Source organism: Choloepus didactylus, chromosome 13, assembly GCF_015220235.1.
Source record: "Choloepus didactylus isolate mChoDid1 chromosome 13, mChoDid1.pri, whole genome shotgun sequence".
In the NCBI taxonomy this organism is placed as follows: domain Eukaryota; kingdom Metazoa; phylum Chordata; class Mammalia; order Pilosa; family Megalonychidae; genus Choloepus; species Choloepus didactylus.
The window spans coordinates 93,458,820-93,602,998 of NC_051319.1; the positions used below are offsets into that span (position 1 = coordinate 93,458,820).

General features: G+C 43.2%; 1 protein-coding gene across 1 annotated transcript; it reads left to right on the top strand.

Annotated features, from left to right (window-relative positions):
* The first annotated feature begins 40,277 nt into the window (after window positions 1-40,277).
* Window positions 40,278-42,354, top strand: ADRB2 (adrenoceptor beta 2). Its single transcript, XM_037801561.1, has one exon. The coding sequence runs from the start codon at window positions 40,530-40,532 to the stop codon at window positions 41,784-41,786; it is 1,257 nt and encodes a 418-aa protein (XP_037657489.1). The 5' UTR covers window positions 40,278-40,529; the 3' UTR covers window positions 41,787-42,354.
* Window positions 42,355-144,179: the final 101,825 nt, after the last annotated feature.

The window sequence follows — 144,179 nt, forward strand, 5'->3', positions numbered from 1 at the left end:
TGTGTAATAAAATGCTTTTAAAAATAATTAGCTCAAATTCTAAATGGTTAGAAATTGAATCTATTGTATGGAGAGTCTCAGCTTGAACCTAAGCTGTGTTTTCATTAGGATTCAAGGGAGAGGAATTGTGCAGCAGGTCTGCCAAAAGTTCCTTTACATGGAATACTAAAAAGTCTACTGGAAAATAGACTGGGGCCTATGGATGGAAGGAATAATTTGGAATAACAGTGGTAGTAAGAGAAATAATTAGCATTTTAATTGAGATATAATACCGAACTCCTTAAATGAATCATCTCATTTAAACAACTCAATAAAGCAGGTAAAATTATTATCCCTGTGGAAACTGAGGCTCTGAGAGATCAAATGTTTAGCAAGTACAAGACTTGGATTTGATTCTAGGTACTCTTCAAGCAGGCTCCCCGTGAGAAGGGCCCATTATCTGATCAGCGATTCACTTCCCAACCCAGCCTTCTTGGTTGCACAGCTGCCCCCAGCAGGGTCAGCATTAACCAACCAACAACCCAGCAAGAGAATTGGCAAACCCACATGGCCATCTTGAGAGCCAGTCGTTACTTTACCTGTGAGACACCCCTCCCAAATGATCTGGAATTATTTCCACAGAGAAGAAAGAGAGGCAGCACCAGAGAAATATCATCCTGTGGTTGTTATCATGGCCTTATTTTTACTCCCTGTGGCCTGGGAAAGATAGGGCTACATAAGGATGTTTAAAGGAAATGGGAAATACCCAAACAGGGACTCCATTATCCAAGTCATGGGATTAGGGTGCTCTCAATTTCTGCAAAGCCATATTACCTGAGGCTTAACTGTGGAAGAAAACAACCTGGTATTCTGCAGAAGTCTTCAGTCTGTTGAGGTGATGACACCTAGAATCAAAAGCAGTGGCATGGGCTGGGATTAGGAAAGGCTAGCCAACACACTAATGTAATATTTTGCCTCTTTGATGGTGGAGTGGAAAGTTAGCTCCTTGCCTCATGGGGCTTTGCAAACAGTGATGTAAATCACTGCACTTTTGTTCACTTAAGAACCTTAAGTCTGAACCCCATAGGGACTGAATAAACTGAATGTCAAACTGTCCAAACTGGAGCCAGCAAAGAACTCAAAGTTCATCTAGTTCAGTGTTTTTAAAAATATTTTTTGTTTGTTATTTTTATGTGGGAGCTGAATCCTCCCCCTTTTCTTTTTCCGAACGAGATCTCGTGCAGAACTCTAACACGTAAAGTAGATAAAAGTGCAACTGCTCTGGATGAAATGGGGAGTTCCTAAGCAGTGCCGGCTCATGTTCCCTAATCACAACCCCTGTACTCATTCCCTGTGGTGTTTCAAGAGTAGGACAATTTTGAGAGTGAAAGGGGACCCTATTAATAATTATGCTGCAACAACAGGTATAAACAGGGACTGTCCTGGGCAAATCAGGAAGTACGGAGAACCCTGGATGGAATATAGTATGGAAACTTTTGTCCCAGTCTAACTTCTGCATTTTAGAGATGGGGACTCGAGGGGGAAGAACTTGCCCAAAGTCACATGGTTGTTTAATGGCTAAGCAAGGGCCAGAGTTTGGAGTTCTTGAGTTGGAGGGCTGCAGTTCATAACACAGCCCCTTAACCACTGCACAGCTGGCTAACCCCCGTGACTTGTTCCAATAGAGAAAATTATAACCTGATGAGAACCAGGAAACTTCAAGCAGGTGAGCCATCACCTCCGTCTAATCAATTGGATCAGGATTCAGATGTTCCACCCTGGAAATATGCAAACTAGGGCATGACTGCTATTATTCTAAAAACTGAGTTAATGCTAGACATCCCAAACCTCAGTTATTCAAGTACCACCTTCATGCTTTTTGCCATAATAGTGTCCAATCTGTATTATTTTTCACTTCACATTGTCTTTCAAATCAGCACACTTCTTATACTCAGCTATTTCAGACTCCCTCAAAGTAGTAAGATCTGTGAAGTCATGGATTTTATGTGCTAGTCATATTTTTCTTAATACCCATGAAAAGGCACAAATAACTATTAAAATTTTTACAAATGAACCTGTAAAATTATCTCATATTCCACCAATAGCATGCCTACTTTTTTTGGAAAATGCTCATTAATAATAAATAAAACTTTCTGAAATTTAAGAATTAGTTGTGTTACACTGCTGGCAACCACAGTTCTGATCTATACTAGAATCAAGTAGAAGATAGCATCTGATCTAGAACAGCTTGCATGGATTGCTATTTTAAGTTTAATGTAGAAATATACAATCCTGTTCTGTGAAGAGTACTATGATTTCTAGGAACTTCATTGCCTGAACAAGACGGTCACTTTGTTCCATTCGTTTCGGCCTTCCAAATACGTGCCTCTGGTTCAGTTTTCAATGCTGCCTTTTCTCTTATATGTATTTGTTTGTAGATGCATTCATGTACAACCTGGTTGTGAAAGGCATTCCTGCCAGCTATTTTTGAGAAGTCACATTTCATACGCCAGCAGTGAAGTCAGTGGAATTAAATGATCTTACAAATATTTATTGAGCACCTACCATGTCCCGAGTCTTGTCTAAGCTGGGGCAAATGAACAGCCTAGAGCTCCGGCCTCAGGTTGCTTCAGTTTAGTGGGGCAGACAGGCAAGTCAGCACACACTTGCAACACAAGGTGCTACGTGGTAACCCAAGGGAGGATTTGGAAGGCTCTTCCTGTTGATCAGTTCAAGGAAAATGAAGGCCTGTGTTCGGAACAGGTATAAAATTATACTCCACAAATCCAATGGGAAAAATGGATAATTCTTTATTTTTCTAGCAAACCTCAATTTTCATTCTCATTCTCCACACACTTCTAAAAAATAGTAGCACAAATTCAGTTAATTTTGGTTTAAAACTTAGGGCTTTTTTCCACTAAGGTTTAAGCAGAAGCAATGCATAACTCACTCCCTATGAGGACTGTCCTTCCCCATTTAGGAGCCTCCACTCTCTGTCCTGAAATGGTATCACCCAAGGGGAACACAAGCATAGCATCACTGGGTTGGAGAGTGTATGGGCTGAGCTCCAGAACCTTATTGACCTTCCTCGCCGTAGACTTTGGGAACCCTGCACTGGAATTAACTGGATATGACCCCCCACCCTCAGCACCTAGGTTTGAAGACAATGCACTGGCATCCACTACTGATGTCCCCTGACTACACCTCTGACTCCAGTTGAGGTCCTTGCCATCCATAACTTCTCTGATCCAAGCTCAGTCCATCTGGTCTACCAAACTTCTCAACAGTTCTACCATTCCATTTGTGGCCTAGGAGCTCTCACCATGCTGTGATGATGAGGGTTCTATGAGGCTGAAACAGGAACCCCACTGTGATGCTTAGGTACATGTGTCAGTTTGGCCAAGTGATGGTGTCCAGTTGTCTGGTCAAGCAAGCACTGATCCAGTTGCTATTGTGAGGATATTTCGTGGACTTAAATCATTAGTAAGCTTATTACATCTATGGATGATCACATCTACAATCAACTGAGGAGATTGCCTTCAGCAATGAGAGATGTCTCATCCAATCATTGGAAGGCCTTAAAAGAAGGGATGATTTCAGCAGTCAGAGGGGAGAATTTCCATCTTTACTTTAGCCAGCCAGCTTCTCCTGGGGAATTCATCAGAAACCTTCATTGGAGTTCCGAGCTTACGGTCTGCCCTATGGAATTTGGATTTGTGCATCCCCACAGTCACATGAGGCAATTTTTATTAAAATCTCATAATATTTATTGATCTCTCCTGTCAGTTCTGTTTCCCTAGAGAATCCTGACTAATATACCCACCATGCACCCACCCAGGCACTCCCAAGGGCATGGCTCCTCTACGGCTCTCCTGCCAAGGTGGCAGCGACACCAAGCCAAATGTGAAGCTTAACAACCTTCCCAAGCTACATCCTGGACAGCAAGGATCAAACTCTCCCTGCTCTGGGGTAGCTTCCAAACCTTTCAGGATTTGCTACATGTCCTGCCCCCACCCCCAACCCCAGTCTGGCAGGAGCCAACCTTATTTTTATCTTCATCCTTCTTAACCCATGGTCCATACAAAAACTGTGCTGCACTTTTCCTTGCTTGGCTCGTTATATTTAAACAAACAAACAAACAAACAAAAAAACAGATTCAAGAATTTTTTCCCTCTCAATAAGATTGTTTCTTGCAAATCAACAGTGTTTTCTTTCAGGCAATGTATTGTTTAACTCTGAGCCATGAAATTTCTAGGAACCTCAGGGATTACTTGGAATAAATACAATATAAACAACTAACATAATATTTTAAAAAAATGTTATTCCTACGAAACATTCAAATTTATTGAGGTAGTTTTTCTCAGAGATCTGAGTCATTCAAACAATTTTCTAGCTTTTCTAGAATTTAGAAATTAAGGAAAAAGGTAAAAAGGGCAAATTAATATTTATTGAGCTTCAACAACACCTAAGTACAGTGCTAGGTATTTTATATTCTTCACCTTCTTTGATCCTCGTAATTTACCCTTTGTGGGACTCCTTTGATGATCTGCTTTTCAGTACAGTTTCCAGGAGAACATTACGGCAAAAAGGAGAGAAGGAGTCTGAGTCTTAGAAGAGATGATACGACTTTCTCAAGTGATCTGGCCAGAACCGATGAAGCCAAGTTTCACACCTGGATCTACGTGTCCCCCAAGTTTTTTTCCTCCTATTCCACAGGAAGTAAATCGTCAGTGATTGAATGGCAACCTAACAACATAGTTAAATTTCATGTGCTGTATATGCTATTTATAGCATATGATGTCCCTTGCAATAATCAATGGATATGATATATTTATGTCTGTTTTTCTAGTTTTGGGAGTAGCATGATGTACTGAACTTAAATGTTAATGATGGTTGTTGGCTGTACCTTTGGTTTTCAGACTTACTGTTGGTCTTATCCTTGACTGGTTTGATGCTGAATCCTTGGTTAACAACAAAGAATCAATGCTAAAATTATTCCCATGGGAAAATTAAGCCTGCTTTTCGATGACCTGTTTTTCAGTACTGTTTCCAGGACAGCATTACAGCAAAAAAAGGGTACTGCTTGTACATGTGAACATGGATTTCCTGAAAAGCCCCGACTCAAGGGCAGTTGCCAAGTCCCTGGGACAGCAGAGTTCTCTGAGGCACAAGGGAGCCTCTGTGTGGATGCAGCAAAGAGTCGTAACCAACATCCTGGCAACTGGGCCACAAGATTCCCCAGGGGTGAGGGTTGTGCAAGTAAATACAACTTTCTCACTGTGATGACCCTCTCAGGCCCTGCAGAGAAGCTTGTGACACAGATACCACCAACAAAAGTAAGAATATCAGGGAAGCACGTCCTAAAGATTCAGGAGCTGGGGATCCCCAGATCATCGATGGAATGACCAATTGACTGCGAATGATATACAAATCACCTATTTCCATACAGAAGTAGGGTAGCTTATGACAATGTAGATAAAGAGCTGGAACTATATGTGATATGCTCTTCATAATGGGTGCTATCCAAAATTTAAATTGATTCATGTTTCATAAAATTCACTTTTTAATAATTTAAGATGTGATGTGTGTGTGTGTGTACGTGTGTGTTATGGGAGTCAGCATGGTTTAGACCTCTGAACTAGGAATCCTGGCTTTTCTTACTACACACTACATACCATATACCTTCCCAAGGCCCCATTTTCCTCAGCTTTAAAACAAAGATGTTAGCCTTCCTTTAATGTCAGCTGATACATATTAAGTATACAATATGCCACACACTTTTACAGTAAACTACTACATCCAGTTCTCCCAGACTGGAGTAGTTTGGCCTTCTACCTTCTTTCATATCACTTATTGCAGGGGAAATAAAGTAATAATTTTTCTAAGTTCCAGAGGACAGGGACTGTGCCAGTCTTGTTCATCATTGTATCTCTGTACCCGGATCAGCCCTGGCTAATGTTTTTTGAATGAAGAAACAGATAATAAAAGACGACAGCCCTGTGAGGATGGTATTAGTTCTGAGATTCTGCCAGGTGACACTTTAACACATTATCTCTTATTTGCAGTGCTCTTACTGTTCTTAAAAGTCACTTATGACCTCACTTGTCTAATCCAGAAGGCTTCCAAACCCAGATGTCAGTCTTGATCCTTTTGGACCCATCTGCAGTTTCCACTGCTGATCATTCCTCTCTTTGGGGATTTTCTCCTGTTGGCCTCAGTGATAATGTAACTTCACAGTCCTAAAAAAAGCAGTAAAGGGGGAATACCCTAACAGAGATGAAAATTAGCAAATTACAATAATCAAATTAGTCAAGAGCTTCCATGTGAGTAGACAGACCAAAGGAATGGAATAGAAAACCCAGAAATAAATCCAAATATGGGGATTTAGTGTGTGACAATGGTGACATTTAAAATCAAAGAGGGAAAGATGGGTTGTTAAGTCAGTGGTGTTGGGACCTAGACTTCTCAGTTAGTCATCTGAAAATATAAGCTCTGGGATAAATTCCATACGCATAAAAGTATTGCATACTTTTAAATGTAAAAGAAATAGAAAAAACCTCGGCATTCTTCTTTTTAATTATCTTGTGGTGGGGAGGGCCTTTTTACATATGACTTAACATCTGGAAACTACAAAAGTTTGATAAATTTGACTACATAAAAATAAAAAGCATCTGCACAGCAAAATCAACCATGAGCAAAATTAAAATACAAATGACACATTGGGAAAAATACATGCAACTCATATCATGGCCAAATATTGTTTTCCTAAACTATAAGAAGTCCCTGAAAAATGATGAAATAGACCAACACCCATCAGGAAAACGGGCAAAGGATAGGAGAGACAGTCACAAAGAAGGAAATTCAGGTTGCTCTTAATAATGCCAAAAGATGATCAGCATCACTCATAATAAGAGAAATACACATTAAAACTTCACCAAGATGAATAATGTAAATTGGACAATTGCTTTGAAAGGTGATTTGACAGTATCTAACAAAATTACAAGTGTGTGTGTACTCTTGGATGCAGCAAGGCACTTCTGGGAATTTTATTGTACAGATCAATTAAAAGACATGCAAATGACATGAGAACAAGATTAATACTGGCAGCACTGTTTGTGAAAGCAAAATATTTGAATATATCTGAGTGACCATTAATAGTGAACTCTTTAAAAGCACACTGTATTATGCAACCGTTAAAAAATGGAAAAGCTCTTTGCAGAACGATAAGGAGAATGTTCGCCAAAGTATATTGTTAAAATGTATTATATGAAAGAAAAGCAGTGTGCAGAACTCTGTGTATAAGAGAGGAAAATAATATGCATATGCATTTGAACATGCATGCATAATATACTTCTGAAAGGCTGCCCCCAAAACTGTTGATATTCGTTGCAGAGAACAGTTTAGCTAGGGGCCCAGGGTAGAAGAGAGTCTTTTCATTCTAAAACTCTTTATTCTTTTTGAATTTTGAACACTGAGAATATTTGATGTACTCATGATTAATTAATTCATTAATTAATTGCATTCTTTAAAAAGTTGTTAGAGAGTACCAGTTAAGCATGGCAGGTTGTGAATATGGTTTATCCTTATTGCCTCCTAAAACTCACTAAAATAGACAGGAAAGAGTTTTAAAAAAAAAAAAAAAAAAGCTATGTTGACAAGAACAGAAAGACTAGAGAAGAGACAGCATCAGACTTGTGACGCCAGCAAAATCTGGGAAACTAAAAAACAGAAGGACAAAGGTAACTGAGTCAGCAGACCAGAGAGAGCTGACCCTAAGTTGTAAAAGGAGGGGGAGTCACAGAACCACCCACCCAGGTACTGGGGCACCCAGATTTCTGAGAGTCAGATACAGACAAGAGCCAAAACACAGGCAGATGGTCGGAGAGAATTAATGAGAGCATATATGGGAATGTTCAGAATTATTGAAATAAATAGTAGAGGATACAGTGAAACATGAGTTGAAGTGGATGTCTCTAGGGACTGGAGCTACAAAATAGGGAGGAATGAGGCAGAGGACTGCTATTTTTCATTTACACCATAGTTTGAATTGCTCAACTGTGCACATGTATTATTACTTTGAAAAAATGCCTTAAAAGTTACTATTCACAGTGCCATTCTAATATACTCGAACTTTTAGTGACATGGATGGGGCTTTAAGAAAACCAGAAATGACCAAAATTGACACAAAAAGAAGTAGAGATGTAAACCAACTAATAAAAATTGGCAAAAATTTAAAAGAACTACTACTACTACTACTACCACAACGAAGATAATTTTCACCAAAGAAATACTTCTTTTTTAAAAAATATCAAAAAAATTATTATATGCTAAGTAATTCATTTTATTATGGGATTATTTTAAGCAGAATCTAAGTAAATAAAATGAGTTACATGCGAAGAGAATTATTCTCTGTAACTAAATACAGTTTATCCTACTATTGCAAAACAAAAAATATTAACACAGTAAACAAAAGCAAAAGCCATCAAAAAGACTTTTAATAAAATTATCAATTTTTGATAGAAGCCAGACTGGTATTGGGAATCCAAGGAAAAATAAAACGTTTTCTGTCTTCCAAGAATGCATGTGTGATTTTTTTAAACATATTTTTAAAAAGGTAAAGGGATTATACTTTAGCATACAAAGAACACTTGACAAAAACGATGAACATTAAAATCATGCATTGAACAAATCACTTTGGAATGACGTCTATGAGACAGAAACTCTTGGGTGGCGTGTTGAACATAGGTAAGATACCATCACTGAATTCAAGAATAATCATGATCAATGAGCATGTTCATTATCACATTACAACAGCAGATATTTATTTCTTAAGCACCCCTGTGTGATAAAGCTGAACACTTAACATAGTAATAGTAACCAATAGCATCTCAGCTGTAACAGAAAAAGCAGGCTGCTGTTTGATCCAGACTGGCAGGGCGTTGGATCACATGTGAGGGGATTGAGAAAACAGAGAGAAAACTACAGTCAGGGGAAGGAACCTTAGCATTGTGGGTTCTGGAGCTGAGGCAGTTACAGGCACCAGATGGTCCACGGCGATGTAATTCATAATGACAACATGGAAAACCTGCAAATGCCCCAAGTTAGATTAAGATAAAGTCAACCATGGTACACTAGAGAGATGGAATGCCATGTAGCCATAAAATGGATCATTACAAAGGCCATAAAGATGTATGTATAAAATACTGTTAAGTAGAAAAAATAAAACTATAGACAGGATAAACCCCAGGATTAGAGCTGAGTAAAAATCTCTGCACATTGATAATGCTAGAAACAAATTGTAGCAAGGGTTAATAGCTTCAAAAGAGTTTATTTTTGTTGCTCTCGTAATATTATGTAGATAATCACTTAAAAAGAGAAAAGGGAAAATATCTTTGGTCGCTCGCAAATTATTTCCTTTGCTGAATCAGAAAAGACCTGTCTCGACTGCAACAAAACTAAAGGTAACCCACTTTTCTTTCTTGACTCTTGGGCCCATAATTAGTTCCTTATGCTGGCCTGGGGGAACATTTATAAATAAAAAGGTTTAATAAACCTGTCTTCTTTTCACCAAATATGTCCCAGTTCAGAAACGCCAGCAAATGTCTGAAATGGTGAAGAACAATGAACAAACTTATTACTTAATTTTACCTGGAATATCCATTGTGCCAACAAGTTTTTTAAAGCTGGAAGATATTTTAGAGCTCTGGTCCAATGGATTTCAACCTTTGTTCCACAGAAGTGGCTCAGGGATCACTTTGGGGACAAAGAAGTAACATGATGGACAAATATAGTTTCTATGTCTCTCCCTCTGCACTGCCCCCTGAGCCTCCAAATACACAAACGATTCAACCATAGCATCTTTGTTTATCTGCTTCATATACTAGGGTTCCTAAAATCAAATTGGGAGCTTTTAAAACCTGTAGAATCCTGAGCCCTAACCCTAGACTACTAAATCAGCACCTCTAATAATGGAGCCCAATGATCGGTACTATTTTAAAGCTCCTTGTTCAATTCTGACACAATCCGAATACAGAAAACCTCTCTACAGCATATTGCAAAGAGACAGACATACGGCCTTTGCTGGAACTCTTTCAGTTACAGGAGCTTCTTTCCCACAGAAGGCAGTTTTACTTACTAAAAAAGAATACATTTCCATGGAGCTGGATTTGCTTTCTTTTTGCCCTCTCCTTCTACACAGAACCAATGAGCTCCCATAATCCGGTGACAGGAGACATAGCCAAAGCTGAGATGACTTCCCACTTCACCATGGTTCTTTTACCCTTTCTTCTGCTAACCAGGTCCATACACCTTGCCACAGTAATCAGAAAGATGCAGGTTTGGTCAATCATAATCCCCCAATTCCTGGTCAAAATTTGTGATCCCAACCCATACAATCAGAGTACTTCTCCAGGAATTTTAAAAACCAAGGTCAGAATACAGAATCTTTTATCTCTCATGTCATAGAACTAGACAGTTTATAAATCTCAGGCTGCTGGTGGTCATGTCTTCTACTCACTGTCAAGGATGCTGTGATGCACCGCCGGGAACAATGGAGTCACATTCACTCCCCCAAGTGCCAGCAGTGATGTCTGTTGGAGGCTCACAGCTGATTCCCACCCCTTGGGCAAACGGAGCTTCCTCGACCAGCTCCCAGTGTCAGCCCACACCCAGTGACTTGTTAATCCAAGGGCATGAAGACCTGATTCTTGTGCCTCAGTATGGGACAACTCTGATGGGCTCTCCCAGTTTCAGAGCTCCCCTGGGATCTGCTGAGATCTTCATGGTGAGAACACTGCTGACCAACTTCTCCCGTTGTCAGGTTCTGATGCTTCCACTCCTCAAAGCTGCTGTTCTTAGAGCAATCCAAGCAAATCTTCATCTTAGTATCTGTTTTCCCAGGGAAACAGGCCTGTGCCACAGAGCATGGAATCCCACCTGCAGATGGAGGAAATGGGGCTGAACAACAGAGGTGAGAGAGACCCAAAAAGAACGCTGATGTCACCTGTGGTTCACCAATTCTTTGCTTCCTAATCTTCCAACTATCCGTAACTACACAATTTTCCAAACTCCTCACCATCCTGATAATGTGCTGTTCACAACTGAATACAATTGTCTCAGTGTGGACCTTCTAGGCAGAGTATGGGGAAATTTTGAATACATTGCAATTCTATTGATTAAGCTGAAGATTAGGTCAGCTTTTTAGCAGCCCAAAAAATTGTGTTGGTTTATTGATGCTTGTGTTCAACAAAGACTCCTACGTCTTTCTGCCAAGCCTGCTCTCTCTCCCCACATCCAAACATCGTTTAGTCTCTCAGAGAACTGCCTACACTTTATGACTAGCAGTATTTCTTAGACCATCTAAACACATGCCTCAAATATTAGCAAAGATCCGGAAGGGTAAGGGGGAGGAGAGGAGGCTGTTTTCTGCAGTTTATATTATGAAAACAATAAGTATATTGAATATGAATATGCTTTTTTTCAAAACTGTGGACATTGGTCAACCAGCCTGTGTTTGGCTTCCTTGAGAACTGTAGGGTGCATGTCTTTTGTGATGACCTGGGATTCTTATTTGGAACTTTTAATCACAGCTAATATGTGTGTGGCATGTAAGCAAAGTCCCAGAGACATTCACTTTGCCAGTGATGTGGCTATGTTTGAAAATTAGATGCCTTGTTGATTCAGTGCTACTAAGAAAATCAAAGTGATGACAGATGTGGGCAAGGTTTTGTTTTCTTTAATTTCCAACTATGAAATGTTTGGAGTCAGATGGGACTTTAGAGACTATCTAGTGCTAGAATGGCAGATACTCACCACTCACCCAGACACTCCTGCTGGAGAACCCGTGGTAGACATTGCTAATAGAACCCAACAATCGTTCGCCTGGGCCCCAATATCATTCCTTTCCCACAGGGGCTTTTTTCATAGGACTCAAATAATGTCCCCTAATTCTCAGCATACCACAGTAGACCACTGCTACCAATTAACTGGTTCTGGAAAACTAGATGAACTTTATTTTTGTACCTTTCCCAATCACCCTGTTTTCTCAAAAAGGGTGAAATAATTGGCTTCAGCTCACATTATGGTTAGTAATTAAGCTTAACCCCCCAAATGCCAGTTCAATAATTGTAAAATTCCCCCAGACCCTGACCCACCAGGTCCATACTTGGATAGGGCTCTCTCCAGCTGCTCCTTTCTGAAAAGTCCCCAGTGATTTCAACCATCACTCAAACTGGTCAGGTATGCAAGATTCCGGGCTTGACTTCAACAGGAGTGCCTCTGTTATAGAATGGTTACCCAGCTGTTCCTTGTGATGCTTATGACATCTATGGGAACCCGGAGGCCACCTGGAGGAAAAGAGGTGGTCCGGACAGGGCTCCAGTATTCACGAGGCCTTAGATACTTCAATAATAATAATAAAATGCTAAGACAAATAGAAACATGCCCTGTACCCAGTGACTCATAGCTCTAAGCTAATCCCACAATAGCCCCACCTCATTATAAAAAACATGAGAGAGAGAGGGAAAAACACAATCCCATATATGTCAGTCTCTTTGGTAACCACAACAACCAGCCATAAATGGGAAGTAACTCCTGACAAATGGTTTTGTTTGAAGTCCAGAGCAAGCCTCTGGCTTCTGAGATGTCACCTGGGGCTCTGAAGAACAAAGTGGTCCCCAGGATATCTGCCCCCCTTGAAAATGCTCAATCTCCCCAGCAGTAGTGCCATTCCCCTTATGCCAGGAGGATGGCAGAGCTGTAAGCAGGATGGAAAACAACCAGCTGGCATGAGGTATCCTCTCAGTCAGTCAGAAATTACAGGATGATGTGTCAGGATCCAGGAAAAGATGGGTGTGATGAGCATGTCCTTCTTTTTCCTTGGCACAGAAAGAACACAGGCTCCATCCTAGAAGGTACAAAGCAGAACGAACCGTGGAGACACCAGACACCATCCCATCCATCACTTAGATAATGAGAATGAGGCCCAGAGAGGGGAAGAGACCTGGCCACAGTCACACAGCAAAGATGGCTGACGTCTTCAAGAGCAGGTCCTTGAGAATTAAAAAAGAAAGAAGCTGAAAGATCAAGAGCAATGATAAACTGAAACAATTCATCCAGTGAAACACCTCTTGGTCTTGGCAGAGCTGTTCACCACAGAAAACAGAATTCTGTCCTCCTCCCCTCCCCCCACCCCTATCCCAATGGGGCTCTCTTCTTTGCAATTCTGACTCTTACTAATGCAAAATGCCAGCTATAAAGTGACTCACTTCGGAAACAGATTTTATGACTCAATCCCTGTTTTCTAACTACTAGACTACTCCTCAAGATTTTTGAAGATCTTACTGAAACTATAAAGAAGTCCGAAAGAGAGGGACCTTCCTTGCATTAAAGGAAGTAGATAGTTGTGAGTCAGTGATAGACTTCATGAAATAAAAGACAAAGGAACTCATAATTAATTCAATATCTATTAAGCACCAGCTATGTCCTGGGATCAATTCCAGATAGCCTATCCCTTTTAATCCTCATCACAGCCCTAGGGGAAAAGAGAACTATTCTGAGTTTTTAGAAGCAAAGGGTCAGACCTGACAGTAACTGGAAATGGGGTTTTTGAGCATTTAGGTGACTTGCCCAAGTGAATGGGCAGAGCCAGGATTCAAAACAAAAGTCTGGTTGGCTGCAATGCCCTCAAGATTTCCCCCGCTTCCTAAACCCCACATAATGTCATGGTAATTTTCACATGTCAAGGCGCAGCAACCTCTGTAATTTTGTCAACACAACAGGTCTTTGTGAGGTTGGCAGAACATCTGTCAGATAAAAAAAGAGAAAGAAACCCATGTGGCCTTGAGGAATCAAATCTTGTGTGTGAGCCTCAGTTTCCTCATCTATAATATGGGAATATTAAAGCATCTAACTGATAGGTTTGCTTTAAAGATGAAATGAGACTCTGTAAGTGAAAAGCACTTTGTAGAAACTGCAACGTGCCCTTCAGTGAAAAGTAAGGTCACAGAGAATGACAGAGACGACAAAAGGATGAGCAGAAAAGCTAACAGCATAAACTGGGTCTGGTGTAAAATCATTACTTGGGGCAGGTCGGGCAAGATGGCGGCATAGAGAGGAGTGGAAGCTAAGTAGTCCCCCTGGAACAACTACAAAAAACCAGAAACAACTAGTAAATAATCCAGAATAACTGCGGGGGGACAAACGAGACCATCCACTCATCATACACCAACCTGAATTGGGAGGAATGCCTGAGAACACAGCATAAAATCTGTAAGTAAAACCTGCGGAACCAGGTCGGGAGACCCCCTCCCCCATAACCCCAGCTGCGGAGCCACATGGTGCTACAGAGAAGCTCTCTCCCAGCAAGCGAATACAGCTCAGCTGAGCTCCAACTTGGGTTTTAAGTAGTGAGTGGGAACTGCTCACTACAGGTACGCAGCCCCAAAAAACAGACAGAGGCTTTGGGTGACGACTGACCTGGGAGAGCTGGAGGGTCGCCTTGGACTGGGTCTGAAGGGGACTATCTGTTTCTTTTTCAGCTCAGTGGAGAAAGCCCCAGTCATTTTCAGTTTCCAGGGCTGTGAAGCGGAGAAGGGTGGAGACAGCACAAGCAGAGAGAGAGACCACTGAAATGCTGATGACCTCCACCTGGGGGTTCTGTCTTCTCTAGGAGGAAAGGGGTGGGGCCCTTTCCATTCAGAACAAGACCCCAGAGCCTGGGGGAACACGGTCATACCTCCTCACACCAGTCAAGAATTATAGGCTAACAGGCGTTCACCTGCTGGGCAGAAAAGCACAGTGACCCGAGTCATCAAAGGGTGGAGCAATTTTCTAAGACACACCAGCAGGGAAACCAGATACTGAATATTTCTTCCCTCTGGGACCTGAGCCTGTTCTGGTCTGAGAAAACCCGATTTGGATAACCAAGGAAACCATGCCTAGACAACAGAAAATTACAACCTACACTAAGAAAAACAAAGTTATGGCCCAGTCAAAGGAACAAACATACACTTCAACTGAGATACAGGAATTTAAACAACTAATGCTAAATCAATTCAAAAAGTTTAGAGAAGATATTGCAAAAGAGATAGAGGCTGTAAAGGAAGAACTGGACATGTATACGGCAGAAATCAAAAGTTCAAAAAACCTACTAGTAGAATCTATGGAAATGAAAGGCACAACACAAGAGATGAAAGACACAATGGAAACATACAACAGCAGATCTCAAGAGGCAGAAGAAAACACTCAGGAACTGGAGAACAAAACACCCGAAAGCCTACACACAAAGGAGCAGATGGAGAAAAGAATGAAAAAATATGAGCAACGTCTCCGGGAACTCAAGGATGAAACAAAGTACAATAATGTACGTATCATTGGTGTCCCAGAAGGAGAAGAGAAGGGAAAGGGGGCAGAAGCAATAATAGAGGAAATAATTAATGAAAATTTGCCATCTCTTATGAAAGACATAAAATTACAGATCCAAGAAGCGCAGCGTACTCCAAACAGAAGAGATATGAATAGGCCTACGCCAAGACACTTAATAATCAGATTATCAAATGTCAAAGACAAGGAGAGAATCCTGAAAGCAGCAAGAGAAAAGTGATCCATTACATACAAAGGAAGCTTAATAAGACTATGTGCGGACCTCTCAGCAGAAACCATGGAGGCAAGAAGGAAGTGGTGTGATATATTTAAGATACTGAAAGAGAAAAACCACCAACCAAGAATCCTGTATCCAGCAAAGCTGTCCTTCAAATATGAGGGAGAGCTCAAAATATTTTCTGACAAACAGACAATGAGAGACTTTGTGAACAAGACACCTGCCCTACAGGAAATACTAAAGGGAGCACTACAGGGTGATAGAAGACAGGAGTGCGTGGTTTGGAACACAATTTTGGGAGATGGTAGCACAACAATGTAAGTACACTGAATAAAGGTAACTATGAATATGGTCGAGAGAGAAAGATGGGGAGCATGTGAGACACCACAAGAAAGGAGGAAAGATAACGACTGGGACTGTGTAACTTGGTGAAATCTAGAGTATTCAACAATTGTGATAAAATGTACAAATATGTTCTTTTACGAGGGAGAACAAGCAAATGTCAACCTTGCAAGGTGTTAAAAACGGGGAGGCATTGGGGGAGGGATGCAATCAGCATAAACTCTAGAGACTGTTACTAATAGAATCATTGTATTATGCTTCCTTTAATGTAACAAAGGTGATATACCAAGGTGAATGCAGATAAGAGGGGGGGATAGGGGAGGCATGTTAGACACTTGACATTGGTGGTATTGTCTGATTCTTTATTCTACTTTGATTTAAGGTTATTTTATCTTTTGCTGCTTCCTAGCTGTCATTTTTTTGTTTCCTCTTTCTTTTGCCTCTCTACCTTCTTTGACTCTCCCTCCTGCCTTGTGGAAGAAATGTAGATGCTCTTGCTTAGTATGAGCAGAATGTTCAATTAGGATGAACTTAAATGTTTGGAAATGAACAGGGGTGTTGGTAGCAAGATGTGAGAATAACTAACAGCGCCAAATGGTGTGTGAATGAGGTGGAAAGGGGAAGCTCAGAGTCATCTATGTCACCAGAAGGAAAGTTGGGGGTCAAAAGATGGAAATGTATAAAACTGAATCCTATGGTGGGCAATGTCCATGATCAACTGTACAAATACTAGAAATCACTTCATGAACCAGAACAAATGTATGACAACACAATTAGAATTTAATAATAGAGGGGCATATAGGGAAGAACTATATACCTATTACAAACTATATACTACAGTTAGTAGTATTTCAACATTTTTTCATAAACAGTAACAAACGTACTATATCAATACTAGGAGTCAACAATTGAGGGGGGTTGGTTAGGGATAGGGGAGGTTGAGAGTTTCCTTTTCTTTTTTTCTTTTTTCATCTTTCACTTTATTTCTTGTCTGGAGTAATGAAAAGTCTCTAAAAATTGAACAAAAATTAAGTGTGATGGATGCACAGCTGTATGAGGGTACCCAGGGGCAAATGATTGTACACTTTGGATCTTTGGATAATTGTATGGTATCTGAACAATCTCAATAAAAATGAAAAAAAAATCATTACTTGCCTCACAGCAAGCAATAACAATAGTATCTTATATCCATACAGTGCTTAAAGATTTAGAGTTTATATGGAGTTTTAGAATAAACTGGCACACCTTCTGGTATACAAATTAGAGCACAATCCTCTTTAAACCAATGGCTTGAATCTTTTTTTTTTTCCTTTATTCAAAAGAACTATTTACATTTCTCATAGATTAGGTAAGCTGCAGTAGCCTATGCATTAGCAAGTATATATTTATCTAATTCTGACAACACCTTTCTGAAGTAGATGCTATGAGTTATGGAAATTGAGGCACAGTAAGTGCCTAGCCCTTGATTCCACAGCTGGTGAGTGGAGGAGCCAGGCTTTGAACTCAGGTCCAGTCTGGCCCTCGGATCCACTCCTTCCCAGCTACACCACTTTCCTAGAGCGCCACAACTTCATTGTGCCCACAGCAGGTATGAGAGCTTAGTGTTAGCCACTCGGGAAACAGCGAAGATCAGCGTAGGGAAGGGAGATGTGAAAACTCCCTCCCAGAACGTTAAAGGGCTGCCCTGGGCAAGGGGACTTAAGTCTCCCATGCCTCTCCAGCATTCACCTCACAGGACTTTCTCTGGCCCCATGAACATCCCTCATACCACTCTGAGTCAGACCTGTCATTTCTTTCTCACTTTTCTCCCTAAATATTTTTCCACAGTGCTTTTTCTGAACTTCTTCTTTCCTTAAATCCTCAGCTCACCCCACAGGACTCTGCCCTCTCTTTCTTCCAACCCCATTCCCTAGTTTTTCTCTAAGCCCATAACTTATTCCATGGTTCATTGCAAATGGGTGGCCCCAGCGTCACTCCCTTGCCTGCCTCATAACACTCTTGGCATAAAGGTTTAGGAAGTGGGCTCTAGAGCCCAACTCTCAGGGACTAAATCCAGGCTCCGCCCTGAGAGGCTATGGAAAACTGGACAAGCAACTTGACCTTTATTAGCTCCCAAGTCTCTATTTCCTCCCTCATCCACAAAGTGGAGGAGGTGAAAATAGGACCAGTCTCAGAGAACTACCGTGGGAATTAAAGGGAGAACGTTTGATGATAGCAGGTAACATGACACCTATAATCAATACACTTTTGTGCATCTCTGATTCATGCATTGGTGTTACTCTTCTCCCACCATGTCTCTGATCTCTGCAGAAACATCTCTTTTGTCTTGAGCCAAGTCCTCCACTTATCCCTTCCACCTCCCCCAGGAACCTAGTCCAAGAGCTATTCTTCCTCTTCATAGCATCACTTCTTCTTCTACTCCTCTTCCTTCTCTTGGGGCCCCATTTTCTGTTGCAGACACCCCCTCCCCCAGGCACCAGGCTGGACACTAACAGGCTGTCTTGGTGCCCCATGCTCCTTTCCCCCTTCCCCACCCATTCAGAGTCCCCAAGGCCCATGGATTCTTCCTTTAAAATGTCTCTTAACAGAGGTCCTGGCCCCCATCTTTGCTGCCTGCATAGCCCGAGCTCTGACTGCTGTTGCCCCTCCTGTGGGGTCATCACCAGAGCTGGGCATTCTGCTCCAGAGTTTTCCAGTCCCAATTAGCCCTTAACATCTCCCTCCACCCCCTCCAGCCCTGCCCCCAGATCCATTTGTTTACCCAAGTGCAGGGGCCTGTGATGTGCCCGACATGACTCTGAGTACTAGGGACACAGGGGTGAAAAGGTAGGTAAGGACCCTGTTCCCATGAAGCTAACTTTCTAGCCAGGAGAACAGAAAATTAATGAGCAAGTCAACAAGTAAATAAAGTAATTTCAGATGGTGACAAATTCTACAAATAAGGGGAGAGGGCGATAACAGTATAGAGCTTGGCAGGAGGGGCTGGAGGGTTCCTGACATGGATGGAGGGGTCAGTGAAGGTCTCTTTTGGGGGATGACAGTGGACCTGAAACTTGAAGGACAAAAAGGAGCTGGAATGGAGAAAGAGCTTTCCGGAGAAAAGGAACAGTTAGCCCAGAGTTCCTGATGTGGGAATGAGCACAATGTGTTCAAGGAGCAGGAAGAAGGCCCACGTGGCTGTGTGCAGTAATGAAGAAAGACAGTGGAAGGGCCAGGGCAGGTGGGTCTTCAGACCATTGCAGAGAGACTGGATTTTATCCAAAGTACAACAGGAAGCTCATGGAGAGTTTAAGTAGGGAGTGATCTAATTCTATGTTTGTAAATTGAAAATAAAAAACCATTAGTGGGTCATGAAATCAATTTAGTGTGTCACTAACAGTATTTTTTTAAATGAAAGGATACAATGGAATAAAATGAAATTAATAGAACAGAAAAGAATAGAATAAAAATATGAGTGTATTGCATATTGTAAGAGTGAGAGTCATTTCACTGAAACCTTCATTTCATTTTCATAGAGATATGTATGTGTATACTATGATCACAGTATAAAATTGATTTCTCATTGGGGGGTAAAAGTGTAAAGCCACTGGTCTAAGTTTTATATCTTAGAATAATCAGTCCAGCTTCCCTTTGGAGAATGGATCAGGTAAGGTCAAGAGAAGAGGCTGGAAGACCAGAGAGAAGTCTGTGGCAGAAGCAGAGGAGAGGCCACGCTCGCCATTTCACTCGGCAGCTCCTTAGTGGCCCCATCTAATCTGAAAGCCTCAGCCTGGCATTTGGGGTTTCCCCAAACCCAGACCCATTCTGCCTTCCCTGCCACTCTCCTTTCCACTCTCCCTGTTCTATTGCTGGCAATCCCACTCCTTTCCTCATCATGCATTCTCCCTTCCCCAACCTTTCCCCTTTGCTGCCTGTATCCCCCATCCTCGGGGAGCACCTTCTCTCCCTGCATGGCAGGCAACACTCACCCTCCAAAGCGCAGCTCATCCAGGTGACTCTCATCATTTCCAGTTAGTTTTCAATTCCCAATAGCCTTCCTAGCTTTCAAATTATACTATAATAATTTATGATTTGTCCCTAAATGAGTTACAAATGTCTCAAGTACATATCTCATAGGTCTATGTATCTCCTAATAGAGTGTGGAATACACAGAAGACCCTCAGGACATATGCACTGATTGATTGGGTAAAGGATCCATCTGTAAACTTTAGAAAGTATACATTGAAAAAGGAGATACTGAGTTAAGACTTTTATCAATGAACATTTACTCAGTCCTTATTCTGTGCCAAGCAATGAACTTGGTGCTGGAAAAAGTAAAATAAAATAATAGTAGCCACCACTGAGCCAAACATCCTACATGCATTATTCATTTAGTCTTCACAATAGCTTTAGGCAGTTAGGTAGTATCATTATCCCCATTTTGCAGATGAGGAAACCGAGCATGATGTTTAAGGGGCTTACCTAATCATTGTTGCACTGGAAATGAATGTCAGAGTTGGACACATTGCTATCCATTTACCAATTAATTCAACTCAATATTTATTAAGGCCTATCATCTTCTTTATTTTTTTCCAAGACACACTTAAGAACAACAAAATCCTAAAAATGATTCAAAAAGGCAGGTATGTGTGCGTGGCCCAAGGCTCCTGTCCTACTGCCTGTGAATCTGGGTGTGCCTTGAATTCAGTAAAAAACAAAACCAAAACAAAAAGCAACAAATACCACCTACAACTGTATTTAGAAGCTATTGAGACTTTGTAGATTCTTCATAAGGATCAAAGTTAATGTTTTCAAGATTAAAATTTCATTTTACCTTGAAATAAATAAAAACACAATAAAGTTTTCATGGCTATAAAATTGAAATATTCTAAAGATGCTATGTTTTTCAGTGTTTAATGAATTGTGCTAATCAGAACCAGAGAGAATCAAATCTACAGTGACTTATTTTTAAGGTCCTGTGCTTAGGCTTGTGCACTATGGAATGATGAGTTAAATACTATTTCTTTCCTCTCGAATTTAAAGCCTAGTGTGATTATTGGGTGTAATACTAGAAACAATCAAGGAAATCCCTTTGTTAAAGCTATTAACCCTGTGGCTAACTGGAACATAAATAGAGACCCAGATCTTCCACTAAATTGGACAAACAACCAGAATTTGAACCCCGACTAAACATTTATTTATTCATTCACTCAAAAATATCTATTGAATTCCTAATGTGTGCCAGACACGCATCCAGGCACTGGAGGGACAGAGGAGTGATCAAGGCAGGCAAATCCCCTTCCTTCTTGGGTCCTACATTCTTAAAATGTTAACACAATAAAGAGTTGAGTTAGCTTGGGAAATGCTCTGTTCAATCTTGGAAACCAGACCTCTTTACTGGCGGACTTCTTAGAATCTTTAGGGTGCTGATTTGCATCTGGACTTTCAAGGTGGGGCTGAAGCTGGGAGGTTTCCCAACCTCATTTGATCCTAGGACTCTCTTTACATAAAACACACACTGGGGATCCCTAGTGTAACGACTTCAGCTTAAAGCCAGCTAAGATCTAATCAAAGATGAAAACAGGGATGTAATGAGGAATGGGCCTTGAAGCCAAGATCGGGCATTTTTGGTTAATATGAGGCTAATGTAAACTTACCAGAGTTTGAAAAAATTCGTAACAAATAAAAACATAAGAAGGTCACTTTTGCTGCCCTGTTTAGAACTGTAGGATTAGAGTAGAGGTCTCCAAACATTCTAGGGTGTTTGTAAAATGATCACTTGGGGTGTGGGAAGAAAATATTATGTTGGCTTACATTTATATCATTTCAAAAAATCAGAAATATTAATATTGCTAACATTTAATATATGAGTTAGAGTAGCACATGTATATGATTTATAACTGTATGTGTTTAAATTGGGCTGTCAGGTTCAAAACTATTATAGATAAGAATGCATGATCAACTCGGGCAAGATGGCAGCATAGAGAGGAGTGGAAGCTAAGTAGTCCCCCTGGAACAACTACAAAAAACCAGAAACAACTAGTAAATAATCCAGAATAACTGCGGGGGGACAAACGAGACAATCCACTCATCACCCACCAACCTGAATTGGGAGGAATGCCCAAGAACACAGCATAAAATCTGTAAGTAAAACCTGCAGAACCAGGTCGGGAGACCCCCTCCCCCATAGCCCAAGCTGCGGAGCCGCGTGGTGCCAGAGAGAAGCTCTCTCCTAGCAAGCGAATACAGCTCAGCTGAGCTCCAACTGGGGTTTTAAGTAGCAAGTACGCAGCCCTAAAAAACAGACAGAGGCTTTGGGTGACGACTGACCTGGGAGAGCCGGAGGTCAGTCGCCTTGACTGGGTCTGAAGGGGACTATCTGTTTCTTTTTCGGCTCAGTGGAGAAAGCCCCAGTCATTTTAAGTTTCCAGGGCTGTGACTCACTCAGGGAAGGGCGGAGACAGCACAAGCAGAGAGCAAGACCATTGAAATGCTAATGACCTCCACCTGGGGGCTCTGTCTTCTCTAGGAGGAAAGGGGTGGGGCCCTTTCCATTCAGAACCAGACCCCAGAGCCTGGGGGAACACAGCCATACCTCCTCACACCAGTCAAGAATTATAGGCTAACAGGCATCACCTGCTGGGCAGAAAAGCACAGTGACCCGAGGCATCAAAGGGTTGAGCAATTTTCTGAGACACATCCGCAGGGAAACCAGATACTAAATATTTCTTCCCTCTGGGACCTGAGCCTGTTCTGGTCTGGGAAAACCTGATTTGGATAACCAAGGAAACCATGCCTAGACAACAGAAAATTACAACCTACACTAAGAAAAACAAAGTTATGGCCCAGTCAAAGGAACAAACGTACACTTCAACTGAGATACAGGAATTTAAACAACTAATGCTAAATCAATTCAAAAAGTTTAGAGAAGATATTGCAAAAGAGATAGAGGCTGTAAAGGAAGCACTGGACATGCATAAGGCAGCCATCCTCTCTCTCTCTGACTCTTACTGAGTGTGCCCAAACTTTCTGTCCTCATAAGGACACCAGACAAATTGGATTAGGACCCACCCTAATGCAGTCTGGTCTCATCTTAACTAATAACATCTTCAAAGATCCTACTTCCAAACAGGATCACATTCATGAGACTGGGAGTTTGGACTTCAATATATTTTGCAGGGAGACACAGTTCAATCCACAACACTTTGCAAGGAACTCCAGGAAATGTAGTTTGCAGACTCTGAGCTCCAGTTTCACAGAGCAGAGATAGAAAGGTGGGAGTGGACTGAGAGGCAGTAGGTATATAACCAGCACAAGCACAGGACCAGAAATGAAGCGGTATGGATTTGCTATAATTTGGAAAGAGTCCAGCCAATGGGTTTCTAACCCTGCCTCTGTCACAGGTTGATTATATCCTGGGGCAAAGAAGTTTCCCTGCTCTGATCTTCAGGTTCACCATCCACAGCAGAAGGAAGAATTAGGTCATCTCTAAGGGCCTGTCCAAGTATGAGCCCGGATTTGACAGGAGAAGCAATCGGGAGTTGCTGGGGATTTCTAAATGATGTTGTCATGCTGGAGGAATCCTATTGCAGGCTCTAGGCATCAAGTGAATATGGCATTTCCTCTTTCCGGTTCCACAGCTACTGTTTACAAGCTCCAAAGAAGGCAGAGGAAGGAAACCAGGGCTGAATTTCTCCAAAATGGTGACTCTTGGCAGAACTAATTACAAAAAGAGCCATTAAGGGGAAGTTTCATTGTGAACTTTGAGCACTAAAGGGGCAAAATAACCAAAATAGGGGGATCAGCAGAGGGAGGAGCAAGTTGGGAAGTGGAGGTGAGTGAAAAGAGCATGTGTTTTTGCATACATAGGGCTTAAATTTGCTGTCTGTCTGACTGGCATCAGCAACACTTTCTCCAGTTCTCTCCTGTTGGCATGTCCTCTCTTCCCTTCATGGATGGCTCTGCTGAAAGGATGGACACTTGGGTTCAAGTCTCAGCTCAGGCATGTATTAGCTGGGAGACCTTAAGAAAGGTATTTGTTTTTTTCTCCTGTGAGCCTCGGTTTTCTTGTCTTGCCTGCTACTCAAGATCTTGAGGATCAAAAGAGCTGATATGTTTGGAAGTGCTTTCTGGTTCTGGATGCTATTTACGCAGTGTAGTTTGTTTATCAAAATGCATTGAGTACTAAGATGCATTTATAAAACTGTAATGAACATACAAGATTTTTACACTTACCTGCATGTGTTATACTTCCATAAAACTAAAGTAAAACTCTAAGGGGAGAAGTTAACAGATGATATAAATTTATTTTAATTTATAAACCAATGGTAGCATCATGTGACAAAAAGTGACCTACTTAGAGAACAGTATCAGTAGTATGAGTAATATATAAGGGGATGCCAAGCACTCTAGATTTCACATGCATGGCTAAAATTCTATAAGTATATCCCTTATTTAAATTATATCTTTGCAAAAGGAAAGCATATTTATTGCAAACAAATTTGGGAACTGTAGAAAAGCACAAAGAAGAAAATAAAAATTGAGCACAATTTTACCCCCTCCCCCCCGCACACACAAATGCTCTATGAATTACAAATGTTACTCAACTATGAGGGACTGACTGGTGAAAATGTTATTTCTCTATTCCCTTCCTCCTGTCTACCTCTTCAGATGCTCAGAGGTTGAGAATTTCTATAAGTGAGGTAGAGGCGGCAATACAAGGTCCTACAGGAAGGTAGCATAAACAAGTGACCCAGCCAGGCTGAGCCATTGCAAGTACAATGATAAATGGCAGCTGACTGTTTGGCCTGAAAGCTGGGGGCATTAGGGGAGTGGTAGACACTGTGACAAAATCAAGAGCATGTGCGCCAAGGGAGCAGCTCCTATTCAGCTCCAACCGTTTATTCCCGTATTTCTAGTGTGGCTAGATCGCTGACATTTTTAAAAGAATCTAGGCATCTGAAATTTTACGTGACAGCCCCCAAAGATTAAATGTTAGAGCCTAATTTTTTTTTTTTTTTAACTCTGAAGACCAAACCAAAGATACCAATAGGCCAGATGTGGCCTGTGGAGGCCAATTTGAAACTTCTGCTAAAGGCAAAGTGGAAAGGGAAGGGTTAATTGGAGGTCCTTGGGCAGCTGGTGTGAAAGACTGACTGGAGGAGGGAAGAGACCGGAATTGGTGGGAATACAATATTCCAAGTGAGTTGGTGCCTCAACTGGGGCAGTGGACAGGGGTGCTGGAGAGGAGCAGAGGGGTGGTGATGCTGGGAGAGTTGATGCAGGGAGGGACCAGGAACCCAAGATGTAGCCAAGACAGCAGTTTTCCTAGAGACTTGGGGACTCACTGCTCAAGTCTGAGGAAGGAAATGCCTTGTTTGGTAACAGACAACTGCAGAGAAGAAACTGTTTGTTCCTGGAGACGCCTCCTTCCCAAATAGCAAAAAAGACTAAACAAGAATAAACTCCACCTCTTAATGGTGGAATGGCATGTGCATATGGGAAAGAAGGAATTGATGGTGATCTTCTTGGAGATAAGCCATCATAGTGATTACATATACTATCCCCAATTTACAGTCAAAGTATTAGAGGTTAAGAAACTTGCTCAAGGTCACAAAGCCAGCAATTGGCAAAATCGGGATGCAAACCTCAGTCTTTCTGATTCCAAAACCTCCTGCATTTAACCACTGTAATGTTCCTTTCCCAGGAAAAAGTCCTGGGTTGAGAGGGCTGTGTTCTGATCCCAGCACTGCCTCCAACTTGCTGTGTGACGCTGGGTAAGTCTCTCCCCACCTCTGAGCCTCAGGCTCTGTGCAGTGAGGGTTGGACTTCTTGATCTTGCCTGGCAGTCTCGGCTCTAGGATTCTGGGCTCTGAGGGTCTGTGCTTCTTCCTCTTGGTTCGCTGATCACCAACTGGCTCTTACTCCACTGAGCACATCAGCATGTCAACTCCGTGCCCAGGGCAGGAGCTTCAGCTCTTCCTCTTTTCCGTTCCTCTTAGCAACGTTCTGCTCTGCTCCCCTGGCTGCTCTGTTTACCCAGCCTCTCCTCCACTTTCCTATAACCAGTAAGCAGAGCCTTACGTCTGTCCGCCTCAAAACCCTCCCTTAAGTGACTCTGAACTTTGCAGAGGCTGAGGTAAACATCTTTCCATGCCAGACAGGGCACATCAGGCTTTGCTCCATTAAGAGCACTGAAAGAGCATTTGCAAAAGTGAATTCATGCTCTTGTTTGGTGCAAACTGTCAACTATACACTAGAGTGCATTCCCATTGAAGGCAGGGTTTGCTTCTGACTTATTCATCATCATTGTATCAACAGAGCCAGAGAAGGTGTCTGGTCGTAGTAGGTAATCAAAACCAACGTACCTCTTGTCAGCAAATACTGTTTTTACATTTCTCCCATTCAGTTCTTTACATTGCCACTTTATGGTTCAATTCATTCTTGAAGATATTTGAACACAGTTTTCCTCTTTTGTCTATTCTAGTTTCTGATTTTTTTCTCTCTTCATTGGTTATTGCAAGTCTAATATTTTTTTCCTAGTAACATTCTCTTTTCAACTTAGACTGCTGAAATTTAAACTCACCTCTAGGCCTTTTCTTCTTCTTTCCCATCTCAACTAAAATGTAAGAATAAAAAGCTGGAAAGAGATTGAGCTTCAACACCCTGGATTCTAGACCCAGCCCCTCCCCCCCACTATCTCTGTGTTCTTTCTCAAATTCCTCCCTCACCGTAGATCTCAGTTTCCCTTCCCTCACTGAGAGGGGGTTGGAGTATCAGTGGGTGTTTTTCAGCAGTGGAAGATTCGCACAGACTTCATTTTCTGCAGAGGCAGGACAGGGAAAGCAGCTAGAAGCAGCAGTACTGGTCTGGCCTCCACCCGGAGACCTGCAGCCACCGCCTTGCTGTGCGTGGCCCTCTCGGAGGCCCCTCTGCCCTAGTGGGGCCACATCAAAGCGGGTTTGTAAAGCACTGAGCTAGGTAACCTTTCAGGGCACTCCATGCTGAGACAGAATGATTTATAGCCCCTGCTAATCCACTGGACTGTCAAAAAGGACCATCTCAGCAGAGATGGGCGGCGATACGCACTCACATATACTCAGAGCAGAAAATAAGCTCCAGAAACTGCTTTAGCAAGCTCTGTCTCTTCTCTAACAACAGCTTCCTCATTTGTTCACATTTTTGCCTTCTTCATTTTCATTTCCTGGTTTCTTCTCACATCCTTCCTCTTCCCTCTCCAAAGGCATTACTAAAAATTCTAACAATTTCTATTTTTACTTCTTTGCTGTTATCTGTTGCACAACCCCTCCCCACCCCCAGCCCTGGTTTCCATAGTAACCGTTATTGTTGAGGTTGTTAACCTTTGCTTTAATTGCATCTCAATTTCCCCACCAAAAAAGGGGAGTCAAAGAAAGGACCCCTGTGGCCATGACAGTATATCTAGAATTCTGCGGGGCGTTCTTTTGTTTTTAAATTGCACTTTTTATAGGATTTATAGTAAATATTCAAACAGAACAGATAATCATAAAATGAAAGTAAAAGTATAGCTGCCTGCCCTCCCCACCCATCCCATCTGCCAGTCCCTAGTACCCTATGTTAAACAGTATTAATGCTTTTTGAGTGTCCTTCCAAAATGTGTTTGTGAAAATAGAAACATATTATTCATGCATGTTACTTATACAAAACATGTTATGCACACTGTTTTGTTCCATGCCTTTTCACTGTAATAAAATATCTTGGAGATCTTTCTGAATCAGCACATATATAGATCTCATCCTTTTTAACTGAAGCATAAAATTCCACTGTTTGGTTACACTAATTTATTTCACCAACTTTCTATTGATGGGCATTTATGTTATTGGGTGGATCTCATACAATAGCTTGTTAACACAAATGGGAACATGCTACTTGCTCTGTTCTACATTTAGCTTTCTTCCTGCACAATATATTTTGGAAATTGTTCCATATAAGCTAGTACAGAGCTACCTCTTTTTAACTGCTGCATTATAATCCATAGTATGTCAAGACGTTAATTTATTTGGCAATTCTTTGCCAAATGTTGAGATAATTTCCAATTTTTTTTTCATGCCAATCATTGCTACAGTGAACATAAAGACTTTACATATCTGTGTGCATATATCTGCAAGAGAAATTCCTAGCAGTGGATTTGCTGAGTCAAAGGGCGGGTGCATTTTACCTTCTGATGGAGCATTAACTGTAAGTAAATACCAGTGCCTCTTTCCAGCCCTGAGTTTTTGTAAAGCACTATGCTCTCCTGTCTGGTAGATGAAAAATGGTTTCTCATTGTGGTTTCTGGATTTTGCATGAGCCATTCACTTCTTTCCATCCCTCATTGCTTAGATGACCCTTCCATGTGCTCCCCTAGCTTGCCATGCACCCCTGTCCCTGTGTCAGTCTGAATGCTCCCCTTGCCTGAGGTTTGTCCTATATTTTATCTCAGTAATAATCACTGTCAGTTGAGCCCTTTGCTGGCAGGTAAGAGAGGAGCGAAAATCCCCTTTCCAAATGCAGAAATCAAGACCTGCCACACAGCAAGAACCAGGAGAGCAGCTCATGTCACTTTCCGTGCCAAATTCATTCCTTTCTTCCTCTGTTCCTTTGCATAGGGCAGCTGGGCACTTCTCTGTGAAATAGCCTCATTTATCTCACTGTTGGCTCTTTTCCAGATTTGAAGCTTTCCATGGGCCTATCCCACCTCCTTCCATGATTCCTTTTAAGCCTCAACTCCTCATCCCAGCTTTCAGCAGCTTTACAAGTATGGTTGCCAACTCACATCTTGCTCTTCCTCTCCGCTCATTCTGGGTGCCCCAGCTATCCTAGATCCTAGCATATTTGTCGATCCTCAAGCATAATTCAAAGTTTTCCATGTCTATGTCTCTGTTTGTGCTGTTTTTCTCCCTGGCATTCCTTCCTTCCATGCCTGACTACCAAACTCACATCCATTCCTCAAGCCCAGTTCAACCTTCATCAACGGAACACAGCTTTTTATGATTTCCCTTCATCTTCCCTGACAAATTAACAAGCCCTGTCCCTCTGTGGACTGCCAGATCTCTGTTTTACACCCGTCTTACAGCCTGTCTCATGTGCCCTGTGATATAACAATTATCCTTGTTATCTTCCCTATTTTACTGTCAACCTTTGAGCGTACAGCAGAATCTGGGAGTAGGGGCTAAGTAGGTCCTCAAGAACTATCAGAAAAACATAATATACAATCTGGTACACCATTTGCTTTTTTTACCTTAATGATAAAGCATCAACAACTTCTTGAGTCATTATATTTAGATCTACTTCATTCTTTTCGGTAGCTACACATCACAATATATGGGTTCCTTTCTCATTTATTTAGTCATCCCCCTTTTGCTGAACAATAGGTTTTTTTAAACATATTTTTTATTGTAGAATATAACATATATACATAAAAGTGATACTTTTCCAAGGAAATTTAGCAAGTAGTTAGAGAACAAATTTCAAAGAATATTATAGGTTACAGTTCCACAGGTTCAGTTATTTTCTTATTGTGAAGCATAACATATATACAAAAAAGGTAATCTCTTTCAAAGCATGCTTTAGCAAGTAGTTATATAGGAAATTTCCAAAGCGGTTATGAGTTGTAGTGCCAGCTAAGTCCCAAAACCCAGAAGCCATAGCCTCTTCAAGAACATTAACTAGATGTGTCCCCTTTTCTCATAAAGCTGACACCCCTTTATAACATGGACAATAGGTTTTAAAAAACTTTCTTTACAAAAACTTTTACTGAAATAATATTTTTACATATGCATTGTATATTTATAGAACACATTTTTAGCAACAGAATTTTTAGGTGAAAGGAAATACACATTTTACACCCTAATAAATTGTGCCAAATTACTCTCCAGAAAACCTGAGCCAGTTTGTTTTCTTTTTTAAAAACCCATTAGTCTCTTGGCTAAAGACTCCTTGTGATCCAATGCTCACCTGCTCTTTCTGGAAGCCTTCCCAATGGCCATCCTCCCCATATACGTGTGGGGGAGGGAGAGGGAATTAGTTTCTTTTTTTTTCCCCATAAAATCAAGTTCCTACTTTATCATAGTATTTACTACATTACATGGAAGTCAAATTTATGTTCTGACCCCACTACTAAATCTGTGAGTTTCTTAAAGGCATCATTCATTCTGCATATTCCCTTAGCCCCTCACATAGTAACAAGGCCCATAAATGAAGAATATTTAGGGAAATGTGTTGTGTAGGTGTGTGTATGTGCATAGACCTGCCTGCTATAATTTTTGGCCTGTGCTGGGGTGCTGGGGATACAAAGAAGAATGAAATAGTGTTAACCTTGTCTTCCGAGAAACAATAGACCATGGGGAAAACAAGCAAGCAAGTGGCACCTAACAGTAATACTGGAGAAGCGCTACTGTGGAGCAAGTGTTTGGGGTGCTAAGAAGGCATAAAGAAGACATCCCTAACCAGCCTTGCCATCAGCAAGTTTTCTGGAGGAAGCTGGGTGTCCATGTGCCTGTGTGTGTGTGCAAGAGAGTGTTTGTATATGTATGTCTGTGGGTTGGGGTAGGCACCACTGCAGGAGATGAGGGGAGAAGGGCAGGAGGCGGACTAGGGCAAGTGCTGTTAGTGGGTCCCAGAGGCTCATGGCTAGTGCCTGCCAGGCTCTAACATCCTCCTTCTCTTTTTAGAAATTGTGATCAGGGTGCTTGGCTCAAATCATGGTCATTTGGCCTTATTCCCATAAGTGATTGGAAACTGCTGCCTCTTTGCTCCAGTAGTCTGGTAAGGCTCAGTGGGGCGAGACCTTGACAGCCAGGGCACTTCCCCCTCAGCAGTCTGCACGGGCAGCCCTTTCAGTGATCCTGGAATTGTGCATCTGAATCCTGTGTTCGTGGTTCAGAGGGAGGCCTTTGATCAAAGGGAACGAGGTTTGAAACGCTTCACCTGTTTTTACCTACCGTGTAACCAAAGGTGGGCTGCCTAATTTCTCTAAACCTCTGTTTTCTCATCTGTAAAATGGAATAACTGTGCCTACCTCATAAGGTTGTGCAAAATGAGCATAAAAGGAGAGTATGTCTGGAAGGTGCTAAGTGCAGCTCCTTAATACACACATAATAAACAAAAGGTACATAATACACACATAATAAACAAAAAGCATGATTACTGTCTTTCAGATCTCTTAACAACATCAGTTGACTACAATGTGTCAGGTACTCATTATTGAGCTCACTTGTTTCAACCCTCTCATTCCATGAACTGAAGCCCAGAGAGGGGCAGTCACAGAGGAAATTGGAGGGCCAGGACAGGACTCTCCTTCCTCCGGATCTCAATCTCAGGAAGATTCCATCGCCCCACAGTGACCTCCTGTCCCTTGGCTTTTCAACCTGGTAAGATCTTTCCCTCTGTGCCACCAGCAGAAAGCATCACTTGGGAGAAAGATCAGCCCTGCATTCCTTCCTGAGGAGACAGACACAGTTCTCTTCCTTCACCCTTCTTCCCAGTCACTGCCTGCTTTACATTCTCCTATGTTTTTCCCTTCAGCCTTGCTTCTTTTCCTCTTCTTCTCCAGCAGATATTCTTGATCCCCACACCTGTTTCACTTCTTCTTTCCTCCAGGGCTCACAGGACGCTGTGAATTTCCTTTCCTTAGGCTCCAGCACCGGGCACTCTGCACTTAACAGTTCTTCTGCCCAGGAGGTTGCATGTATAATCTCTTCCCTGCGAGAGAGTCCCTGAATCCCATAGCTAACAGACCTTTCCACGGTTCTTCTAGGTTTAATATCAGTGATTAATTCAGTACTTGCTATGTGCCAGGCCAGTTCTAACCACTTTACAGAAATTAACTCATTTGATCTTCATAACAATCTCATGAGATAGATAACCTTCTTATCATCAGCCCCATATACAGAAGAGGAAGTCAAGACATGCGAAGATTAACTTGTTCAAGCTTAAACAGCTAAGATTTGGAGGAGGCAGGACTTCAAACCAAGAGGTTGGCTCCAGAGTTGCTCCAGAGCATCTCACAGCATCAGCTGTGTCTGGGTCCTTGCCCTGAATCGCAAACTGGATTTGCTTCTTCCCTTTCCTCACTGGTTTCTCTTGGGAGCCCATTCTTACTAAACCCCTTACATACAAACTCTCATCTTAGTGGCTGATTCTGGGGATCCCACCCTAATACACCCTCCAAAATTCACCCCAAGGGTTACCACAACTAATCACTTGACATATAGAAAGGATTTTTTTCTTGTTGGGTTAATTTATTTACTCAGGTAAAAGATTCCCCTTAGAAAAATGAACATAATTTCCTGAAACTGAAGCTGTGCTAGAACACCCAGGATGATGATAATGATGATGATGTTGATGAGGACAGTGAGAAACCCTTTTTAAAAAAAACACTGTGCTAAGTTCCTTAGATGCATTGTTTCATTTGCCCATCAAAAAGATCCTCTGGGCATGCTGCTATTATTTCATTTTAAAGCTCAGGAAAGTGAGTCTCTCAGAGACTTAGCTGTCAGTTGTTGCAACTATTCTGGTTGCAAGGTCTCCCATTCCACCATAATGAAGACACCTGCCCTCTCTCCTAATCATTATCATATTTTTAGCTTCCAATATAATGTCTAGTCAAAACCTCAAATTTGCTATGACTGTTATCTGAATTCATCATCCCCTTCCTGTCCTACAGATCCACTCAGGCCATTGCTCTCTTATTTGGCTCCTTTGACTCATGGCCCGTCCCCCCAATCTGAGTTATGCTGGTTTGTTCTGTTGTCCTAACTCTAGGTCCTCTCCCTTCCTTTCCAAACCTGGTTTTTCTTTCATTTTTTCAACTCCCTCAACAGTTCTCCAAGGGGTCTGATCCTCATTGCACATGTGAAGACTCTGAGGCCCAGCTGCTGAAGCATAATGCTGGAAGCACACAGATGATTAGGAACAGGGTCAAGACTAAAACCCCAATCTATCTGGCTCCAAAGCCCAGGCCTTTTCTATCACAGCAGTGTGTCACATAGAGCAAGTCTGGAAACATGTGAATCTCCTTTTCATGCAGTAAGAAATCATTTTACATAATTCAGTAACTCTACGTTAAACAACAGTGTACTAAGGAATTATTCCCTTTCAATTTTCTTTCAATCCTTTTAAATAGATGGAAACAGTCCAGTTTGTTGCTAAAATATCATTACTATTTCCCTAGCACTTGCTAAACTTCCTTTTCAACAAAGAAGGAGCAGGCCTCAGGCTCAGGACCTTGGCAGGCCACAAAATCTAGCTAGAATTTACTAACATTGTTTCATTTTCATGATCACCTTCTATTTATGGCAAATGACACCACTTTCCTGGTTGGAGTGATATAAGACTTTCTTTAAAAATAAAAGTATTTGAGTTTTAAAAGTGAGTCATTGTCAACAAAAATGTTGAGTAAATAATTGACACACCTGCTGCTCAGACAGGCAGAAATCATGATGGTGAAATGTGGGGAAAACCACAACCAAGTTGTTTTGTTGGATGTTGAAAATTTTTGCTTCCCAACTCCATAGTGGTTTTTCATCTTCTCATTTTCTCTGCACTGATGGGCTTGCTCATTTTAGAGCCAGAAGACCCTCAGATGTCACATACCCCAACTTTCCATTTCATGGTTGGAGAAATTAGGGCTCAAAGAAGGTGGCATATTTAAGCTTACTCAGAACATTATAACTGTTCAGGGACCAGCATCTGGGTCTCCTGATCCTCTATCCGTACTCTCTCCTCTGTTCCAAATCATCTTCATCACATACAGTTCATTAACATACACGAAACAGACCAAGAAACCCTCTCAGTTTCTGCAAGGTCATTAAACACTATTCCTTAAGGCATCCGCTACATTGTACATGATTTAGTTTGTCTCTATGTACCATCGTTGGAAGAACTGGGGAAAGTAGTCATTCAAATAATTTGCTGTAGGATTTAATTCTCTCACAGAACCCCAACTGAGAACAGCTGCTACAATGTAGCCCCTTTGAATGACTGATTCTCTTCAGGCCAAGGAGGGCTTCCTCTGGCCAACTGAAGTCTCTCCTGCTTTAATTTAATGCATCTTCCTTTGTTCAGTCCCCCTGATATGTGGAGAATTTATTAACATGTCTCTCATAAAACTCTAGCACAGCAGGAAATTAAATTCACCTAGTATAATCAGCTGTTCAGAAAGCTTTGCTGGTAGCCCTGCACTGCTTTATGGTTGCCAAGGTGATTGCAAATTGATTGTTTGATGACTTGTTCTAGGATCATTCCAGGTATTGATGTTACGTTTGGACATTCACAAGCCCAAGCATGAAAAGAAGAGAACTGCCGTGATGGCCTGGAGATGATTCATGTGAACTTGAAGAGAATCCCCCAAAAACTTAAGGATGAGTCTTGGGAAAGAGACAGGAGACTTGTGTTAATGGCCTCAAGGGGGCAGACTTAGGATCCATGGATAGAAGCTATAAGATGAGGATTTCAGTTTAAATCTGGATAGCTGGAGAAATATATACCTAAGAAAGGGCTTGGCAAGATGGCTCTGTAAGAGTTTTGGTGGATGAACTGCGTAAAGAGCTGACTAGACTGTGAGATGCTTCATTCAAAAACCACTAACACACCATCCAGCCCTATAATTCATTGATAATGGTAATTTTCAGAATCATTCTTCTTTCCTTTCTAAGGATTCAAGTTACGTTTCTTTTTTTGATTATTTTTCACAGCAAGTCAACTTAAGAATAAATGACTTGTTATCTACATTCAAAGGGTCCTTTCACAGATATGGCCTGATAAGACAAATATGCTGTTTTTATATACATTTTGATTCAAAATAATATAACAATAATAGCTATTGCATTTCCAAGGCATCATGTTAAGCATTTTACATCATTTTATCTCATTTAATACAAATCTAATGAGATAATACAAAACAGAGGTAATATTAAACATCGATGTTTAGAACAATCATTTAGAAAGAAATCTACAAATGTTTCTCTTTTCAAAAGATCATAAACATGAATGGCATCTTACCTAAGCCAAGACCCAGGATAAGATTCTCCTAAGGGATCCAGTGGTTGGTGGGAGGGATAATTCTCTGGCACCACAGAGCCTTACTCCTGGTAGGTAAATCAAAATGTGTTTCCTCCTGTTTGGCAGGCAGGAAAAGACAAATCAGTGTCTTAAAGGACTGACAAAAGATGTAATTAGACACTATCAATCACCATAAAAGAGCCTGCTTTTTCTTATATCAGATAAAGGTGCATTTAGTCTACTAAGAACTTCCCAATTCAACTGAAACATTAACTCCCTAAGCCCTGGAGCACAGTAAGCAGTAATAGTCCAGCTCCCCTGCTGGGAAATGAAAGGGCAGCACAGCACGGGCAAGAGAATAGCATTTGTCACCTTGGACTTCTCAGTCCTGCCTTTCAGTTTCTTCAGTTGTAAGCTGAGGGGAATAAAGTAAACTATTAAACTCTTTCCCTTTCCAACTTTTTCTAATCCTATGATCCTAAAAGGAGTCCAGGAGAAAAGACTCTTGGTGAGAAGACATCATCTTGAAATTGCTACCGGTCCGGTGATACAGCGGAGAGAGAAATAATACGTACGGCAAGGCTCATGGGCAAGGGCTGGGACTTCTTAGTTGGCATAAGCAGTTTTCCCTTCTAGATTTAGCGTTTGTGGATTTTTTAAAAAGGTACTTCCCAAAATATTCAGAGTTAAACTTTGGAGTGACTTGTGTGTATATCTAAATGATCAATTAGTGTTTGTTCTTAAAGAGTTTTTGTTGTTGTTGTTGTTCTTTTTTTGCATCTGAAGGTTAAACACTATGCTTATTTATTCCATAGTTTCATAAACAGGAAGGAGGTTTTAAATGACTTGGTTCCACAATTCAGGGTGGATGTATATTTAAAGAAACCTTGTTGCATAACAGATACTGCCTCTTCCTAAAATGCATCACACCAGAGCCAATTTTGGAAATCACAAATAAGAGGTGGGTATATTTTGAAAACTGTGTGAACATAATAGATCCTTAACTAATATTTGTGGCTGTTAGGGAAAATATTTGTTTTTTAAAGCATCTGTCTTGCCAAACCAGTTTCTGCTATTGAAGGAGATTAAAGAGGACATGTAGGTTAAATTCTGTTTCTGAGATTAACTTCTAGGGTAAACACCCAATTTACTTCTGTCCTAAGGTATTTTATTGTTCTGGTACAGAAAACTAACCAACAGTATACAGTAAACTGAGTAATTTATATAAAATTAATTTATAATCCATATTTGCGTGGCATTTATATGTGTAAAGCACTCTCAAATTTATTATTATTTTATCATTTGATTCTTACTCAACCCAATGGAAGTGACTTTATTTCCCCCTTTAGAGATGGAGCAAATTAGTCTCCATCTTTGTGATTTGCCTAGGAAAGTGAGTTAGAAAACTCCAAGACAGGTGGATCTGGAACCTGAGTATTCTAATTCCAATTGCAGCTTCTTCCCTATCCTCCATTCCTTTCTGCTTGTATCCATGCAGCACATTGAAAAGATTCAAAGAGGGGTTTTAGAATCAGACAAACCTGGATTCAAGTCCTGCTCTGGCACTACTGGCCATGTGCCCCCAGGAAAGCTATTTGAGTGTCATTTGTGAATTAAGCTAAAAATAGTAACATCTGCCCTCCCAATGGACTGTGGGAAGGATTAAATGGACTAACACATGAAAAGCCCATAACAGAATGTTCCATAAATGTTAGCTATTGTTATATTATTATATAACTACAAAGTATGTTTGGTTGCACTGCTTGAAATACTTTGTTTTTCAGAAACCACTAATACATGTGAAATCAAACCCTGAAAATTAATTTATTCTTAGCAGAAAAATCATACATCAGATGCCAAAGGAAAGTATTTCATGTACAAAGACCTTAGTTTTAAGGCTTGGTATGATTTTTTAAAAGACATTTTTACTCACACATCACAGAATCCATCCAAAGGATGCAATCAGTGGCTGTTGGTATAATCACAGAGCTGTGCGTTCATCACCACAATCAATTTGAGAACATTATCATTGCTCCAAAAAGAAAAACCCCAACCCCTTATGCTCCCCTAATAGTGACACTTAGCATTGCTATGTTACATTAGTTACAACTGATGAAGGAACATTACAATATTACTGTTAACTATAGTCCATGGTTTACATTAGTTGTATTTTTCCCATATACCAACCTATTATTAACACCTTGTAATAGTGACATACATTTGTTCTAGCTCATGGAAGAACATTCTTATATTTGTACTATTAACATCATCCACAAAAGGGTTCACTATGTTATACAGTCCCATGTTTTATCCTCTGGCTTTCCTTCTAGTGACATACATGACTCTAAACTTCCCTTTCAACCACAATCGCTCCCACAATTCAGCACTGTTAATTACTCTCACAATAATGTGCTACCAACACCTCTATCCTTTTCCAAACGTTTACAATCAAGCTTATTAAATGCTGCACAAATTAAGCATTGCCTCTCCATTCTCAACCCTCATTCTGTCTCCTGGCGGTACGATTTTTTAATGCAATTTGATTAAGATATACTCACATACCATATAATCCATCCAAAGTATACAATCAGTGGCACACATTGTCATCATATAATTGTGCATTCATCACCACAGTCAATTTTTGAGCATTTTCATTACTTGAAAATAAAGAGAAAAAATATTTTTTAAAAATATAAAAATAAACAAAAGAACACCCAAACCATCCCTATTGTTTCTATATTTTTTGTCATTATTTTATTACTTATCTGCACATACACTGGTTAAAGGGAGTGTCGGTTACCAGGTTTTCACTATCACATGGTCACATGATAAAAGTTATATAGCTATACACTTATCATCAAGAACCAAGTCTACTGGATAACCATTCAACAGATTCAAGTATTTCCTTCTGGCTAGTCGAATACACTAGGAACTAAAAAGGAATGTCTATATAATGCATAAGAGTAACCTCCAGAATGACCTCTCTACTCTATTTGAGATCAATCAGTCCCTGAAATTTTATTTTGTTTCTTTTCTTCCTTTTGGTCAAATGGCATTCTCAATTCCAGGATACCAGAGCTAGGCTCATCCCTGAGAGTCCTGCCCCTCTTTGCCAGGGAGACTTACACCCCTGGGAATCATGCAGGGGGAATGGGTAAAAGTTTATTTGCAGAGTTGGCTGAGATAAAAAGGCCACATCTAAGCAACAAAAGTTCTCTGGGGGTGACCCTTAGGCATAAATGTAAGTAGGCTTAGCTTCTCCTTTGCAAGAATAAGTTTCATAAGGGCAAGCTCCAAGATCAAGGGCTTGACTTATTAAACTGAGATTCCCTAATGCTTGCAGGAATATCAGGAATTCGCCAGGTGAGGAAGTTTAATATTTCCACATTTTCCCCCAGTCCTTCAAAGGGACTTTGCAAATACTTTTTTATTTTCTGCCCAGAGTACTCTGGGGTGCATTGCGGTATCATATTAACCTGTGCAGAATAACAAGATCTCATTCCCCATTCTAGGTTTCATACAACCATGTTGCTTAAATAAACTGACCATACAGGTTATATTAGAAAGCATGCTCCAGAGAATATAAATTTTGTACCAAATAAACATCTCTTAAATAACAGTCAAAACTCAGGAATAGATGTGACAGCTGTAAGAGTTTACAATCTACAGACCTTTACAACAAGCCTCGCTGAACACTCTGCTCTCCTGCGTCATTGATTGCCTAATCTCTGTCCACATTCTATCCCTTGGTACCTATGCTCTCAAATTCACTCTTCAGCATTTGCTCATTAAAGTAAATTTATATTAGTGAGGCCTTACAATATTTGCCCTTTTGTTTCTGGCTTATTTCACTCAACAAAATGTCCTCAAGGCTCATTCACCTAGATGCATTCCTCACGACTTTATTCCTTCTTGCAGTTATTCGATATTCATCCATCGATGTACCCTTAGGCCACGTCATTCATTCGCTGCAAATCGTGAATACTGCTGCCATAAGCACCAGTGTGTGAATGTCTACTTGTGTCCCTGCTTCCAGTTCAGTGGTATGATTTTTTTAAAAGAATAATTATCTTTTGCTTTCTATAGTTTCAAAATGTTCATTATGTTAACGCATTCTAAATGGTTTGTACCATATGAAATTGCCATTTTTGAAGTTAGAAATGTGTGATTAGTGGCAAGTTCAAATGGTTCGACACAGATTAACAAACTATGAGGCAAGTGAAAGGTTTGTTGCTGCTGTTATTTTGTTTTGTTCTGGTTTGTTTTTAGTTGCAATGGGGATTACTAAAGAAGTTGACACTGAAATGACAAGTATCCCATTTTCAACTCATTTCCATTCAAACAGATAGTGAGGGAGTCCCAAGAACTAAAAACAAAAGCATAAAACTTTTCTTCCTCCATCCCAAAATACATACATGAATACCCCAGGGAAATCCAAGGAGTAAAATTATGTCTCAATGCCTGCAAATTCCCAAGGAGGGCACCAAAAGTACTTGACAGTGAATGTGCTGAGGAAATCGGCATCTGTTGAAGTCACCTCCTGTGGTCTTGCCAAATGTTTGAAAGGGAATATGCTGTGTGTGTGTGTGTGTGTGTGTGTTTGTGTGTGTGTGCGCGTGTGTGTGGTTGGGGGTGGGGATGAGGGGGAATGTCATTTACATCTGCTTAGGTTGAAGGGGTTTTGTGAGTACCTGGACGAGGAGGTCCTCGTCTGCGTCGCTCTGCATACCTCCAAGCGAGCGTTTGGATCTGTTTACTTCTTTCTCTGTGTGTGTCCATGCTTTCGTGCCTCTGGGTAAATCTGTGTTTGTTTCTGGCCGCGCCTCCGTGTTGGACACGGTGACTTTGTGCCTGTCTGCTTCTGTGTGTGCGCGCGCGCGACTGTGCATGTCGGTGCGCTGGACGGGTGTGTCTCGGTGTCTGTGGTTCCGTATAAGTCTGAGCATGTCTGTCAGGGTGCCTTTGTGTCTGTATCTGCGTGTCTCGGTGGGCACTGTCGTCTGTGTTCCCGTATGTGGGGAGGTGCCTATGCGCTGCACAATGCTCTCAGACGTCGATCCGCACAGGCGCCCAGGACAGACAGGTAGCAGCCACACAAGAGCCGAAAGCTCCTGGCTCCACTGGTAAGCACGCCAGCCCCAGCTTTAGCCCTCTGGGACCAGCCCAGGGTAGCCTGGAGGGAGTGATGGCCCGCCCGCCGGGGAGCAGCTGGGCCCCGCCCGGACCAACCCCAAGAGCCGGCGAGCGAGGGGAGGGAAGGGGCGGGAAGGGGACGGGGGCCTCGCCCCTTCGGGGCTGCCCGCGCGCCATTGGCGGAAAGTTCTTGCACGTCATGGGAGGGCAGTTCCCCTAAAGTCCTGAGCACATAACGGACAGGGCGCACTCTGAGGCGGCTTCTGCAGAGCGCAGGCTGGGACTGACGGGCACGGCAAGCCCAGGGCACCCCACCAAGCTGAGTGTGCAGGACGCGCCCCAACCAGCCCACCTCACGGCTGCTGAATGAGGCTTCCGGGCGTCCGCTCGCGGTCCGCAGCGCCCCGCCGGAGGTCCGCCCGCTGAGGCGCGGCCAGTGCGCCGGCAGCCAGTGCACTCACCTGCCAGCCTGCGCGCCATGGGGCAACCCGGTAACAACAGTGTCTTCTTGCTAGCGCCCAATGGAAGCCACGAGCCGGACCACAACGTCACGCAGGAACGGGACGAGGCGTGGGTGGTGGGCATGGGCATCGTGATGTCCTTTATCGTCCTGGCCATCGTGTTTGGCAACGTGCTGGTCATCACAGCCATCGCCAGGTTCGAGCGTCTGCAGACGGTCACCAACTACTTCATCACCTCTTTGGCCTGTGCGGACCTGGTTATGGGCCTGGCGGTGGTGCCTTTTGGGGCCAGCCACATCATCATGAAAATGTGGACTTTTGGCAACTTTTGGTGCGAGTTTTGGACCTCCATAGACGTGTTGTGCGTCACGGCCAGCATTGAGACGCTGTGCGTGATCGCAGTGGATCGCTACTTCGCGATCACGTCACCATTTAAGTACCAGAGCCTGCTGACCAAGAATAAGGCCCGGGTGGTCATTTTGATGGTGTGGATTGTGTCGGGCCTCACCTCCTTCCTGCCCATCCAGATGCACTGGTACCGGGCCACCCACCAGAAAGCCATCAAATGCTATGCCAACGAGACCTGCTGTGACTTCTTCACGAACCAAGCCTATGCCATTGCCTCATCCATTGTGTCCTTCTATTTGCCCCTGGTGGTCATGGTCTTTGTCTACTCCAGGGTCTTCCAGGTGGCCAAAAGGCAGCTCCAGAAGATTGACAAATCTGAAGGCCGCTTCCATGCCCAAAACCTCAGCCAGGTGGAACAAGATGGGCGGAGCGGGCATGGACATCGCAGGGCCTCCAAGTTCTGTTTGAAGGAACACAAAGCCATCAAGACTTTAGGTATCATCATGGGCACTTTCACCCTCTGCTGGCTGCCCTTCTTCATCGTCAACATTGTACACGTGATCCAGGACAACCTCATCCCTAAGGAAGTTTACATCCTCCTGAACTGGGTGGGCTATGTCAATTCCGCTTTCAATCCCCTCATCTACTGTCGGAGTCCAGATTTCAGGATTGCCTTCCAGGAGCTTCTGTGTCTGCGCAGGTCTTCCCTGAAGGCCTGTGGGAATGGCTACTCCAACAATTCTAACAGCAAAAGTGATTATGCAGGAGAACAGAGTGGATATCACCTGGGGCAAGAGAAAGAAAGTGAACTGCTGTGTGAGGACCCCCCAGGCACAGAAGACTTGGGGAACTGTCAAGGTACTGTGCCTAACGATACCACTGATTCCCAAGGGAGGAATTGTAGTACAAATGACTCACTGCTGTAAGGCGGTTTTTCTACTTTTTAAAGACCCCCTCAGAAAAAAAAAAAAAAAAAAAAAAAACACTAAAGAGACTATTTAACTTGAGTGTAATAAATTAGAATAAAATTGTATAGAGAGGTACAGGAGGAAGGACATCCTTCTGCCTCTTTTTTTATTTTTTTAAACTGTAAAAAAGAGAAAAAATATTTGAGTGATTATTTGTTTCTTGTACAGTTCAGTTCCTCTTTGCATGGAACTTTTAAGTTTATGTCTGATGGGCTTTTGTCCCAGAGGACCTGGATCTGCTATGTTATGACGACTTTTCTGTGTATCTACCTCATTGGCCAAGTATTAGGGGTGAAATATTGCTGCTGGTAATTTGTATCCGAAGGAGACTTTCCTTCCTGCACCCTTGGACTTGAGGATCTTGAGTATCTCGGACCTTTCAGCTGTGAACATGGACTCTCCCCGCTCCTCTTATTTGCTCAAACGGGGTATTGTAGGCAGGGATGTGAGGGGCAGCTTCGGTTGTTTTCCTGAGCAAAGTCTAAAGTTTACAGTAAATAAATTGTTTGACCATGACTTCATTGCACCTGTTTCTCCAAAACCCCTTCACAGGAGTGTTATTGTCTCCCCCACTGGAAACCTCAGGTAACTATTTGTCATAACTGTCTAGTGACTTAATGCAGAATGATATGAGAATGACATGTGCTGATTGCTTAACCCTTTCGTTTGCCTTTGAATCTGCTGCTGCTGCAGACCTTTTCTTTCCTAACATTTGTGCCCCAAATCAGTTCTGCCTGCTTCTGGCATAGCTCAGCTCGTCCTACAATTATTATTCTGTTGGTTACATCAGAAACACTGACTCATAGAAACGGAGTTATGAGCATATGTTCTTTCCCTCTACACACCCCCCACCACCCACCTTCCAGTTCCACTTGTTTAATAACTGCTTATATTTATATCTTTGCCATATTTTATAGTGGAGATCTTTGTACTGCATCAGGACTTGGCATTTTAAGGATGAATAAGGAAGATTTCTTATGAAAAAGCAACCCAAACATAGCCCCATGATTCCAAGGGAAAATAAAGGGTCATTGCTTACAGGGAGAAAAAGCTGGAAAATAACTGATGAGTACCTAATGACCTAGAAATAGGGTTTTTAACCCCCTCCTCCCTCTTTTCCTCTCTTTCTCTCTCCTCCTTTCAGCATAAACCAAGGTTTCTCAACCCTGGCAATGTTGACATTTTGGACCAGATAATTCTTTGTGTTCTTTGTGGTGGAGGCGGGTGGTGGTGGGGGCTGGCTGTCCCATGCATTGTCGGATGTTGAGCTGCATCCCTCTGGCCTCTACCCACGAGCTTCCAGAGTCCTGATAATCAAAAGTGTCTCCATACGTTGCCAAATGCAAAGTCACCCCAGTTTGAGAACCACCGGTATAAACTTTTAAAATTGAAACAGATTTTTAGATTCTAATCCACCACATTGTTTTGGGTGGTTTTTCCCAGTTCACCCAATTGGTGACAGACCCTAGGCCAGTGTCTCTTTCCACTCCATGATGCTGCCTTCCGAACTTACTTTCCTGTTGCCCTGGTACTGACTGTGAGACGTTAAGACGGCCTGTATAGAATCGTGTGGGAGGGTTCATTACCGCAGGCGAGGGCTACGGGCCGTTCCTGCATGTTAGTGGAGAGATTATAATACTGCTAAGAGGTATAGGAGGGAAAATCACAAAAGTAAACACATTCCCTCCCACCTCCCTGTGGCCTCGCCCCCACCCCGTTCTATTTTTGCCTGGGTGTCGCAGCCAGGGCTTGGCTCAGGTTGGGTGAGGTGGATCGTCCTCCCTAGCAACACCAGGCTGGAGGATTCATGGCCATTTCACTCACTCATGAAGCTGACTCCATATCTCTCTTCCCTTCCGTCCCAGCCACGGTCCCCAACCAGAACAGCATCAGCCTTTTCTGCTTCCTGTCAGCTCGGTGACAGGGTGCCTGGGTGAATACTGAGCTCTCAAGAGAAGGTTAGGCAAGCCTGAGTATTTGGAACGTACCCTGAAAAACTGGAGAGTGTGTGCCATACAGCACTTTTTTCCTCCAAGGGCTCTCATCCCTATTACCACTTCTCTAGCTCCTACTCTCAGTGCTACTCCCCAAGATGCAGGCAGTTTCTGCAGCTGATTTCATACCCCCCATAGCCTCCCAGTGTCTTAGACTTGCAAGAGCCCATAGACAGCATTTAATATCTGAAGAGACCACCCAAAGTAAGAAGCCAAGGATGTCTGCTAGAGTCAGGGCTACCTTCAAGCAAACCACTCCAGGAACTGGTGGATTCTCTTGAGTACATTGTTGTTGAATTCTGCTCTCACCCTCAGTCATGGACGTGTTTCCCTGGAAGCTGTAATGCACCGAGTTCATTTCAGTGGATGTTTTTATGCTTTATAGTCCTTAATATAAAATTCAGGGAATCAGCAAATAATCTGAAATAAGGAAAGAGAAAGAATTGTTCATTTTATTCAGCAAGAATCCAGCAAAATATCCTCTGTATTTAGCAAAGCTGGGAGATTCCTTAATTCTTTGACTTGCCAGAATTGTCAACCTACTTCAGGTAGAAGTGTCCCATAGCCTTGTTTACGAAATACTGGAAATTTTGGCCATCATTTGAAAGTCCCGTGGACAATAAATATTAATAAGATCAATGTTGTATGTATGCTCTTTTGGTTAATGTAATTTCAGTTTAACCTACACATGTTAATTCAGGTTCCCAGCTAAAAGGGAATTTTAGCCATTTTCTGATCCTTTTAAGAATATTTTATATAGAGGAATTTGATTGGCTCTAAGGGTATTGATAAGCAAGAGTGCTTTAAGCATTTGTCAATCCCTTGTTTCCTAGCTCCTTTCGTTTTGCTTTGTTTCTCTTTGGGAGCTTTTCTTGGTGTCTCTCTGTCTCTCTGTTTGCTGACAGTTTGGTTATATAAGGCTTGTGCTGAATTCATCATGATAAAGTTTTCTTTGCCTGGACAGGAAGTTCTGTGAGTCTGTCAAATGAGAACCTTATCCTGAGACACAGGCTGACAGGTGTGTATAGTGACAGGACAGGGTGGACCTCCGAGCTGAGATAATCACTGGGGGAAGGAATCTGGGGAGAAGAGGGGGCTGGGAATAGGAACTGTCCTTACAGAATGCTTAGACTGTTTCTGATGGAGAACCTACTGCCAAGTGGAACCTAGACCAGAATCCATCGGAGAGGGCATCGGGGTGGGGGGTAGGAGAGTTTTTGTGAAGCTCTCATTGTTTGCAGCATGAGAAAATTATAGGCTTCGGCCTTTGTCTTTCACAGCATAATATTAAAAGTGATAAACAGATGCCTTTTATGGAATGCTTACTAAAATGCCAGATTCTGTGCTAGTCACTTTTGGAGCATGATGTCACCTTCACAACCTTATGACATAGGTAGCATAATTATCCCTATTTAACAAATGGGAAAGGTTAAGGAACTTGCCCAAAGCCCCACAACCAGCTAGTTGCAGAGTCAGAACTGGAACCCAGGTCTGTGTGATTCCAGTGCCCGCAGAGCCTAGCACACATGCAAACCAGGAAGCAGCACGAGGCTCCTTATAATCTGTGGCAAAACAAGTGTAAGAACTGGAAATTTTGAGAGAAGAGGGAGAATGCTGTGGGTTGGGGCGTGGCAGAATGTTCCCTGGAAGCATGTGACTGACGGCAGGGTTGCTGGGGACTGGGACAGGAAACCAACCTCTGAAGTGCCTCCTTTGCCTGTCTGAATCTTCACTTTGTCTGTTCATCAGAGGATCAGGCCAAATTAAAAAGAGGATATGAAACTAAAATGAGCACAGCAGGGTAAAGCAGAAACACAGGCTGCCTCACACCCTGGCAAACTAATTCTGGCTTCCAAATTCGGGAAGGCCTCCCCGTAAATCAAGCAGATAGCTGGGCCTTATGGGGAATTTGTCAGGACTGGGTGGCACTAGAGGTGTGCCTTCCATTTGGAGCTAGCAGCTCCAGAAAGGGAGGTGAATTTCTGACAGCAGGGAGCAAGGAGGGTTAATCAACTTTGAATGATACTTTTCCATGACAGTATAACCTGTACTAAATTCAACTCCGTGCTAATTGCTACTTCACTGACAGTGCAAATATAATTTGAAGGAGGAATTTTTGAAATACCTAAGGGAACAAACTTCTCAAGCACTTTCAAGAATTTGAGAAATACTGGTGCCTTGTGAATATTAAGTGGCAAGGTAAAGTGAACGGAGCCCTGGATTGGAGCGCATACAACTAGGATTCAGATCTCAACTCAGTGTCTCTCACTCACTGAAGTTGAGTGAGATAGTTTTCCTCAGTGGACCTCAGTTTGCTCATCAGTAAAATGATGAGGCCAGTGCTGGTGGTCTCTAAGCCCCCCTCAGCTCTGAATTTATGTCGCCCTGAATTTAGAAGCTAATTAGAGACAGAAGTTTATATTTCTAATTTGAGCTGAAGACATTTGTAATATAAATAATGGTTGACTATCCTGGGGATGTTCAGTCTGCAGAAGAGAATGTGGGGAGGAAGGACGATTTTGTAGATGATAACTGCCTGCAAATAGTTTAGGGAACATCTGGGGAAAAGGAGCACAGCAGTTCTTTGTGAATAACAGAGGGCAAACAGAAGCTTACAGGGAGGCAGTTTCCAGTTCAGGTGTCAGAAGACTTTTCTAATAGTAAAATAGGTTATCTTTCAGAATAGTGACCCTCCTGTCATTGGAAGCATCCAAGAGCAGCCGAAATGAAGCTCTGTGTGGGATGAAGCGCAGGGGTTCCTGCACTAAGCAGAAGGAAACTGGATAAGGCTTCTTCCAAATCTGTGATTCTATAGACCTGAATGTCCTTAAAAAGTATTCAGATTGTTCCCTAATCCCAGCTGTCCTTCTCCCCAATTCCTCTGGATTGCAGAGGTTTTACTGCATTCCCAAATGGGAAACCTCCCGGGGAAATCAGGATCTCAACAGTTCTTGGTTGTGTGGGGAAATCCAGAAATAGAGCAATAAGGTTAAGCAGTTTTCCAAACTATTAGACCTTTTCATCAGCTGCTCTTCCCATGCCTTTTGCAAATGACCTACTAACTCCCAGAGAGAGAATAATGAGAGCTGCAAAGTCCTCTCTGCAAAGGCTATTATATCCTTCTCCACCCTCGGATTCATTGCACTTCCTGTGGTCTTTCCGTCGCCCTCACAAGGCGGGAAGGAAGGGAGGCAGGACTCTGGCCAGCATGGAGCACTTTGAAGGGCTTTGGCTCAAGAGCCTGAAAACCTGGGATCTGCTGTGGTCCGGCCACCATCAGTTGGTAACCTCAGGCAGGTCACTTCTCTCTTCTGGGCCTCTGTTTCATCATCGCTAAGGAGGGATAATTTGGTTTATGTGAGTCCCATGTTTCCTTCTTTCTCCAAAATTCTGCAGGATTTCAGGATGTCTTTAGTGCCGCACATCCGGCTACATTATGTTTATTTTAAAATCATATATTTTTTCTTGTTAAAAAGGTAATATGCTTTGAAAAATAAAGGACAGAAAGAGATAATTCACGTGTTATGTTTACCATACATATGTAACCATTGTTAAGTTTGATGTATATGCTACAGTCTTTCTTCTAAGCATGGCTGTCTGTCCAAATGTGTATACATATATTTTTAAATAAGAAATGGGATTAGATTATTCATACTACTTTGGACCCACTGATAATACTTTTACAGATGTCCTTTAGATATATTTTATGCATAGTATGAACCAGATATCGTAATTCCTTCTGGTCTGTGGGCCTGACAGTATAGAAATGTTCAGCAGTTTTCTAATTTACGGTGCAAAAGAATCACCACTCCCAGAGAGACTGATTGGGAGGGCTAGGATGGGGCCCAGGGATCTGCATTTTAACAACTTGCCCCAGATATTTCCAGTGCAGATGGACCACTTTTTAAGAACACAGTTACAGAGACATAAACTTTGTAAATTAAACGGAATAGAACCCCTTGCTAGTGGATGAAAAAGATGCTTTTTATACTGTTTTTCTGAAAGTACACTTTCTGCACCTGGGTTCTAATCTGCCTTCAAAGCAGGGGAAACTAACCACTAAACTCCTAGACAGAGTTCCTTCTGCATTATTAAATGCCTCCAACCAAGCCTGTTGATGTGTATTAAAATAAGTTTATTCAAGCCATATAGTGGCCAGTACCTCTTCTTTGAAAAGTGCAACAGTAGGTCTCTACTCTGATAGAGCAACTCGGGTGATAACAGCACTGGCTACCAGCAACAGAGGGCTTACTAAGAGCTAGGCATGGCATTTAGCAATTTTCGTGCATGATCTCATTTAATACTCACAACAACTCTGTGAAATAGGTACTATTATGCTTGTCTCCCTTTTATAAATAAAGAAAGGGAGGCTCAAAGAGGTTAACTAAGTTGCCCAAGATCACACAGCCCATTGGAGTGGCCCAGGCATTCCAGGCCAGAATCCTTATCTTAGCCACCCATATAAGCTGCTCAGCCTTCTGTTTGAAACCAGGTAGGAGAGGAGGAGGGAAAAGATAATGAAAGGAAATGTTTAATGCTTGCATTCATTTTATTCTCCAAGGATTCTTTTCAGAGAGTCCTGATTAATTTCTGACCTTTGGGACTCAGGGACAGCCCCATGCTATATCTAGGCAGTTTGTGACCAAATATAAACTAGAAAGCCAGATTGCACTTGGGTCGGCAGCACGGTGCCTTTCAGCTTTATGCAGCAGGGTTTAAGTGAGCATCCGTTGCCTGGTGGGAGGGCAAAGGGAGGTGCCTGGAAATAGCACATTGGTTTGCACTGACTGAGTCAAATCACCACTTTCAGGTCAGGAAACTCCTGACATCTGGAAATAGGGTGGTCACCTCTTTTCTCTGTCCAGGTCCGTGTCAGCAATCAGAGATTTCGAATCTCAGAATAGCAGGTCAGGAAGGACCCAGAAAGAACCCGTAGCCTCCTTACACTGACCAAGAAACCCAGGCTCTAAGAGAGTGGGGTCACCCAGTGAGGCAGTCCAGAGGCCAAGAGAGTACAGGCTCTCCTGGCTTGCTTTATTTATTTATTTTTCCAGTGCTGTGAGGGGAAGGCTGGGGTTTCTGAATGAGTTCATTTATCCAGGAAGAGAAAACCGTTCTTAAAATCACTGTGGCAACATCCATGACAAAGCAAAATCTGAGTCAAAGGGAACCCCCACTTTCTTTTCAACCACACCATATTGGTTTTGCAGCCGAAAGCCTTCTGCCCAAAGCCACAACTGCCTTTGTCTGGGGATTTTCCTTTCTTGTCCCAATTCTCTCTCTTTATTCTACTGCCTACTTTTTCTCTTTGTAAAAATCCCTTTAGATGTTTCTAAATGTTGCTGACTATCCTGACAGCGCTGTTAGTGGTTGCTTTTTTAATTAATTTGCTTTTTTGAGAGGGTGCCCACAGTTCTCATGGTACGTATTGCAACAAGAAACCAATCTGTTCACAAACATTCAGATTTCCCTTCTTGTTTCATTACCCACAGTGGCTCCATAAAACCAGATGCTCACCTAGCACCCTCAGCCTAAAAGAACTGAGGCTCAGACTCAAGGACATGAGCTTGCCAACCCTAGAAATCTCTTTTTAAAGAATTAGGGAAAGTTAGTGGCATCAATTTAGATCTCAATTTCTTGTAATTATTTAATTTTATTTTATTGCAGTAGACACCAGACTTTACGGAGCACAAAAATGATTTGGGGAACTTCTGAGAAAATGCCCATTCCTGTCCTCTGTCCCCAAGATTCTGACCTAGCGTGATTGTGGTTGGGGTCCAGAAATCTGCATTTTTGCCACAATTTACCCCAGAGGACTGTGAAACAGGTTGTCCAAGGATCATGAATTGAAGACACAGAGATCACACTGTCTTCCCCTCTGCACCCTTCCTACTCAAGAGCACAAAATGTGGGAATGTGTGGAATGGGCCCAAGCAGCTACAGGCATTTGCACAAACGATTGCTCTTTCAAGTAAATGGAATCCCACATTTTCTGTGTTACCAAATAGAACAGTACAGATGAAAACAATTTGTAAATGACCAAACATTACTATAAAAGAGGAAAGTGCTAATATGGTGTCTTAAGCTATTACACCCTTAATTAGAAACATCTTTTGGGACAACATGACATCTACAGTTACACCCACCAATAGCATCACTGTCACCTGGTCCCACACTGCCTGCATTTTAGATGAGGACATAGCACAGGAAGCAAAAGAGATTTTGCTGCAGGGCTCAGCTCCTGTAGCAGGCTCCTTCCTCCACACTGCCCTGCCTTGGATTATAAGTCAAATCAAGCTATTGTCTATATGCATTTATTTGCCTAATGTACATAAATCCTCCCACTTAGAAATCTGAGCAAAGCACCCGCCCTGCTGCAGAGAAGAGTATGATTCATGCATATATATATCCACCTCCACAGGTGCACATACCCAAATAAATACACATACATAGACTTTTACATTGATGCCTACACCCAGATCAACACAAACACACATACATGCATTTTCATATAGGTATATATGCATATCTAGGTTTTTTTTTGTAGACTCCCTTATGAATAGGTGCACACACATAGGACACAAACATACTCAGACCTAAACATTCTCCCTTAGATGTACGTATACACACACAGGGATTCCTAAGCGCATTTCTGTGTGTTCCAAATTAGCAAGCATCCCATACCTTGTAATCATGGTCACACTGACACCTAAGCACACACAGGGTCACATGCTGAGTCCTCTTCCTATGTGAGCCTATGCGTGCTCGATTCAATACAATTTACTAGATTCCTATTACATGCAAGGGACTGTTAGGTGCTGAAGATTAAGAGGTCAACAGAAACAGTTTATCTTTGCCCTTACTGAGTTTATATGTAGTAGGGGATACAAATAATAATAGTAATAAACCATGCAGAATTGCAACTAGGTAGGTGTTGTGAAGGAGATACATGGCCTTTTGAGGGAATATGACCAGTTCTGAGAGGACAGAAGAAACTCCCCAAAGGAAGTAAGGCTTCAGCTTATAGTTGAAGGATAACCAGATCATTTCTAGAAAAAGAGGAGGTAAGAACATGCCACTCAGCAAGAACTTCATGTGCAAAGGTCCTGGGGCGTAAGGAAACTTTGTGCATAGGAAGGACTGAGTGAAGACCAGTGGGGCTGTTGTGCAGGGAAGGAGAGTGTCGCAGGGTACAAGATGAACCTGCAAGAGGCAAGCAGGGGCCACACCATGAAGGACTCTTAGGCCACTTTAAGGATTTGGGTCTTTATCCTAAGAGCACTTAGAAACCATTGATGTGTTTGCAGCAGAGGTCAGAATTGTATTTTGAGAGAATCTCTCTGAACATATGCCTGCACATACAGAAGTATTCTCCATAGATAAGTTCAGACATATGAGTTCATATGTACATTTGTATGTGTTTTCTTAAAGATGTGTATTTACATAGAAGTATTCACTTGCAAACACTGCCTCCCAGGGCACACCCCTGTGTATTTATATGCCCATTATATCTAAACCCACAGGGCACCAGGAGGCGTAGAAACACCTTCCTCGCTGGGTGCCATCAGGTCTAAGCCAGTCCTTGGGACTAGGACCAGGGTAGGGATGTATTGGACACACATCCTTTGCCTTGGAGCTTGCTCTAGCTATGATGCTTGTCCTCATGCATGTGCCTCCAGCCAGAGAGGCTCTGTTCCCCCTCCTTGTCTCTGAGCATCCAGTGACAAGGTGGGCTTTCTTCCAGAATGGGATCATTGACTATTCTTGGCCCAGGCAAGGAGGGGAGGATGGGCAGCCCGTGTTGCATAAAGATTGCCTTGTGCCCTCCCAGAGTTGTAAGCAGAGGCTCTGTCCAGCTCGGAGCTGCAAGTACTCTTTGCATAGAGTCGCCGAAAATACAGAGAAATAAATGCAAATAAAGATGGTACACCAGAGGTCTGCAGATCCTGGTGGGGACTGTGGTGAGGCTAGAAGTCATTATTGTGTATCATAAGCAACCACTACATGCAGCATGACACTGGAGAAAGAAACAGATGAAGCCCTGTGGGAGAGCCCTTTCAAGGCAAAGTGTCCATGTTCCTTACTGCCTTGGCACGGTAAATACATGTATAAACTTATTTACACATTAACAAATTTTTCTTGAGTGGGTGTAGCACCTTGCAACAGAGGAAGTGTCAAGTAATTTATCAGCCACAACAACACCCTGCATTATTTTCCCTCCAATGAAAGAAAATGTCACATATGTACCTTCTGCTCCTGTTCCCCAGCAAAGCCAGCAAGGGCTTTGGCCAGAGCCAGCTGACAGGCCCCAGGGAGATCAATAGAAACATTCACTTAGGATTAAAGGCTCACCAAGAGCCTTAACTCTTCTGGCAAAAAGATGTTACCAAGTGATTTTATGACATCCTAGAGACTCCTACCATAGAGATTTTATGTTTTCTAATATGGGCTTGGAAGATGTTTTCTTCTGTAATTAAAAGAAGTGTATAATGTAATTTGAATTTTGCTTCAGGTTGTGTAGGGGCCATCCTTCTTTTCTCCCAGTTGGGTGCTCTTTTATGCTATCCTGACAGCAAGCTATGGGATCCGTCAAGCAGCTGAAGACCATACAGTCGATCAGGTGGTCCCAGCTTTGGGCACTTTACAAAGGTCTTTTATGTCTGTCATTTTTTCTAACCCTCACAACAACCCTGAGGACAGTATGATTGTTCCCATTTCACAGATGACAAAGACTGAGGTCAAATGACTTGCCCACGGGCATAGAGCTAACACAGGGCAGGGTTGGGACTTGAACTTCATGCTCAGACTCAGAAAACAAAAGTTCTACTATGCTCTGCTACCCTCCTGGGACTTGGGACTTCTTGCTGTATTTCTTTGCCTTCTGCTGTCTTTTATCTTACATCCTCAGGGTTAACACTCCCCAGCCCTGAAGCCACAGCTGTCAAGCCACTGATAAGTGATTGCATGCTCCAGGGACTGTCTCCAGGATGCTTTAGATGGTGACAAACCCCAAGCTTGGGTGAGCTGATGTTGAGGGTGGGCAGTGGCAAGCTCTTTCAACTGTGGCTTGGAGCAGAAGATCCCAGCCTTTGGTGGCCCCGTTGCCAGTCATCGCACACACCACCACCATGGTGGGGCCAGGGGATCCTGTGTCCTGCTTCCCGTACCTGCCCTTCTGGCAGCTTGGGTCTCTTCTGAGGCCGTCCTTGTTCACTTTGCCTAATTCCTCCTGGATCAAGATGTTTCTGCAGAAGGACCTGGTGTGATCTGCCCCAAACCCACACCCATTGGAGACAGCCCAGCCTGCTTTTAAGGGCCAAGTCCCACACCTTGGTAAAAATTGCAGGCTCCAGGAAGTAGTTTTGCTCCTTGAAACAGCTTGTGTTTGGTTGAGATGTTTTATTTTAGTCATAGCAATTAGATGTTCTTGTTTTGCACACACATCTTCCACTAGAATTGCCTTCAGTGCAGATGAACAATGTATAACGGCTCTGGGAAAACTTAGTGGATGCCAGACCCAACAATGAGGAAAGTTTCCCTTGGCCATCTCTTCGCCTTGGAGTGTGAGCTTATCTGGTTTACTTAGCTTACCAGGGTATACCCTGGTATAGCAGTGGTATACTGGTATAGCAGTGGCCACGACAGACATGGTCCTTGCCTTTGAGTTTCTTACAGTCTAGTGGGGAAGACAGACAATGAAAAGGAATGATAAACAGAATTTGAATCTATTTAACTAGTATCGGTACTCAGAGAAACTGAAATATACTTATGAGCAGAGGTTGGTAAATTGGCTTCTAGATTTCACCAATAGATTCAGAAAGAAATCAGATAGCTATCAATCTCAGACTGGCCTTTAATCATTTATTAAAAAAAAAAAAGTAAGACAGTTCCCTTTAAAAGCATCTCAAAGAGAGGCATGTTGAAGATGACTTCAGAGGTTATAAATTGTCCCAGTCTTGGTCCACCTCTGGAATATTGTATCCAGTTCTGAGGACCACATTTTTCAAGGGAAGGGAACCATTTAGGACCCTAGTAGGGTTACCAGATTTAGCAAATAAAAATACAGGATACCCAGGTATTTACAATTCAGATAAGCGAAGACTAAATTTTAGAATAAGTATGTCCCATGCAATAGTTGGGACATACTTACACAAAAACAGTATTCATTATTCTCTGAAACCGAAATTTAACTGGGCCTTCTGTGTTTTAATCTGCCAACCCTAACAGAGGAAAAGAGCTAAGACAGTGAGAACCCTCAAAAGGAATGATTGGAGGAGCCTGGCTTTCTAGCTTGAAGACCATGATGGTAAGAGCTTACATTTGTGAAAGGAAGCATTTCCCAAACTGTGTTTCTAATAGTTTATATGGAAAATAGTAAAAAGTTACTCTTGGAGAAAAAAGAGTTTTGAGGTCAAAAGTTTGGGAAACACCACATAGTGTATCTCCCTTTTGGAGCCCATAGAATGCAGTAGCATAGCAAAAATTCTGAGCAGCCCTGCAAGGAACAAACCTGGTTGGCCTGGTTTAGCCTAGCATACCCATAGAGCTCCATTTGCTATTTACAGGGTTTTGTCTGTTTGTTTTGCTATGTTTAATTTACACAGGGCACCTATTGACATCATGCAAACTTAGTATTCTGTTAAGCATGCTTTGGGTAACACTGGTATAGAAAAGAAAAGTTATCTTCAAATATCCAGTATTGCTGGGTAGGAAGGAAGTGGACTTAGTCTTTGTGAACTACAGGGCAGATTTGGAGCCAATGTGCAGACATATCCAGGAGGCAGATTTTCGGCCCAACGTGAGGAATAGAACTTTCTGACAGTTAAAATAGTCTGAAAGGTAGTGAGCTCCCTGTTCCTAGAGATGTTAAAGCAGAAATGGAGTCAGGGACACTAGAGGAAACTCTTGCTCTGTGTAGGAAGTTCTCGGAGTCTGCTGTAAAAGGTGCATCCACATAAAACATGGAAGGGGCCTCCACCAGCAAATGTTCTTTATGATTTTGTCCCATGTTCTATCTCCTTTCTGAAGTCTAATCCACTGCTCCTTTATCCCCCTTTGGTATGTTCCCTTCACATCTATGGGATGAGCAAACCCGTGTCTTTTAAACATCTCGAGAAGATAAGTCCTCAAAATTTAATGATCTTTACTCTTGTCTGGTCTCTTCACAGCCTACCCCAGCTACCTTTGGTCTTGGCTGTTGGTGACCCCACCCCAAGCCTCTGGGAGGGGACTATAGACCTCAGGTGTAAACTAGGGCCCACAGCTGAACCTGGAGACCCAGCAGAGGATGGGTCCAGAGAAACCCTGGTCCTACAAGCCTGTAGGACTGAGGGACTGCCCCACGCCACGTCTGCATTCGAGCATTTGTCACCACTAACCTCAGGTTCACGGCATAATGGAGTCCAATAGAGTGCTCCATCCCAACCCTGACCCTTCCCGGGTCTGTGATCTGGAGGAAGTTGCTTTGCTTCTCTGAGCTCAAATTCTCTCTAATGAGAAAACGGGGATGATGATACCTGCTTCATAGTATTATGAAAATTAGAAGATATGAAAAGTGATAGGATATCTGAGATTTGCCATAAAATATTCTGGTTCCTTAGTATATAGGTAAAGATATAAATGAAACAAGATAAACCATTTATTAATAATTATGTAAACTGCGTTTTGGGTACGTACGTTATTTTTATTCTATTACCTCCAATTTTCAATGTCTTAAAAATTTTCCATAATAAAAAAGTTTCATAAAAAAAGATGAAAAGTGCATAAAGGACCCAGCTGAATGCCTGGTACGTAACAGACATTCAGCAAATGTTTATTTAGTGGATGACTGATTGTGATTTTACTATTATTGTAACAGACTTCCAAAGAAGTTAAAAGACTTCTTTAGAAATTAATTGATCAATGTGCCAAGATTCCAGGCTGCAGCCAATGAAATAAGCAGGAAATAGTCTAGATCTCTAACACCTTCCTTTTGAGAATAGGTGCTTGAGGTATGCATATTGAAGAACGCCATTTTCCTTCCTGAATCTAAAGACTTGGAGCACTGGACTTGGGAGCAGTTGCCTCGGTTTGTAGCTAAAGGAACTGTGACCTCCTCCTTTCTGAACTCCAGTGCTCATCTGATCTGTAAAGTAAAGGGTTGGACTAAAGTTGCTTCCAGTTTCAATGAGCCGTGCCTTTCAGTGAGGGCGGTGAACACAGATATTTAAATAATGCTGCTCAATGAAAGAAAGCCCTCACCACCCTAAAATGATGTGTGTGTGTGTACGGGAGACACCCAGTATACAATGTGCTTTGAAATCACTTTGCCCCCTGTTCTTGTGCCTGTCTGCAAATCTGGCAAATATTTAGACCCTGAGATATTTGTGGAGGCGTGAGATGGCCTCTAACCTCAGGACTGGGAGAGCTGGGTTCGAGTCCTGATACTGAATCCACAGGCAGAGCTTGTTTCAAATCTGCAGGGTGTGACGTCCACCTGCCTCTGCTTCCCCATCTTTCTTTCACAGGAGGGGTTCAGTTCCAGGATCTTGAGGGGACCGAGCTCTGCATCTCTTGGGAAAGTGTCTCTGATCTGGTCTCTGATCTATTTTTGCTTGGCTTTCCACACAAATTATCATCTGGCTGACTCAAGCTTTGCTTATTTCTTTTGTTTGATGTGTTCTGGTTTCATAATACAAGCTCTAAAGCCAATTTTAGCCCTTCGTGGATTATGGGAATGTCAGAATGAAGGTATTGGGGCATTTGTCACAGTTTCCGCCCAGGATACTTGTCTCCCCCCAATTCTTGCGCTGCCCCACCCGTGGCTCTCCTTTCCACTTTGGCACAAGCACAGCCGCTCCCCTTCCTGAGATGACACGCTAAGTGGAGTCTGGTTTCCACATTAGCCGAGAGAGGAGGCCCTGAAGTCAGAAATCCTTAGCACATGAGTCACTTTGTCTCTTTGTGCCTCATTTCCCCCAAATATAAATAGGTGGGCGCTCCCACTGATTGGTCTCCCAATATTTGAGGGCTCTTCGCATTGGTGGTTTGCTGCAGACAATGTGCCTCCCCCAACGTGTAAGTCTCTGCTTTGGGCTCTCTCTGTGGGTGCTCTCGAGCATTATGGCCCAGGGGGCTGCTCTATTAAAACAACCAACATGTCTCTTGACTCCCTGCTTCCAGTCTCATCCCCTCCAGACCCCCGCCTTACTGCCAGAGTGAACATTCTAAAACCCAGAGGTCAGCCGTTACTAAAAAGCCTTCAGGGGCTCCCTGTTATCTTCAGGATAAGGTCGTCAGCAGGTGAGTTTGCAAAGAAGCAGAGTTAAAGCTCATGCTGGGAAGTAATAGCACACACAAATGACCCCTGACTTCTAGACAGCCACACGGATGTATCCCCATCTTTTATCTTTTACTCGCTCATGTATTTGGACCTATAAGGTGCAAAGCAGTGTGCTGGATCTAGAGAGCGGAATAAGATTTTGCCCCTGTCTTTAGGAAGCCTACATGCTTTCAGAAGAGGTAAAGTACACACATATGAAAATAACTTAAAAAAAAAAATACTGGTAGTGCCCTTAGAAATCCTTGACCTTGCTCAACTGCCTCATTTTACAGTTGTGGAAAGTGAGGTCACAGAATTGGCAAGTTGTAAAGAAAAGTGTGTCTCCTAACTGGTTTCCCTGCTTCTACTCTGTTTCCACCACACAAGCCTCTGCACTCTGCAGCCAGTCACCTTTCTGAAGGGCATGCGACCTTGTCCCTTGGGTGTAAAACCTTTCTGTGGCCCCCACAGCACTTAGAATAAAAGCCAGACTTCTTCCCAGGAGTATGAGGCCAGGTGTGGTCATGCCCTGCGATCTGGCCTTTGCTCTGCTCTGTGAACACACTAAGCCTCTGGCCTTGCTTCCCTCAGATGAGAATGCCCTTCTCCCAGCTCTTCCAGCTTCTGCATTTCATTCATTCTCAACTCAAATGTCACCTCCTCTAGGCAGTCCTCCCTGACCAGACACCTGATGGAGATGCACTGCCTTAGACACTCTTTCCCATCACATCTATTGGATGCTTTCCCAGCCTTACCACCATCTGCATTGTCTAGCTTGTTTCTTCATTTTTGTGTTTATTGTCTGTGTCCACTCACTGGAGGATAAGCTGCAGAGAGCAGGGATTTGCCTATATCCCCAGTGTCTAGAATACAATTGGCTGGTTGCTGGTACACCAGAAATATTTGCTGAATGACTGAAAAAATAAATGAAGACATATTAAAGAAAATTTAAAAATGCAGGATAGTATAAGGGAGTAAATAAAAATCTTATTTCCTCCTTCCAGATAGAACTGCTATTAGAATTTTGAAGTACTTCTTCCTTTCAGGTCTTTTTCTATATGTATACTTATGATATATAATATATATTTAATAAAATTGAGATTTTGCTGAATTATGGCTTATATCCTGCTTGTTTTTCATTTATCAGTATTATATTTCCACATGTTATGTAAGTCTTTTAAAATACCATTTTACATGCTGCACATTTCATATGGATTTATCAAATTGTTTTAAGTATTCCCCCACTTTTGGAAACTAATAACTGAATTTTTTTTCAAATTTATCTATTCTCTGTCCAAACCATTCTAATAGAACTTGGCTTTTAGGATATTTGTGCTAACTGTTCCGAGCTCAGAGTAGTTGGAAAAAAAGACTTTTCTTTCCAGGAAATATCAACAGACCTATCCCTAATTCTGTATATTTCCTGTGGCCTCTTATCAGTGGGAATTGACTTAGTTGATGATCTAGTTTTTAAGGCTAAGATTTATGGTTAGTAAAGGGTTGTGTTTCAAAAACTCCTGATTGAAAGATAAACCAATACAAGTGTTCACAAGTAAATGGGGAAGTGGAAGCAGGTCCTGTTCACATCTAACACAGGCTCTTAACCCAGGGTCGGGGATGGAAGATGAACGAGTTTCTGAGTACTCAGACTCCTGAAAGCATAGTGAGCTGAAAGGAATATTAGTGATAACTAACTTCCTCACTTTAAGAACAGGGGAACTGAGCCTCAGAGAGGGCATTGCGTCGCCCAGGATCACACAGCAAATAATGATGGAGCCGGTGCCTGAACGCAGCCCTTCTCCCCGCTATTCAGGACAATTTCCATGCAGAGCAACTGAAATTCTGCTTCATAATGAATTTCAGGTTGGAGGTGACCAAGTTAAAAGACAAAGATTTGAATTTTAATGTTTTAGAGCAATCCATTTAGGAATCTTTGTGGTCAACTGTCCAATTGCTTAAGCTCACTTTGTTGGGATACCTGAACTTCTTTGAAGATGCATCTTTATCAGTAAAAATTTATGGGCAAACCCCTAATACATGTATATTTATTTTGCTCAGAATATACATGTGTCACTATAATAGTAATATATATGTGTCACTAAATAATAACACTTAAAATTTAAATGGTAAATAAATTTAAACATTTAGTTAAATGTTAAAAAAACGTTTTACAAGAATGAAGTAAAAACAATACAAAAATTCGTTCCATTATTTTCTTTCTTTACCCCATAAATTGTCTTTGCATCCCCAAGGGTGCCAGCAACCCTTTCTGGAAACCACTGGCTCATTAGTGAGCCAGGAAATTAATTTGGCAGGTTGCAGCTGATATTTTAAATGAAATATAATATAACAGATAGAAAATAATAGAGTGGATTGCAGTCAGTAAGGGTAACAATATTTTTGTGGAACTTTCATTCAGTTATTTATGTGAACAAGTATGGTGTACTGGGCAGTGATGTGACTTATGAACCCATCCAAATCAGCAGTTTGATGTTTACGTGAACCATTCTCACTTGACTTCCATAATTTCTAACCCTCAAAATGATTGGTTGTCACTAGCATGTCCATCCTTTATTGATCTAAACTGAAACAAAAATCTGACCACTCTTCTGTTCAAAAATCCTCAATGGCTCCCTGCTGCCTGCAGGATGGAGTTCAGACTCCTCAGCCTTGGGTCTGAGACCCTACCAAATGGATTCTAACCTACCTTCCCAGTCCAACCCTCTCCCTACTTCCCTTCACAGCACCTGGGCTCAAGCCAAGTGGCTGCTATTTCCAAATTTGATCTGAATTTCACTGTCTCCCAATCTGGATCATGGGAATTCCCATGTCTTTTCCCTTCTCCACATGTTTAAATCCAATCCCTCCTTTCATCTGCCCTCTGCAGCATTGCCTTCTTTATGAGCTCCTCAGGATCTTTCCATCCCTTAAATTAACTCCATGCACTAAAGAAAATTATTGTTTCTGTAACCTACAGCTAAGTGAACAGGTCTGATAAAGAACTAGAGGAGAGGCCCAGAAACAAGCTCTTTGGCTACCAAAATCTTCTCCCAGGCACTCCCCTCACCACTTGCTGCTAGACACATACACCCACACCCCATTTCCATAATGAGATTCCAGATCAGATCTAGCTCTGGGATATAACAGATCATAATCAGTCAAGAATCGTAGAGGATAACTGGAAGAGCTCTCCAAGGTCAATTTCTCCAATACCACCATCTCACTGATGATAGCTATGACACCAACTAAAAAAAATGTATGTACTAGGCTATGGGCTAAAATTGTTGCAACCACTGTCTTATTTAATCCACGCAACATCCTATGGTGTAGATATTATTATGCCCATTATGCAGAGGTTTGAGTGACTTGCCAAGTTTGGATAGCTTGGTGAAGCCAGAATTTGGACAGCCTGACCCTGCAGGTCACCACTGAATCAACAGTGAGAACAGCTGCTCAAGTAACTGAAAAGGGGGTAGTAAGGACAGTCTAAGGTCAATTGAGTTAGTTTGCTCACTCACCCTTCCTTCCTTCTTTCTTACCTGCTCTTGCCTACCAACTTTCCTCTTTCTACCTCTCTCTTGCCTCTCCCTGCCTGTCTCTGCCTCTTCTTCCCTCCTTTCATGAACTAGATTTCAGAAAAGATTTCACAGAGCTGGAAGGAATCTGAGAGATGAACTACTCCAACCTCTTCACTTTGAAGAGGAGGAAACAGAGGTCCAGACAGGGGAAGGGCGTTGTATCAGGTCACCAAACCACTAGCTTATGGCAGAGCTGAGGTGAGAACCCACTTCCTCTTTCTTCTTATCCTCAGTCTTTCTGCTGCCCTAGCTTTGAGGGGCCTATAAACAGTCAACACTTAGCAGAGTCTGCCTTTTGGCTCTCTTCCCTTGTGTGCTAAGGAGTCATCTTATTTGACATAGAGAATTGCGAGACCATAGCCCTCAATAACTGCCAGCCAACATTCAGAGTCAGCTGTGAGAGAAGCACTGTGAGAATGCAGGGGATAAAGCAGTACATGCAACTAAACATCCCTTCCTTATCCAACCCCCGCCCCACATATGCACCCTTGTAGCACATATCCCTCTCCTTCCTTGCTTTTACTACATTGACTTGTGTGATCTTTTGATTGTCTCACTCTCCTTCTAGACTATAAGCTTCCTGAGAGCAGAAGACATTTTATCTTTCTTTGTTTTCTCAACAGTCTATGCCCTGTTGCACAAATCAGTGCCTGGCACGTAGTAGATGCTCAATAAATATTTGTTGAATGAATGAATAAAACATCATCCCCTCATCCTTCAGCAGCTCACAGTTTAATGAAAGGGAGGTACACACAAAAATATAATAAGACAGTGCAATAACTGTCTTAGTAATAATAATGTAGGAAAGTACAAAGCCTTGTAGAGCACAGATAATGGTTAATCATAATAGCTACATTCTCATGCATCTCCATGTGCCATGTACCATTTTAGACACAGAGGGTATTGTCTGATTTAATCCTTGTCAAGATTAAATGTCAGCAAGCATTTACTTGTGCCCGCCATGTTGATCGCTTTGCTAGAGTCTAGAGATCCAAAAATACGTAAGCTTAGATCTTGGGTAGAACGATTCTCACTGTTGAATACTGAAATGCATTTGCATGAGCACGCACACACACACAGACACACATTTCTGGTATGCTGTCTCAGTCCATTTCTACCATGTTCAGATCTCCCACAATAGTGATCTCCCAGCCAGGTGATTCAGTCTGATTCCAACCAGGAAAACAGAAACCACTCTAGGTCTTTCAACATAAGAAATTTAATATAGATACTATTATTATTATTACACTTCGCAATGAAGAAAATGAAGCATAGCCAGTAAGTAACTTGCCCCACATCACAAAGCTAGTAAAGTGGAGGCCTAGGGCATAATCCCACTCATTGTGGCTCCAAAGCCCTCAGTCTTAATCAGCACCCCAAACTGCCTCTCTGACAAAAAAATCTTAAAATTTTTAGCCCACATTAGACTTAGCCATAAAGTGGGGTAGAAAGAGCAGAGAAAGGAATTACAAATAGAGAAAACAGGATTGCAAAAGCCCAGGTTTGGATGGGCCTGACTGAGCAGGTGACATACACAGAGGGCTGGTAAGTGAGGTGAAGCTGGAAAGGGGCCAGATTAGGTGAGGACTTATTTAATGTGATAAGAAAACTGGGCTTGATTCTCCAGCCAGAGGTGAGCTATTGGTTATTTTCATGACAGATCGTTTAATCCTACCTTCTCATTTTACCAGTGAGGAAACCAAACCTCAGAAAGGAAAAGTGACATAACCTAAGGTGACATAGCAAGTTAGTGGAGGAGCTGAGGCCAGCACCCACATCTCCCAATCCCAGTCCCCTGGCAAGCTGTTAAACTCTGTTAAACTACCTGCATAAGCATATGAAAACTGAAATACCTAAAAAGGATGCTGTACTGGTTTGAATGTATTATGTCCCCCAGAAAAAGCCATATTCTTTGATGCAATCTTGTGGGGCAGACATATTAGTGGGGATTAAGTTGGAACCTTTGGATTAGGTTGTTTGCATGGAAATGTGCCCCACCCAATTGTGGGTGATAACTCTGATGAGATATTTCCATGGAGGTGTGGCCCCGTCCATTCAGGGTGGGCGTTGATCAGTGGAGCCATATAAATGGGCTGACAAACAGAAGGAACTCAGTGCAGTGCAGCTGTGAGTGACGTTTTGAAGAGGAGCTACAGCCCAGAGAGACACTTGGAAGAACGCACTGGAACTGAGAGAGGAGGTTCAGCTTTGGAGACATTTTGGAGACGGCCTTTGAAAGCAGACTTTTGCTCTGGAGAAGCTAAGAGAGGACAAATGCCCCGAAAGCAACTGAGAGTGACATTTTTGAGGAACTGCAGCTTAGAGAGGAACGTCCTGGGAGAAAGCCATTTTGAAACCAGAACTTTGGAGCAGACACCAGCCATGTGCCTTCCCAGCTAACAGAGGTTTTCCGGACACCGCTGGCCATCCCCCAAGGAAGGTACCCAATTGCTGATGTGTTACCTTGGACACTTGATGGCCTTAAGACTGTAACTGTGTAACCAAATAAACCCCTTTATAAAAGCCAGTCCATTTCTGGTGTTTTGCATTCTGGCAGCATTAGCAAACTAGAACAGATGCTTCTTTCCATGCTTTCCCATGTCTTTTCACCAGTCTTCATCCACTTTCATTTTTAAGTAACTATACTTTTCCACAAGTTTTAACTAATATCTTCCTATCTAAAATAACTTTATTATGGTTCAAAGTCAGAATGATCCTCTAGAAATTGCTAATGGTGCAGATTCCTCTATGGCTCTGTAGAATGTGGCAGAATGGCTCACTGGTACATTTATAGACTAGAAGAACCCGTGTTCCTTATGTCTTAGTCTTATAGATTCTTAGAGCTATAGAGATAAACTAAACAGCCACTCCAGCTGGATATATTTTACCAAACAGCAAATATTTACCAGTACCTGCTATATGCCAGGCACATGTTAGAGCCTGGAGATCCAAAGCTATATAAGCTCACTTTCCAGGGGGGAAAACTCTCACCATTTAATAGTGAAATGTGCACATACACATTTCTGGGATGCTGTCTCGGTCTGTTACTGCCATGCTTATAGCTCCTCAACATAGCTCTTTGGCCAGGTGATTCAGTCTGGGTCCAACCAGGAAAAAGGAAACCACACTAGGTCTTTCAATGTAAGAAACTTAACATAAGGATTTGGATGCACAGGTGATGGAGGAGCTGAGAAGCCAAACGAGATGGTGAGGTACCAGAGAGATTAGCAGCAGCAGGAAGCTGTACTGCCCCAGGGCCTGGAAGGACACAGGAGAAGGTGGTGTTAGCAGAGCCCTGAAGTCAGGGCTGTTTGGGCAGGAGCTAGAGCCATGATGAGATGAAGCCCCTGCTGGAGATGCCACTGGGGGCAGGCAGAGAAGGGGAGAAACACCCTGGGTTCAGCCTCTTCACCTCTAGTCTCCTATCACCACCTGCCAGTACTCAAACATGCCTATATGCAACAGGGTAAGGGAGCCTGAAGCGTGTGGGCATCTGTGACACAGGGCAGAGCAGGGGAAACAAGAGGCAAAGGGCAGAGGACAAATTGGCTGTTGACAGGCACACCAAGTGACCTTGGGCAAATCACTTCACCACTCCAAGTTTTAGTTTCCTTGTTGGTAATTTGAGAAGAATAATCCCTCTCAGTTTGTTGTGAGACTTACATGAAATAAAGTATATGAAAGCACTTTATAAGCTTCAAAACACACCTATACAAATGTAAGGGCTTTTTATCATTGATTTTAATCCAATATGTTTTGGGCGTTAGGCTCTGGCAAAGAAAGTTGGGTGTCATCGGGAAATTTATAATGCTCAGTTAATTACCTAGATGAAGAGAAGTATCTTTTAATTTTACTGTGTGTTATTTCATTCTGTCACTGTGGTCCATCAGCCTTTGAAAACCAATGATTGATTGTGAATAAATCAGCACATAACTGAAAGGATGTCAGAACATGCGCTAAGTTCTATTTTGGGATCTGTTTGTGGTTTTGAATCAAAAGGTGACAAATAAATAGGGCTCTAGAAATTACTTCAAAACCATTTACTCCACCCTTTTCATTTTGTAATGGAGTTGACAGGAATAGAGAGGAGATAGGATTTGTACACTGTCACATGTTAAATTCTTGGCAGAAAGGCATGTAAAACCCAAGAGAATCCTCAACTCCTTTACAAGTTCCTCTCTTCCTCAGACTTTGGAGTTTCAATTTAGTTTCATATAACTGTTAGTGTTTACAATTTTTCCTTCCTCCTTTTCCATTCATCCTTATGCCTCTCTCCTTCCCATCTTGTCATTTGCCTCCTCTCCTTTCTAATCATCTTTGACAACTCAGTGGCATAGACTCTTTCTTCTATGCCATGTTGATGGACAATAAAAGCTTAGGATTAAGCCATGTGCTATTTTAAGTTCAGAGGATATAAAGTTTTCCTAAATAACTCAATTCTCCTTTGATATCAGATGTAAGAAAATATTATCACAAACTCTTTGAGGCCAACTTTTCTGTCAACCCTGGGACTTATGGTGAAAATCACAAGATATGATATGAATCATACCTTCCTTTCCACTGTCAGAAACCTGAGGGCACAGCCAGAACTTTTGACTAAGCACCAGGTGCTCTAGCCTGGCCCAGGAGTGTTGGAAGCATTTTACCAATGGCACAAAGGGATTTGATCCTCATGGTAAGAGCGTTTGCTAAATGTGTTTCGGTGGCAATTGGTATGTGAATTACAAGGCTAAAAGACATATTCCTTGCTTGTCAAATGAAGAGATTGTACTCTGATTGTTCCCTTCCAACTGACAGTCAGTAAATCAGTATTATTCCACCAAAGAAGGCCAATTATGGTTACAGAAGCAGTAAGATAGTAATAATCCCCCAAGTGACTCATGGAATTCCCAGTGGGCTACTGTGATTTGACATTTTACTGATGTGGAGACTCTGGCATCTTAAAATGCCAGTGCTGGTAGGGCATCATTCATCATCTGCAGAGTGCATGGAGGAATCTGGGACCTGAAGCTTATGGGTTTCCATTCACTGATTTCTTCAACAGATATTTACTGTGTCCATACTGTGTGCCACGTACTGTACTAGGTCCTAAGGATACAGTAGTGAATAAGACACATCAGGTGCCTTCCCTCACATATACCAGTGGGGCAAGATGCATGATAACAAGTAAGTAATAAATAAGCAAAGCAACTATACTTTGTAATAATTGCTTGGAAGGAAATAAAAAATAAAATGGATTCATTCACTTTATTCTGTGGATGTTGAGTAACTTAAGGAGGGAGTGATTATCTTGTCTGCAGAAGGGGCACGTGAGGTCTGAAGCTTGAGAAAAAGCCAGCTGTGGGAACTGGGGTGTAAAAAATTATAGGTAGAGGGAGTGAGATATGCAAAGGCCCTGAGAAAGGAAAGCATTTGGTATATTTAGGGAGTAGACAGGCAGCCTGTAAAAAGTAAAAAGTAGTATGAGAAGTAGACGGAGGGGTTGGCTGTGGCCAGATCACCCTCATGGGCCCTAGAAAGAATTTGGGTTTCATCCTAATAATAAGACTTTGAAGGCTCTTAAGCAGGTAAGTGAAATGTTCTGGTTTCTATTTCTTAAGGCAAAGGGATTATAGGAGAAAGAGTGAGGTTATTGCAATAGTCCAAACAAATTGGAAGCAGTGGAGATAGAAAGAAGTGGGGGGGGGGGGTATGGGAGATGTTTAGGAGGTGGAGCCTAGAAGACTTTCTGATCACTTGGATATATAAACTGAGAGAACCATAGGAATCAAGGAAGACTGCTAGGCTTTTGAGCAACTGGATGGATGGATGTGTCATTATTGAAGTGAGCATTAGAGGTGAGATTAGAAAGATATGTTTACTGTAAAGAGAAACAGGTTCCCGGGGGACACAAGGTTGGAGAGCATACAGGTATGCAGGTGGCATAAGATTTGCAATATTTGCAAAGATCCTCCATGCCCTATGAGAACTTGGGACCTTGAATCACTTTACAGCAGTGAATCTCAGTGGGAGTGATTTTGCCCCCAGAGGACATTTGTCAATGTCTGGTTGTCATGACTTGGAAAGAGAGGTCCTATTGGCATCTAGTGGGTAGAAGCCAGGGAGGCTGCTAAACATCCTACAATGCACAGGACAGTCTCTCACAAAACAGAATTATCCAGTCCAAAATGTCAACTCAACAGTGCAGAAGTTGAGAAACCTTGCTTGACAAATTGCTTTTTGGTATTTATGCAAATGAAGTTTCAAGAGGAGGGTCCTCGAGAGGTCATTCTGGATGGAACTTTTAGGAAGGAAGGAGCCTGGACTTGCTCCTGTGGCCAAGGCTGATGGGAACTGGTATGTATGGGGCTTGCATACCTGTGGGTGGGTCTGAGCTCTATGGAGCATTGATAAAATAGAACATTGATTAGATGCAATTAGAAAGTATCGAACCCGTTGGGAAGCCAGACGGATGTGCTGCCAAGAACTCCCTAATTGAGGAAGAGAATTGATGGGGATGAGTCTCAGGGAAATGAGGGATTCTGGAGGAAGAGGAGGCTGGGAATGCTAACAGGTTCAGGGGAGGGAACAAGAACTGAGCCTTGGACTTGGACTTCTTAGGGCAGGTTTCCAATTGGAGCTCATCTAGAACCTGCCTGCCCAGTAAAAACCCTGGGAAGATTTTAAAAGTAGCATACCTAGGCCTCCCCCTAAGGAGTGTGATTAAATTAGTCTGGTTTAGGGCCCCAGTCCTGGAATTACAGAAGCTCCCCAGGTATTCTGGGTTAAGAACCTCTGATCGAATCCAAGGGTTGCATGCTGTCAGATGCCCAGGGGCCAGGCAAGCAAAGCAAATGACAGACAGGACAGCCCCACTGAAATAGGCAGCCTCTGCTCAGCTGCAGCCCATGTTGTCTTGTGGAAATCTGGGCTCAGGGTCACCAGATTTTTCTGTCTTTTTTGCTTCTTTTTATTTTTTTCAAGAGAAGCCTAAAATACAGAGTATTTAGTGTTAGTTCCAAATACTTTAAAAACCCATGCCAAACAAAACATGTCTGCAGAGTGTATTTCTGATCCAGTCCAGTGGTTTTCACACTTTTTTAGCCACAGGAGGTTTTCTCCAAACAAGTTATTTTGTGAAACCACTCTAGATTAAACAATTCTAAGCAGAATTTGGGTCTGAGCAGTCCAGAGGCATTCTCGGCCTTACCTTCCATCCCAAGGCAGTTCTTAAGACAGCTCCTGAGGCCCCTCTGGTTCTGGACAGCCCCTCAGGTCCATTTAACAGATGAGAAAACGGAGGCACCTCAGAACCCACCCCACAGGGGCATTTGGAAATGTGTGTGACTTTTGGATTTGCCACAGTGACAGAGGGGGCACTTCCAGCATTTAGGGACTGGGAGCCAGGAAAACTACACTTCCTGCAATGTCCAAGACAGTCCCACACAATAAAGAATCATCCCACCCAAAATGTCAATAGCTCTGCACTAGGAAACACCAGATGAGGAAACAGAGACCCAGAGAGGGGACAACCGCTGGCAAGCTCATGGCAAGTGCACAGGAGAACTTGGGCCTCTGGCCCACGGGCTTGGGAACTTTTCATCTGTACCCCAAGGAGAGGGCAGTGGCTGGGGCTGGGCTGGCCTCACTCCAAACACAGGGGAGAAAGGGATGTTTTAAAATTAAAGCCAAGTAGCCTCCCACTGTGGGGCAGCCAATACACAGAAAGCTAAGTGCCAGGTTTTGACAAGCCACTCTGAGAAAGGGGTTGGGAGCTGCAGTATCCGTTCAGCCTGGGGTGGGTCGGTGTTGGCAGGGGCAAATCTGCTGCTGCAAGGGAAGGGCTGAAGTCAGGGCAGTTGCACAGGTTTGTTGGCCCCTGTTGGTCATTTAATCCCTGGGTCAAAATAGGCCAGGTTCAAAAATAGGATGCGGGAGCAGAAGGTGAAAGGAGGGTATTCCCCACACTCTAAGGAACATGGAGCCAAAGGAGGAATCAGCCTCCTATTTTTGTCATCACAATGCCACACGTTGTACAGAGTTCACCTCTTCTAAAGCCCTTACTACACATTTACCCTCTCAATCACCAGCAAGGAAATGGGGCCTCAGAGAGGTGCTGATGTGGCACCTTTCTTTTCACGATCTGATTTCAGTTTTTTCTGCTTCCATTCATCATCATAAGGAAGGCCAAAGGAGAGATTCCTGTCTCCAGTTTGTAGTTTAGACCAGTGGTTCTCAAACGTTGCTGTGTATGAGAATCACCTGGGGGAACTTGGCAAAAATACAAAGGCCCAGGCCCTATCTTACTTCCAGGAGCCTGGGCCTCCGAGTTCTCAGTTAGCATTTCGGGTGATTTTGATACCCACCAACACCCAGACCAGTGAGGCAAGTCCATTGATGATGCACTTGAAGGTCAGGGCAATGTCAAAGTGCTATAGAAGATTCTAAATACCTATTCTCTCAAGCAGTGATGGAGGTGAGATGACATGCTGTGGCATGCTAGCAAACTGCCTCTCAGCTGGGTAGAGAAGCCCTTATTTGAAGTGTTTGCCTATTTCCATGGTGTAACTACTCCTTCCATGACTGATTTCATGCTACCAAGTTGACATCACTGAACATGCAGTGGAGAAGACATTTGCACAACCAACTCTTGCGACGTTGTGTGAGCCAGTTCCAGAACACATCTTTTGTGTCCCAGCTCCAAAGTCAGGGATCCTTCCCCTAAAACATGCAGAGTTGGGACTGGAACAGACTCGTGAGGAAATCAGGGACTTCTATAACAGCAACATTTTCAGGGGGCAAGAATAGCGATACTCCTATTCTACTGTGGTCCTTGGGGAGTGGTAACATGCCTTTGAATCCCAACATGGTGGCTATTGGTTGTGTGACCTTGAACAAGTCTCAACCTCTCTAGATTCCCATCTCTAACCTAGAAATAATAATGCATTCCTTAAAGGATATGATACACATTCAAATATGCATGATGGTTCTTGGCAACTAACTGTACTCAAATGTTTGTGTGGTTCCCTACTCTCACATCTTTTACATTGTTTAGACCTAGAAAGGGCCTCTCAGTTCATCCCACCTGGATCCCTTGCTGGGGAATTAGAGACTCGGGGAGGGCAATTGTTTGCTCAGGAAACCACAACTCCTTGGCTTGGAGTGCACGCTGCATCCCAGGCTCTCGATTCAAAAACCAGAAAATCTGTCACTAGACTACAGCCTCTCCATCCCCCCAAAGCATGAGCAAGTTGGTTTCCAGCGACTGACCTGGAAGCCAAGCTGTGGGAATTCCGCGTGTTTGCATTGGAGAGATTTAGTCACAGTCAATCTCCACACAAAGGTTTTGCCAGAGAAGTCCAGAGGCATTTTGTGTAAGTGGCCTGGACTTTGGAATTGGGCTTGACCTACAGAAGGTCGCTTTCACCTTTCTGCTACAGTTGACGGAAACATTTAAAGCTATGGATTGTGTCTCTGTATCCTCTTCCTTTCACACCAGCTAATGTGTTTTTCATTTCTCTTGGCTGGCTCAATTTCCCACATGTTCTCCCAAGCTCTTCCTCTCGGCTCCCCAGGGCTTCCCACAACAAACCTGCGTGCTTTGACATCCCAGCAGGCAGGGATTGCTGAAATGTGTACCGGATATGCTTTGGGCTGTGTTTATCAGCCCCAGCCCGAGCTCCTGTGGCTGAAGCAGAAGTGGGCAGCGGCTGGCCGTTCAGGTGACCCCAGCCTAACTGCTCCCCATTCCTGAGAGCAACCTGCTCATCTGGCCAAAGGAAATAGAACCTTCCTTCAAGTCTGCCATTAATTCACAATGTGGGATGGTCTCAGTTTCCTCATCTCTGAAAATAACGACAATGCTAGTAACTTTGTCTATAAGGAGCACTTTGTACTTTACAGTAGTCCTTTCACCATGGCTTCCTGTTTAGTCCCCATTTCAACCTGTGAAGTAGGGGATTCCAGAATAAGTATGCTGCCCTGCTGCGTCAGGAGGACTGCAGGGTCCACTCACTCCGAGTCCGGGACTTTTGGCCATCCCCTTTAGCTATCTCTTTCATTAAAATGAGGAGGCTGGGCTTTAACTTTATGTCTGTGGTTCTGTTTTGCAGAGTAGGCCCTGCTCCACTTCCTTTGGCTCCCTTCCTCTCTCTCCTTGTCTTTCTCTGGAAGTAATTTTGCCACCTGAGAACCTTCAGGCTGGCTGGAGCATCTATCCTGAACACCACTTTCAGTGATGTCACATTGATAGCTTGACATCGGCCATGATAGGAGTAGTTACACCATGGAAATCAGCAAACACTACAAATTAGGGCTTCTGTACACCACCACAGAGAGCTGCCCACTGGATGTTGTTTTATCTCCAACACTGCCTGAGAGACTAAGCATTCAGAAATTTACATAGTAATTTGACATTGCCACAACATCCAAGCTGGTTTCTGATCCTCATAGATAATCAAAGAGTTAATTAGAAAGAATTCACTCTTTAAACTCCTTCTTTGAATTCTCTGTTGGAAGAGGCATTATAAATGTTCCTACTCTTTTCTGCTTTGTTTTTCTCTTTGTTTGTGCACTTGTGCCCTGTCACCAAGTACTACTTTTGGACCCAGAATGTATTCTCTTTCTTCCTTTCTTTCTTTCCAGTTCCTTTTGGCAGAGGAGTCAGGCAGAGCACAAAGTATTTGTGGAATCCATAAGTTCAGCAGGCATCCAGGCTGAAAGTGGACCACAGTGAGAACCTGCTTGTACCATCCAGCTGTTGCTTAGGAAAGTAAAGAGGAGGGTGTTTAGAATCTAGAAAACATTTTAGGTGTGCTGATTTCCTAGCATATCCTGGAATAGCACCCCCACCCCACCTTTTCCACCAATCAAAGGTTTCTGTGGTATTTTCAGTTGGAATTAATTTCACCTTCCTAAATGCAAACCCCACCTCACATCTCAGTGGCTGTGCATCCGTTTAGCCTTTCATCATTCTCTGTGTCACTTATGTGATTCTCTAGGTCAATCGCAAATTTTTTCATTTCTTAATCATTTTTTAATTCATCATTTCTGCTCCTGCTACCACCACCCAATACCTAATAATAGCAACAATAATAAATACTGATAAAAATAGCAGCTTCCATTTATTAAATCCTTACTGTGTGTCAAAGACTATTTAAACAACATCAGTTAATCTTTATGTCAACCTATCGAAGTAAGTAGTGTTACTTCCATTTAAGTAATTCTCCAAGGGTCATATAAAAGTTGGAGAAGGATCTAGGGTCTCCAGCCATGTGTGTCTGACTCTAATTCCACGGCTGGTGTTAGTGACCGCTGGGATATCCTGCAGACTGTCCTATGTAGCGCTGTGCCTGGGGTAACAGACCGTCTCTAAGGGAATTCCAACCTTGCTTTGCTAAGACTCAGCACTATCTGAACAGAAAGAACACTTGCAAGGTCACTGCATCCACCCTTTCATTTCAGCCAATGAAGAAATTAAAGCCAAACAGGGGAGAGTGAGTCAACTAAGGTGGCCTGGCCAGTTGGTGGCTCAGCATACACCCAGTCCCACGCCATTTCCCCTGCTGCCTGCAACCTCTCGACCGATCGCTTTCCTAAAGAGTTTCCACAGGACAGGAATCGCTCGGCATTGGAAAGCTGAGGCAGGAAGAGAGTGTGAGCACAAATGTGTGTCAGACTTTGAGATCACGCTTGTGTAGGACACCGGAGACACCCCGGCTTCCCCAAAGCTTTACTTTCCTAAAAAGTTGTGCATAGATCAAATGCTTGTTTCCCAAGTCCAGTAAGTCAACCTCCTGCTGGTGAGTCAGTTTGGCTTGTCACTGGGAGTCTGTGTCATGCCTTTGTCTTTGTGTTGGTTATCAGTTGAGTATGTATATGAACTTTACGATATGAGGTATATATATACACACACACATATGCATATGCATATATTTATATATATACATATGTGTGCATATACACATACATGCAAACATGCACACACACATATATTCTCATGAAATTACTTTTCTCATGAAATTAACCACTCTGTCTCCTGATACTATTTAGTGGGCTAAATAGTATCAGGGATTCTTCTCTACCAGATAATTCTCTGTTGTGGGGCTGCCCTGTATATTATAGAATGTTGAGCAGCCTCGCTGTCTTCCCCCACTGTGACAACAGACATTGGCAAATGTCCCCGGGTGGGGGGTGGCACCAAAATCATCCCTGATTAAGAACCACTGATTTAGCTCAGTCCTTTGGTGGGGAAGGGGTGCTGATTGGTTGGGAGGGCAAATATCCAAAACCCAAGCTGGGATCTACACCCTAAGCACACTCTACCCTGAGATTTGAAAACATTCTTATGGTTTCCATGCATTGCGTGCTTGCTGTGTGCCCATCAGTAGCTAAATGATATTAACTCACCTATTCCTCACAAGAACCCTGTGGGATAGCTATTATTGTTCCTATGTTACAGATGAGAAAACCAAGGCTTAGTATGGCTTGTCCAGGAGTTACACAACTAGCATGTTTCAGGAGAAAATGTCAAGCCCAGGTTTCTGCTGTTAACCTCTTTGTTTTTCTCAATCTGGTAGGCCCAGTTCATGCTGCATGTGTGGTACATCGCTTGGGTGAGTGGGGCAGAAATAACATTTGAGAAGCACTGCCCTATATGCTTCCCCTCCTCTGATTATCCCAGAAGCACCAGAGATGATTAGGATAATCGAATCCAGTGAGATATTCATCCGATCATCATACAAATACTCAGGGAGTGCAACTAGGGTGAACACCTGCTGCTAAGATGTGCATATTCCTGTGGGAGTGGACCTGGGGTCAGGAGAGGCCTGCCCATGAGGGCATGAATAGGGGTGAAGTGGGTAGAGAAAGCAGGGAGCATCCCAGTTTCAGGAAGGGCGGAAACTTGACCCAAGCTGGCTCTGCAGAGTGAGTTCATACAGTTGGTGGGAACCCACTGCAGAAAGGGGCACAGGCTATGGGGATTTGGAAGCCCTGGAGGGGAGGAGTGACCGTTGTGAAACCACAGAACCCCATCCAATGCCAACCCTCATTTTAACAAGGAAATGGGCCCAGAGAAGTTATTTGTTCAAGTACTCACAGGGAATTGCAGAGGGGGTGCAAGAGCCTCGATGTCCTGCCTCAGAATCAAAGCTAGCTCCGGGTACCACGCCACCTCCATTGCAGACGGCATCCTCCCTGTTCCCTGGCATTGCCCTTCCTTCACCCCAGAAGGAGGCACCCAATCCTTGGTGCTTCAGAGTTCTTGCCCTTGAGTCTCTCACTGCCCCTAAAGAGTGGTAACAGATGCTCTCCTCAGTCCACGTGTACCTTGAACTTTGAGCACAGAGTCATGCCCCAGGAACTGCCACTCAAGAAAAAGCAAGTCCCTGGTAGGACTGAAGTACTGGATCAGCACCTGGGAACATCGAAATAACACATGACCAATGGAAGCAGAAGTTACTGGATGGTAGCCTGCAGGCCAGATCTGACCCACAGGTGCCTTTTGTTTGGCCACATAATGTTTTTAAATGTTTTTGAAATGTACTGCCACGATTTACAAGTCAGAACATTTCCTGTAAAATTCAGGTTTCTAGCCTGCTTTCCTGCACAGCAGCAATTACCTGGAGCTGCTACTTCCTCTCCTCACTTTCCTCAGGTCCTCACTCCCTCCACTGTGCCCCTGACCCCTGAGGCAGTGCCCACAGGTGGCCTCTGCAGCCCTGCAGCACAGTGTGCCTGCCCTGCCCTGCCCTGCCCTGCACCACAACAGCCCTTAAAGAATCTGCAGACAGTGACCTTGGAATGTCCTCTTGCCTTTTCTGTCTCCAGGCAGGTCAACACCAGCTCCTTCAGCTGATATGGTCTGCGGTCGCCCCCCAGTCTTGTCACCCTTTTTCTGGCCACACTCTCCTTGGTCCATGACCCACTTGAAGGGATGCATTCAGAACCGAGCACATTGCTCCTGGGGTGGGCTGACCATGCAGAGGATTTAAAGAAAGTCTTTATAATTATGCACCATTAGTCTTTAACCTGGCAACCGGACCAGCAAGCACAGTGCCAACCTAATTTGAAAGAAGCCCCATAACAAACAAAGTTGCTCTCTCTTATGATTCCAGCTAAATAGAATAACCCCCTGGGGAAGAACATCAAATCATTTCCTGAGACTCTACACAGGCAGACTTATTCGAATGTAGCAGGAATGACAAGCATCTTGAACAATTCTTTTGTTTATAAGTAGAAGCAGTGAGAAGACTCTAAGGAAAATGCTTGTAAAAGTCCTTGTAAAATGATGGTGATCTAACCAGCTATTTGAAGTTACTGCTTGTTCTCTCTGCTCCCAAGAATGAGCCCAGGTAGAGTTTTGTTTTGTTTTGGTTTGGTTTGGTTTGGTTTGCTCTGGTTCTCTGGGATTAAAATTGCAAACAGAGAAAGCAAGAAAACTAATAATGTTATAGAAAAAGCTCTGGTACCCTGGGAACTTTTTCCCAATCTGCTACTGAGCGTTGGGAGCTATTATGTAGGTCACTTAACTCTCTGGGCCTCAGTTTCCTCATTTTCCTCATTTGTGCCAAGAGATTTTTTAATCAGATTGGCAATTTCACAAATTAGGGTAGTGTATCCACAATGTCACTCATTTATGGGTAGCCCTCCCCGGCCTTTTCTACAGTGGCAGGTCGTCTGACGTGTCTATCATTTGCTTAAAGATTCTTTTAAAATTCTCTTTGATTCTAGTCATAATTTTATAGGTTAGCCTCATTCTCAGCAAAAATGTTGGTGACATCGTAGATTTGATGTGTTAGTGAAAATCAGTATTTGTCTGTGTACCACCTAAAATTATCTGCTTTGTGCACCATGCTTTGAGGGCACCAAACTTTAATGGGTAGACTTCTGGAGATCCTTGAATATGTAAAATCTTATACCAAATTGTGTGTCTCTGTGTGTGTGTGTGTGTGCATTTCTGTGGGGAGAGCTAAATTTCCATGGTTCTCAAAGGTCCCTCTCTTCCCTAAGAAAGCTGAGAATATTTTATATGCAGTGGATCTCCAAGAACCCATCAGACCTTTCCTAAAGCCTATGAGGGCCTCTTTTAGGCAAGTTTCCTCCCATTCTTCTTTTAAAATGGCTCCTGATTGGCTAAGAAAATAGTTTTAGTTGCTTGGTGGGTGGGATTGGGGTGGGCTTCTCTTGAACCTGAGACTGGGAATTGGGACACAGCCTAATTTTAGCTCCCAGTGAAACCAGGGTAGACCAATCCTGGAGATGCTAGAAGGAGAATGTGCTGGGGATCCTAGCAGGATTTTGCTTATGGTGACTTCACAAACACTTGGCAAAAGTCTCTAACACCAGAATCATACCTGAGTACAGATTTAAGCAGATCCATTTCTGTCTCTCCAAAGGGCTTGGGAGCTCAGCTCTGCGGGGTTGTCACAGGGAGGGGGGCAGGAATTATAAACGTGTCTCCCTCCAGCACTGCTTTGACTGGCGGAACTCCCTGCTAGTTCTCCACCTGCTTGTTTTGTAGCTTGCCGAATTTCCATATGTCTGACCTGAATTGTTAAGTGGCTTTGATCACCTGGCTATGAGGAAAAGACCCATGACTTTCTCTGGCCCTGGAAGTCATGGTGGCTGCTGCTGCAAGCAGACATAATGGTGAATGCCCCTGACACATCACACAGTGGTCTTGATCTTGCCCCCAATAACTGAACAGTGTTTTTCCCAAGAGGAGGGGGCAGAACAACTCATCTCAGAGCCCAGCCTAGGGAGGTGCCCAAAAAGAAGCTAGTAGATATGCAAATGTTTCCTGAAGAATGAACGAATTATAACTACTGGCATGTGTGCCACATACAGGGTCTGAAAAAGATAATCAAGGAAAGCTGCATAGTAGCAGTGATATTTGAACCAGGACTTGGGGTTGGGGGTAATTTCAATAATGATAAACACACAGAGCTCTGGAGTCTGGCATCTGATAGGGTCTGAATCCTGACACCCCCATTTTCTAGTACCTGTGAGCAAATTTCTTAACCCCTCTAAGCCTGAGAGCCCTCACCTTCAAAAGAGATAATGATAGCACCTACTTCAAGAACTGTTTGTGAAAATAAAATAGAAAAACCACACAAAACACTTGGCACCGAGCCTCAGTGAATGTCCCCTTCATTCTGGTTGTGGTCATCACTTCTGCCACCACCATCATCATCATCGTCCTTGACACAGACGTCATCCTTATTGTCATCGTCGGTGAGGAAAGTGGGGAGAGCATTTCACGGAAAGGAAGAGGAATCCCAATGAGCAGAATATCAAGGAGACAGCCCATTACCCAGTGAGCTGTCTAATTGACCCAGTGGGCCAATTAGACTATGATTTCCACAAAACGATCAACCACCTAAACTATTCTCAGCTAAAGCTTGCAATCCAGCTAACAGACATCAGGGTGGTGGGAAGTGGGGAGGTGAGGTGGAGGGTCCCTCACCCCTGGCCCCTCTCAAAGGCTCTCTTCTGATTAGCTGCACTGCCCCGTGCTGTCCAGTGGGCAGGGCCTGCCATTCCTTGTCTGACGGGGGGAGGCTTGGCACCAGGACAGAGCCTCCAGGGTCCCACCACGGAGACACGGAGAGCTCCTGCATCTTCAGGCCTTGGAAGCAGAGTCTACTCATGGCTGCATTTCCCTCAGAGAAAGCTAAACAGGATTGAAGCCCAGCAGCTGCCCCCAGGCCACAGAGTCAATGAACATCAGGGAGGGCCTCAGGATGCAGGAAGAGCCACAGAATTGCCAGAGGCTCTTGCTGAACTGTTGCTCCTGGTGGGAGGTCAGATAGGCTTGCACATCTTGGGAACAGGCATCCCTCCAAGCCATGGGTCCTGGTGGGCCCCGTTCATTCCTCGTGTTTTTATTATCCCCTGCCCCTCCCACCACCACCACCACATGAATCAGACTCAACTGCTTCATTTTTCTTTCATTGCACTTACCTGTTACTATAGTAAGGCAGTGAGTGTTGTATCTCTTGTATTAGGAAAGTGCCTGACACATAGGAGGCATGTGGTAAGTATTTGCTGAAAGTTGGGAGAATGAATGAGTGAATGAGTATCCACAAAGCCTGGCACATAACAGATGTCCCATAAATAGTGTAGTATGGTGAGAGTTTGCTTCCCTGGCTGGGGAGCAGGGTTAAGGGTGGTGTGGGAGGGGGAGGATTTTGTTCAGGGAAGTGTTTGTGGAGATAGCATTTGAGCTAGACCTTAGAAGTTGGAGTGAAATTCCACAAGGAAGGCTGAGCAGCAGAGAATTCCAAACAGAAAGGACAAGCGTTGAGACACGGAAGGCATTGGGAATGTTTGAGAAATTGGGAATAGTTTGATTTTCCTGGAGGGGTGGAAATGTAAAGAGGGGTTACAGGAAGCCATGCCTGGAAAAGTTGCCCCATTATTGTAGAGGGTCTCAAATGGCCAGTCAAAGAGCCAGAGCCTGCTTCCATCAGGCAGTAGAGAGTCGCCAGTGGTCTTTAGGGAGGCAGGCACGTGATCTGACCAATGCTTTTAAGAAGATTAAGATGGCAATGCCTTGTGGAGAGGATTAGAGGTGGGAGGGAGAAAGATAACAAAGATCTGAAGCCGGAAACTTGGAGGAATATTAAAAGTCTTATTGACGTTGATTTAAAACAATAAACAGGAAAGGGAAGAGTCAGAAATAAGGGGCAAGCATCTTACCTGGATGATCAAAAGAGGGATAATGGCATTGCAGCTGGAGCAGAGAGATTAGAGGAGGAGCAGGAGGGGCTTGGGAGTCTGGAGAGGAGCATAATACAAAGTCTGATCTTGTCTGTGCCTCAGACACCTCCATTTGGTGAATTCGCATGCCTGGGGGGACATACAGGGGTTAAGGGCCCACTGACTGCTGGAAACAGAGGCTGAAACTGCAGATGTAGAGAAGGGCTGTGGATATGTTGAGAGTCACCTCCATGGAAGTTGTCGCCATGGAAGGAGTCTCCCCAGGCCTTGGAGTCAGAGCATAGCTTCTAGAGTGGGTAAGTGTGGCTACTAATCCTTATGTGTGTGACCTCGGGAAAATCCCTTCAGTCAAATGAGCCTCCACTCTCTCATCTGTAAAATGGGAATAATAAATCTTCCCCATAGAGCTTTAGTGAGAATCAAACAGCATATGCAATTAAAGTCCTGAGCATGGTGTCACTTACTAGTGTGGTGAACGCTCAGGATACATCAGCAATTATTAATATTATTTCATTATTTTTATTTAAGACAAAGGTTGCAAATGCAAATACCAACAGGTACTATCTGGAAACAGAAATTAATTTTAAGGCAATTCACCATCTGAAAGGAACAGTGGCTATTCACCTTCAGCTGATTACTTTCACATGGGAATGGGGTTCTGGGTTGCCAGAACTTGCAATCTTTAAAGATAAGCCAGAAATGTATACATGTTTGGGGTGAGATTTCCCATTTTAAAATGTTGACTGCAAATTTAAATTACAAAATAATATTGTGTCATCCAATATATGGGCCAGACAGAACGTGTCTGTGGGGCTGGTGCAGCCCAAAGGCTGCCATTCAGCGAAATCTGCTTAAGACAGGTTTGCAGCGTGGGTGCAGAGACCCCAGATGGCCCTCTGGAACACGGTGCTGCTACTTCCTCCTCCCAGGACATGAGGCCACAAGTTGTCCCGCATGTAGAAAGATGGGCTGGCTAGGATGATCTGATCCCCTCAGGCTCTGAGATCTTGGGTATCTAATTAGTTGGAGTGTCTGGTCCTGACAGCTTGAGGAAATGACCACTGGGTGAGATCCAGACCTGGAGTTGCTGCCCGGGAGGCCAGGCCTGGCTGCCAGACTGCCCTGGGGAGAATCCCGTGGTTTTTGTGCCACTGTAAAGACAGTCAGTCACGAGAGGTGGCAAGACTGCCTGGAGAGGGAGAAGCAAGATATCTGTCCTGACTAGTTGAACCACTTTACTAAGAACTACAACTGAACTGAACCCAGTGTGAATCTGAGTCTATGTGTGTATGTGTGTGCCTGCCTGCCCTAGCTGGGGAAGCAGAGGGGAGAATAGGCCTACAGGCATATCTGCTTCATCTGTTTGCTTTTCTCTGGTTTGTTCCTGTGTACAAGGGCCTTCCTAATCCCTTGTGCTCACAGAGAAGGAAATATCAGCTCTGGCTCTATTTCCAGAAACTGTACCGTACCCCACTCCCAACTCAGTAAACCCTTGCCCACAAATCCCCAGGGCACCCTGACCTCTGGTTTTCTAGAACCCAGAGTGGAGATGGAAAGAATCCTATGGCAAACCTGAACATTACTCCCTGATAAACTCAGACCATCTGCCAAAGAATAGCTGGGCCTGCATTTCCAAGATGGGGCAGATCAATGTATTCCCAGCAAGGCCAGAAGACATGCCACCCTTGTTTGAGGAGATACAAGTGGGGATTCTGGAAAGCAAGATCACCTTTTAACAGTGAACCTGGTTAGCCCAAGGTAAGGATTTGGTCTCCTTCACTTCACTTGGATGTTTGATTTTGAAACCATGGTTAGTTTCCACCTCTGAGCAGATATGTCTTGTGGCTCTGTGACCCATAACATTATAGAAAAAGAGATCTTAGAGATTTTCAATGTCTTTATATCTTGCACTGATAAAATATAATTTCAAATGATTGATTAACATGTTCCTTGGTCATTTTAAATCTTTATTCTTTGGTGGCAAAGACTTTATTATTTTCAAAATCTCAGGAGTGCCTCCAGGAAACTTGAGAATTCTTTGGAGCCACCAATATAGTCCTCCTCCCTTTCTGGGGTGTTGGAGCTCTGAGTGATGAGAGGTCACTGCTTTATCATTCACAATGGGATAAAGAAAACATAAGGGAATCACAGCATTTTCCAGTGATTCACTGATTAAATTTGAACAGGAAGTAGCATTGTGTGTTACGAATGGAAAGTGTGGTACAGAACAAAATAGAGCCTTGCATTGTAGTGTTGGTGCTGTGAGAGCTAGCACTCACCGTGTGGCTTAAGGAAGTCGCTGCTCTTCTGTAGACCCTGTTTTCCATTTGTGGAGGTCACGCCACATGAGGGTCTAGGATTTGGCTGCTGCTCAAGGTGCTTGGCACGAGACGCTGTACCATCACAAGAACTACACAGGTACACCCAGTGTTCCGTGAAATTACACCTGGCCCCCTCTACACGCCCTAATTTACAAATTAACACTAAGTTCTTTAGGGTGATTAGATACAGAGCAATGTAAATGGGCTGTTGGACGGTCTCAAGTGACAACATGCAGTTCAGAAGAGCAGCAAATGAGGCCACAGTTCCAAGTGCTGGTCCTGCAGCCAGACCCAGATTTCTGTTCTGACTATAACATTACTGGCTGTGTGACCCTGGGAAAGCCACTTACCCTCTTGTTTTCCCCACCTGTAAAATGGGAACAGCCGGGTACCTCCGTCTCATGGTTGCTGGGTTAATTGGTATTATAAAGCTTAGTGGGGAAGCATTCAGGCTTCGACGGCACCCACACCTGGATGCAAATTCCTTCTCTTCCGCTAATAAGCAAAGCAACTATGTGGCATCAATTTTCTCATTTGTCAAGTAGGTTCAGTGATTAAATCAGATAATGTTTGTAAAGCAATTTAGTCAGCACTGTACTTGGAGTATAGTAAACACCAGAAAATACAATGGTGTGGACAAGTGTAAGGAGAGGCCTGTGGAGGAAATAGTGCCAGCTATGGGTAAAGGACAGGGATGGTTGTACAACATACTGGAAAGATCCCAGCCCTGGGAGGGCAGACCTGGGTGGCACCGGGCTGCACAGCACTTCCTGGGTGACCTAGAGAAAGACTCTTCTCTTTCTGGACCACAGTCTCTCCATGGAGTATGTTCTGCTCACGGTCAAATTCTAATATTCTCTGGTTTTATGGTGAACTCTAAGCTCTCAGATCTGGGAGTCAATGTCTAGCATCCCAGCTCACATGCCTTTAGGGTCAAAGTCATCACGCATGAGTAAAGTGAGCCATCTTGAATTATATTTTTCCCAAGACGGTCACAAAGTTGACCTCTTAAGCATGAAGTACTATACCCTTCCTAGCCACAAAGAAAATTTGCTCCCTCCCATTTTTCTTGAATCACTAAGGACCTTAAATCTGGAGAGACTAAAGGAAGAAAGGGGACCCTGAAATGAATGGGGTACTCAAGCCCCAGCTTAAAGGGGATGTCTGCTATTCAGCAACTGTTGATGGTGGTCAAACAGAATTGAAGGCCAAATGCTATTAGATCTTCTGGATTTTTAAGAAAAGTTGAAAATCCAGATTTTTGGGGGTGAAATCTTCTGATCTTTAAAGGTTGGAAAATAATTTAAAATATTTTTTTAAAAAAGACAAGACTTCTACAAATCTGATTCAGCTCATGAACGATATTTTGCAATTTCAGCTGCAAGCAGATCCTTAGACATATCAGTGTATGTGTACTGATGTGCTTAATGCTTCCCTCTCACCCACCCACCCACCCCCCAAAAAAGGAGGATGCAACAGGCAAGGCCTTAGACCAAACAGAACACAGGCTCACCACATTTGGTAGGACCCAGAATGAGTATCTGCCCAAAAGCAGCTCCCCATTGTTATTGTTTCCAAACTTTGGAAGCAATAAAAATTACTTGGGTTCAAAATCACTTGAGGAATCTGAGTAAGATGCATTCCGGGTGCCCACCCACAGAAATTCTGATTCAGCCTCAGGAATCTGCCCTTTTACAAGGATCCCAGATGGTTTCTAGGCCTCCCTTTGGAAAGCCGATCTCAGGTCTAGCCGGGGGCCAATGAAACGGACCACTTTGCAAGTTCTACCTAACAGGGATAATTAGCACTGGAGGGTGCTCAACTGAGCAAAGAAGACAGAGAAGCGCATGGAACAGACACCCACTCATGTTACTCAGTAGCTGGAAATTTATTCTAAATATTGACAGCAAAGTAAGGAAGATAAGAAACTATCTGAGCAGCAGAGCCAAACCCCATGTGGGACCAAACATTGATCAGCAATTGGAAGGTTTTGCACTCTTAGTGACTGGATTATCTCATCTGCCCATAAAGAGTGGCCATTGTTGCAGACTCCTCTAATTAGGAGCACTCTTCTATGCCTTAACCCTCTCTTACTGCTCCCCAAGAGGAAGGTATCATAGGTTCAGCTGGTCACTAGCCTGGGCACAGGGCAGTCACACAGCCACCTCACAGCTGCTGACTAGCCCAGAGCTAGAGGTCTGTGGGTGAAGCCATTCCATATGGTGTCACCTATGGCTGGAGGACCAGGGTCAGGTGAGCTAATCATGCCGAACTGCAGATCAGAAACCTCCCAGAGAAAGGTATGGCCCACCAGCTACATTAATGGAAGTGAGGAAAGGTAACCAAAACTTCCAAAGAGGTGGAGGTTCCGTAAGTCTGAAAGGACAGATGCTGCAACAGGAGTGCTCTCCCTGGCTTGTGACAGATGCCAGATGCAGAAAGCACACGAGCATAGTGGGTGAGGGGACAGGCCCTGGAGTCACCCTGCTTCCGTTCTTATCCCAGCTCTACCACTCCCTGACTGTGTAAACTTGGGCAAGTTATTTAACCTCTCTGAACTTGTGTTGCCCAGTCTTTTAACAGGAATGATTATAGTAATGTCTCACAAAGGGCTTGTGAAGTGTTTTAGTTTCCTAGCTGCTGAAACAAACACCATACAATGGGGTGGCTTAGCAACAGGACTTCAATGGCTCACGGTTGCAGAAGCTAGAAGGCTTGCTTCCTCTCAGGGTCAGTATCTTCTGGCTGCCTGGCAATCTTTGGGATTCCTTGGCTCTTCCGTCACATGGCAGAATCTTCTTTCTCTTCCAGGTTGTGTTGACTTCTAGCTTCTGGCTGCTCCCTGTGACTTCCTCATCTGTGTCCAATTTCCTTTGTTATAAGGACGTCAACCCTACTGTATCAAGGTCCACTCTCATTCAGTGTGGGGCACACCTTAACTAATGACATCTTCAAAGGTCCTAATTACAGATGGGTCTACTCCCACAGGACCAGCAGTTAGGACCTGAACACACCTCTTGGGGGGGGGTACATGAATCAGCCCCCAACTTGAGAATTAAACAAAATTCTGCATGTAAGGCCTTTAGCACAGAGCCTAGCATAGAGCAAAAGACAATATTTAGTTTAAAAGAAAAAAAGAAACCTACAGAGAGTTTCTCTTCTCAGAAAAAAGTCCTCAGAGAAGAACAGAACAACATTGCAAGAGGAAACCCAAGTTCTGAGGAAACATGAGCTGTTATTGTTATTCTCCAAGTGTATAAAATGAGTGTGGACTAAAGGTGGTATGCGGTGTGCTTGGGGGATGGAGGGGAAAAGAACATCAAATCAGTGGTCAGAACACCTGGATATGATCCTTACTCTGCCATTTTTGTCACTCGCTTTGTGACCAGCCATAAAAGAGGCTGTTCCCACGCCTTTTTCCATTTCTGAAATGAGGGGTTTGGGCCATCTGATCTCAGGAGACACTTCCAAGTCTCCAGCTCTGGCATCTTGTGAATATTATGAACAGTGGAAGGAGAAACAAAGACTCTGGAAGGGCTTTTTTTTTTTTTTAAATGAAAAGTTGCTCTGAAAGGTAACTTTAGGCTGAAATAACAGGCAGCTTTTCTTGGAAGAGAAGGTTTAGTCTGGACCTAAGAATGGTCTTTGAGAATGTGGAGGAGAACCTCACCTGGAAAGGGGGTTAAGCTGATCGTGTGTTATCTTTGGTTGGGAGGCAGACACTGCCCCATTTTAGGGGTGTCCGTTCTGACAAGTTTAGGTGTCTTCCTCTAGATGGCTTCAGGGCACATTCTCTGGCTTCATTTGGGTCTCTACAAAAGTATCACCTCCTCGGTCTCTACTCCTAACCGTCACCCTCACAGAACTCTAAGCTGAACTCTAACCCATCTAAAATGTCACTCCCATCACCCTCTAGGGCTTAATCTGTGTTTCTCTTCACACACAGCCTGAAATCACATTATATGTTGTCTGACTTCCCGCAGGAATGTCAGCTCCACCAGGCAGGGAATTTGTTTGCTTCATTCACTACTGAATCCCTAGCCCTTAAAACAGAGCCTTGAACATAGCAGTTTCTCAATAAATATTTGTGGACAGAAAAAACATCCTGCAATTTATTGCCGTCCTTTATCCTGGTGAACAAAACTGCGGCTTAAGAAATTAATTCCTAATTGTTAAAATTCAGAGCTTTTCTGAGTTCTGGGGGAACAGGTGATCGTTCCCTTATTCCTGAAAAATTTCCCGGATGGCGCTCCGTGTGAAAGGCCGGCAGCACACTGGGGAAAGGGATGCCACATAGGGATGCTAAGTGGAGAAAAGGCATTTTCATCTGGAGCAGATCTTGACTGGCGATGGATTTCCCTCTTTATTCTGGAGTCTGTTTGCTGGCCTTGCACTGGGCTTTGAAGGCTTGCACGTTCAGGAACTGTCCTGAAATGTCCCCCTCTTCCGCGTCCAAGAGGCATGTAACTTTCAGGAACTGTCTATTGTCTAGGGAACATAAACAAAAGAACAAAGGCAGAATCTACTAATTGAAAGGAAAAGAATCTCAGATTGAACTGAACATAAAGCCACTTGGAATTTAGACACCTGGAATGGTATGGAGAAGGAGTACTATTATAAACCCTAGAGAGGGGTCCTGAGAAACCAAAGAAATTCCATCCTGGTCCCTGTTCACAAGAATGTAATGGAAAGGGGCACATTTCCCCAGAGTTTGAGCTTCTCCTTGCAAAGCAACCCTGACTGTCGGTGGCATCTCCATCTGCTCTAAGAGCAGAAGAAAAACTCTAGACAGGCTTGCTTTTGCTCATCTAAATATGGTCTCTTTTCCTGAGAAGGCTGTGCTAAAAAGAAATGTGAATCAGGAGACCCGAGGGCTGGCTGGCATCACTACCAATGGGCTGTATGATTTCTGGCAAGTTCCTTCCACTCTCCAGGACTCAGTTTCTCCTTCTATAGAGGGAAAGAGTTGGGCTGCATTTTGGCTTTCTTCTCTGTTCCTTCAAACCTCGTTGTCAGCAGCCTCAAAGAATTCAGTGTGCTTTTCTGGCCCTGTTCTCTCTGCTCTCTCCTTTTCTGTTGGCAGATAAACAGTTTCTGGCTCAGTGTGGAACTACACCCCCAGAATGGGGAATGGCTTTGAGTCTTAGTCACAGACACTCAGGGAGAGAAGACTCTGACTGCCAAATAGACAAGTGCCTGGGCCTCAGCTTGCTTCTCCTCCGTGGTGCCAAGGCCTGCCTTTCCTCTCCTTTCTCTTGGCACCATGGACTATTTTGCCAAATTCCCCTCCTTGGCCTATGACAGCATGACACCCTGAGGAATAGCTGTCAAGAACGGCCCTAAGTCCTTGGCACCAGGTGACAAGGTGGAGATCTCCCAGCATATAACTGGGGCTATAGGGAATCCTTCTCTGCTAAGTAGTCTAAGTTTCCTTACCTATGAAATGGAAAAAAGAAGACCTCTGGCCAGTCTCCTCAGAGGGATTTTGTGAGAACCAGATGGGAAAACAGATTGGAGGAAACCCTTGACTTGCCACTTTGACCCTCAGGTCCAGACTCTCAGCCACCACTTTGGCCTCCTGCCCCTCCAGTGCACTGTTGCCTCACTTCACCAATCCTGTTAGCCAATCCAGCAATTACAGAGCAGTTTCAAGCATGGGCTGTGGAGTCAGACGGCCAGGGGTTTCATATTGGCTCTCCTGTATACCAGCTGTGTGGTCTTATGCAAGTTAACTCACCTCTCTGATCTTCAGCTTCCTCATCTGTAAAGTGGAGATAAAACCGAACTTACCTCAAGGTTGCTCCGAGATAATGTATGAAAGCACTTGGTGCAGCGCCTAAGATGTGTTAGCTCCTGTTGCTATTAATATTAATTCTTTCAAGACCCCCTACCTAGGGATGACAGTCCAGCCATCACTGCTAGGATCAGTGAAAGACTCAATATAACTAATCTGACTAGTAGGCATCCTGCAAACCAACACTTCCCAAGGGATGGTGCTGAGAAACTTGGAGGACTCCAACATCCTTTCAAGCATCCACAAAGTCACAACTATTTTCAAAATACCATTATTTTGCCTTTTGCACTCTGTTGACATTTGTGCTGATAGGTCAAAAGCAGGGGCAGGTTAAAACTGCCAGCACCTTAGCATGAATCAAATCAGTGGCACCCAACTGCACAAGTTGTCATTGTGTTCCTCATGCTGTGCACTCACGGAAATAAAAAGTCAGTTTCACTTGAGCATATCTTTTATTAAACAGTAAATATTGTCAATTTTATGAAATCTTGACCCTTGGGTAAATGTATTGCTAATATTCTGTATGACAAAACAGGAGGCAGGTATGAAGCACTTCTGCTGAACACGGAAGTATAATGTTTGTCTCAAGGGAAAGCATTTGTGCAGTTGTGTGATTTGCGATATGAATTGGCTGCTTTTGTCATGAGAAACCATTTTTACTTAAGAGAATGACTGATGGACAAACTCTGGTTATTCAGACATGGGTATTTGGCAGTCATTGTCTCAACAATGAATGAGCCTGTCCCTTCAAGGAAAACAACTACCAAGTTTGTTGCCAATGATAAAATACTAGCTTGCAAGTGAATTTTGGAGAACTTATACCTGCCACCATGAACGTGACAGCTTCCCAACACTTAAAAGATTCTTTGAATGAAATTAATGATAATATTAATGAATGTGATTTTTGATATTATAGAATGAAAAGTGTCAACATTTGGAAGACTTTCCTATAACCCAGGAAACAAAATCTTCCCAGTAACTAAGGCATGATATGAAATCATACATGGATAAAAGACCTAGTCCAAGTATAAAGTAGACCAGTGGAAATTATTTATTAAAGACAAAAATTCATTGATGTGGTTGCAGAGTCCACATTGCAACAAAACTTTCAAAAATGACCACTTGCCAAATATTGGTATAGTATCAAAGAAGTATACCCACAATTATCTGAAAAGGCCATTAAAATATTCCTCCCTCTCCAGCTATGCCTCTGAATGAATCTGGGTTTTCTTTATATACTTCCACAAAACGACATATTACAATAGATTAAATGCACAAACGGATATGAGAATCAAGCTGTTTTCTATTAAGCCAGACATCAAAGAGATGTGCAAAAATGTAAAGCAACGCCATTTTTCCCACTATTACTTTATGTTTGGGAAATTTTCTCACAAAAAATTGCCAATTAAATTAAACATTTAATGGTTTATTTTGTTATTAAAAATGAATTAATAAATCATATTTAAAAATGTTTTTGTTTTCATTTCTTATATGGTAAATATAAATAGATACAATCTGCATAAACAAAATCTATTTTTAGTCCTCAATTATTTGTTAGGAAGGTAGAGGGGATTCAGACTAAAATTTGAGAACCACTGCTATAAATGTTTGTGAGAGAACCAGGCAGAGGGCAAAAAGAGAAAAAAGTCCCATGTGCTAAAGCACAGGAAGTGGCAGTTCTGCTATTCTCTGTCCATTAGCCCACATGGGAACACTCTGGGATATCTGTCCATCACAGCACCTCACTTTTATAGGGATGCTGACAAACTGAACATTAGCCAAGAAGGGGTAACTGGGCTTTTGAGGAGAATGAAAACTATGTCTCCAGGGGAACAGTAGAAATAATTGGGTAATGTTACACTGTAGAGAAGCAAAAATAAAATTTAAAACAGAATATTAGGAAAACACAATAGTTGCTTCAAATCATTGAATGGTTGCTAGATAAATTTAAACCAAACGGATATTTAAAGATGTGCTCCCAATGTGTGTTTTGCTACCTAGGCTTTGTTGTTTTTTTCCTGTTTTCTCTCATACTCTAATTATCCTTCATTTCCTAAAATGTTGTTTCTTGTTTCTCCTTCTCTCTCCCTTCTATTTTTCTCTTTCATTTTCCTTTTTCTTTCTTTCTCTCACTTTCCCCTTTCTTTCTCCTCCACTTTCCTTCATTATTTCCCTCCATTAATTACCCACAATATATACCAGATATATTTTTGTTGTTTTTTGTTCCACTTCTTTCTTAAAAAGGTAAGTGCAAGAAGAAGAAAAGGAAGAGGAAGAAGAAGAAGAAAGGAAGGAGGAGGGGAAGGAGAAGAAGAAAAAGAAGAAAAGGAGGAGAGAGTAGAAGGAAGAATAAATAACAATCTGTTTTTATTCCTCCTCTGCAACCTGATGTATTTAAAAGGACAAAGGTTTAGATGGTGGTGGTACCTCCCAGCATAGCATGAGCAAAAATGTCTCCTAGCGTGGGGAGAAGTGTGTGAGACTGAACCTGGGCTCTGGGTGTTATTTATCCCAAGATCACTGGAGAGAAAAAAAAAAAAAAAAAAAGCCAGAAAACAGAAAGTATGAATGTTTTGCAGGCAATGTGAGGAAACAGGATAGAGAATCTGGAACATTTTCAAAGGAAGACTTGAAACAAGGAGATTCTTTTGTAAGGAGAGGACCTTCAGGAAATAATCTAAGATACAGATGTAAAATTATGTTCAAGAATGTTTGTCATGAAATTATTTAAAATAATGAAAATGGAAGTACCCTGAATGTCCAACTGTGGATGAATACTTAGATCAATTCTAGACATTTATGCAATAGGCTACTAAGCAACCAGTAAAACCATTTAATAGAGTGACATTTAATGGCACAGGGAAATACAATATAATGTCAAAAAATAATCAAAATGCCAAATCATGTTAAGTAATTTTTTCTCTATCTTTTTATCTAGCTACAACCTGCACTATAGCGGATAACTGGGCATTCAGTGGTAGACATAGTTCCTGCCCTTATACAGCTTAAATTCAAATGTGATAGATAGATATTATGTAATTAATTATGTAAATAATTAATTATATGAAATGCAACCCCTATTTCAATAGAGAAGCATGAACTTATAAAGGGCTAGATGAAAATACAAAATATTAGTTAGAGTTATTTTTGGATGATAAAACCATAGGTTACTTGCATAACCTATATAATTTTCTGTATCTTCCAAATTTTCTAAAATAAGAACATATTTTAAAGTCATTTTAAGCTTTTATAATAAATATTTAAGAAAACATTTCTAAGAGAGCCACTCTTCCAATTAATCTCTAACCTTCAACATCCCTTCCTTCCTACTTTCCATTGTTAAACACTAGTGATGACTTCCACCTCTATGACTTATGTGGGAAAACTGAAAAAGGCAAAGGGCTTCATTCTTTCTTCAAATAGTCTGGACAGAGTGTGAGGTGTGAGCCTTACAACAGGGCACAGACTGACCAACAGTGTGCTTACTGAGCTTGGAGCTTGGTGACGGGTATCAGGACGGTGGTAACAGGTTGTGGTAGTTCAGGGGCTTTATGGAGCCCCAAAGATCATGTTCTTAAAGCTAAACCATTCCTGTGGGCATAGACCTACTGTGGGTGGGACCTTTCTATCCAGTTATTTGAGCTGAGGCATGCCCCAGGTGGGTCTTAATCCTCTTACTGGAGTCCTTTACAAGAGGATGAAATTCAGAGAAAGACACAGAATCTGAAAGAGGAGGACACAGAAACAAAGAGGAAACCACTGAAGCAAGAAGCTGAAAACAATGAAATGCAGGAGAGATGGGAGAGACCAGCAGACACTGCCATGTGCATCGACATCTGACAGAGGAGTCCAGGTATCGCCTTGATAATGCCTTGATTTGGACATTTTCCTGGCCTCAGAACTGTAAGCTTGTAAGCTAATAAATCCCCATTGTTAAAAACCACCCCATTTCTGGTATATTGCATTTCAGCAGTTTTAGCAAACCGAAACACAGGTGCTTGCCTTGACTTGCCATGTGACAAGTAAACAGTGCAACAGCTATTGGGCACTAACCTAAGCACGTACTCCAAGTGCATCATCTCATTTATTCTTCACTACAAATTTGTAAAATAGATTCTATCAGCCCCATTTTACAGATAAGGAAACTGAAGCTCACTAAATAATAGTTGTAGGTGGCATAGCTAGTTGAAACCACCATGGCCTGATTCCAGAGCCCAAGCTCTAAATCACAAGCAAAGGGATGTTGCTACGAGACAAGTTGGCCAAGGCTCCACCAGGGACCTGAGCATGAGGAAAACCTTCCTGGAAGAAGCAACCTCTAACCTGAAACCTAAAGAATGAGAAGTAATTGTCTGGAAACGGTGTTTCAGACAAGGACCTAGGGACACAGTCTAGAAATTGTGTGGGGTCCGGAGGCAGGCAGAAATGAGTCCAGAAGGGTAAGCAAGAAACTGATAGTATAGGACCTTCAAAGCTAGGTTAAGAGATTTTGACTTTTTCCTCAAAACTATTGGATATCATTGAATTGTTTTAAACAGGAAAACATCAGGGCCAGTTTTGTAATTACAAAATATAATTCCAGCAACTCAGTGGAGGATAATTTGGATTAGTTAAGACCAGACACAGGGAAGACAATTAGAAGGCTGCAGCAGTAGATCAGCAGAAAAGATGATGGTGTCAGAACCAGGAGAGAAGCAACAGAGAAAGAGAAAAAAGGTCTGGTCCCCGAGATATTTTGGAAGTAAAGTTGACGTGACAGACAGAGAGTAATTGGATATGAGGAAGTGAGAGAGAGGCAAAAATAGAACACTGGATTCTCAAGTATTGTACCACAGGAGATGCCAATCACTGAGAGAGGGAACCTGGGAGAAGTGTCATTTTGTGGGAGGAGATAATGAGTTCACTTTAGGACAAGTTGGGTCTGAAGTGCCTGTGTGACATTTAGGTAGTGATGCCCGGTGAGAAGGTAAATACAGAATCTGAAACTCAGGAGGAGGTCTGGCGGTCTACTGATCTACTGGTTTAACCCTAGGAATGGCTTATGATTCCCTGGGGAGAGATGTGTTGGGAGAAGACCAGAAGGCCCAGGATAGAACCTGAGGACACTAACCGGTAAGCATTGAACAAAAGAAGCAGATTAGGGAGAAAAAAGACCCAGGTAGATGGAAAATGCCTACAGTAGAGAAGTGTGGTGTCATGGAAGCCAGCAAAGAGAATGATTCTAGAGGTGAAAGTGATCAGCAGGCAAAGAAGTGTTGACTGAATTTAGAAACAAGGAATTTGTTGGTCAATTTTGGGAAGCTAGCTTCAGTGATAAGGTAGGGGTAGAACTCAGACCTGGAGTAGAGCTGACTAGCAGGTGAGAGGGTGGGAAGGAAGTAAAGACAGCACCTGGAGACCATGGACATGTGACTGCAAACACAAGGAGAAAGGTGGAATGGCATCTGGTAGAGAACTCAGGCTAAATTCTGGTTCCTTCCTATATCACAGTTATCATGTTTTGAAGAATAAACTAGGCCAGTTTCTCTTCACATGCACTAGAATTGATAAGTGACATTACGATCAGGAACCATTGAGCTTCTAAATCACCTATGTCTCTAAAAAGCTGATGCCAGAAATAAAGGTTACCGAGAATCTCAGAACATTTGATTTGTACTCCATGGAAGTTAAAATTGACCTTTTGCTTGTATAGCACTAATAACAATTACTAAAAGCTAACATTTGCTGATCACTCATTATGTATGTGCCATGCCCTGTTCTAAAGACTTTACACAGAACTTATGCAATCCTTACAATAACCCCATGAGGAAAATCATTATCCCCTTTTTACAGACACAGAAACTGAGAGGCAGAGTGTTGGAGTAACTTGTCTACAGTCACAGGGAAAGTAGGTGTTGGAGTCGGGATTCTTTAGAGGTATTTCTCCCTGACTTGTTCCAGGGAATGAGGAGAAAGAACAAGTTGCAGGGGTCTAAGGCAGAAAAGGTGAAGGTTGCTGGGACACTTCCATTCCAGAAAAGTCCTGGCATGAAAGGAGAACAAACTGGTCTGTAGGTACTCAAAGTTCCCTTTTGCTGGTGGCTCAGGAGCTGACAATGGTACTTCCTGAGCCAAAAGCTCTAGGCTTTTCTGGCATCAACCACATAAATATGTTCTTTGAAATTCTAGTTGTCTGAAGGCTGGAGCAGAGAACCGAGTTAAAGATCCCAGAGGGCTAGTGAAGAGCAGAAAGGAAAAAGGCCTTTCTTATAATTTTGATTCCATATCTACACAGCCTTGTATTTACTGAGTGACTCCAGACTCATTGTCTCAATCTCCACAGCAACCATGAGGTGCACAAGGAGGGATTGTGATCTCTGGGTCTTGGCACATAATGTTCCCTCTTTTTGGATCTTCCTCCTCTCTCCTTTTCTTATGTTGTTGCTTTGTCATCTAGCTTATCATTTCCTACATTTTGGTCTACCAATCTAAAGGGGAGGCGAGTAGTCAGAGTCTCAAGCAAGTATCTTTATTTAGTTATAGACTAAATGAGATGATGATCTATGGCTCTCCTTGGAGGGGAGGAAACACCAATATCAGCCCATTCTTGGCTGCCTGGGTACACTGGAAATACTCAAAGATGAGAGAAATTCAAGCTACTTAGATGTTTATGAGCCTTGTATTGGTCAGGATTCAATCAGGAGGATAGGTTCACTACGAGTGCTATGGAATAGGAGAATTATAAGAATAAACATTACCCAATTGTGGGAGAAGCTAGGGAAGTAAAAGTCTGGAAGAAGTATTTAAAAGGTCAGAAAAGGAGTCACAGTCAATCTTAAAAGCAAAGTGTGCTCATGAAGGGGAGGCACATGGAGACGTTCATGGGAAGCTGTTATCTCTCAGTAGCTTCCTCCTATGGGGGACTTCAGAAGAGTTGGTGAGCCTGGAATCACTATGGTCAAGAGGAAGTGCTGGATGAGCTGGAGTCTACGGGTTCCTCTGTGTCTGTCACCACAGCTGGCCACAATGACCTTCAGGGAGCAGTAATGACTACTTGTTCACTTGTGCCCTCCAAATCTCATATAAGTTCCTCTTTGGCCAACTCTGACCCAGGACCATAAGGGGAAGCATACATAGTTCCCAAGTAAACCAAGATGACACACCACAGTCCAGCACATGCCCCTGAGCAGTAAAAGAGAAACTAAATGAAGGGTTGAATACATAGGAAGGGATGGCAAGTTAGAGTTGCCTTTGACTCCTCTTACACCTCCCGCATGCCCTATTTGTCACCAAATTCCATAGCTATTATCTCCACAATGGTGTTTTCATTTATTCACCACTTCTCTATACCCATGGTATCACCCTGGTTCAGGCTTCCTTACCCCTCATGTTGAAGACTGAACATCTTTGAGGTCCTATGCTTACCCTGCTCTCTCTGGCCTCTGCAATCTTTGCACTTGCTATTTCTTCTGCCTGGAATACTTTTCCCCCCTTTACACTTCAGGTCCCAGTTAAAATATCACTTCCTTCTGGAAGCATTTTCAGAACCCTCCAAAAATATGATTTAGGTACCTCACTGATATGCTTCTCTATCATAGCTCTTATTATACTTTATGTATTACTAAATTGTCTTCATTTCCATCCTTACCAACTAGTGTTTGGCAGATAGAGGCTCAAAAAATATTAGATGAATGAATGAATGAATAGATAAATGGATGAATGATATGTCTTTCAATTTCCAGTGTGTCTTCTCTCCAATCTATTCTATATTCTATCTTGAAATTAACTTTCTGAAAGCCTCAGCTTCTTCTATGGCTTCTCACTGCCTATGAGATAAAATCCAATCCTTAATTGGGCATTCAAGAACTACCACCTAGGGTCCCAATCTCTCTTTCTAAGCATCTCCCAGTATTCCCCTTCATGTATCCCCTACACTACAACCAAAATGATCTATAGGCTACTCCCTGAAGAAGAGTAATTATCAGTAATAATAATTTCCCAAAGCACTATTGTTATCTGTGGAGCATATGTTATGTGCCAGGCATATAAATTCTATTTTATTGAATTACCACAGTAACCTTATGAGATTCTCATCTATTATCCTCATTTTAGAGGTGAGAAAGTTGAAGTTCAGAAAGGTTAAGTCATTTGTCCAAGGTCACACAGCTGGTATATGATGAAACCAGTATTTAATCCCATGTTTTATCTGACTCCAAATTCAAGGCTGTAACCACTCCACTCTACTGTGTCTTCCAGTAAGATGTTTTCAATAACTGCTGAATTAATTAATTAAATGCTTATGCTAATCTTAACCTTTTGTATAACTTACCTCATTTGAATTCACAAAACAGCTTTATAAAGGAAGAACAATTGTTATTTCCAGATTACAGATGACAAAAGTAAGACTCAATGAGGTGAAGTGACTTACTCTACGTTGCACAATTCAAAAAGTGCAAAACTGGGCCTTGTCGTCCTCTGGAGCTGGAGCGGCTAACCACTCTGCTACACCACTCCTGGTCTGGAGCTGGAGAGGCCCCGAGTCACCATTTTGTCTTACTGTCCTCACTCAATGGGGAAGGAAAACCATGCCCAGAGAGGCTAAGTGACAGGTCCTGATGGTGGTAAGCCAGAACTCTGACTTGCTGTCTGGTATGTTTTTCATATAAGATCCATCTCCATCCCTGACCTGAAATTGATCATAGGCCATGGTATAATGAAAGCCAGCCCTGCACCCCACCACGGGATGTGAGGTTGCTCGTCCGGCCCACTCAGCCTTTGCTCATACTGTGCCCTCTGCCTAATAAAATTCAACTTGATTCTGCTGGTTCTGAGGCCATCTGTTTCCTGTTTTCTACGAATATAGAGGAGAGTGAGTCAGAGAGACATTGTGCCTGTCTTCCAGGAGCTTCAAAATATATCCTATATACTGATGGGAACACTGAGACCATTCGACGAAGGTACCATAAAAACAAGCACTCAAGACTTTCCATTCATACCAGCAATGGAGCTAGTAAGTCCTGACGGCTGCGTGCTTATCCAGGGAATATATCACCTTCCCAGAGGAGATGGAAGTTCAAGAGGGACCGAAATGCTATAAGAGATGAAACACTCTCACCAGAGTCGGGGATGTGGGCAGGGCTTGGGTAAACTGCAAGAAGATGAGGGCAGGGAAAGTTGTTTCAGACTGAAATGGCAATGAATTTTCTCACTCATTCAATCATCTCTACTTTCAAAACATACTTATGGTCCACCTACTGTGAGTCAGGCATTGTATGAGAGCTTTAAACGTAAGAGGTTTGGGGGATGACTTTTCTGCTATGATCTGAAGCTGGAAGTTTGGGTAAGGACAGGGAAAGCATCCCAACCATGTGAAAATATCAGGTGCAAGGCCTTAAGGTGAGAAAGAACACAGTGCATTGGATGAACTGAAAGAAGGCCATTGTGCCTGGGAAGATATTATCATGAAATGGAATAACGGATTGTTTAACAGGTACCAAATCATGGAAAGATCTTTAGTTCATTTTAATGATCTTCATAGTTAGCGTGTGACAGTTTCCAAAACTCACCTCCCAAATTCTTTGATACTCTTGCCATTGAGAGGAGCTCTATGTCACTCCCTTTGAATCCAGGTTCTGAGTTGCTGTGCCAGATTCTGAGCCTAAGTCTTAAGATATGGCAGCTTCTACTGCCTGTCTTTTGGGACATTTTTGGAACCCAGCCACCCTGTTGTGAAGAAGCCCAAGCAGCTTGTGGGGAGGCCCACAAGAAGAGGGCTTATGGACAGGAACTGAGACCTCTGGCCCCAGCTGAGTTTGCAGACAGCCAGCACTAACATGCCAACCATATGAGTGAGCCACCCTGTGAGTAGATTCTCCATCCCTCGTTGAGCCACTTCAGATGATGCTACAAGAAGAGATAAGACTGCCCTGCTGAGCCCTACCCTAATTGGAGAACTGTGATGTCAACAAATGGTTGCTATTGTTTTTTAGCCAATAAATTTTAGAGTAGTTACATAGTAACAGCTAACAGGAATATAGAGAAAGGGGAAGCCATTGAAGAACTCTGAGCATCAGGAAATTTGCTTCTAACTATAATTTTCTCTTTTATATGGGGAATATCAGTCATTTGCTGTATCATAGAGTTACTCTGAGAAGTGAATGAGATAATGTGCTTTGCACAGTGTCGGATATTTTAATAAAGCCCTCAACAAATCTCAGTTATTGTTGCTGTTATTTTAGCGTTCAATGAGGAGGAAGAGAGTGCAAGGAAACTATTTCAGGAGTCAAAGGATGAGTTAATGGTTGGACTAGAATGGTGGCAGTAGTGATAAAGTGGATAGACTGGGGACAGTCATGATTGATAGAAGTGAAGGGCAAAGGAAAAGGAAAAGTCAAGAATAACTCCAAGATTTTTGGCCTAGGTAACTGAATCAACGAGTATAGTAGACAGCTGCCAAATCTGCTTTCAGCATCTTTTCACCCTCCAGATAATTTCACCCCAAATTCCCTGTGAGGAGTCAACCTGCCTCCACTCCTAATCTGCTTTATTTGAACAGGCTGACCCACCCCACCTCCTACTTCAGGTTAGATGTATTACCTAAGTCTAAGCCAATCTCTCACCTGCATTTCCCAGGGTAGGAATTGACCCAAACAGGCCAAACAGAGATAACTCAATTTTAGGGCTTTTTATTTGAGTTTGGAGAAGTGGGCTCTCTGTTCACTTTGGAACTTGAATGTATACGTATATAGAACTGGAACTATTGCAACCACCTCGCAACTGAACAGGGAGTCAACATAGTGGGTGACAGAACCAGGAAATGGAAAGAGAGAAAACAGAAAGTGATAACATCTTTTGTGCTCTGGATTAGGCCACAAGACTTTTCAGTTATTTAAGCTATAAGATTTCTTTTTCTTTTTTTTTCCTTTGATTTAGGTTTATGGATACTGGCCCTTGAAAGAGTTCAAACTGACATATTAGTGATGCTAGGTAAGACTGGAAAAAAGACAGCTATTGCTTTGCATGTGACAGGGATTTTGGTAACGTTAGAGAGCAAAATATTAGTGGAAAAGTTAGGGCTGAGCATAAATTAGAACAAAGTTGGGGTGTGATTGGAAGGAGATGAGAAGTCTATACCAGTCCAAAAGCATGGCTATCCCCAACATTTTTAGTCATTAGAGAAATAAAACTAGAACACAATTCAATGCTATCATACATCCACCAGAATAACTAAAAAGAAAAAGGCAGACAATTTCAAGTGATGACAAGGATATGGAGCAATTGAAAGTCTCATACACTGCTGGTGGGAATGTCAATTGATGCAACCACTTGATAAAACTGATTAACAGTATCTACCAAGACTGATGCATGCCCAGAGACCCACTAATTCCACTCCAGGCATTTATTATGTGTGCCTGAATAAAATCATTTTAATAGTAGGGATCAAAAAGTTTGGAGACCCCAGGTTAGACAATGGGCTCAGTGTCCCAACACCTGAGCAAGGAAGGCAATCTGATCAGTCGGCCAAGTTGCAGGGCTCGTATTTTATAGTTTGGTGAAATTCCTCTGGCTGAGTGAGGTCAATTCTCATCTCCCTATTTTTCCCATTCCTGTTTCCCTGTAGTAGTAGTCAACATGTACTGAGTGTTTGCTCTGTGCCAGGTATTGTGCTTTATCTCATTTGATACAACAATTCTATGAGGTAGGTACTAATATCCCTGATTTTCAAATGAGGAAACTAAAGTGAAAAAACTTCCTAAGGTCACAGAGACAGAGGATTCAGTCCTAACTTGGGTATAGTCTCCTTGAATACTAAAGTGGAGTACAAGTGTAGGTCTGGATTCAAAGATGCACTTTGTAGTTTGTTAGGAGTGCTGTACAACAGCATTGCTCTTGGCTTAGAAACAAGTGACACATTGCTTTAATGTCTAGTCCAAACCCTGTAATGGCCCTCCCAGCCAGAAGTAAATGAAACAGGATGCTTATGGGATACTCATTTCTACAAGATGCTGCATCCCTTCCCATACCAACGGGACACCATTCTTATAAACAAAGCGTAATTCCTCACCTCCACTACCCCTGTCACCGTGCCCCCAGCAGGGAAAGATGCCCAGAGACATTAGGCAGCACATCAGTGTTTAAAGTGAGTCTGAAATGAAAAGTACAACAAACCAGTATGCCTTCCCTCTGGATGTCACGACCTCACTGAATTGTTTACTTGAAGCCGCAACAGAAGGACGGGAGGGAGGGGTGAAAGATCTTCCAAGGCAGACAGCAAAACAAGCACCAGGGCAACTGAGAATGGGCTCTAAGGACTGCAAGCAGGTTGTGCCAGTTTGAATATATTGTGTCCCCCAAACACCATTATCTTTGAGGTAATCTTGTGTGGGCAGATATTATCAGTGTTGATTTAGATTTGAGTGTTTCTTTGGTGATGTGCCCCACCCAACTGTAGGTGATAACTCTGATGAGATATTTCCATGGAGGCATGGCCCCACCCATTCAGGATGGGCCTTGATCAGTGGAACCATATAAATGAGCTGACTCAAAGAGAAGGAACTCAGTGCAGCTGTGAGTGATGTTTTGAAGAGGCATTATAGCCAAGAGGGACACTTTGAAGAAAGCACAGGAGCTGCAGATGAGAGATGCAGTTTGAAGACGGCCGTTGAAAGCAGACGCTTGCTCCAGAGAAGCTAAGAGAGGACAAATACCCCAAGTGCAACTAAGAGTGACTTTTTTGAGGAACTGCAGCCTAGAGAGGAATGTCCTGGGAGAAAGCCATTTTGAAACCAGAACTTTGGAGCAGACACTGCCACGTGCCTTCCCAGCTAACAGAGGTTTTCCGGACGCCATTGGCCATCCTCCAGTGAAGGTACTCGATTGCTGATGTGTTACCTTGGACACTTTATGGCCTTAAGACTGTAACTGTGTAGCCAAATAAACCCCTTTTTATAAAAGCCAGTCCATTTCTGGTGTTTTGCATTCTGGCAGCATTAGCAAACTAGAACACGGGTCCTGCGACAGCACCCTACATACACTTTCTTTGTGTTCTGAGACACCCCCCCAGACTTCATCCCCTTGGGGGCCACAGCAAACAAGGCCACCAGCCTAACATCTGTGTCTTGGGCATTGTTAGCCTACTTCCCATCTCCCTACTGCCTGTTGGCAAATGCACTCCACTCCACACACCTCCCAGAGATTCTTAACAGGGAGAGAGGAGGTCAGCAAATCCAGAATTCCTGTAATGATGAAACAACGACTTGGCCAAGGTCTCCCTATGATAGAACTCAAACTGAAACTCGAGCTTGGTGTCTGTCTACTGGCATCTACTGAGGACTCCACTGGGTTCAGAATCGGACTTGGATGCCTTAGGAGTGGCAGGTGTATAGTGTGCTGGAGGAATGTGTTCTGGCTAGGGGTGTAGCAGCCATTTCCCAGGCATTCAAAGTTTGGTTTGTTTATTTTTGACATACAGTGTGGGGCAGACCAGGAAACCCATTTAGAAGGATGCTCCATCTGCTGCTGGGAGTAGAATTAGGAAGCATTCAGTCTTCCACTGAGCCCAGGCCGGGTGGCTGTGACAGAGCTGAGAATGAACAGAGATCATCAGAGCTGAAAGAGCCTTCAGCAAGCTGATGATCACAAGGACAATGAAAATGGTAATAGTAACAGCAACTGACATGTATTGAACCTTGGCAATGTGTCAGACACTACATTTGAGGATATAGAGATGCACAGCAATTAGCTCTCTTGCCCTAATGCCCACAGTTCAAAGGTAGCAGAGATTAAAACTCAGTGTCTGGAATGGACATTTGTACACCAATGTTTATAGCAGCATCATTCACAATTGCCAAGAGATGGAAACAGCCCAAATGTCTATCAATGGACAAGTGGATAAACAAACAGTGGTACATACATACAATGGAATATTAGGCAGCTGTAAGATGGATGTAAATGTACATCAGTGGATGAACAGAGGGGCAAACTGAGGTGTATACATACTATGGAATATTGAGTGGCTGCAAGAAGGACTGAAGTTGTGGGGCATTCAACTTGGTAAATGAATCTTGAGGACATTATATTGAGTGAAATAATCCAAAAACGAAAGGACAAATATGGTAAGGCCTTACTAATATAAACTAACTATAATGAGCAAATGCTGACAATTGAATTCAAGAGCATAGATTATCCAAGGATAGAATCGGGGCAGAGATTGGGCAATTGATGATTAAGGAGTAGAGAATGTTCAATAAGGCTTATTGTAAAGGTTCCTAGATTGTAAGCTCTTACAGCAGTCGCATCTATTCCTGAACTTTAACTGTTATTTCTGAATTCTGAGATGCTATGTTCTTTGTATATAACCTGGTAGTTCCCTGGAAATTTGGATATCTCTGTGACACCTGAGATTCAGAGTTAGAGTTCTGCAGTTCTGAAAGTCAGCATTACACCATACAACAATGGTTAAAGAAGCTAAAAAAGAGATCACACTACAGTTAGAGATATGAATGAAACAGACTCAGGACTAAGGTAAATTAGAATACAGGGTAAAGGATGATATGATATTGACTATATTTTAAAACTCCAACTTCTGTGTGAGACCAAAGGAAAAGAGGGGCTTTTTTTGTTTTTTGTTTTTTGTTTTTTTTTTTGATAAAAATTTATATTTTCTGTAGCACACTATCTAATTTAACCTGTCTGGTCAATTTATTTAAACAACGTAATTACATGGAATCTAGAATAGAAAATGGGTTCTTGTTATTCTGTACATGCTAGTGTAATTCCCCAATACATCCCAGAATATTTTGGGCAGAAAATAAAAATGTATTTGCAAAGTCCCCTTTGGACTTCCCCTCCTCAGGAATTCTTGATATTCACTTAAGCAATTTAATAAGCCAAGCCCTCAATCTAGAGGCTTGCCTTTTGAAACTTATCTCTCCAATGGTGAAGCTAAGTTTCTTATAACTATGCCTAAGATTCACCCCCAGAGAACCACTTTTGTTGCTTAGATGTGGCGTCTCTCTCTCTCAGCCAACTCTGAAAATTAACTCACTACCCTTTCCCCTTATGTGGGACATGACTCCCAGGGGGATAAGTCTCCCTGGCAATGTGGGACACAACACCCAGGGATGAGCCTGGCCCTGGCATCATGGAATTGAAAATGCCTTCTTGACATAAAGGAGGGAAAGAAATGTAACAAAATAAAGTTTCAGTGGCTAAGCGATTTCAAATAGTATTGAGAGGTCATTCTGGAGGTTATTCTTATGTATTATATAGATATTCCTTTTTAGTTTCTAATGTATTAGAATAGCTAGAAGGAAATACCTGAAACTATTGAACTGTAATGCAGTAGCCTTGATTCTCAATGATGATTGTGTAACTATATAGCTTTTATCGTGTAACTGTGTGATTGTGAAAACCTTGTGACTGATATTCCCTGGATTCAGTGTATGGGCAGATGAGTAATAAAATAAAGACAAAAAATAAATAAATAATAGGGAAGATAAGGGGTATGGGATGTTTTGGGTATTCTTTTTTTTAAAATTTTTTTTATTGGGAGCAATGAAAAGTTCTAAAATTGTGGTAATGAATGCACAACTACATGATGATACTGTGAACCACTGATTGTATACTTTGGATGGATTAGATGGTGTGTGAATATATCTCAATAAAATTGCAGTTAAAAAAAAGTCTGACATCAAAAGTTGGGTTTAAGAATATTGTTTTAAGCAACAGAAACATGTTTTCCAAATGCATCTGACCCATTACCTAGATGCCTAGATGCCAGCCTGTGAAACGGGCAAAAACAGCAGCTACTCAGGTTGGAGGGGGGATGGCAAGAGGAGAGGACACTGAAGCCCCACACTCCTGGACCTATATTCATGCCTACCCGTTGGGGAGGCCTTCTTTGGAACACAGTTTATAAACCATTGGTCTGTTACCACCATCACTTTTTTGTTTTTACAAAGGATATATATTTTTTGATACCTTCAAGCAATAGTACAAAGCCATGAAAAACATGCACTATTGCTACATGAAATAATATAAATGAATTTCACAGACGTAAGAGTGAGTGAAAAAAGCCAGATTAAAGAAACAGTAATGATTGTTTTCATTTACAGCAATTTCAGAAAAAAACTGGAAAAAACCCATCTATGGTATTAGAGGACTCGAGAGTAGATAACCTTGGAAACACCCCTCATTTTTTAAAAGCAAGGAAACTAAGGTCTGAGTAATGAAAATGACTTGATATTTGACTTATAGCCAAGTAGAATTCAAAGTCTCTATGTCCTACAGCACTTTTACAAATATAAAATTTATTCAACAAATATTTATTTAAAACCTGCTGTATGCCAGGCACTCTTTTAGACCAAAGGTGCAATAGTAAATAGGAGAGAAAAGACTCTGCTCCCATGTTGTCTGTGTTCTAGTTGGGAGGTATTGACCCTAAGCAAATGAATGAATAAATGAATGAATGGATGAATGAGAAAAATACCAAATAGTGACTAATGATATGGAGAGAATTAAAACAGGGTGATGGACAGTGAGTGGCTGGATGGCTATTTCAGAGTTGGTGATTAAGACAGGCCTCCCTGAAGTGGTAACCTTTCAACTGAAACTTGAGGGACAAGAAGTTTCCAGCCATGTGACAAGGAGGAGGTGTTCTGTGCAGAAGGAACAGAAGTGTCAAGGCCCTGAAGTGAGAAGGAACTCACTATGTTTGAGGAATCACACACGGTCAGCATGGTGGACTAAAGTGGGCCAGGGGAGAGAGGTCCCAACTGAAGTCAAAGGAGTATCATGGAGCCAGAACATGTAGAGCTTCCTATGCCATGGGAAAAAGTTTGGATTTCTTTCTAAGTTGAATACCAAAACTCTTAGAGGATTTTAAGCCGGTGGCAGTGGTGACATGACCTGATTATGTTTTGAGAAGTTCACCCTGTCTGCAGTGAAATGAATGCATTATAGCAAGGCATGCATAGAAACAGGGAGACCTGTTAGCAAACTTGCCTAAATCCAGGCAAGAGATAAGAGTGGCATGAAGTAGGGTAGCAGTGGTAGAGATGGAAAAATTGGGCATATTCAGGGTATGATTTGGAGGGAGGGAGCGCTGATAGGATTTGCTGAAGGATCAGCCATGGAGGGATAAAGGAAAGAGGACTACACAAGGATTCAGACTTTTGACCTGAACAACCAGAGATTGTGAAAAACCAGGAAAGAGCAGGTCTGAGGTAGACGATAGAATCAAGGAGTTCCATTTTGGCAGGTCAAATATATGATGACCATCCATGTGGAAAAGTTGAATATTCAAATTGGATGTAAGTGCCTGGCATACAGGTGACAGTTTAAGGCTATGGATAAGTTCAGCAATCATCAGTGTATAGATGACAATTAAAACCATGAGACCAGATGAGGTCAACTGGATAAAGTGAGGAGATAGAAGGACCGGGCAGAGACCTGGGGCACTCAAATATCAAGAGGACCAAGAAGGGACCAGCAGAAGACCTTGAGAAGGAATGGTCAAAGAAGTAGAAGGAAAACCAGAAAAACATTTATTTCATAGCATCCAGGAGAAGATAATTTTTTCAGAAGATGAGAATGATGAGCATCATAAATACCATGAAGGAGTCAAGAAAGATGAGAAGAGAGAAGAGATTTGGATTTAGCAATTTGGGAGTTATTGATGGCCTTGATAAGAGTATGATCAGTAAAACAGTGGGGACAGAAGCCTAACTGCATTGGGTGGAAGAAGGAGAATATGAATTGAGAAATTAGAGAGAGAGTATAGATGACCCATCAAGAAATTTTTCTGTGCAAGGGAGATGAGAAATTAGGTAATTAGCTAGAGGAAGATCGATGTAAAGTCAAGGAAGTTCTTGTTTTCATTCATGTCATTTTAATTTGGAGATGCTTGGAGCTTATTGTTTTGTTTGTGGGCTCGATCCAGTAGAGCATGAAAAAAAAAAAAGGATATGCAGAAGGGAGAGGGAATAATTTTGGAACAAAGTCTTTGAGAAGACTGAGTGGGTGGAATCCAGAGTGTGAGTGGAAGGGGTTCCATTTTTCTCAAGGGGGAAATCATATTTGGAGCCAGAAAATTTCATATTGTGCAGCACTATTCCAAGCATCCATGGCCCTGGTAGTCCCCCCTTAGTCATTGTGGCAACCAAAAAAATATCACCACATATTTCCAAACACCCCATGACAGTGCTCCATTGAGAAACAACTAAAAATTTCCTGCCAGCTCCCTCTTCCTTGCCAGCCCCCTTACCACTGGGGAGCCAAGTCTTAGGATAAGGTATAAAGGGTTCTAAATTGAGAAAGGGACCAAGGAGTCTGTGGGAGGGTGATGCACCAAAGCTCTGGGAACCTTGGGATCAAAACCAGTAGTGGGCAAAGCCCAGGAGTTAAGCTACTCTGAAGGCTACCTGAGAGCCATTGTAACTTTCCTTTAGAATAGCTGAACCCTGGCCTTCAAGGTTTAAAGAGCCTTTGCTCTACTTCTGCCTATGAGAAAGTAGCTCATGCTTCTAGAAGGACTAGAAAGCTGGATTAAGCACACCCACACAAAATCTGTTTCAGGGCATCAAAGAGTTAATAAGGCATCTAGGACTATAGGGGCCAAGATCCTAAAGAGGGAGATGAGCCCACCTCTGTTTTAGCCCTTGGGGCATTTGCTGAGTCTTAAGCTGTCAGAGGAAGAGCTATAAAGCTAACCAGAAAGTGCTTGAAAAGTTCAGGAGAGATTTCAGCAGTCTCAAGCTCTCATTTAGAACCCCTAGAGGGCCACAGCCTAAAATGGAGATGAGGTTGAGCATCTACCAGCAAAGGCTCAGCTCGAGCCTTGATTCAGCCCTTATTAGATTGAATTAATCTAATTGCTTGCCAGAATATAAGGTTAATCTGTAATCCTTCATGTACAATGACCTTGTATACCAAGAAATAAGACCAAGAGGGAAAACAGACAAAAGAAACTGATCCATGGGTTGATCTAGATATTGGAGTTATCAGATACAAACTTTCAAATAACTATGATTAATATGTTCAAGAAAATAGATGACAAGATGGAAAATTTCACCAGAGAACTGAAATCTACAAAACGAAATCAATAACATATTCTAGAATTGAACAAAGTCCAATAACAGAAAAGACTCTCCCTTCTCTGTGACCATGTTCCCCTGATATCTTTACTTTGGCAGGGGTGTACACTCTAGATGGGAAAGGAAAGAAAAAGGGAAATTAGCCCAGATTCTCAAGAGGCTCCAAATCTCAGCTTTCTCCTCTGCCCACCAAATATTTGATTGAGCCCCAGTGATAAGGTACGGCCCTCAAATGAATGTACACAAAGAAATCTTAGGATTTCATGGACATGAGTCAGGAACCATTGATGAAGACAAGAGGTTCAAGATTTTACTTCCTCCCATTTGGCTAACAGCAGCTGCTCTGCAATAATTTCTTCTAGCTTCTTTATTTCCAACATTCAAATCTTCTTTATAACCTAATCAACAAGCGGTCATATCGCTTTGCCTGCAATATCTTCACCAGTTTATGCAGCAGCCATTTTTCTTTTTCCTAGATGCCACACCCTGGGTTCGTTTCTCTCTCTGTAAAGGAAGGGCATTGGGCTACTTCTGGAAATGCCTTTCTCACTTTCCTTTCTCCCCTGTACCAGGAGGCACTATTATCAGCTAGCCCCCTGCAGCAAGGATAAGTGAGTCCCAGAACCTTGTGTCACAGTGCTGTGTGGACAGCGCAGGCAATCCAGCTGCCAACTGCCAGCCTCACTCTGTGAGTCTACTGTCTGCCACCAGCTGTGAGACTAGTTGGTAACTTGCAGGAACATTCTGAGAAAATGCAAATCTCACCCTTCAGCAATAGGAAGCCTGTGTGAAATGAGGCTTGGGGTGATGCCTGGGAATACATGTCCAAAGCCAATTCCTGGATATAGAAGGCTTCAGTTCTCTGGGCTGATGGACCTGTCCTTCCCAAGGAGAGGCCTGAAACCTTAAATGCATGCCACAGCATTTCCTAGCCTCTGTGGGGTTCCATTTAATCAGTGTTTGGCCCCAAGTTTATAATAAACTGCCTGCCGCCGGGCCTGGAATGTTGACAAGGCTGAGTGGTGTGGAGGATGGAAGTGCATCACTCTGCGAGATAGGAGACCCAAGTACTACCCCTGCCTCTGCAACTGACCAAGTCATAACGCCACCCTGAGCATGCCCATGCTCTACCCTGGGCCTCGGTTTCCTCATCCATGAAAGAGAACTGTCCCCCCATAACCCTCTGGCTCTCAAGTCCTAGGGTTCTATGACAACTTTAAAGGTGGTCCCTCAGCATGTTAAAGTTGGTGGATTGGGCTATTGGGGAGGGGGGTCAGGGTATGATGGAATTCTGTGCATGGGGTTAGTACTGTTTTTGCAACTGTTCCTATAACTTTGAATTTATTTCAAGATATATAAATAAATAAATAAATAAATAAAAAGGTGGTCCCTGACACTAAGTCAAAAGCCCAAAGGAATCATGATAACAGTAATACTTCCATCTTTACCTTGCTTTCCAGTTATTTTGTGATGCTCTTTCACCACTATTGGAGTTGACCCTCCAAACCGTCTTGTGAATCCCATTAAGGGACACATAGAATAAACAATTTAATTCATGTTTCTTACAGGCATATGAAATATTTGGCTTATAAACTTTTAAAATTGGGTCCGGAAACATAAAACTTTATTTAAAAAGTGCAATGTACTAAAAATATCCTTTATTGAGGCAGACCGGGAAAATTAAAAGGGCATCAGCTTAAAAATCAGGAGGCTAGATGCTGGACCCTGCTCAGTTACAGCCTCAGTCATGTGGTCTTGGGCAGGTATCTCCTCAAACTGACCTTGGTTTTGCCACCTGTGCAATGGTGTCTCTAAATTCTTGGCTCTGCCACTCTGGAATTCCATTATGCCGAATAGTTTCTCCCAAAGCTGTGTGGGACTGTCCCTGGGGGATTGGGGTGAGTGGGGGAGGGGGCGAGGGGTTGTTGTTTGTTTTGTTTTGTTTTTGCTTATCCTTCTGCTGCCACTGCAGTCAACACTGCAGAAAAGAAGCCAGAAAACACTTCTCCTCAGGCAGATCTGATGCATACATCTCATTAAGTAGGTCAGATGCTTAGTTTTAATAAGAATGGTGAGGAGGGCTCACGGAGGGGTAAGAGACACTCTTGTTCTGAAGTCAGAGGGCAGATTCAACATCCCGGCTGATCGCCAGCTCCGCCTTCCTGCTGGAGTGACCCCCCCTACCCCCAGAAAGAATGAGATATAGATGGCGTCCTCCCAATGCTTATCAGGAAAGTCATCATTTATTGCCCCAAGCCCTAAATTATACGAGTGGAAAATAAGGTCCAGAGGCACACTGACTTTTATGAGGTTGAACACACCAGATTCTGAGGTTTACAGACCTTCAGTGCACACTCTTGACAAGTTAGTGTGAGCTCCTACAAACCAGGGTCAGTGTCAAGACCACTTACAAGGGAGTTATAAAAAGAAGGGAGGTGGATTGGAGAAAAAGTACAAAAGGAAGTATAGAAGTAAAAAAGAGAGAAACAAAGAACTAGAGGTAAAGAGAGCATGTACTACAGGACAGTGACTCCCCAAAATGAGTGTCTGAATAAAGAGAATAAACGATCCCAATAAGTTTGGAGAACACTGACTACTTTATCTCCCTTCTTGGATATTTGTAGTCTGCCATAGCATATTAAAGTCCTTGTAAACTTCGATTAAAAAAAAAAAGTTTAACTAGTCCTAGTCAAACTTTTTGACACAGAATCTGGTTTTCTTGTGATATCTATTAACATCCTTGCAATGTATCATTAGAAAAACTTGTCTAAAAGAACCCAGTATGCTGGGATGGAGCACATAAAGGGGAAACTGGTCCCTGTTTTCAAAGAGCTTACAAAATAGTGGGATCATACTTGCAGAATTTTATAAGATTAAACAGCTAAAGGTAATGGGGGAAAATAATTAGTTTTCAGGTAAGTGGTACTGACAGAATTTATTGGGCATTCATTGGTTCATCCACAAATTTCTGAGGCATGTACTTCATGCCAGTTATCAGGCTGAGCCCTGGGGATATACTGGTGAACCTACCAGATATAATCTCTATCTGCCCAGAGCTTACCTTCATAGCAAGGAGAGAAAGACAAAAATTAAGTTCACAAACAAATAAATATAATTAATACCTGTAAAGTGCAATAAAGCAAAGCACAACAATACAAGATATGTGAATGTAATTAACAGCACTAAATTATACATGTGAATGTGGTTAAAAGGGGAAATTTCACGTTATGTACGTTACTAGCAAAAAATTAAAAGAAAAGAAAATGAGGTATGCTTATAGAATAGCAAATGAGCAGGGCTCCCTGATAAAGTAATGGAGCACCTGCTTAAGCTGGGGTCAGTGGTGAAGGCCTTTCCAAGGAAGTGGCATTTAAGTTTTAACTTGAAAGATGAGAAGACATCAGGCATGAAGCAAATAGGGGGAAAGGATCAAAACAACACTTCACGAGCAAGTAATGGCTGTGGGGCTAGGCCTTGGAGCATGAGTAGATTTAGAGAGAGAGAAAACGGTACTCAGTCATGAATTTGAGCAATGTGGTGGTGAACATCTAATGTGACCCATTGAAACATAGACGTTATAGGGAGCAAGCCGAGAAGTCTGGCTTTCCCAGAGCGTTCTAGAGAAGCAGCGTAAGAAGTGAAGGAATGAGATCATTTTAGATAGTGAACTATGCTATGAAGAAAATAAAGCAGAGAAATGTGAGAGAGAGTGGGTGGGAGGTGGGAAAAGTGAGGAAGAGGAAGTACTGGGAAAGTTGATCAGGATATATGAAATCTCTGAGCAGATGATATTTGAACTGAAATCTGAATGACTAAAAGAGAGGACTGTATGAAAAGCTGTCTGGGGAAAATACATCCCAGAGAGAAGAAACTGCAAGACCCCTGGGGGGTAGGGGTGGCCAGTATCTTTGAGGAACCCAAGGGAGGTGTCCTGAGTGAAGGGAGCAAGCAGCACGAGCAACGAGAGGGAGGGGAGAAAGTCAAGGTTGGCTTAAGGCATTCTTTGGCTAAAAAAGAGCCCTCAAGTACAGAATCCAAAGGTGAGAGTTTGGGAAAGTAGGCTCTGGCCACATCTTAGAGGGACTTGAATGTCAAAGTAAGGGGTTGAAACCAGTTCTCAACCTGTTTTTCATCACCACACACAAGATATATTCCCCTGTACAGCCCACTTCAACTGATACACCCAGTCTTTTATTATTGCTCATCAAGCTGCTGCCAGGGATAAGAAAGTATAATAGTTTGTGGGCAACTATTAACAACATTTTAAGACTGGCTAATTGCCCCCCAATATCCAAGCTCCCCTTCTTCCTTGGTAATGCCATCAAATTTTAGGAAGGAACATGACTACATTTCCCAAGTTTCCTTGCAGCTTGGCTTGGTTGGCCATGTGACTAATTTCTGATCAATGGGATGTAAGCAAAAAATAGTGAAGTCAAATTCTGGGAGGTACCCTTAAGGGGAGAGGTTGTGTCCTCTCTTCCCTGTTCCCTCCACTCCCTTCCTGTATTGTGGATATGATGGTTGGATTTCCATCCTGGATCATGAGGACAGAGCCCACCCTTAGGAATTGTCAACAGAGAACCAGAATAAGCCTGGGTCCCAGATGACTACAGAGGCTCCATACGAGCCATAAACTACTGCTTACATGTGGAGTTTTACATGAGAAATAGACTTCTCTCTTGTTTAAGCTGCTGTTCTTTTGGGTGTTTGTAATACACAGTGAAAGCTGGATACTGTCCAATACAGCCACTTACAGCAGACTGTAGCAAAGGAAAAGATAAACCTATTGGAATGAAAGTGAACAAGAATATGTGTATTATAAAGATAACTTCTAACATATATATTTTACATATATACTTTGTATATATTTTATACATACTTTTATATATATATAAAGGCAAATATTTCACAAACATCAAACCTTTTACATGCTGTGTATCAGATTACTTGCAACACAACTCACAACAGCATAACACATTATTTGTATCATGACACTAAGGCAGATAACTTCACTTGAAGTTCCGTTTGGTGAGTCCTGGGAGCAGGGAACACTTGCCATCTTCCAGATCAGCAGAACTGAAGTCCAATGAAAAATCATGTGCTGCCCATAAAAAGAGACATGGCCTGTGGATTAATGTCAGTTTCTTATGAAGCTAAATATAGTCTTCACCATATGACCCAGCAATTCCACTTCTAGGTATTTGCCCAAGGGAAATGAAAGCAGTTGTTCAGACAAAGGCTTGTACATGAATGTTCAGAGAAGCTTTATTCGAGCAGCCAAAAACTGGAAACAGCTCAGATGCCTATCAACAGGAGAACGGATAAACAAATTGTGGTACATGTAATGGAATGCTTCTCAGCAATTAAACTACTAATAGGTACTACATCAAGGATGAATCTCAAAACCATTATGGTGAGTGAAGTAGCCAGACACAAAAGAGTGCATACTAGATGATTCCATTTACATGATAGTCTAGAACAAACCAAACCATTAAATATTAACAGAGATGAATGCACAGCTATGAGATGATACTGTGAGACACTGATTGCATTCTTTGGATGGATGGTATGGTGTGTGAATATATCTCAATAAAATTGCATTTAAAAAAAAGTGAGAAAAAAAAAATACTAACAGAAAGCAGATCAGTTGTTACCTGTGGCTCCAAGCAGATACTGACCACAGAGACTCAAGGAACTTTCTAGGGTGATGGAATTGTTCAATATCTTAATTGGGATGATTTAGCAAGCATATACCTTGGTCAAAACTCATCAAACTATTCATTGAAAATGAATGCATTTTATTGTAAATCACTGTATTTCAGTAAAGTTGATTTTTAAAGTTAAAAAAATTGCCAAGCTGAACAAGACAAAGTGCTTTGAAGAAAAAAAGCAAATAGTGATTTAAAGTATGAGTCCATAAATTTACTGTCAAAAGGGCAGATGTTCTGAATTTCATGTACTTTTTTAAAGCAAGCCGCTTTTCATATGGGCACTCTAGGTAACTGAGCTCCAGGAAGAGAACCAGTAGAGACTGATTTCCTGAGAAAGCAACCCCAGGAGTTGCAAGGGTATAACAGGGAGCCCATGAGGGAGTGCATGGAGGGGCCAGACTTGTTTGTGACTACACGTGAGACACTCCTTGGGCCGTTCTTCTCAAATGATCTGTGGTGAAGGGCCGTGTGCTTCTTGTGGCTGTTGTTTGTTTTGTGAAATAAAAAATGACACATACTAGATGTCACAGCCGTGTCAGATTGCTATGAGAGTTGCTAAACATTTCTTCTCAATGTATGTGCCTACCTCATTGCAGAACATTTGCAAACGTTCTCAGATTGGTGTTGGAGTGCAGAGGACACTTTCCACAGCTCTTCCCTAGAGGGTTCCCAGAACTACTTAGGGGGTGCACTCTGGAAAAGACTGAGGTCCCTTGGAGGCAGGACCCAAAGCACACGTGGGCAATGAACATGAACGTGGCCCTGTTTGTACACAGTAAACAGTGAGGTCTGAGGACATATGCTTACGAAGATTCCTGAGCAGGTGCATGAGGCCAACAAAATACTGTTTTGGAAAGATTAATCTAGCTGCAGATACAGGATGGTAAGAAACGGAGAGGCCACCCTCATGGGGGCTGAAAAGGAGGTTATTGCAACGAACCAGGTGGAAGATGATGATGTACCCATCATGTGGAGTTTTACATGAGAAATAGACTTCTCTCTTGTTTAAGGTGGAACAATCACAGTAGCTGTGGGACTGGAAAAGAGGGAGTAGAGGCCAGAGGATCACAAAAGGAAGGATCAGCAATAACTGGTGTCAGGTTGGAGAGAGGGGCCTGAGGGAGGAGGACAAGGTCAGAGACAGGTGTTCTGAGGGATGAGGAGGAAAGGGAGGGCTCCATCTGTTTTGGAAGGTAGGAAGTTGGCTCTGGGTGCAGCAGTGCTCCCTCGGCCTGGCAATCTTCTGAGGGCTGACTCTGCCTGCCCTGGCCTCTTGTCCAGCAATCCCTGACCCACTGCCACCCACGATGCCACCCACGATGCCACCCACAATGGGTGGCAGAGGGAGACAAACAGAGGGGGCGGGAGAAAGCTCATGCCTTTGTATGTGCCATTTTTCGTGCCTGGCAAGCCTGCTTCCTCCCACCCATTGTCCACCTGTAATTCCTCCTTACCTTCCATGCCCAGCCCAGGTGCCACTGCAGGAGGAAGGAATCACCCCCTCCTGTGCACTGTCATGGCACTCCGAGTGTGTTACAGCACACGAGTTGCACCATAGGTCAGCTGCACATATGTTGGCCCACGCTGCCACACTGCAGGATCACCGTAGGGACTGTGTCCAATGCCTGTTTCACCAACCCTTAGCCCAGTGCCTAATGCAAGTGACTGTGCTCAGGAAGCAAGATACACAAATAAGGAGAGAGTGCACAGAAGGAAGAACAGGGATTCATGGGAAATGGGCTCAGCAAGTGTTGAGGTGAAAGAGAGCCAGAGGTCACGTGAATTTGGCTTCACACTGCTCTCTGATGCAGGTACACTAACCATTATTTGAGATATTAAACTTCCCCAATCCCAAGTCTTTTAGAGGCTCCTCTCTGAATGAAAAAATAATAATAATTGGCAACCTATCAGGGTGGAAATTAATCTTCAGGTTTAGCCAAGAGCAATCTCACTTAAAGACCATAAGGAATTGGGCTTACACTGGACCTGACCAGTGAAATGGGGAATCATCACCTTGGTCCGAGCATAATAATCAAGGGAGAAGCTGGGTAATCCGTCAGATCTACTGGTGCTGAAGTCATTACAGAGAATGACTTGGCGTTATTGCAGAGAGGCGGAATTATCACAAACCTGACGACTAGAAGCCCAGTTTTAGTGTGGGGTTTCCCATGCCCAGGGGCGGGGAGTAATCAGCCAGTATAGCCGCGGGGTTATGGCTCAGTCCATTCTGATTGGCTGGTGCCCTTGCCATAGAGGATGCTAAATGTTTTGGATATCACCTCTGCCCACAACCTAGCAGAAGGAATTACCACAGTGACTTTCTAATGTGCTTGGCTTTTCCTATCCAGAGAAGAGGCTTCTGTAGCACAGAGAGGTAAAGGGCTGGGTTGAGGCCTGGAGAAGAATTAGTAGAAAAATCAGGAAAGGGAGTTTTCAGTTGCAATCAGGATTTCCCTGGAATGTGAGACTTTCAGTGCTAAAACTGGGAAAGTCCCAGGCAAACGAGGACAGTTGGTCATCCTACTTGGAAGGAAACTTAGCGATCATTGACTAACCTCTCTTTCATAAAATATAGTCCCAAAGAGGGCAAGTGACTTGCCCAAGCTCACACAGAAGCCAGGGACAGGGCTGGGACTGGAGCCCAGGCCTCCGACTTGCTTTGCCATGCCCTTTTCCTTCATGGTCTTTGCTTTCAGCGTCTCTGGACCTTTGCCTTTTTCATATCCTTGACTACAGCTTTTTAATTTGGTACCACCCTAAGAAGCGGATTTTCTAGCAGCTAATTAACTTTTAATTGTTAGATAGCTAATTAACTGTCCATGCTTCCAGGGTCGGGAGGAAGTCCAAGGGAAGAGACTAAGAGAAGCATCCTTCGGGGGGCACTTCCTCCTGCCCTCCCCAGGTAGACCAGGCCTCCAGAATTCTTTTTGATGTGCTCCCTGGCGACCTCTGTGATCTACCAGAGGAAAGAATTGCTCCCACCCAAGCTAGGACCAGTGGATTTGTGTCTCTCCCTTCCACTTGGGCCCAAAACATAAACACAAACAAAGCCCCGAAAGGAATACAATCCTCTTCCTGTGCTACTCTTAGCACAGCTGGGCAAGAAGGGGCAGAACAAATGCTCCAGTAGGAATATTCAGTGATGAATTCACAGAGCCCCTCCATCCACCTGAAGGTGGCATCTTAGGTTTTCATCTCTTCTCCTAAGCTTAGAGGACCAAGTGGTTAAGTCAGCAAGTGAGTTCCTACCCCACCCAAGCTTTCAAAGCAGTGGGCTGAGAGTTCAAGGCCATAGGGCAAAGCTGTCTATTTGGAATGTGGAAATACATGCTTCCAGAAGGATGATAAGATCAGGGTGATGATGGAGAGCTATACCTCCGTCTGTTGAAACACAAGCTTACGGAAAACAAGCAACATCTTATTCCGCTCTCCTAAACCCCAGGCTATCTATTTACAAGTTTTCTGTTTTCTCTTTTCTCTCTTCTCACACCTGAATCTGCTCAGATGTCACCCCCCAGCCTTTATGGGATCACCTCATGTCAGAGTAGCTGCCATTGCAACGCCCCTCCTCCCAGAAAGTGGCCTCTCTGCCTGAGTCAGGAGGGCGTGAGGTCATTAGACAGCAAAATCAGGCTCGCACTGCTTCATCACGGGATTGCAAGGCTTGTTGTGTTGAGATCTTGAAAGCAACACGTAATTTATCGTCCAGTTTGGTGAATGACAAAACCAGAGAAGTCACACCACCATCATAATGATTCTACTTTCTTCACTTTGTAATTTATAAAGGTTTCAGAGCCACCCTCTCAACTGATCTTCACAATATCCTTGTGAGAGAAGCAAGGCTTGTAAAGTTCGGAGAATGGGAACGCTGAAGGTCATGGGGCTGACCAAGGGCAGGCAGGTCTAGAAGCTGAGTTGTTGGAGTCCAACTTCAGTGTTTTCCCAACGGTCCCAAACAATGTCCATCTAACCCCATCCCTCCTTCAGAAGTGGATGCACTCGTTAACCATAACATGGACTGACACACTCCCAGAGGCTTTTATGAAAAGCTGAGGTGGAGGAGATGGACGGAGCAACCAATGATTGGGTTAAATCCTGGCTCTGCCCCTGTTGACCTTGATCAACTGATACTACTTAACCTCTCAGAGCCATGGTGTCTGGTTATAAAATGAGGGTAACAGTGCTGACATTGTAGATTTTTTAATGTGGATTAAATGAAATAAGACCCAGGAGATGGCAGAGTATAGTGGTTAAGAGCCATAGCTGTGGAGTCAAATCCATCTGGATTCAAGCCCCAGATCTGTCACTTGCTAGCTCTGCAAACTTGAATAAGTCACATCACCTCTCAGCTATAGTTTCCTCATCTGTGAAATGGGGATAAAAGTAGTACCTGCTTCATGGAGCTGTGAGGATAAAATGTGATAATGTATGTAAAATAGCTTAGTGCAGTGCCTGGCACAAAACAGGAATTGATAACTATTTGCTGAATAAATAAATGAAATGATTGGTGAGGACAGGTTATAGAAAAAGATCTGCCTAATTCCAAAGCCAGGGCTCTTAACTTTTAGGAAATGCTGGTTCCCAGACATGCCAGACACCCCCAACCAGACAACTGGGGTAAGAGGTGCTCTTGAAATCGCTGGGTGATTCTCCTCACAGCCCCAAGTGTCCAGGCCACTTCCTTTCTTAGATGTATCAGAAAGGCCTTCATGGAGAAAGAACTTGGGGAGGAAATGTAACCACCGTACCAGAGACATGTCTCTGCACGAGGAAAGAAGTGGTCTAGCAAGAAACAAAAAAAAACAAAAAAAAACACGGGGTGGATCTGGCCCCGTTCTACAAGCAGATGGAACATTTCTGTCTTCAGGGCTGGGCCCTGGAGTGCCAGGGCAGGGAAAGACCTCGGAGAGATGCTGCTTTATGAGAACACTGAGGCCTAACTTGCTCAAGGCTGCACAGCTAGGTCGTGGCAAAGTCAGGACTGGAACCCAAGCCTCCTGATTTCCAGCCTCAGGCTCCCTGCCACAGCCTCTCTAATCACACGGGCTTTCCAAATCATTAGGGCACAGACTTAATTCAGCACTAAGCTTTTGAAATCCAGATGAGTCCCTCCCACAGTTCCTCTTGAGGACAAAATCACTCAGGGAGAAAAAAAACGTATGAACAAGTCTTTTGAAATGGCAGAGGAGGGTGTTCCTCAAATGGGAGCTTCTAAGAGCAAGGGTTGAAAGCCTGGGTTTGATCAGCAGATAAACTGTACTCTGCCTCTTATGCAATTTTTATCATTTTTGGTATTCAGATGGTGGAAGTGTCAAGTTAATGAGCCTGATCCACGCTGATAAGTGCATTCCAAGTGTCTCTGCAGCCATGCCAAAGGTGTGGCAGGCCTGGAACAGCCTCACCAGAGGCTTGGAGAAACAGGTTGCTCCAATCCTCAATTAAGTTTATTAGGAGTTGCCCCACCCACCCCACCCATGAATTCCAAACAAGGGCTCCCTTCTGCTATACTCCACAATGAGTCACTGGCTCGGCTGGGCAGCAGATTCTAGAACCCCAGAATGTCATAGCTGGGTGGGCCTCACAGTGCTATGGGGAAACTCCTTACCTCTCAGCCCAGTGGGAGAAGGGATTTGTCCAAGGGCACACACTATGAGCTCAAGTTTAAGTGTTTTGGCCAGGTGGCCCAGTTTTTTTTAACCTTAGAGCTGTGGCCTGAGCAGACTGTATTTCAATATCAGAGCATCCAACAAAGAAGCCAGAGCTCCAGGGCAGTGAGGAGAGAGAAAAAGAATCACCCAGCAGATGCCTAGTTATGGAGCTTCTAGGAGCACTTAGCAACCCAGAAGCCTCCATCTCCTGGCGACACAGGTATTCTGGTGCACGCAGCCAGGTGCTTGCATAAGGTGAAGCCTCACCTATTTCAGATGCACACTTGCCAAAAATAGAAGTGAGCCTTTCTCCTCCTCACATCTCCCAGCATCCCTGAAGCTGGATTCCCAGAACAGATATGTCAGCTGAAGAAGGAGCAGTTTAAATTGCAATAGGAAGCATGTTAATCAGATGCAAGGAAAGACAACCCAAGATTTCAGAACCAAGAGGCATTACTAAGGAATTTCTTCCTTTTGAGGTAATTTAATTAACATGGTAGGCACGGTTCTCCAAGAAAATATAGTCCAGGAAGTGAATAATGTATAGATTAAGTCCTGAAAGTTTGCTTGTACTGAGTCATTTGCTTTTGCTGGGGTTTGAGTTTGGGGTTAGGGGATTTTCTTGTCGGTTTGTTTTGGTTTTGGTTGCCAGGGGTAGGGTCCTCCTCTATTATAGTCCTTAGAAGTATCCAGTTAAGCACAAACAAAACAATGACAACAATCCATCAATCAATCAAACTTGGAGTGGATAGGAACTGTGCACAGAATCACAAAACAAATGCTCTTTCCTGATGTAGCCTTTAGGAGTTGCTGATGTAAGAAAGCTTCCTGTCCCAAAGAACAAAGATAGTGCAGTCTGACAGGCAGCTGTACTACCCGGACTCTAGAAACTACCATGCCATGCCTTCATGCATAAACATGCAACACCTTCAGACTTTCATGGGAAAGGTTTTAAAAGAAATCCTTGAAGTTTGAAAAGAAAAAGAGAGGTGTGTTTTCCCAGATAGTCAAGTAATGTTCTAAATGGCACAAGACAGTAGATTTCCCCCTCCCCTGGGCCAGTAGCCTGGGAGGGGTTCATCTCCCAATTGTAGATGCTTCCTAGCAGGTGAGGGGACAGCCAGGGGCTGCCAGGCAGGGGACTGGTATCCAGAAGGCACTTTTACAACTAATGACAAGAAAGAGAACTTTGGGTGGAAATTGAAACTAAAATGCATCCTAGTCAAAGCTTTGGAGAGCAAGAAAGGAAATGGGTGCCTGATCTAAATTCACTTTGAATGGATACCAAGTGGCTAACACTGACCCTAATGATAATAATGCAACTAACAGTCATTGTGTACCTTCTGTGACTAGGACACTGGGCTGAGTATTTCACACCAACCACCTTATGAGCAAGTAACTGCCATTAGCTCCATTTTACTGGTGAGGTAACTGAGGATTCTAGAAATTAAATAACTTGCCTAAGAAATAGCAAAGCTGGGATGACCTAGGCCATCTGACTCCAGAGTCTGTGTCTCTTAAGCCATTATGTTCTACTGCCTGCCAATGTAAAGAGCCTCTTGTAATTTAATTAGGGCCCTTGTAGGAGGGTGATTATTTTTCCTCCACAAATTAGCAGGAAATAAACTCAGCATGTGTTATTGAGTGATGAGGATCGGCTCTCGATGTGGTTCAGGGAGTGTTGGGTTCTTTATTCAGCAATCACAGGTTCGTTCATTCAAATCTGTATTAGCACCTACTTATACCAGATTCAATACTAACTATAGGAAATGCGGAAATAAAAGACACAGGGTCTGCCCTCAGGTAGTTCCAGTCTAGTGGAGGGAAACAGACTTGTTAATACATTACCACTAACAGTTTGATAGGGCAGCAATAGGTGCTTGTGCTCAGCCCTTTGAGTGCCAGAGCAGAAGGGACAATGTAAAATGGTTTTCTAATTCCATGGATTACATGGTAAGAGAGGCCTGAGATTGAACCCTAGCTCCTCCATTTAACTTGAAAAGTGACCTGGGCAAGTTCTTCAACTTTCTGAAGCTTCAGGCTTTATCACTTTTTAAATGCCGACAGAAATACAGTCCACACCTCACTCCACTATTATTAGGATGGGATGATATAATGTCTGCTCCAGCACAAGTTCTAGTACAGAAAAAATGCTAGTGCTAATAAATGGAAGTCATTAGGGAAGACCTGTCTTGAAATCAGGGATGGCTCTGCACAGCTTGGGTGGGAAGGGTGAGCAGCAAGTGGTCAAAAAGAAGAGACTTTGGACAGAAGCTGGAAGGGTGAACATGCCCCTCTGTGCTCAGAAAAGGAGATATGTTACTATGGCAGAGCAGAACCAAGATAGGACTGGACTGAAGACGCTGAACCTGAAAGAAGTGTCAAAAAGGAGAGTGATTTGCAGTGTCCAGAACTCTAGAGCATAAGTATGAAGAGGAACATGTACAGGGAATACATTGCAGCATTTTCTGTAACGGAAATGAATGGATGGATGGATGGACAGATGAATTAATGCATGAATGAATATAAATAAACAGAAACAATCTCAATATTCATCAAAAGGAGACTGGTTAAAAAAATTCTGATATAGTCATATAATGGAACACTGGATGTTTTTTAAAATGAGTTAGATCTATATGCACTTGCATTGAAAGACATATGCAACAGTGTTAAATTAAAAAGCGAGTTGCAGAAGAGTGTGTTAAAATGATCCCAAATTTGCACGTTCATAAGCAACAATAGAGTAAATTTCACCAAACTGTTTATAATGGCTACCTCTAGTCCATATACTTCTTTCATATTTGAATTCTTTATGAGGTATTGTTTGTATAATACTTTTTAAAATGATATTTTAATGCCCTAAATGAGTTGAATAGGATTTTTTTTTTTTTTTTTAAAAAGACGAAGTAGAAGAAGAGGCTCTTGGGAGATCACTGGTTACCTATAAAAAAGTGGGTTCAGTGGCCAAATGGCAAGAGGAGATTAAGGTGAGGTGATTAAGTGAGGTGAAAAGTGGAGCCAGCGAGAGCTAGCTCTTCTTAGTCTGTGTGTTAGATGGAGAAGGAGTCAGAGAAGGGAAGAAATTGAGAGTGCTGTGGATGTCCTGAAGGAAGGTCCAGGGAGGAATGAGGGAAGAATGAGATCAGTCCAGGGGATGGGACCCATTTGGTGTGGGGAGGAAGGAAGAAAGGAAGAAGGAAGGAAGGAAGGAGGGAAGGAAGGAAGGAAGGAAGGAAGGAGGAAGGAAGGGAGGGAAAAGAAAGGAAAGGAAAGGAGACGGCAACTATTAATCCTGAGAGTTCTGAGAAAATGGTGGGCGTCCTCAGATTTATCAGTGAAGTGGGTAGGAGGTGGTTTCCTGAGATTAGAAGAGGTGGAGTCCGGTGGTAGTGAGTTTGGGTTGGAGGGTGGAGGAGATTAGAGGACCTGATCTCCGATTGTACTCAGAAGGGGTGGGGGCATTCCTCCACCTTATTCATCCCCAGTTAAGCCCTTCCAGCTGGCAAAACCAGGAGGACCTCCCATTCCTGGAGCCCCCATCAGGTTTCCAGGCTTCTTGGTGCCAACCCACTCTAAGCTCTCTCCAGTCATGGACCCTTTGTTTTCCAAGCATCCCTGGGGATGTGAAGGTGAGGAAGGGCAAGAGGGTGGCTGGCCTGTGGCTGCAGTTATGAACAATGCTGCTTCCGGGTATTTTGTCCCTGGTGGAATAGGACTTTTTTTTTTTTTTTTTTTAAGAGAGGAAGAATGGGAGAGATTCTCTGAAGTATACTAGAAGTGCATGAGGGTCTTCAGAGCCAAAGTCTTTCCTCACTCCCTGGATCTGCTAGAGATTATCAGATCACGTGTCCTGGTCTTTCTAACTGAATCCATAACCAGCAATTTATTAGTGTTGATGATTTCATTACTGCAGAAATCATCCTCAGCAAACGGTACTTGGAAGGGAGAAGGAGAGAAGAAGGAGAAAGAAGGGGGAAAGAAATGAGAAAAGGAACGGAGCTGGCACTGGCAAGTCACCATTTCTCAGAAGGAGGTGAAGAGGAGCAGGAGAGAAGCAGAATGTTGTCCTGGGGCCACATTGGAGAGCTTTGGATATTGGACAAAGAATGTCGGTTATTTTCCTTAGGTGATAAGAAGCCACGATGAGTGTTAGGAACCTGAAGTTTCCGCTCCTGGGGACCCATCCCCTTCCTCTCTTACTGGAGGCCACCTCAGGAGAACACTGCCTACTCCAGGGCCCACTAGTTCAGGAGAAGCACCCACCCCTATTTGGGGCCATGGGGCAGGTTAGTCCTGCTGGCCTGGATGAAGAGGGTGTCCATGTCAGGTGACGTTCAATTCAGAGGGAGGAGATCAGTCGACAATCATTGGCACCAAAGACAGTGATCCTGGGACCTCTCTACTGCTGTCATGAGAATCAGACTCTCTGGGCTAATGGCAACAAGAAAAGAAGATCCTGAGGGCTTAATATCTAAGAGTGAGAGAGTTGGAAGGAATCTTAGAGATCATCCAGACAGGATTCATCACTTCCTCCTCTCTGTCTTTGCAGCACCTTTTGCACATAGTATGCTGTATTATAATGTATTGCCACGCATCTATTAACAAAAAAAAACTTATTTTATCCATTGTTGCATTACCAGTGCCTAACACAGCATCTGGCACAGAGTAAGTTCAGTAAATGTTTGTGTCTGTTGAGTCTAGCCTGAGCCGCTCATTTTGTCGATGAGAAAAAATGAGTCAGTAGGAGTTAAGAGATATCCCAAGCTACTTACCTGTTCAGGCTAATGTACACTGCCCAGAGTTTAGCTCAAGTCTGTCAAGTTCAGACCAAAATATGAGGGCCTTCCACAGTATACATGAAATGGAAAGAAATCAGTTCCAACAGGGGCAGGGCAACTACATTTTGGAAGTACTCTTGCAAGCAAAAGAGACAAGAGTTACCTGGCCAAGAAAGCAAAGTCTCAAAAAGATGCTCTAACCCCATGGTAGAATGTATGAATGACTTTCCTTTGTTCCCAAGAGGAGCGAATGGCCCTTTGACTCTTCTCAAAGGTGTTCTTGAAGCATCTTCATTAGTGTTAAGCTTCAGGTTGAGCAGCTGAGCTAAGTATCAAAGACCAGAAAGGGGGAACCTTTGGATTAACCCTTTCTACAACAGCCTTGAACTTTCCTCAGAAAGAAGGGCAAAATCCTTCAAAATATTTGGAATAAGATTAGCCAAAGCATTTCCTCAGAACACTAGTACCCAGATGTGTTCTTCGAAAGAAAAAAAAAAATGGCTCTGTGGCCAATAAAGATGGGTAAGTGCTGCATGCCATACCCCTCCAGGGGAGTCACCATATGTATTAGCTCATTAAAGGCACTGAGAAATCCTGCAGTGAGAAGGAAACAGAGTGAACTTTGTTTAACTCAGCATTTCACAAAATTGTGTCACCAGGGAACACTTTGTTCCATGTAACACTTAGGACAATGGCTCTCAGATTTTTTTGTTCACTGTAAGTACACTTTCAAATTCTAGAAATTGGGCAGCACACTTGAAATCAGTAATACATGCGAGGCGCTGAGATTCAGAATATGTGCAGTGCACTTGGATCTGCTGTTTAACAAGGTCTCCCTATGGGACTGTCAGAACTGCATGGTCTACTCTGTACCCTTCAATCCCACATCAAAAACTGAATTGAACTTGGCTCTTCTCTGACCATGCTTTCTCATAAAACCCCCAAACCAGGTTGCCACTTATTCCAGAAAAATCTCCTCTTCCTGTAAGTGCCTTGACGTGACACCATGCCTCTCTGCAGCAAGCTGATCCTACTTTGCAGAACAACATGCAGTCTGCCCAGCTCAGAGTCCTCTCCAACAGGCATCATAGCAATAGTGTTATCTGCAGTTGAAGCAAAAATAAATTTTGCACACATTGAAAAAAGTTTGGCAGCATATCTGTAAAGGTTGAGAATGCTGGCCCTGGAACTGGGACTGTTGAGAAGAGGCATGTGTACAAAGTCATCTCAGGATGGGCCCTTGATTCTCGAGAGGCATGGAGGGGCTGGGTGGGGAGGGGTGCAGGCTGCTGGACTCCTGGAAGCCAGTGACCAAAGTCCTTCAAAACAGAAGAGTAGCTTATAAACCCTATTTTCAATATTTAAACAAAAAATTTCATTGAAAGGGGAAAATGTTCATTTAATTACATGCTTGTGATTTGTAATTTTTTCAAAGCAACTTGCCAGAAAAATAAGGTAACCATTAAATAACACTTATTAGGAAATCATGATGAGTGAAAGGGCATCAGACAGGAGTAAAGAACCCTGGATCCTCTTCCTGGCTCTGTCACTAGAGAATCAAGCCCATTCACCTCTCTGAGCCCCAATTTCCTTAGCAGTATAAAGATGGGTTGGATTTGGACAAGCCAAATCCAATGACACTGAGGCTTAGACAGGTTAGGTTGCTCTGCCAGGACCACAGTGATAGTAGGTGGTGGCAATGGGATTTGAATGCAGCCACCTGACTCAGAGCCACTGTGCTGTCCATCTTCCAAAATACCAAGCATAAAAGTTTACAGATGCTGGTAGGCACATCATTTTATAAGCATATATTTATACATGCTGGTATATTTCACCATGATCATTGTATATGCTGGCATATTTCATCCTAGATTTCTGTGAAATACAAATTTAGGATAGAAAATACAAATACCTAAAAAGAGGGAAGGTTTCTAAAAGTTGCTGATGCAATAAGAAAGCTAAATTGCCCATTTAGAACGGAGGACTGGAATCTATTTCGCGTGTGCCCCAGCAGCCTGACATGTTGCTCCCAGGGTTGGTAAGTTGCCACAGAAGTTTCCGGAGCTGGGTTCAGGAAGGAGTGAGGTAAACTTGCAGGGTCAGTCCCAAAGGGAGGAAGCTGGCAGGCATCCGAAGGGAGGTGATGTGGGACTAACAGTGGAAATTTAGAATCCTAGTGTCTCCAAGGAAGCCTGGAAGTCACCTTGTCAAACCTCCCACCCAAAGCAGGCATTCTCTTTCTAACATCCTAGACTGTATTTATCAAATCTTTGCCTGAGCATTCCCAGAGACAAAGCTTGCTCTGCTTATCAGATCTCTATTGTGGGACATGTAAAGATATTAGGAAGATTTGTTCCATTTAATTAGACAAAACGTGGCATGTGGTGATTTCTACCACAGGCTTCGGTTCTGCCTCCAGGGAATCCAAAATGACATTTAACCCTCTTTCCTGCAACAGGGCTTCATGAATTGGAAGACTCGCTGAGTCTTTTACCTTCAACTAAGTAGATTGGCTCCCACAAACGACCCTTATGGGGCAGGTTTTGTCAATCACCGTCCCGTAGGCATTATCAGACTGAGCAAGGCCCACAGTTTACTGACCTCGGTGTCCTTTATAGGGCCCAACCCAGGGCCTGCAGCATGAGCCTGTGCACCGTGTGATTATTTCAATGGAACTGAACCAGAAAATGGCAAGGGAAAATATGGCACAAGGAAGAGCTTGGGCCCTTAACGGTGTCACTTAGATGGGCCTTTGGCTCTGTCGGGAGGAGCTGTTCCCCACAGGCTACAACTGGGGTGTGGGGACACTGATTCCTGCTCAAGTCTGGAGGGGGTGTTTTGGGGATCACTATTATGGCCCCAGTGCCCAGCCCAGTGCTTTGCCCACTGTAATTACCCCATAAACTGAGCAAACATCGAAGAGTGCTTATTGTACAGCCAGTATGTGCCAAGTTTTTAAGTGGGTGACACATATTATTCAATCCTTACAACTTCATGATTAAAGTATTAACATACCCATTTTTAGAGTTGAGGAAACTGAAAATCTGAAAGGTTAGGAAACTTGCCCAAAGTGACTCCACGTCTAAGTGGAAAAACTCATGATTCAAACCCAGACCTCCTATATCTAAAGCCTGAGCTTTTAACCGGGTCATACTACCTCCCAAAGGAATAAAAAGGAAAGAGACGGACAGGGAGACAGATAGAAAAACAGGTAAAAAGGGGAAAAAGAAAGCACATGTAAAACAGCCTTGTGAACTGTAAATCACAGGAAGCTTCACAACCCTTGTGAGAGAAGGGCCCTCTCTAGACCAGTTTTCTAAACTGGAAACCAGGGGGTGAAGATTCCAGAATCTGATGTCTCTGCTTCTGTTGCTTGGTATGTAGAGACTGCTTTGGGGTTGTTTTCATACCTTTGGAGTCCCCTGCCTTCATGGGCACTAGAAGACACTCACCTCTTTCTCTAGCTGCAGCACTGGCAAACACAGCCTTGCCCCCATCCAAGCCAAGATACCCAACCAGAAACACTAAGGCTGAGCCCAGTGGTACCCTGGCCTCTTGGCATCCCCTCCTCCACCCTAGGTATTTCTTCCAGGCCCTGCCAGCTTTTGCCCCAACTTAGATAACAAGGACTTTACAGGACATGTGTCCTGTGCCCAGCTTGGTGCCTGACACCTGCCCTGAAAGAATCATAGCTGGAATCCAATATTCCAGGTACGCATATACTACTGGGGAGTACTGAGCTCTGGAGGCCACCTTGGACAGGGTAAGGAGCCAGTGTCTAGATTTAAGAGACTTGTGTTTTCCAGCCTATTCTCTTCAATGCAGCCAGAGCCACCTTACTTCAAAAGCCAATAGAGCTTCATCATTCTCCTGTTCTTTTGCTTGAAACTCTCATGGCTGTCCGCTCCTTTCAGATGACAATCTAAACTCCCTCAAGGTCCTTCAGGTCTGGCTCCTGCCCATCTCCCTCGCCACCCTCACTCCTGCTTGCCTCAGGTCCCTCTGCCCAGAACATTCTCTCTCTTCCTGTTTTTGGTCCAACTCACACTCTTCCTTCAAGCCTCCACCTAAGCCTCATGCCCTTAGGGAAGCCACCCTCAACCCTGGGCTGGATTATGCATCCGTGTCACAGCTCTCAAAGCACCTCTACTCCTTGAATGCATGATTTTAATTATTTGCTTAATGTCCTCTTTCCTGCTAGAGGCTAAGCTCCCCGAAGGCGTGGTCTGCGCCTGTTATTCACCATTGTCTCCCCAGACCTGTAGTAATCATGGAAGAAATATTTCAGGATTCCGTAGGCATTCAACTAGCCCAGGCTCTGGCTGTAGTTAGTTGTGAACGTCAGGCAACTCCCTCACCAATGTAGAATGAGGCAGAGGGACTGGAGAACCTCCAAGGCCTCTTGCCATTCTAAAGTTCTAGGTTCAACAACTTCAGAACACTTATTGTGAAGCCTCAGCCCTAAGGAAAATAATTGTAGAGCAATATCTCCATTAAAGAAGACCCTGGGAATGTAACTCCTTCCCCTGGTGTAGGCTGTGTTTACAAAACAAACCCAAGAAATCATCATAAATCATTCTGAGTGGAGCTGCCTGGGTTGAAGCAACAGGACCAAAATACTTCTGGGCGCCCTTCCTCTGGGCCCCCACCCAGTTTAAGAGAACAGGACCAGCCGGTGCAGCGTGAACGTGTGGTGCCTTCTGAAGAGCCAGTGGCTGGATTTTGCTTTCCTTACAGGGCCCCTCGATGGGGACTTCCCTTCTACCCTTCAGGCTTCTAGTCTTTTCTAGTGGCTTCCAATTTTCTAGCACCTTACCAAGAGGGAAACTATCTGAGAAGACCAGGGATTGAGTTCTGGTTCAGCCACTTCTGAGGAATCTATAACCATCCTCAGAGTTTGCCTTCGTTTTGAGTCTGAGTTTTCAATGAAGTCGAATATAGGTTATCACATCTTCTCTAATGACCTTGAAATAATACAGAGGGGAAAACATTTTGAAAGCCATGAAGGGTTGTATAAATGACAGAGGATTGATTTTGGCCATTGTTTCTGACTTTTTCACTAACTAAAATTCACCCCTAAGAGTTACTCAGGCAACCACTTGGAGTCTCAGCATTTTATCCCTGAAGAATGGAAGGCTTGGTCCCCTGCTAGAAGAATCTCGGGCATCTGAGCAGCAGGTGGTTGAATCACCATTGTCTGGCTCAGCTTGCCCTAAAGGTCTATCTAATTCAAGCCTTCTACAGTGTCCCCAAGTCAGGGCCAGGACACTAACTCTAAGCCAGACCTAGTCCCAAGAGCAGCTTAGTGCAAGAAAGCCTGGGTCCCTGCCACCCCAGGGGCTTTGAGGTTGCCAGGTAGCTGAAGGGTTTAGAGCACATATTTTAATGCCTCGTGGCCTAGTTGAGTTTCTCTCAGCCACATACCAGTTTTGCAACCCTTTAGTTCCTCTTCGTAAAATGGGGAGAGTATGAGTGATCTCCTCATTCGAAGCGATAAAGCATGCAAAGCTTTTACCTTTATGTACATATCACACGTCAAGCATCCACTCAATAATAGTACTAGGAATTGTTGTCATTGTTATTCCAGGGCCAAGGAGCCACCCACCGTGACACAGCCTCCTCCCACACAGGCACACGCACACTCTGCCCTTCTCCACTTCCTGCATTTTCTAACCTTTGCCCGGTCTTTCCTGTTTCTCTCTATATATAATTCTATGAGCCAAATATTTCTAAATTCATCATATAATTTGCTTTATTTTACTCAGTATTGCTTAGGACACACCTCTAGAAATAAAAGTTCTAGACAAAGAAGTTCCTTGGTCAATGATCAGACCAAATTCAAGTACCATTATGGAGATATTTGGGCATCCGGGCAATATAACAGAGAAAATAGATGCCCGGACTATTTGAAGTCGAGATTTTTAGATCTGACTTTTCTGCTGATGTCTGTTGTCAAGGAATTTAATATTCCTGAAAATTTAGTCTTCCTATCTGTAAAACTAAAACATCTTTTATTTATAAGCTTTTTTAGGTAGACAAAACCCTTTCCCTTTAAGGAATCTTTTGCAGAAACCTGATACATAAAGTACTTAACAGAATAACTGCTCTGGTTGAGAGCTGGGATGGTGGGGGACAGGGGAGGCTCTTGCCTAATTACGCTTCACGCAAGGTCTTTCCCTCCCACCCCAACACACACACACGGTTTTACAGTGTTCTGCGTAATTAATTGCTCTGTGCCTCGATTTCCCCCTATGTTGAATGGGGATAATAACTATTCCTACCTCACAGGGTTGGTTGTAAGAATTAAATGACAATACAGATGAAATCCTTTGCACGGTGCCTGGCCTAAAGTGAGTGCTCGAAAACTGTTAGGCATTAGCCTTGTTACTTTGCCACTTGGTTGGTAAGACGTCTGCCAGCCGTAGTGTTGCAAATCGGTGATCATGTGGAGGCATCGTGGAAATGCACGCATATATAGAAACTGTTATGCCCACCACCCACCAGCCTATCTCTGCTGTCTCCATGGATAAGGTGAGATGTGATACTGTTTCACAAGATGGGTGAATTCTGTTTTGAAAGCATGTTTTTTATAAAACATTATTTCAATATTTCTTTCACTCCTTGATTCATTTTACCAGCGTTTACAGAGCTCCCGTTCTGTGTGCCAGAGTTGGTGCTAGAAATACCAAAAAATGGAAGAGACAAGCCGAGGAAGAGAGGATGCAAGTTAACAGTGCCAGCGTATACTTAGTGCCCAGTGGCATGTATAGTCATTCTTCCAACAAAAATTTATTGTGCACCTAGTATGAGCCAGGCAGCAGCCTTGGGATGCAGCAACAATCATGCAAAACCAGGGCCTGGTCCTCATGGGATTTGCCTTCCAAAGGGTATGAATAGGAAGGGCTAGAGAAATTACGTGGGAAGAAAGATCTCTGGGAGCTGGGAGAGTGGGAGGTGGGGTGGGAGGGAGGCAGGACAGCCAGAGCACAGAGAATAAGGGAAGACTTCAGCAGAGCTGGATTCAGGAGGAAAACAAGGGTGAACCCCAGGTGAGGTGGAGCTAAAAGGAACAGTACGTTCAAAATTATTTATCCAAGGGACTTCCAATAACACTGTTTGCTTCTATTAATTTGCTCCTAGAAGGACATATACTACTTTCTGGGGGGGAATCAACAATTTTTTTAATATACTCTTTTATAAAGAATTATTGAGGGGACATTTGACATAAGCAATATGATCTTCAACTGATTCCAGCATTAATCTTCTCTTCATGATTAATAGGCCAGTCTTGCTCCACAGAATTTCTCATTCTAGGAAATTAGTTTGGAAAAAAAAATGATTTTGTTTAAGGGAAACTGAGCATGACTTTCAATATAGTGTACAGGAAAGAGTTAAAGATTTGGAGTCAGAAGCCCCAAGTTTGAATCCTAGATTCTTATTAACTGTGTGAACTTCTCCCTGAAGCTTTTGGTATTATGGGGACAGTGACACCTACCACAAAACAGGACCATCACATGAGCTGACTACATGTAGTAACCTATACATTTAAAGCATATAGAAGCCATTTCAGTAACTTCCTTTCTTTGTTTCTTTGTTTTCCTTGCCTCCAAGGCATAATGAAATGAAAGTAATTGGATTATTTTTGTTGTTGCTATTTGCTTTTGTTTCAAGAAGGAAGCAGAGATGTCTAACAATGAATGGCATTACAAATCTCTGGGGACTCACGGTAGTCACCAAGGAATCTCCAACACAACCTGCCAGAGAAGCCCACCCACACCAAGAGCCTTCTCAAGCTGCCCTAAGATCAGCGGTGAATAGGCTGGGCCCTCGCCCCTGCTTAAAGACAGCCACTGCGAGCCAGAGCCCAGCCTTCCGGACCCCACTGTCTGCTCCCCGCACAGCTGAGGACTTTCGAGTTACCCCTTTATACCCATCCCTGCCCTTCTGCCCACTGTCGTCTTCTTCACACACTGCCACTCCCTCCCAGCATCTCCTTCCTCCCTTTACTCACATCTGAAGTCACCACTTAGGGCTTGTGTATCCTTAGGTTGGTTGAGATTTCAGTGCCTCAGTTTCTTCGTCAATAAAAAGGGCTATAACAAAAGTATCTCCCAATAAGATTGTTTTCAAGATTAAAGGCAGTTATGCATTTTAGGTACTTCTCAAAAGCTGAGGCACTTGTAAACACTCAGAAAATAGTCACTGCTTTTACTATTACCCATATTTCCTTCTTTCCTCTCTTCCTTTCCTTCCTTCTGTCCTTCTTTCCTGGCTTCTTTTTTCCCTCCTCCCTTCCTCTTTCTCTCCTTCCTTTCCTCCCTCTCTTGCTTTCTTCTTCCCTGTTCTGTCACTAACCCTTGTCTCCTTCCCTTCCATTCCCTTCTTCCTTCTGACTTCAACTCTTTCTCTGCCCTTGCCCTCATCTGCCTTGGCCCCTACCTCTCCTCACCCTGACAGCTTCCCCGGCCATGAGTCATGAGAGTTTGCTTCCACATTGGCTCCTGAAAGGCTCCCGCTGGCAAGCTGCAAAGGCAGAGATAGGCCCGGGGCGGGACACAACTGCTGCCCGTGCCAGGGTTTGCCAGATGGAGCCAACCTGGTACTTGACTTTAGGGTACTTCTAGAATTTGAATATACATTTATGGAGCCACTAGCTATTATTTTTGAGAATTAGAAGAGTTCCAAAATCCCTGAGGCCTGGGAAAGGATAAATGTTTTGCCCGTCTTTGCTAAAATGGTAGAAAGATCGATTCTGGTCACTTTAAGCGGTTCTTTTATAGGTGGGAAACTCTGCACTTAGTCCTCTCTCTCTCACAATCTGCAAGAATTGGGACTGTCTGCTGTGCCCTGAGGTTCTCCCCACCCTCCTTCTCCAGCCCCTTATTTCTTTCCCAGTTTGAATTTGGCCTCCTGCCCTAACACTTACTGAATTTTTCTCTTTCCTCTGCTGGACTCAGCTCCTGGAGGACAAAGAGAGAGGCCTGCTCACAATCGTCTGCCACCCCGTATGCACCTCTGCCTGATTGTGCTGAACTGTCTTAACCCTGCAACACTGGAGTTAGAAGCATAGGATTTGGATTAAGACACAGCTAGGATTCAAATCTGTCTCTGCCCCCTTGTTATTGTGACCGTCACAAATTCTCTAATTTCTCTAGCTCATTTGCCCATTTACTCATTCAACAAATATTCATTGAGTATCTACTCTATTCCAGGTGCAGGGCAAAGTGTTGGAGAGACAGTAGACAGCAAGGCAGGCACAGTCTTTGCCCTCAGATAACTTAGATTGAGAGAGATAACAACTGTGGTCACAACAAATAATAAAAAATAATACATTGCAATGAGCACCATGAATGAGGCATTAAAGAGCAGCTGAAGAATAAAAGGGTGGGAGGAGGTAGAGGGAGCATACATGGTAGACAGAGATGGCTTACAGCAGCATTTCTCAGCCTCAGCACTATTGACTTTGGGGGCCGGATACTCCCTTTTGGGGAAGGGGGGCATCCTGTGCTTGGAAGATGTTTAGCAGCATCCCTGGCCTCTTCCAGCTAGACGCCAGTAGCATGCCCCACTGTGGCAACCAAAAATGTGACCAAGGCCTTTCCAGTGCCCCCCAGGGAGGGGGACAAATGCATCCCCAAATTGAGAACCACTGACTTTTCAGTCACACAGATTTGGGTTTGATTCTACCTCTACCATTTGCTTGCTATGTGACTTTGAATAGGTAACTAAGCCCTCTCAGTCTCGGTTTCCTCGTGGGTTAGAATCAGGATGTCGTCAGGCCATCTCGTACTGTTGTTTGAAGAATATATAGTGTATGTAAAGTGCTCAGTGGAACAGCTGGTCCATAAAGACCCTCAATCCTGTAGCAATTATGGCTGCTTCCGTTATTACGTGTCTCTCTCTCTAACTGGCCTCTGGTCCACTGGGGACAGGCACTGGCTTCCATCATGCCTGTGTTCCCAGCTGACAGCAATGAAGCCAAGGCTCCTTACAAACCCGCTGAATTGCTGCAGCATGCATTTAAGAAGACAGGATGGAGAAGTCAATCGATGCCAAGTAAATGACCGCGGCTTTCATTTGACCCCAGATAGTCCCAATCCTCCTCGATGTGACATTGGATTAGAATTAGACTCTACTGGTGAAGAGATGACTCCTGCCTGGCCTGCTGAAAGGAGGCTGCACTTTGAAAGCTCATTCCCCCACAGGGAGTGGCCGATGAAAGATAATATTGCTTTTGGTGTTCCTCTTCTCCCTTAAACAATTGAAGGGGCCTTTCCTTTTCCTCTTTGGCTAGTTTAAAGCCCCTGATTCTCTTGCGCTTGTCAGATCTAACCTCTGTGCAGCCTTTGTGGCTCAGCAAGTACACCGAGGGAGCACTCGTTTTCAGATGTCCTTGCCAATCTGGCGTGAGCAGGTTGACATCTTGGTGCCTCTCCAGCCCGTCCTGGGCACTCCATGGGACTAGTTCCCGTCCCCACTGATTGGGGTTTCGGGAGAGCGACAGTGTCAAACTTTCTCCAGCTCCTTCATTCTACTTTCTCAGGGAGTGTGTAATCCTCTGCCCATCCCCACCCCATCATTGTCCTGAAGGTCCATACAGATCTGATAGTCTATGATTCACTTAACTTTCTAGTGCTCTGAATAATTCCTCCAGGGGAGAGATAAAAGCAAATCAAGAAGGGCATCTACCCTAGTCATTTCCTCTCCAAGAAATTATTTGAAATAGCCTTCAAGGCCTTGCTTCCCCCCACACTGGGCAAAATTGTTATCCCAGCAGCTATCTGCTCAAGTCCCTCTCTGTTTCCAAAACTGAGGCAATTTTGGCAAGAGAAGATAGGGCCTAATATTTAAAATAACATTTCCTGAGAAACTATAATGCACAGGATTCTGTTCTGGACACTGTAATGGATAAAAACATGAACAAGTCTCACTCCCCCGTGAGTTTGCCGTAGAACCCATACAAAAGTGCTCGATAAATGTTTGTTGAATGAGGACATGGCTCTAATTGGGAAGATGGGAAGACAAACATCTTTTGAGCACCTGCCATGTACAGGGCCTCACTAGACCCTCTGGGTACAAAGGTCAACAAGGTGAAATCCTGTAGACAAATTGTCTCACAAACCTGGTGAGACAGGTCTGCCCATGGAAAATTTCGTATCATTTGGGAAGTGCTAAGAGAAGGCTATGTGGACACAGAGGGGTAGTACTTAGCCCAGCCTGGAATTTGAGAAAAACATCCTAGAGGAGATGATACCTGAGCTGAGTCATGAAAAATAAGAATGAGTTAGCAGAAAGAATATTCTGGACAGTAACCAGAGGCATGAAAAGGCATGAGGTGTGCTGGGAGCTACAGGCAACTCGGCATGACTAAGATACAACTGAAAAGGCAAGAAGAGGCAAAGGACAAGGCATCAGACAGTCGGGGGTCAGGTCAGGGAGCCTTGGGGGCAGACATGGAGATGAGCTGCCCAGATCCAGCCACCCAGCTGTCCCCTCCTCCAGGGTCTGCCTCGGCCATTGGGAGCCGCCCTGCCTGAGCCACCTCCCTCCGTCACAGGGTTGCGAAGGCCTGGCCATTTTGGCCTGCTGTGGGATCACACTGGTGGACAGGACTTGCTCCAGAACTCCCTACCAGGTTGTATAAGGTTTGTCAGGCCTGTTTTGACTCCTTCCTCTGCTCAGCCCTGCGTCTTCTCCCTTCCTTTCACAGGCGTTGATTCCTTATAATCATCTCACTCCCTGTTATGGGTTGAACTGTGTCCCCCCCAAAAGATATATTCAATTTCTAACCCCTAGTTCCATGAATGTGCCTTTATTTGGAAATAGTGTCTTCGAAGGCGTGATCAGTTGAAATGAAGCCGATTAGTTGAGAGTGGACCCTAACGCACTATGACTTGTGTCCTCATAAGAAGAGGGAAATGTGGACCCAGAGACTGACAGACACGGAGAGGAGGCCACCTGAAGGCCGAGGCAGAGATGGGAGGGATGTGTCCACAAGCCAAGGAAGGCGCAGGAGTGCTGGCGACCACCAGAAGCGAGAGGAAGCAGAGACTGGGGTTCTGCTGCCACAAGCCAAGCAACGCCCAGAGCCACAGGAAGCCGGAAGAGAGGCAGGGAGTAGATTCTCCCCTAGAGCCTTCAGAGGGAGCATGGCCCTGCCAACACCTCCATTTCAGGCTTCTGGCCTCCAGAACTGTGCGAGCACACATGTGTGTTGTTTTCAGCCACTCATTTGTGGTACCTTGGTATGGCAGCCCTGGGAAGCTAGTACACATCCCAAACTCCGCCTCAGAGTCTACTTCCAGAGAGCCCAGATTGTAGCTGCCTGGGATGCCAAACTAGAGGCTGAACTCCGCCCTATCATCGACAGTGTTCCATCAGGTTTCCTTTGCAACACAAACTTTCCCTTATGTGCATTCACCCAGTGTCTGCAATCCCTCGGTATATGTGGGCATCTAGGCCAGAGGTGGTGAACAATTCCCAGACAGCTGGCTGTGAGTGGGAATAGTCTCATTCCTTTCTCAATGTTACGAGAGCAATCTCATTCCTTATTCCCCATATTTCCATACGGAAGATTTTCATCCAGAAAACATGCCTGGTGTGTCTCTTCTGACCATCCTCCTTGTATTAGGGTTCTCTAGGGAAACAGAACCAAGGAGATATCTGTAAATATGAGATTTTTTAAATGCAATTTTATTGAGATATAATCATATAACATACAATCATTCAAAGTGTACAGTTCACAGTATTATCATATAGTGGTGCATTCATCACCACAATCAAACTTTGAGCTCTTTTATTATCCAAAAAATAAAATAAAGATTAAAATAAAAAATGAACATCCAAAACATCCCCTCCTCCCCCAAATATGAGATTTTATAAAAGTGTCTCACACAACTGTGGAGATGCAAGAGTCCAAATTCAGTAGGGCAGCCTGCAAGCTGGCAACTGCGATGAAGGTCCTCAATGAACTCCCCAGGAGAGGCTGGCTGGCTGAAGCAGAAGTGAAAGTTCTCTCTTCTCCCTTAAAAGTCTTCAACTGATTGTATTAAATCCAACTGACTGGATTCTTTCTTTGTGGAAGACACTTCCTTCACTGATGGTAGCTACATCAGACATAGATGCAATCTACTGACTGATGATTTCATAAACCAGCCTTCTGGTTTATTAACCAGCTGCAGTAATGGTTAGGCCACTGCTTGCTTGACCAGACAGCTGGACACCATTACCTGGCCAAGTTGACACATGAACCTAACCATGACACTCGTCATAGGAAGAGAAAGAACTTATCTGACAGATCGATTTAGGAGAGGGGACTTGAGGTGCTGGGCTCACCCTCTCTTGTCTTGGGATGAGCCTACCAGTATAAAGGGTGCCACAGTGTGATGTGTGCTCTGGGCCATGGAGGGAGCTTGTGGGGGTGGGGAAGGCGGGGTACCTGTTTCTGTGCCTGCTGGGGAGCCTGTGGAGGACCTGCCCACCAGGGACTGGGTGAGAAGCATTTACAAGCCCATTTAGCTTCATAGCCAAGCAACACCCCCTGACCCAGCTTTACTCAGTAATGATTTACTTCAGTCTTCATCTGTCTGACTCCACTGTCTGTTTCTCAACTAGTTCTGAGCATGGGCAGGGAGGAGAGATGTTATTTTCTGAGCCCTCTAAAATATCCCAACTTTCACAACCCAACACCTTAAAATGCCTTTGTGTATTAATTGCAAAGCACTCAAATATTAGTAACTCTTGTTGCATAAATAAATGGTTAGGTAAATGCAAGTTGCTCTATCTAAAAGATATCATCCATCCTTTCAAGAGGAATTAAGGCTATGTAATTCTATGTGGACAGTTCCACTCATGCTTGCTGGGGCTGAGGAACAGAAGCCGCCTAGTGATTTAATAACTGCTTTAAACTGTGTGAAAGAATATTGCCTTAGTGGTGAACCACAAGCATGTTTATACAAGGGAGAAGCCAGTGAACTTAGCCTTGGAGTGTTTCACTGCATTGGGAAATCAGCTGAATGTTTTAAGGGTGAGGACTACAGGACACTGAAACATCCTACAAAAAGATTCAAGGGTTCCTTCCTCTAATGTAGGTTAAAAATAATTAGACAAGCAACTTTCTTGGAATTTTGACTGAAATTTAAACCAAGTGGTGAGGTGTCATGGCTTAAAGACATTGGTCTGGGAGTCACAGATCTTGTTTCTGATCCTCGTCACCATCACTGACTGACTAAGTGACCTCACTCCAGTCATTTTACTCCCCTCAGCTTCTGTTTCTACATCTGCAAAATGGCTCTGATCATACTGGATATATTCTCCTCACAAGGGCTTTTATGTGGCCCAAATGTGTGCTTAATTATAAATCCAGCTAAGGGATATCCTTTATTGAATGTTGTGTACTAAAAACAGAACTAAGCACTTTTCATGGATTTTCACACTTAATCTTTCACCCAATGAGGTTGATACTATTATCATTATCCCCATTTAACAGATGAATAAACTGAGGTACAGAGAGTGTAAGTAATTGTCCCAGATTCACAGAGTTAGGGCTAGACTTGAACCCAGATCCCAGAACCCATGCATTTAACCACTCTGCCTTATATCCTGGAAATAGTTGTGAAGCCGTAGAAAGAACAGTGAGCATTAGATGTATTTTTAGCTCTGCCTCTGGGATCCCTTGTGCAGTAGATACAATAGTGACCCCTAAAGATGTCCACATCCTCACCCCCAGAACCTCTGAATAGGTTCTGACACATGGCAAAGGGAATGAAGGTTGCTAATCAGTTGACCTCAAAATAGGGAGATTATCCTGAGTTACCTACGGGGATCCAACGTAATCCCATGGGTCTCTAAAAAATGGCAGTGGGAGGTAGAAGAGGAGGTCAGAATGATGTGGCATGAGAGCCCACCATTGTCGGCTTTAAAGATGGGGGAGGGAGCCGTGAGCCATCCCTATGAATGCGCGTGGTCTCTAGAAAGGAGCACGGCCCTGCCGGGATCTTGAATTTAGTCTGGTGAGACCCATGTAGGACTTCCAACACACAGAGTTATAATCAATTTATGTTGCTTTCACATCCAAGTTTGTGGTAATTTGTTACAGCAGCAAGAGAAAACTAATACAGCATTGGGAAAAAAGGAGGATTAGACTTGAAGCTGATGTCTAAGGTCCTTTCTACCTCTCACACCCCCTGAGTTTGCACTCTGTACTAATAAATAGCTCCTTCTAGAGCATGGGAAGGAGCTCATAAATAAATGACAAGAAGTTACTTGTTCCTGGGACATAGCAGGGAACCACGCCTGGAGCCAGAATATCTCAGCTCACGCCTCCTCCGCCTTCCCCAAACAAAAGTGCCTCCATCCATGGTTCCAGCCTTCTTCCCTTTGCTTCCCGTGGCCAGAGCACATCCTCCAGGCTCCTTCCTCCTATCAGTGGGAGGCCCAGTGGCTCTGGGACCAACAGCAGACTGGCAGGGCTTTGAGCCTCACCCCTTGTCCCTGCAAAGCTGCCTTGTTCATGCTGCCTGACAGATATCCATGCAAAGTGACCATTTATTTTACAGTAGGAACTACAGGAAGAAACCCAAAGGGCTAAGAGCAAAAGGTGGGGCTGCCCTCTCTGTCCCTTTCTCTCTTGCTCTCCCTCCCCCTGCAGTCACTCCACATTCTGACTGCATGCCAAAACGTCTTGAGCCAAAACAGTACACCATGCCTCTTCAGTCCAAAGCTTTGTGCTGGGTCATATTTTCCGGAGCCATGGAAGACTTGAGTGAAAAGGCTGTCACCCAGGTATGGAGGCTGCTAGTGACTAGCAAGGGGACACTACTTCGGGCCAAGGTGTCCATGCATTTCCTAGGGGTGGGCTAGGGGACATCCTTTGTTCTTTCTCCAACCTCCAGCATCTTGAGACTGACAGCAGGTGAAGTGTTTCAGGGAGCAGGGATGGCAAATTGAGGTTTCTGAGCAGAGAAGGGGAGGAGACCTGAGGTGAGCATCCCTCCAGGCTGGAGCTCCTGGAGTCCTTGGGTGTGGGCTCCTGGCAGCAGCAGTAAGCTTGGAGATCTCGGCAGGAAGATTCCAACAAACTTTGTCCCTAAATCTGACAGTTCAACAGGAGCACAGGATGACAGACCTTTCAAGCTGAAAAGTCCATTCTCAAAACACCTTTTCTATTTTTGCCGTATGTATACACCCTCTAAACCATTCTTTACGTTAAATTTTCTTTAAATGACTCCACTTTTTTCCTTCAAGAAATTTATTTTTTCAGTACCCCTCTCTTCCCAGGGACATGGGAGGATTTTAATTCCCCCTCCCCCACAAACACCCTCTTTCCCTCCCCACCCTGCAGTGGGCGGAGCCTCGGGACTGGTTCTGGCCAATGGATTGTGGGAGGAGGAGGTGATGTGTGTCATGTCCAAGCCAGACCATTAAATTACTACTGGGAACCTTTCCAGAGCTTCTTCCTCTAACGAGGAGGCCCTGTGTTCCAGGTAGAGATGCTCAAGGATTCCCTAAGCCCAGATTGCCGAGTCACCAGATGACAGCAGTTGCTGTGGTTCCCAAAATAGAGCTGTGGTTCCCAAAACGTCCCAGACAGGCAGCATCAGTATCACCCCGGAACTTCTTAGAAGTGCAAATTCTCTGACTCCACCCTAGACCTACTGAATCAGAAATTCCAGGGGTAGGGTCCAGCAATGTGTGTGTGAACGAGACCTCTAGGGGATTCTGGGGCACACTGAGATTTAAAAGTCATTGACCTCAAGAGTCACCAGGACTCAGACAGTCTTCATGAGCAAGAAATTAAACTTTGTTGTATTAAGCCACTGAGATATTTGGGTTGTTTGTTGCCACAGCATTACCTAACTGATGCTGACTGGTATATTACCATAAGTGGAAAACAAGGATCCTTGCCAAAAATGCAAAGTAACCATAAAACATAAACCTAGTAAAACAATTTTATTAAATTTTGGCTAAGTATTATCACCTGCTAAAGGTGTTCAGCCTGAGGTCTGCTCTGATTTTACTAAAAGGGAAGATTAGCAAATCTTAAAGAGAGATTAAAGAGATGTTAGCATCAAACTGAGATGTTCTCCCAGAGGAAGAACTGACTCAGAATTGAATAGGGAATAACGTTCTCACTCTGCAATTGAGTGCTATTTAATGGCTTGTCATTTTACCACCTGGAATCTTCTCAGATACCACCATGATCCACTCTTTGGGAAACATTGCTCTAATCCAGCTTCCTTGTTTTATACTTGGGGAAAGCCATCATCCAGAAATGGGACTGTCTTTGCATAAGATCATACAGCAATTTAGAGGCAGAGCTGACACTAGAACCCAGGCATCCCACAACCCCTAGTGCTTTTCAGCAGCCATAGGGAATACATCCCCAATTCAGCTCATGGTCTCACTGTAGAGACCCAGGCTGTTAATATGAAAAATAGTGAGTTGCTGAGAAGAAAGTTCTCAGCTGGAGGCATGAGGTCAGGGGATCCAAAAACAAATGAATCTGTGTCAAGTCCCACCCTGATCTCATTTGTGCAGAGGACTGTGGAAGTGGGTAGTTAAGGCAAACATAAAGAAGCTATATAGTGGATAGGGAACCAGGAGACAGAGACTCTAGCTCAAACCATACTACCACCTGGCTGAGCCCTTGGGCAGACCCATTACCCTCTTGGGGCCTCAGGTTTCCCTTTTATAAAATGAGAGTGTTTGGACTAGATGGTTTGGGAGGTCTCTTCCAACTCTGGGAGCTTGAGTTCCCTTGGACAGCATGGGGCCCCTCCATGCCCCCAAGGACCACGCATAACCCAAGGCTAGGAGTTGCTAAGCATCACATAATGAACTTATGACAAAGCCCATCCTTTCTGGCTAAGAATTTCTGATTATACTGACCACCGTCTTCCCCTCCTTATACCTGCTTCTACCCTCTTGTAGCCACTGAAAAGCTGTGGTGACCAAGTCCTGGAAAGGTGAAAAGCACGTAACAGTGAGGACTTTGGAGAATCGGCAAGGATACCTCCTACTCACTTCCTCCAAGGGCCTAGGGCCCTAATGAAAATAAACAGAGATGCCCATAAGTCACAGACCCTCTGGGGACAAAGGCAACCCAAGCCAGAAGACATAGGAGGAAGCTCCAAATTCCCCAGAGTTGGGTTTTTAAAAAGAGGTTTCTAATGCCCTATTTTGGCTATTTTTCCTGGGACTGGAATACAGGGCCGTGAGCACCACTAGGGCCTTGGTCCGCCTAGATTATTGGCTTGTAGAGGATGAAATAAATGCAGATGCCATCATATTGGCAAACTTGAAAATATTTGTTAATACTGAGTACTGGCAAGGGTGTTGGGATGGGTACACTTATACAATATAGGTGCAAATGGATGTTTGTACAATCATCTTGAAGGGCAATTTGGTGGCAAGAATTAAAATTAACAAAATTTTGTAAACCCTATGACTCAGAAATCCCACTTCTTAGTATCTCTGCTAGGAAAACACAGACAGTTGTACAAGGAGGTATGCACAATGGTATCTGTTGCCAGTTTGCTCTCAAATGCATTCCTGCTGCGCTCTATTGCAGGGAACTACATTTCCCAGGATCCTTTTCCAAATGGTTTCTGGGCATATTTGGTCAACAGGAGACAAGGATGGAAAACCAGAAGGTAGGAAAACAGGAGAAGACAAGGTGTTTTCCCCTTCCCTCCCAGCATCTACCAGAGCCCTCTCCATGCTCCTGTCTCCCACCAGAAGGCCCTGCCTTCTGTGCTCTGGCAATGCTACCTCCACCTGCTCCCTCTAGCTGGAGGATGGTAACATCCTCCTGTGGCTCTTGGTCTTGGGTGACCTCACCTTTCTGTTGCGATGCTCGTCTTCCATCTTCTTTGTACCCCCTTCCCTACATTAAACCCCCTCTATTTTAATTACCTAGAGAGGTTTTCTCTTTTCCTGACTAGACCCTCACTGATAACAGTATTTGTTGTAGCATTATTTGCAAGAGCAAATAATTAGAAATATCTTAAATGCTCATCATTGGGAAATTGTATAGAATTCCCTGCTGCAGTTTTATAAAGTGATACAGATCTCTAAGCACCAACATTGAAGATGTATGGTGGAAAAAGGAAAGTCAAAGAACAATGTGTACTGTAGGGTCTGATCTATGTTTTCAAAACCAAATAAAACAATTCTACATATTTTCTCCAGTTTTATACAATCTATAGATTTCTAGAAGTACGACTAGAGTATTACCTGAGATGTAGGTGGGGAAGAAGAGTGGTAACAGACAACTTTTTTTATCTGTATTAAGTTATTACAAGGAAAACATATTTATATATTACTTGTGTACGTAAAAACTAATTTTTAAGTTGACAGCAAAAACAACAGGCAGCTGAATTGGAAAATTATGTCAGAATGACATTTTGAAGCATATGAAATGCAAGTTAAGGGTATGTGCTTAATTCTGTAAGCCACAGGGAGCCAAAGCAGATGTGTAAATGATCATGATTTGAACCCATCTGGGCACTGCTTGTGCCTCCTTCTAGGGCTGTGAGGACTGGATGAGTAAGTGTGTGTGTGTGTGTGTGTGTGTGTGTGTGTGACCACGGGACTTTTCTCATTTCCCATGAATGCGCCAAGCTCTTTTGGGCTGCCAAGGTTTTCATAATTACTGCTCCTTATCCCTATTGTGCCTTTCTTCCCTCTCTTTCTCATGCTTTAGGGTTTACCCTCAATATTCTAGGTCACTGAGTCCTTCCTCGACCTTCTCCTGCACCTAATTCCCCCACTCACTGTTTGTCTCTGTCAGAGCATCCCGTTTTCTTTCTTCTGAACACTTGCTACAATTTGTAATCGAGACTGTGAGTTTTTATATATATATGACTGTTTATTATTTTTCTTCTCTGCCCACAAGTATGCAAGCTTCAGGAAGGCAGGGGTAGAATTGTTTGGATCACTGGTTTGTCCCCAAAGCCCTACACAAAGTAGAGGCAGAAGCCACACCAGTAATAATAATAGTAGTAATTGCTACTATTTATTGAGCCCTTGCCATGTGCCAGGCATGTTTTAAACATATATATATATATATATATATATATATATATATATATATATATACACTCATATGAACCTCTTAGTAACCCTTTTAGGTAGGCATTAATATTATCCCCATCTCACAGATGATGAAATTGAGACATAAGGGATTAAGAAACTTGTCCAAATTCACACCGCTAGTGTTAGAGCTGGGTTTCAACCCCATAGTACACCATAAATAGTTATTGAATGGTGAATTGATTTTAATACAATGCTGGTTTGTGTTATTACTGGTGTCCTTATGCTCCACTAGTCTATAAATAATGCACTTTGTTCTAGAGGAAATAGGGATGATTAGCCAAATTGCTTGAGTGTCTGTAGGGAGGTCTTACCCCTTGACAAGAGAAGGCAGCTCTTTTCCATTGAGAGGCAGTAAATAGTGCTTTGTGCAACAGGGCTGATGGCAGGGGTGCAAACGAGGAGCAGGATGTGCTGGCAGAGATGTGGGAAACTCCCCGGCTCCAGACCACATTACCTGGTTCTTTAGAGAATTCTCCCTGCCAAGCGAAGTCACAGCCAGAGCTCCAAGGAAGGTGTTCTGGGAGCAAGAGAGAACTGGCTGCCCCAAGGACAATGCCGAGGGAGTAAGAGAAACCAGCGCCTGACTCAGGCAAGAGAGATTCCTGTTCAGTCCTGGCTTCAGAGGCAAGAACTTCCTGGAAGCCAACCCTACCCTGAGTCCCTGTTAGGTAAATCCCAACAGCCGGGGCTATGACTCTGGGTATGCACATGTCAGAAGGAAAAATAATCATATTAAAGCAGCTAAAATCATCATGTTCTCATCATGTCCCAGGCACTGTGTGAGGAGCTTTAAATAGCTCAATTCCTTCAATTCTCATTACAACCCTGGAGGTTTCTTCAACATTCGTTTGGTCAATAAATATTTATCAAGCACCCGCTGTGTTGATGACATAAGTACTATTTTTAACTCTGTTTCACAAATGAGGAAAAAGAGACTTAGAGAGACTAAGTAACTGGCCCAAGTTATAAATTGGCAGCCTCGGGACTTGAATTCACATGTGCCTGATGCCAAAACCCCATTCATTACTTCCACCCTGAATTGCCTCCTAAGTTTAAAACTGCTATTTATTGCTATTTTCTATGTGTCAGGTATTTACTATAATCATTATTAGGAATCATTCAATCAGATAATGTCTGGCTCATAATAAGTGCACAGTAAATATTAGTTTGTGTTATTCTACATATTATGATATACATATAGCCATAACAATAAGAATAATAATCAGACAAGCTGGTAAAAGCTGGGAAGGGTCTATGTTAGAGATAAAAAACTGCCAACTGAATCTTTTAGAAATCCTGCTCCTAATCAACAACACAGCCTACAACTGTCCCAGATTCCTCCACGTGTATAGAAAATGTCTAATCTTAGTTTTGCCCATTCTCTTCTCCCTCCAGTCTACCATCTGTAAAATGAGGACCACCCAATATTTTCATGAGGAATGCAGGAATGAGTGAGGAACTCCACTGACATTCAGAGTCCCCACTCCCCACCCCCTTAGCTCAGCCTGTGATGGGTGATGGCAAGTGAGATGCTGGGGGAAAGAGCGCTCATCTGGGAGCCAAAAACCCTGTGAGCTCGTCCCAGCATCTCACTCACCTGCTGGGGCATCTGGGGTAAACCTCTTTCACTTGTCTAGACTTTGGTTTCCTCCCTACCAAAACATTCATGATAATATTTACTCTGAGGTTTATTATAAAGATGAAAATGAAATCCCATATGTGATATCACCTTATGAGTGGCAGTGTTTTACTCTAAGCAAGAGCAGAGTCTGGGCTGTTGAGTAAATGCTTGCAGTTCCCAGGCTCAGCATCAGAGCAGGGTGAGCGCTGGGTAGCTCTCTAGAGCCGGCCAGGATGGTGTCCTGGCTCCTGTGCGTGGTCGCTGCCGAAAGGATGGGCATTAATCTGATACTATCAACTCCTTCAATGGCAGAGTCTTTGCAGCTTCTGAAGTACTCAGTCTCATTTTATTCTCCTAACAGCCCCGTGACGCAGGCAGCGCAGGGAGAAAAGGGTTGCTTGTGGTCACACAACAGGTAAAAGGCAGAGCTGGGCTGAACCCCATCCAGACTTGAAATCCCGAGTTGTCACTCCCCAGCACTAGGTAAGGTCGACACCTTATCCAGGGGCCAGGAGAGCAAAGTGACACGACCCACAAATCCTCCTACTAAGCCCGAAGCCCTCTTTCCAGGGCAAGGGATCTGGGAGACAGATGAAGACTGGAAAGAGAAATTAGTTTGAAAGTACAGGGAAAGCATCAGCAAGATGCTAATCAAACTATTGGGCTGCCAGCAGAACTGCGAGTCATTTATCAAATGTCTCCTACCCAAACTTGATGCATCACTTTTCCCACT

Coding starts and splice junctions, on each gene's coding strand:
- ADRB2 (XM_037801561.1), top strand. CDS start 40,530: ATGGGGCAACCCGGTAACAACAGTGTCTTCTTGCTAGCGCCCAATGGA.